The 126924-nt window shown below is 46.9% G+C and overlaps 6 protein-coding genes, 1 long non-coding RNA gene and 1 pseudogene across 11 annotated transcripts; 3 read left to right on the top strand and 5 right to left on the bottom strand.

The window, feature by feature from the left end:
• Positions 1-12106: 12106 nt before the first annotated feature.
• Pcsk1n (proprotein convertase subtilisin/kexin type 1 inhibitor) lies at positions 12107-15407 on the top strand. The gene is made up of 3 exons (XM_052170806.1): positions 12107-12280; positions 14241-14707; positions 15087-15407. The coding sequence occupies exons 1-3, from the start codon at positions 12167-12169 to the stop codon at positions 15280-15282; spliced, it is 777 nt and encodes a 258-aa protein (XP_052026766.1). The 5' UTR covers positions 12107-12166; the 3' UTR covers positions 15283-15407.
• A 1892-nt stretch (positions 15408-17299) lies between these two features.
• Positions 17300-17986, bottom strand: Eras (ES cell expressed Ras). The gene has a single exon (XM_052171613.1). The coding sequence runs from the start codon at positions 17984-17986 to the stop codon at positions 17300-17302; it is 687 nt and encodes a 228-aa protein (XP_052027573.1).
• A 5373-nt stretch (positions 17987-23359) lies between these two features.
• On the bottom strand, positions 23360-45946 carry Hdac6 (histone deacetylase 6). Of its 5 annotated transcripts, none has more exons than XM_052171134.1 (29): positions 45928-45946; positions 44734-44853; positions 44505-44633; positions 44282-44370; positions 42564-42648; positions 42423-42463; positions 41505-41601; positions 41260-41357; positions 39550-39654; positions 39360-39428; positions 33073-33199; positions 32916-32981; positions 32758-32817; positions 32595-32684; positions 31341-31447; positions 31176-31243; positions 30826-30991; positions 30611-30739; positions 30281-30449; positions 29926-30059; positions 29363-29431; positions 29063-29255; positions 27199-27348; positions 25329-25503; positions 24711-25219; positions 24526-24627; positions 24250-24396; positions 24024-24152; positions 23360-23772 (listed from the first exon to the last, which is right to left on the bottom strand). In XM_052171134.1, the coding sequence occupies exons 2-29, from the start codon at positions 44821-44823 to the stop codon at positions 23704-23706; spliced, it is 3462 nt and encodes a 1153-aa protein (XP_052027094.1). In that variant the 5' UTR covers positions 44824-44853; positions 45928-45946; the 3' UTR covers positions 23360-23703. The 5 variants fall into 5 exon arrangements, with proteins under 5 accessions (XP_052027094.1, XP_052027095.1, XP_052027096.1 ...); XM_052171135.1 differs by lacking the exon at positions 45928-45946 and adding an exon at positions 45467-45485; XM_052171136.1 differs by lacking the exon at positions 45928-45946 and adding an exon at positions 45317-45457 and having other exon boundaries at positions 24020-24152.
• Positions 45947-47927: 1981 nt separating this feature from the next.
• Positions 47928-48613, bottom strand: LOC127675247 (proteasome subunit beta type-6-like; annotated as a pseudogene).
• An 8504-nt stretch (positions 48614-57117) lies between these two features.
• Gata1 (GATA binding protein 1) lies at positions 57118-65173 on the bottom strand. The gene is made up of 6 exons (XM_052170483.1): positions 65056-65173; positions 60711-60949; positions 59878-60255; positions 59631-59776; positions 58423-58548; positions 57118-57960 (listed from the first exon to the last, which is right to left on the bottom strand). Exons 2-6 carry the CDS (start codon positions 60928-60930, stop codon positions 57589-57591), a joined length of 1242 nt encoding a protein of 413 aa, XP_052026443.1. The 5' UTR covers positions 60931-60949; positions 65056-65173; the 3' UTR covers positions 57118-57588.
• Positions 63782-101615, top strand: LOC127674783 (uncharacterized). Its single transcript, XR_007975360.1, has 2 exons — positions 63782-63849; positions 101333-101615. It is a non-coding gene; the product is annotated as an uncharacterized LOC127674783 (long non-coding RNA).
• Positions 99106-114546, bottom strand: Glod5 (glyoxalase domain containing 5). Its single transcript, XM_052170484.1, has 4 exons — positions 114081-114546; positions 111428-111565; positions 101306-101461; positions 99106-99409 (listed from the first exon to the last, which is right to left on the bottom strand). The coding sequence occupies exons 1-4, from the start codon at positions 114105-114107 to the stop codon at positions 99284-99286; spliced, it is 447 nt and encodes a 148-aa protein (XP_052026444.1). The 5' UTR covers positions 114108-114546; the 3' UTR covers positions 99106-99283.
• On the top strand, positions 102185-102707 carry LOC127674782 (60S ribosomal protein L35a-like). The gene has a single exon (XM_052170485.1). It carries the CDS (start codon positions 102348-102350, stop codon positions 102654-102656), a length of 309 nt encoding a protein of 102 aa, XP_052026445.1. The 5' UTR covers positions 102185-102347; the 3' UTR covers positions 102657-102707.
• Positions 114547-126924: the final 12378 nt, after the last annotated feature.

Here is a 126924-nt window from a genome sequence, read left to right as displayed (position 1 = left end):
CAGACACTCCAGAAGAGGGCGTCAGATCACGTTACGGATGGTTGTGAGCCACCATGTGGTTGCTGGGATTTGAACTCAGAACCTTTGGAAGAGCAGTCAGTGCTCTTAACCACTGAGCCATCTCTCCAGCCCTTGTTTTGTTTTTTAAACAAGGTCTCACTACTATTGTTTAGAGTGACTTCAAAATCCTCATCCTTTTGTCTCCCAAGTGCCAGAATTGCAGATTTGTTTTGTTTTTTGTTTGTTTTTTTGAGACAAGGTTTCTCTGTGTAGCTCTGGCCATCCTGGAACTTGCTCTGTAGATTGACCTGGAAGTCAGGAGACCCACATGGCTACCTCTCTCTGCCTCCAGAGTGCTGGGATTAAAGGCATGCACCACCCCTGCCCTCCCCAGACTTTTTAAAAAGACTCATGTATTGGGAGTGTGGGCACACATGTCATAGTGTGCATGTGCAGGCTCGCCCTCTCCCCTATGTTGGTTTCCAGGATCAAATTCAGGTAAGGTTCTATAGCAAGTGTCCTTAGCAACTGAGCCACTGGCAACCTAATCTGTTTTTTAAGGGTGACCACAGTATATCCAGAAATGTGTTTTCATTTAGGGAGAAGGGAAGTATGAAAAAGATTATCCTGGGCGGACAGCTCCCAGGTTCTGACATTCTGTGTAAACCCTTACATAGACAGATGGGATAACCATTGTCTCTGCTGAGGTTCAAATGCCATGTAGAGGCACAGAAATTTCCAGAGACTGGGTTTGTCTTTTCACTGTGACCACTGCACTACAAGTGAACTCATGGATAATATATAAATTTTGCAAGGCCTACATAATGAGACCCTGTCTGAAGAAAAGAAAATATGGGGGAAAGTTTAATATCTTACACTCTCAGGGAAAAGCAAATCAAAATTACACCAGGATTCCATCTTTCTGAAGTGTAAATTGCTATCATCAAATGATGAGGGACTCCTTATACAGTATTGGTGAGAATGTATAAGTAGAAAGGTTACTCAAAACAAATAGATCTACCATGTGACCCAGCTCTACTGGGCAGACGCCTAAAGGAACCAACATAGCACAGACATACCCACACATCTGTATTTATTGCAGGTCATTCACAGTATTGATGAATCTGTGTAGGTGGCCAGCCAAAAAGAAGAGAAAATATACATGCGAGCACACACACACACACACAAAACTAGAGTAGTAGTCATCTATAGATGAAATTACGTAGTTTGTAGGAAATTTGAGGGAACTGAAATATCGTTATGCAAAACAAGCCAGGACAAGTATTCAATCATTTCTCTCTGTGTAGCCTGCAGAACAAAAACACCATGTAATTAGGAGAGAGACTGTTAGGGATGGAAGAAGAGAGGGATGAGGGAGAGGAGAGAAGCGTTAGCCAGGGAGAGTAATTAAGAAAGGGGTACATGGTCAAAGCATGCTACATGCGCGTTCGCAAAAATCCACAGTAATTCCTATGAGGTTTTCTTTTGTACAGTTAATGTCCACTGGGAAAAAGCCATGTGGCAGGCAGAATGCGGAAGACCGCTCCCTGTGAGGAACTCCATTAGCTGTACAGCTGAAGCGGAGGTGCAAGTTGAGAGGAGCGAACAGCAGGTGGCAGAGAAGCGCTCGATTGCCCTTTGTGCTCAGGGGCTGGCAGTGCCGCAGGCCTCCTCAGGCAGCCGCCCCGTTTCTTTTGCAGCCGGGGACCTCAGCAGTCAAGTCTCGCCTGCATCTTTCAGCTTCCTCCAATTTTTCTTTCGGTTTTTAAAAGTCCCTAGCCCAGATGGCCTCAAACTAAATACACAGCGGACATTGACCGTGAACTTTCAGGCCTGTCTTCTGCTTCCTGAATGCTGGAGTGACAAGGTTCGTACAATCAGGCTCCACTTATTTATGTGGGACAGAAATCAAACCCAGCCCCTCCCGTGTGTTAGGCAAGCGCTCTACCAATTGAGCTATGTCCCCAGCTCTCAGATTTGTTTTCCCCCGGTGCAATGCTGGTGACAGCTGTGGAAAAACACCAGTACATGTATACAACTAAAGGGAAACAGCAAATAGAGGGGAGGTCACAGTGACATAGAGGCACTTGCTTGCCCTTTGGGTTCAGGGGCTGGACTCGCAGTGCATCAGGCCTCTATCACATGCTGACCAGGAATGGTGACAAACACCTTTTATTCCAGCGTGAAGTAGGCAAATCTCTGTAAGACAGAGGCCAGTTTAATCTGCATAGCCAGTTTCTGACCACTCAGGGCTATAGACTGTCTCAAGAGTGAAGTAAGCCTAGACCCTTACACTAGACAAGTACTTCTCCCCCTGAGCTGTGCCCTAGCCCCCTCACCTTTAATTCTTCCATCTCCTTTATGCCCATCTGTTTCTGTCTAGGATTTCCAAGGCTTGCTTTCAGTTTATTCCTTCCTGAATACACAGTGGCTTCCTCGGCTCCTTCCCTCTTGTCCCTTTTGGTCTCCCTGACTCTGCGTGCCCTAGGTCTGCTATCTTACAAGAAGGGCCTATAAAGATGATGGCCAGATGGAGCAGCAGGTAAAGGTTCTTGCTGCCAAGTCTGAAGACTTAAGTTCAAGTCCTCAGGACCTATGTAGTGAAAAACAGAACCAGTTCCCACAAGCTGTACTCTCAAGTCTCCGTGTGTGTTGTGCACACACAAACATACACGCATATACAAATACTTAGAAAACATTTGCTATGGTCATTAAAAAGAGAGATGTGGTGGATCAACACAGAGCAATGTGGTCCTACCACTTGTCTCTGGAGTGAGAATCACTATGCACATGCTCAGGGAAAAGGCACTGAAGGCTGGACACAGGAAGAACAGCAGAAACTAGGAGAGGACCAGGGAGAATGGCAGTAACAGAGACCAGATGGGGTTATGAGCTCACATACTGAGACTGAGGCAGGCCCCAAGCTTCTGCCAACTGAGTGACACCCAGGCTCTGAGTGATTATTCAGAGTGTTCATTGTCTTAAATAAACATAGACTGAAATTTAACATTTTAACCATCCTGAAACTATAAGAGGGAAAGCCCTATTCAGATTCTTAAACTCCCCCTTAACAATCAGAACAGAACACGTAGGCCCAGATACCTTCTGCCAGTTCCCAGGTAGGTTTCTTCTAATCAATTCTATCCTGAGGACAGTGTACTCAGACGTAGCATTATCTTGCCCCTGTAAGGTAAGTGCCAATAGACCCCATCCCCATCCCCATCACTCACTCACACACACACACACACACACACACACTTCCCCTGTTAATTACAAAATCCTGGGGGGCTTCCTTGTTTTGGATTGCCCCCACGCCATGTATCATAGCGGGAGCTTGCATGGGGAAGGATAGGCAGAATAGTGCTGGGAATGGGGTCCTGGCTCTTGAGCACAGCACATCAACACTCTACTGTGAGCTCTCCGAAGTCCTTTGCATTTGGTTGGCATGCTATAAGCAGGTTCCCAAGCCCTCCTCTGTGTGATTAGTGTGCTAGGACAATACTTTACCTATGCTTACCTATGTATTATATATAATAGAAGCTATAAAAGATACTGATTAAAATTCAAAGGAAGAGATGGATAGGATGGAGGCAGGGACAAAGAGATATCATGCCCTCTCCAGGGTTGCCAGACTCAAGGAATTACTATGTGTCCAGCTAAGCATAACCCCTTCAAATCTAGTCTCTCTCTCTCTTTTTTTTTTTTTTGGCCTTAGTTTATGAACACAAGTCATTATAACCATGGGTCATAAACATCACCTTTAGCTAGTCTCTAGAAAAGTTGGAGGTAAGCCCCAAGTTGCAGTTCTCCAGTTCCATCTGGTGTCTGGTCAGTCAGCACCTTACTTACTCGTCAGCATATAAAGATAATCATCATTTTGAATATTCCAAGGATTTTAGGAGTTGCATTCCAGGAAAGCGAGACCAGGACCAAAAATGTATTTTACAAAATCACAACCATACAGTGTGATTTTTAAATACAGAGTTGAGCTAAAAGCATGAAGCAAGTTCACACTGCTAAAAGCAACCAACACCATTGTCCATCTCTGGGACTCTGGAGCTCGTGTGTGTGTGTGTGTGTGTGTGTGTGTGTGTTTTGAAACAGACTTCCTGTAGTGCAGGCAGACCTCTATCTAGGGAGCTATGGATGGCCTTGTGGTGCTGGTTATCCTCCTGCCTCTACCTCCTGGGTATCACAGTGCACCTAGGGATCACAAGACACCACCCTGGCCAGGCAGCTGTGGCGCACGCCTGTAATCCCAGCACTCTGGGAGGCAGAGGCAGGTGGATTTCTGAGATCGAGGCCAGCCTGGTCTACAGAGTGAGTTCCAGGACAGCCAGGGCTACACAGAGAAACCCTGTCTCGGAAAAAACAAATCTTAAAAAAAAAAAAAAAAAAAAAAAAAACCAACCAAAACAAAAGACACCACCCTGGCAAACCAAGAGTTTGGGGGTGTTAGTGCACTTATTTTAAATCGTTTTTATTGCACTGTTGGGGATGGAATCCAGGGCCTCAAGAGTACTAAGCTCTAGCTCTGAGTTAAATCCCCAACCTTTTCCTTTATCTGCTTTAAGTCTGAACCTTACTTATCTATCCATGGACACTTTTGTGAACTATTTATAGTGCTAAATTGAATAGTCAAGTATAGCCAGGCAGTGGTGGTGCACGCCTGTAATCCCAGCATTTGGGAGGCAGAGGCAGGCAGATTTCTGAGTTTGAGGCCAGCCTGGTCTACAGAGTGAGTTCCAGGACAGCCAGTGCTACACAGAGAAACCCTGTCTCAAAAAAACCAAATCCAAAAAAAACCCCAAAAAAACAAAAAACCAAAAAAAAAAATAGTCAAGTATAATCTTTACAAGAATTCATACATTAATTATATATTTATTGATTTTTTTTCCTTAAAATATTCAGCTGGAGGTTTGGAGGTGTAACTCAGTGGTAGGGTGCTTATCTTACAGGCTTGAGTCCCCAGGTTTGGATCCCCACAGTATAAAACAATAACCAACTGAACTTTGAGATCGTCTTATAATTGTATAGCAGTGCTGAGGGCTTGCCTAGCGAGTGGGATGCCTAGGTCGGCTCCCCTAGCACCACAAAATAATATACATCCTTTTGGAAAGGAAGCAGCATTTTGCTCTAGCCCCAGTTGGCCCAGAACTATGGCGCCCTGGCTGGTCTTCTAAAGAAAGGCAGTCTTCTGCCTCTGCTTCTCAAGTTGTGGAATTCCAGGTGTGAGCCACTATTCCAGGCTGAGAATGTAAAAGTGGAGACAACAACTCAGTGATCAAGTGCTTGTTTAGTGTCCTCAAGGATCTGAGTCTGATCCCAGGGTGCTTGCTTGTGCTGTACACAAATGTGGAACTTACTGTTGTGGCCTGGCATGGTGTGTTGCTAGCTTGCGGTTCCAACTATTTAGGCTAGGAAGGAGCACTACTTGAGTTTGGTAATTTAGGGCCAATCTTGGCAGAATAGCAAAAACACTTTTCATTGTTTAAGGGATTTAAAAAAAAAGGTTTTATTTGGGGAAGTAGCTGGAGAGAGTGAGCGGGCAGTGTTTTGTTTGTTTTATTAACTTTACATCCCACTACTCATTGCCCTCCTGGGGTCACCCCCCTCCCACAATCCCCCCCATCCTCCCTCCCCTTCTCTTCTGAGTGGGTGGAGGCTCCCCTGGGTCCTCAAACCCTGGCTCATCAAGTCTCTGCAAGACTAGACACATCCTCTCCTACTGAGGCCAGACAAGGCAGCCCAGCTAGAGCATATCCCACAGACAGGCAACAGCTTTGGGGACAGCCTCCGTTCCAGTTGTTCAGGACCCACATGAAGGCCAGGCTGCACATATGCTACATATGAGTGGGGAGGCCTAGGGCCAGCCATTGTATGTTCTTTGGTTGGTGATTCAGACTCAGAGCCCCAAAGGTGCAGGTTAGTTGACTCTGTTGGTCTTCCTGTGGAGTTCCTATCCCCTTAGAGGCTTTGATCCTTCCTCCTATTCTTCCATAAGAGTCTCCAAACTCCATCCACTGTTTGGCTGTGGGTGTCTAATCTGTCTGAGTTACCTGCTGGGTGGAGCCTCTCAGAGGACAACATGCTAGACTCCTGTCTGCAAGCATAAGAGTATCGTTAATAGTGTTAGGGATTAGTATAGGATTAACATAGTGAAAATGACCATCTTATCAAAAGCAATCTACAGATTCAATGCGATCCCCTTCAAAATTCCAACACAATTTTTAAAGACCCTGAAAGAGCAATTCTCAACTTCATAAGGGAAAAAAAAAAACCAAGATAGCCAAAACAACCAGAACAATAGAAGAACTTCAAGAGAAATCACCATCCTGAATTCAAGCTGTGCTACAGAGAAATAGTGATTTAAAAGAAAAAACTGTATGGTATTGGTACAGAGACAGACATGATGATCAATGGAATCAAAGACCCAGAAGAATCAAAGATCCCATTAATTAAAAATGGGGTACAAAATTCTCAACAGAGGACACTCAACCTACCAACACTTAGTTTATAATAGAAAAGATAAAACCACACAATAAACAAAAGCATCTTCAAGAAACTGAAAAACTTCTGTAAGACTAAGGATACTTGTCAATAGGACAAAATGGCAGCCTACAGATTGGGAAAGGATCTTTACCAACCCTATATCTGACAGAGGGCTAATGTCCAAAATTTATAAACAACTCAAGAAGCTAGATACCAACAACCCAAATAACCCAATTTTAAAAATGGGGTACAGAGCTAAACAGAATGTTCAACAGAGGACTCTTGAATGGCTGAGAAACACTTAAAGAAATGTTCAAAGTCCTTAGTCATCAGAGAAATGCAAATCAAAACAACTCTGAGATTCACAGTTTGCACCCATCAGGAAGGGGGCAGTGTTTAAGAGTACTTGTTGCTCTGGCAGAGGACCTGGCTCCTGTTCCTAGCACCCACATGAGGGCTGACAATTTTTCTTTATCTCCAATTCCAGAGGATCTGACCCTCTTTTGACCTTTGCAAGCTCTAGGCATGAATGTGGCACATAGTACATGAATATTCATACACAGAATTTTAAAATATATTTATTTTACATGTGGAGAGAGAGAGAGAGAGAGAGAGAGAGAGCTTAGAGCTGGAGTTACAGGCAGTTGTGAGCTGCCCTACAAGGATAGTAGGAACTGAGCTTGGGTTCTCTGCAAGAGCAGTGAGTGCTGTTAATCAGCCAATACACTCTCTCTCCAGTCCCTTTGAAGAGGTTTTATAAGCATATATTTGTTGTGAAAAGGGAAAAACTTATTCTGACATTCCCTGAATGGACTGACTTTCTTCACAATCACACCTATTACTTCCTGTTTCCACCCTCAGTTCTTCCTTTTTTCAACTTTCATCTATGTCTCCACATTCATAGTAGAATTATTTTTTGTAAGAACCCTTTTAAAACAATTTTCATAATATGTAACTGTTTCATCAAAGTTTTATGAAATGGCTGTGTTCAAATCATTTTTAAATATTTCAATGAAGTTTTTTTTAAAATAGAAAACCACAAATCAATTGTCTATAGATTTCCTTTATCTTAGAGTTTTTTGTTTGTTTGTTTTTGTTTTTTCGAGACAGGTTTTCTCTGTGAAGCCCTGGCTGTCCTGGAACTCACTCTGTAGACCAGGCTGGCCTCGAACTCAGAAATCTGCCTGCCTCTGCCTCCCAAGTGCTGGGGTTAAAGGCGTGCGCCACCACCGCCTGGCTTATCTTAGACATTTTATATGAGTGTAATATGTAGATTTTTTAAAAAAAATAGTCATTTTTATTTTATGTGTATGTGTGTTTTGCCTGCATGTATGCATATATGTATACACCATGCATTCTGCACCTGTGGGGGCCAGAAGAGGGCACCAGCCCCCCTGGAATTGCAGATACAAATGGCTCTGAGCCAGGTGGGTCCTCTACAAGAGCAGCAAGTGCTCTTAACTGGCATCATCTCCCTGGCTCCAGTATGTAGATGGGGGTGGGGCATTGCTTTGTTTTGGTTTTCAAGACAGAGTTTTTCTGTGTAGTCCTGCCTGCCTCTGCCTCCTGAGTGCTTGGATTAAATGCCACCACCACCTTACACTAGTTTTCTATTACTACAAATCTCAAGTTGTAGTCAGGACATAGAAGAAACCTTAGGTTCCATTCCCAGGACTAAAAAGCAACAAATCATAGTAAATAGGCAGGTTTGTTGTTGTTGTTGGTGGTGGTGGTAAGGGCTTAGGGCTGGGATGGAAAATTGGGGTTCAATAGGGGAGCGTTTGCTTAATGTGCACAAAGCCTTGGTCCCCATTCCCATCCCTCCAGAGAAGGATGGGGGAAAGGAGGGAGGAAGGGAGAAAGAGAAGTCAGGGGTGCTTTAGTTGTGTTGCCTACTTAGATTCTCTCAAAGTGAAGTCACAGTATTGGTTGGGACTACAGTATCATCTGAGGCACAACCAGGAAAGTAATCCCTTCCAAGGTCTTTACAATTATCAAATATATAGAAAAGAGAGCTTCAGTTTCCTACTGGATACCCAATGAAGGGCACCCCTTAGTTCCTATAGTCCAGCCAAGTGAGCTTCTAACCTTTGCTATTTAAGATGGCAAAGATGCCACAAGCCACCAGGTGGTGCACACCTTTAATCTCAGCACAGGCAGGGGCAGGTGACTCTGTGGCTTTGACTCCAGCCTGGCCTGTAGAGCAAGTTCCAGGACAGCCAGGGCTACAGCAGAGAAGCCCTGTCTCAAAAGCAAAAACAACCCCTCCAAACAAAACAAAACAAAACAAAAAACAAAGACCCCCCAGTGGCTGCTTGTTTTATCAAATGCAGTAAAGTAGTTAGGAGTCTCCTTAACAGATGATCATTTCATCTTATCTTTAGTATATACATGTTTTGAGGTTTTTTGTTTGTTTTTGTTTTTTGTTTGTTTTTTTGGTTTTTCGAGACAGGGTTTCTCTGTGTAGCCCTGGCTGTCCTGGAACTCACTCTGTAGACCAGGCTGGCCTCGAACTCAGAAATCCGCCTGCCTCTGCCTCCCAAGTGCTAGGATTACACGCCCAGCTAGTATATACATATGTTATATATAACCTGCTACTTGTAGACACACATACACTCTATGGGACTAGATTCTATTCATAAAAGACGTGAACACCAAGAGGTGGGGAAATGGAAGCCATTTCCAAGTGTGTATCTGTTACCGTCTGTATGTTTAAACCTCGGGTCCATAAAGAAATACACTTTTTGTATGTGATTTGAGGCAGAGTCTCTGTATTCAGCTCTGGCTGGCCTTCCTTCATAGCCCTAACTAGCCATAGACTTGTGGCAGCGCCAGTCCTTCCTTCCTAGTGCTGTGATTTCAACTGTGTACTACCAAGCCAGACTTCCATAAAATTAGCTGGGAAAGGTTTTGTATTGTGCTGTGATCCTGGGAACATGCAGGCAAATCAATGGATTAGATACACCTTAGGCCACAGAGATGCATCTTTCTTTTGCCCATTTTTTCTTTTCTTTCTTTCTTTCTTTCTTTCTTTCTTTCTTTCTTTCTTCCTTCCTTCCTTCCTTCCTTCCTTCCTTCCTTCCTCTTTCTCTTTCTCTTTCTTTCTTTCTTTCTTTCTTTCCTTCTTTCTTTCTTTCTTTCTTTCTTTCTTTCTTTCTTTCTTTCTTTCTTTCTTTCTTTCTTTCTTTCTTTCTTTCTGTTTTGTTTTTCAAGACAGGGTTTCCCTGTATAGCCCTGGCTGTCCTGGAACTCACTCTGTAGACCAGGCTGGCCTCAAACTCAGAAATCTACCTGCCTCTGCCTCACAAATGCTGGGATTACAGGCGTGCGCCACCACTGCCCGGCCCATTTTTCGTTTAAACAGGGCCTAGGCTATGCTGAAACTCACTATCCTCTAGCCTCAGCTTCCCAAGTGCTGGAATTATAGGAGTGTACCAGGGGGACCGGCTCTTTTCTTCACTTTTATTATTTATTTGTTTTTACTTTTTAATTTTTGAGATAGGATCTCTCTGCATAGCATTGGCTGGCCTGAAACTCTCTATGTAGACCAGGCTGGCCTCGAACCACCAGAACTCTTCCTGCTTCTATCTCCCAAGTGCTGGGATAAAAGGGACGTGCCACCACGCCTGGCTCTCCTTCATATTTAATCTATGCCGTGTAATCATATGTTGTTTAAATTTCATTTTAACTTTTTTCTTTAGTTTCAATTCTAAATGAGAATCTATAGTTTCCTTCTGATTATTGCAGCAGTGTGTATTAATTGTAACTTTATTTTCCATATAACTGTAAAAGAGGACATAGCAGCCACTTGCTCTGTATCCAGAACTACCCACTGTTAGCACTGTCTTCTCCAATTTTTACCCCTTTGGCATACACATTCTGCTTTTATCTGAATCGTCTGGGTTTTCTTCTTTTGCTTGGTGTTGGCACTCAGATCAGGCTTTAGACAGACATGCCTCACTAGTGAGCTACATCCCCAGCCTCTAGGATCAGTCCAGTGTGTTGGGGGCTTTGTAATTGTTGTTTGGTTAGCTTAGGTCTTTAAGACACGGTTCCCTTGTAGCCCAGGCTGCTTTGGAATTCTCTATGTAGACCAGGGTGACCAGGAACTCAACAGAGATCGGCCTGCTTCTGCCGTCTGAGTGATGGGATTAAAGGCCCGTGATAGCATGCTCAGCTGATGATTTACTTTATTTATTTGTTTTATTTCTGTTTTTCTGGTTATGGGGTGAACTCCAAGCATGACTGTGCTCTATGGATAATCTATATCCCCTCTATCTTTCCTGATTTGTTTGAAACATTATCTAGCTGCTATATATCCTTGGCTGCCCTTGAACTCCCTGTGTGGCCCAAGCTGGCTTTAAACTTATGATCCCCTGCCTCTGCCTTCCTGGTGCCAAGGTTACAGGAATGTGCTTGGTCTTCTCTCTCTGGCCCACTTCCCTCTTGCCCCAGCGGGGATTCACGCTAGGCAAGAGCACAATGCCGGAGCTACCCACTCAAATCCCCTTTTTGACTTTTTCTTTTGGGATAAGATCTCATTATATAGCACAGACTGGGGCCTTAAACTATTTGTGTATTTATGCTGGTTTAGAACCTGCTTTGTGCAGGGCACAGTGTTTTATGCCTTTAATCCCAGCCCCCAGGAGGCAGACCTGCAAATCTCTGTCAATGCAGGGCTAACCTGGACTACATAGTAAGTTCCTGGACAGCTAGGGCTATGTAGAGAGAACCTGTCCAAAAGAAGAAAAAGAGAAAAGAAATCTGCATCCTAGAAGAGGGCTGCCCTCCCACAGCCAGTTTATGGGATGCCCGGAATCACATCTAGGGCTTTGTAAATGCTAGGCAAAAACAACCCGGTGAGCTACATCCCTAGACTGTTGAACTAGATGTCGTCCAGACGGGCTTTGCCCTTGAGAGCCTTCCCTCTCAGCCTCCTGAGTGGGTGGGGATGGCAGGCCTGAGCCACCAGGCCTGGCTCGCTCGCTCAACCTTTTGTTGCATCATTTTTTAAAAAAAATAGCAAAAAACATATTTACTTATGTGTTGTCTGTGAGCAGGGGTGCCCAATAGGGGTACACAGCATACCTGTGGGAACGAACGCTCCTACTAACACCACACCTATAGATCTCTAAGTGTCATTTTGAGGCTGCAGTTGCTAGCAACAGCTTTATTCGGGCATCATGCTAGTCCATAGCAATATGAAGTGAGCTGCCCAGGACCATGTCATCTGGATTCATTTCTCTGTGAACATCGTGGTCCACAGCATGCAGCCGGTAATTGTTTATCCATCAAACAAGAATATTGTCTATTGTCTCCCCAAGGACAGAGACCAGAGCCTTAATTCAGCCCACTGAATCAATTTCCCTTGTCTGTCTGGTAATTCGACTGCAAGGTCTATTGCCCTAGCAACTGCCCTTATACTGCCATGGCAACCGCCAGTGCAGACTTCTGTTCTCCACTTTGCCCCTTGGACATCTCCATGGCGATGAGCAGGATGAAGAGAAGGCCAGAGCCCTAATTCTGCGCCTGCGTACAGTAGGGGACCAGGTTGGGGGGTGGGGGCAGGCTCCTGGATGTGCGCAGTCGCAGAGCGCCGCGGCTGTGCCTAATACCCATCGCTGCGCACTTGACAGCCAGTCCGCCCGTCCGGAGCCCGGCTCGTTGGGGCAGCATGGCGGGGTCGCCGCTGCTCGGCGGGCCGAGGGCCGGGGGCGTCGGCATTTTGGTGCTGCTGCTCTTGGGCCTTCTGAGGCTGCCCCCAACCCTGTCAGCGAGGCCTGTGAAGGTGCGACCTCAGTCAGCAGGGGATGGGGTGGGGTGGGGAGGAAGCTGGGGGGAAGTGTTAATGAGGCATTTTCGCAGGTATGCGCATAGAGCTTGGCAAGGGTGGCCTGGGCTGCAGCTGACAGCCCCCAGGCAGGCCAGGTGTAGTTTCAGGGTGTGAGGATGATGTTGCTTGGGCTTGGCCAGCAGACGCACCCTGCCCATCCCTCAGCATCCGGGGCCTGGGCTGATCTCTGGCCATGGCACTAGGGTATATTCCGAAAAGGTAGCTAAGCCTGTGCCGTGATGACTGAGATATATAGGTATTGTGTTCAGTGTGTCCTTTGGAGGAGATGCTTCTGGTTGACTTTGTGTGGGCCTGGTTGCTTTTTCAGTGGTACTGTGTGTATATTTGTGAATTCTTATGAGTGATGACGTAGTATATGGGCGTATCTTTCTGTGTACTTGTGTGTTTCTAGGTTCGTTTGTTTTCATTTTGGAAGGAGTGGTCCTTGTACCCTGGGGTGTATATCCATGGTGGCTTGGATAGACTGAATGCTTGGGTTCTATGTGCATCCACGAGACACATTCTTTTTCGCTTCTTTGTGGAGCTGTGTCATTGCAGGGAAAGAAGCCATGATGTCTCTGCATTGTGTTTTTAAAGATGATGCGTGTCCTTGCGCCTGGTTGGCTCAGATAATGTAACTGTAATTATTTCTCCAACAGGAAAGTGCACACAGGCAGAAAAAAAAAAAGACCACTTCTATGCAGTTCCCTGCAGCAGATATGACCGTGTTGGGTTGCTTGTGTGACATTTTAAGGGTCTCTGTGTGTGTGTGTGTGTGTGTGTGTGTGTGCTGCTGGTGGGTGATTTCCCCTGCCTCTGAGGGTGGTCAATGCTGATCACGGGTACACGGGGCACCTTGCCCCTGTACCTCTTCAAAGCTGTGTAAAGCACAGAGGAGGAGGTTTAAAAACCATTTGATAGGCTCGTCCCCTCCATAGACATCACCTTTTATTTTCTGCCCCCGGAGTCCATGCTTATTTGCAGCTCCTCTTTAAATGACCCATTGTTTCGTTCCTCCTGCTTTAGGAACATCCGAGAAACGAAATCAAGCTAGGCATCTGCTTCCTGGTGGTCACTAGGGGTCACTAAGAAGTCCTTGGTTTTCCTCTGCAGTGAGGTTCTAGAATTTGCCTTTGTGTGTGGGGGATTCATTTATATTGAAGTGTACAATTATAGTTCATTTATTAGTCCACAGTACCATCTCCTAGTGTGTATCTTGAGCATCCTAGTAAGTCATTGTTTATTTCTGACCTGGTCTTCCTTTCAGCCTCCCTACTTTTATTCTAATAGAAAATGCTGCTGTGGCGGCTCAAGAATGTGCACCCTGTAACACCCTCGGAGCTGGACACACAACCCAGTCTTCTATTGAGACACAGGCAACTTCCCCTTCAAAGGGATTTTTGCAAATTTTTTTGTTTTGTTTCTCTAGATAGGATTTCTCTGTGTGGCCCAGGCTATCCTGGAACTCACTTTGTAGGCGAGGCTGGCCTGATACTCAGAGATCTGCCTGCATAGGCTGGGAATTAAAGGCGTGAATCCCCCCCCCCCCAATACTTGGCTTATTTTTGCGAGTTTAATTTCCAACAGTGAAATGTTTTACTGTTATTCCAAACCTGGCACCCCCTCCCACCCACCCCCAAAAAAATGAAGAAGAGAAAAGAAACCAACGGTAACAAACGTAGTATCCAGAGGACTCAGGACAAGTTTTGAGATTCTGTGACTCTGTTCTACCGGCCTGAAGTGCCCTTGGAGATATTTAGGGGTTTCCTGGGACCTTAGACACGACAGGGATTTTGGAGGGGCCCAGTGACTGAGGTGGTCATTGAAAATACATGGAGTCCCACCCCTAGTTGGGCATCTCCGGCCAGAGGGACAATGACGATATTTTTTTTCCCTCCACCTCATCTTCTCACAGGAGCCCCGCAGTCTGAGCGCAGCATCCGCGCCCTTGGCTGACACGAGCAGCCCCCGCCGCTTGCGTCGGGCCGTGCCCCGAGGAGAGGCGGCGGGAGCGGTGCAGGAGCTGGCGCGGGCGCTGGCGCACCTGCTGGAGGCCGAGAGGCAGGAACGCGCGCGTGCCGAGGCGCAGGAGGCCGAGGATCAGCAGGCGCGGGTCCTGGCGCAGCTGCTGCGCGCCTGGGGCTCGCCGCGCTCCTCGGACCCGCCCTTGGCCCCGGATGACGACCCGGACGCGCCCGCTGCACAGCTCGCCCGTGCCCTGCTCCGAGCTCGCCTAGACCCGGCCGCCCTGGCAGCCCAACTTGTCCCTGCCCCTGCCGCTGCGCCGCGGCCCCGGCCCCCAGTGTATGACGACGGCCCTACCGGCCCAGACGTCGAGGATGCCGGCGATGAGACTCCTGATGTGGACCCGGAGCTGCTGAGGTGCGGGGAGCCAGGGGGAGGGAGGGCAAGGGCGGAGGGCTGCAGGGTCTGCTTCACGCGCTGGGGGTAAAATCACCAAAGCGCTGCGCTGGAGCCTGGGAAGTGAGTACAGGGGACGGAAGCCCATGGCCCTGACTCCTGACTGGTGGGACCATGCCGGAGTAGGGCTCCCCGGGTGGGTGGGTCAGTTTCGGCAGGAAGTGGTCCCTGGGACAGGCAGTTTCTGGAATGGATGCCGGGACCTCTGACTTCCTTGGAAAGTAATGGTGAGTTGTGCAGTGAGGGTTACAAGCCGTCCGGAATTAGGAAGCTGCCCGGTCCGGGTTCTGAACCAAGGCGAAGACTATCCATCCTCGCCGCACTCGGCTTCTCCGCGCAGGTACCTGCTGGGGCGGATCCTCACCGGAAGTTCGGAGCCAGAGGCTGCTCCTGCCCCGCGCCGCCTCCGCCGATCTGTGGACCAGGATTTGGGTGCCGAGGTGCCTCCCGAGAACGTACTGGGGGCTCTGCTACGCGTCAAACGCCTGGAGAACCCCTCGCCCCAGGCGCCCGCACGCCGCCTCCTGCCTCCCTGAGCGCCGCTGCATCCTGCACGCCCCGGAACCCAGGAGCGCCCCAGCAACCCTGACCCCCTGCCAGCACGTCCGCGGCGGCTTACCCCGGCAACCTCCTGTCCCCTGAGCCCTCAATAAATGCCATCTGTAGCAGCTGTTTGTCCGAGCCCTGTGTACTAGGGGGTCGGTGGGCTGGGTGACCATAGTGGTTGTCCTTGGACAAGGCCCGCACCTGCAGGGGATACACGCCTACCTAATCGGCTTTGCCTGTGCAACCCTTCTAGGCTTCACTGAGGTGGGGTCACTTTCTGAGGTCACCTTCAGCGTCTGTCAGGGGTTCCTGGCACTAAAGGCTAAGGGGCTTTACTTGGCTCCACTTGTTGCCTGCCAGGGCCAGGCTTGTGAGGGCCCCGGGTGGATCACAGCCATGCAGCACTGCAAAGCATTGCTTACATGGGGCTCTGAATAGTCACCCCAACCACGGTCTTTGCCCTGGCTACATATCTGTCCTCGATATGTGCAAATTTTTGCACAAAGCTCACTTCATAGTCTTTTAACCTTCCTGTCACTGTCTTCTGTCGTACAAGGATGGAGGTTGTTTTGTTGAGGTGTCTTCTCTACATTCCTTGTATCCAAAGCACAGTTGGGCAGTTTCTCAGGGTTTTTTTTTTTTTCTATTTTTTTTTTTTTAATTGATAACCAGTCTTACTATGTAGTCCTGGCCGGCCTCAAACTCAAGAGATCCACCTGCCTGCTTCACTGAGAACAGGGATTGAAAATGACTGCCACACCTGGCTCTTTCTCTTTTAAAATATTCTTAACTGCTGCTGGGTGTGGTAGCACTCTGCAGGCTGTGGCTGGTGACTCCGAGTGCCTCAAAGGCCAGACTTATTTACAAAGTGAGCTCCTGGAGAGTTACACCGAGAAAGTCTGTTTCAAAAACAAAACAAAAAACAAACAAACAAAGGCTGGAGAGGCGGCTCAGCAGTTAAGAGCACTGACTGCCCTTCCCAAGGTCCTGAGTTCAAATCCCACAACCACATGGTGGCTCACAACCATCTGTAATGGGATCTGATGCCCTCTTCTGGGGTGTCTGAAGACAGAGACAGTGTACTCACATATAATAGATAAATCTTAAGAAAAAGGAACTTTCTAAAAAAAAAAATCATAACTTCAAGCCTTCAACTTTGATTTCCTTTAGGGAACGGAGTCTCACTAAGTAGCTCCGTTATCCTGGAACTCACTATACAGGCCAGGCTGACACCACACTGCTACCTGATTGGTCTTCCTACCTTCATCTCTCTGATGGTGCTGCTATGACAGGTTCTGCTAACATGCTCCGGTCTCCAAAACTCCTTGAATGAAAGAATTCTCAAAATATCCTCCCACCCACATCACATTTAGTCTGAAAGCTGGGCGTACTGTGTGGAGCCAGGGAAAGAAAGAAGAAATCTGGTAGAGTTCAGGGTCAGCCTGGACTAACAGAGAGCCTGTCTCAAAACAAAGCAAACCAAACTTGGTGGCGGTGGTACAGACTTTTTATTCAAGGATTCAGGAGGCGAGGGCAGGGCTACACAGTACAGAGTAAGAACCTGTCTCAAAAAGAGAAGGAACGGCCGGCCGGGCAGTGGTGGCGCACGCCTGTAATCCCAGCACTTGGGAGGCACAGGCAGGCGGATCTCTGAGTTCGAGGCCAGCCTGGTCTACAGAGTGAGTTCCAGGACAGCCAGGGCTATACAGAGAAACCCTGTCTCGAAAAAAAACCAAATCCAAAAAACCACCCCAAAAAAAGAGAAGGAAGAAAAGAAAGAAAAAGACTTAGTACAAAGGGCGCTTTGAATGCTGAGAACATTTAATTTTGCAGTTTCACAGAACACAGCCAACGAAAGACACCCCGTGTTAACCACCTAACTCCTCACCAAATGATAATAAAAAGATGTCCGTGGAAATTTACTTGGTGGGTGGGTGGGTGAAATCTTATGACAAGGGAACTGTCACCTTGACACGAGACAAGGGTCAATTTGCAGGACTGAGATCTTCAGACTATAGAGCAGCCACAGCTACACACGGCTTTGTGGCGTCTGGTCTTCTTGCTTGACTCCGCCCCAGCCTCCTGGGCCCTCTGAATCTCGCGGACAAGCAGGGCAAAGGCTTCCTCTACGCCTTGCCGCGTTTTGGCTGAGGTCTTCACTAAGGGGGCTCCTAACTTGTGAGCAAGGACTGTGGCGGCGGCATAAACATCGCCAGTAGTGCTTCCCAGGTCACACTTGTTGCCTACTAGTACCAGAGGCTGCTTGCGGTGAGGCTTCCAGGTGGACCATATCTGCTGCAGCTGGTCCAGAGACGAGGGGTCATCAAGAGCAAAGACGCCCAGCACGCCATCACCCACTGCCAAGCACTGGTCACGCAGAGCCCGGTGGATATCCTGGCCGGCTGTATCCAGCACATTTAGAATGTAGCCCCCGCCGTCGTCCAGGGCCTCTTCTTTCCAATAGGAATCCTGGATCGTGGGGTCGTGATCTTTGACGAAGCAGTGGTGAGTCATCTGGATCGTGAGAGCACTTTTTCCAACACCGCTTGCACCTACCACCACCGCCTTGTACTCCGGTAGCTGCCTGCCAGCATCTCTGCATTGTGCCCAAGCCTCGTGGCTTTCCTCTGGGGAGCTGGTGCATTGTGGGCTGGAGCTCAGGTCCAAGATGCTAGATTTGGTCGGCAACGCCATTCCCCCAGCAGCTCACGGAAGCGGTGTAAACAGCAGGTGTTTAAGAGGGAGCCCGGAATGGGAAATCAGGTGAAAGATTTCTGGCTGGAAGAAAGGAGACCCCAGGTGTCATTGAATCAACATGGTTAAATAAATACTGTTTTCTCCTTATTTTGGTGGGGCAAGGGCGGGGGCGGGGGCGGGGGGCGGGGGCGGGGACGGGAGACAAGGTCTTTTTTTGTTTGTTTTTTTGGATTTGGTTTTTTCCAGACAGGGTTTCTCTGTATAGCCTTGGCTGTCCTGGAACTCACTCTGTAGACCAGAGGCTGGTCTCAGAAGGGAGACAAGGTCTTAACCTGTAGCTCTTGGAACTTGTCCTGCAGATCAGGCTGACCTTAAAGTTTTAGCAATCCCCCTGCTTCTGCCTTCCCCATGCTAGAATTAGAGGTGTGCGCCACCATGCCCCACTATCCTTTTCTTTCCTTTATTTATGTGTTTATTTTTCTTTTCTTTCTTTCTTTCTTTCTTTCTTTCTTTCTTTCTTTCTTTCTTTCTTTCTTTCTTTCTTTCTTTCTTTCTTTCTTTTTTTTTTTTTGGTTTTCCAAGACAGGGTTTCTCTGTGTAGCCCTGACTGTCCTGGAACTCACTCTGTAGACCAGGCTGGCCTCCAACTCAGAAATCCACCTGCCTCTGCCTCCCAAGTGCTGGAATTAAAGGCCTGCACCACTCTTCTTTCTTTTAGCGATAGAACGCAGAGTTTTTCTTGTGCCAAGCCTGTCGATCAAACCTCTATCATTCAGCTACTCCTTCAACACCAAGCAGGGCTCCCCGCCCCCACGCATGTTTTAAATGACAAATAACATTTAAATTGCATTTATTTTGCACACAGAGGATTAGATTTGGGTTGATGGGAACAACTTAACCCTTCCAGGGGTGGGGTTGCACATATGGCCCATAGCATTTGTATGGAGGTCAAAGGACAACCTACAGGAGTAGGATCTCTTTTATGGTAGTAAGGGAGTCAGGTGGCAAACCCCTTTATCTCTGAACCATCTTGTCTGTTCTGGGATTTTTCAAGGGCTCCTATTCATATGAACACATACCCTATGAAGTAGTCCACCGGTTAGAATGTGTGATTGGGTGAACTCTGGAATGTCCATGAATTGTGTAACTGTCACTATAGTCACTATAGTTGAATTGGAGGAAGGTTTTACATTTTTGAACATCTTTATCTCCTGGAAAAGCATTTTTCTGTCCCTTAGCATCATCACTGCACAAGGAGAGTGGGATTTGGTTTGTGAACTCGGACTTGGCACAAGTAGTGCCTGTCTGGTGATTGGCTGCTTGGGACTTTGCCACCCAAGGGGCTTCTGTCCTACAAGGACACCGTAATTGTAGAAAGTGAGTAGATCCAGGCTGAAGAACTAGAGCTCAGTTGGCATCTTGCTTAGTGTGCCTGGAGCCCTGAGTTCAATTCTCAGCACCTCAAAAACAGCAGGGAGGCTCACACATCTACAGCTCTGGGATTCAGGCCAGGGTGGGTGGGTGGGTTGGTGGTGGGGTGGGTGGGAGATCAGAAGTCCAAGGTCACCCTTGGTTACATAACAAGTTGGAAACCAGATCCTCTCTCAAAGGGGGGAAAAAGGAAAACAAATCAGTGTAGTCACCATGGGCAGGGACTAAGTAAAATTAAAATATTAAACATAATAAGAGCACCGATTATAATAACCTAAGTTCTTTTTCTAGATTCCATGGTCATGCGCAAGTTTATTCCAGCAGAGGAAGGTGAGTCTTTGGGAGTTGCAGGTCAGCCAGGGCTGCATACTGAGACCTTTACTCAAAAAAACAAAACTGACAACAACAACAACTAAAACCTCAAAACAACCCCGCCCCCAACAAAATCAGTCAGAAGTGCTGTGAATCGAACATCACCTTCTACATTTCCTGTTCTATTCCACACTCTCTAATCTCCCAGGTGTTTAGCACCAGAAAACAAGTTCTAAATGTTAGGTATTTTATTATTTAATCTTAGCTAAGTTTCTTAAAACTTTCCCTGTAGGCCAAACTTTGTGATGTGGTCCAGAACAAAACAGCCTCAACTCCAGGGGCCTTCAAGAGAGAGTTCTGGTTGAAAAGAGACAATAAATATGATAAGTAAGCAAATTATCTTGCATAGTAGAAGAGGGTTCGGCACACAGCAGGCGCTCAATTTGTGTTAGCTATTAATAGCAAGTCATTAACTCACTGAATGCACCTCCATATCCTGTTTTCGCTAGAAACGGGATGAAGTGAGGGAGGAGGAGCCGGAGTTTAGGGGCAGGTAGTGGGTTCCAGGGGTCCCGAGGAGATTCGGCAGAGTTTAGGAGAGTGAGGCGCGGTGGGGGTTAGCGGAAGGGCTCAGGTGCAGGGGTCCTCAGAAAGTGCTAGCCCGCAAAGGGGTGAGGAGAGAAGTGGGCAGAGAATGGAACTTTGGAGTACCCCGGTGGCTAGGGACACACAAGGGGACGAGTCTGTGGAGGCTCGGGCAGAGAAAGGGCGCAGGGATGAGCTCCCTGAGGACGTCCGCCCGCCCGCCCGCCAGCCCGCATGCCCGCCTGGGTTGTGGCGGGTCGTGGGTAGCAGCAGAGCCGGTGCAAAGGGTAGAGAGGTCAGGTTCGGAAATCCTCTGAAAGTGGAACCGAACCTGAGGTACTGGCGGTGCCGGCAGCCGGGGGACAGGCTGCGTGAGCCCTCATCTTTGTCACATCCGAGGAAAGCTGACGCTCTCCTTGTCTTTTATTCACACGGAATAGAGAAAAAAGTGAGGGGACCGGCTCCAGGCGAGCACGGTACAGACACCACCAATCGGCGGCTCACCACAAAACGGCTCCTCGCAGAGCCCCTAACTCTGGAGCACCCCCCCGACGAGCTCGGGGGGCCGTGTGGTTTGCAGCGGCCTGAATCAGTCTACGGGACTTGCATCCGTGACCCAGGAAGGCAGGAGCCCAGGAAGGCCTGCAGAAGCAGGCTGGGCACAGGGGGTCAAAGAGGGACAGGGGACAGTCCCGAGCCGCTCCAAGAAAGAGACCCCACCACGCCTCACGCCTCCTCCTTAGCGTTAGCTTCAACAACTCGCCTGCTCTCTGGGCTTCTCCGTGTCAGAGGCAGGTGAGCTGTAAAGGTGAGGGGAACACTAATCTGTTCCTGGGTTCCACTTCTGACTCAACTTAGATCGGTGGCCCTGGTGCTTTTTCCTCTTCCTACCTCAAGAAAGCCTTAGCACTCAAGTAAGTGAACCGAGTACGAGGTTCACTCCCCGCACGAGGCAAGGCGCACCCGGAGTCCCGCGCTGAGAAAGACGTCTGGCTCACGAATGCCAGCGCCCTGCTTACCTGAGTTCCCAGGAGTAGCACTCTGCTGAGGGGCAGCAGGCGGATCTGACCGGACAGTTGGGGGTTAGGAAGCGCCCTACCCCCAGCGGCAGCAGAGGGCGGAGATGTGAGCTTGCCCCCTCCCACCTGCCCGGTTCCTGACCCCCCCACCCCCACCCCCGCCCGCCTTTCCCCTCACCCATCACACATTGTAAGAGCAAATGTGGGCGGGCCCTCCACCTGCCCCTCTCCACACAGCACACCCCCCTCTGCCCCGCCCCTCCTTCCCCTGAACTGCTGTAGGGTTGGTTCAGTTTGGGCCATTTGTGTAGAGCACTTTGTCAGGATTTGACCCGGAAGACCCCCACTTTGGAGTGTATAGTGCTGTGCCAGCATTTGACCTGGAAGACCACATTTTGAAAACTGTTTTGGGAGTGGTTTTTTTTTTTTTTTTTTTTTTTTGATCCAGGGAATTTACTCAACTTCAGCTGGGTTTCTGGGTATCTATGGGGTCAGTTGGGTGCATCCTGAAGGGAAACCATTGCAGAGGAAGGGCTATTTTTTGGGAACAGAAAGAACTTATCTGAGGCAGAAGGGCAAGTTATGAATCCCTCAGACTCTCTTGCAGCTATGATAATCACAGGCTAGAATCCTGAGCAATGAAATGTAAAATCTGTAATGTTTCCCAAAAGGACTGGACTGACTTTAGACATGGTAGTGCTTGCTAGGTGTGCAGGTACTTGCTAAAATGTATGAAGTAGCCGCTCCTGCAATCCCAGCATTAGGGAAGTGGGTCAAAAATGCAAGGTCAGGGCTGAAGAGATGGTTCAATGGTTAAGTGCACTTGCTTTTCCACTGGACCCAGGTTGGGTTTCTCTTTCAGAGCATGTCACCCTCTTCTGGCCTCTGTGGCATTAGACATGTATATGGTGCAAATACATACACGCAGACAAAACACTCATACAAATAAAAAAAAAAAGATGTACAAGGTCAGAGTTTGAAGTTGGCCTGATTTTTGTGGGACCCTATCTAAAAGGGGGAGGGGAGATTCCCTCCTTCTTTGTGATTAGGTTAATCTCTGTGATAAGAAAGTGGCAATCAACAAAATCCCTAATCAGCCAAAGCAATTTTCATGATGTGAAGTAAAATTCCAGAATTGCCCTCTAGTTATCAAACTCTGGCTAATCGCGCCGTACTTTCCCTCAGGATGCCACCCATAAACCACTGCACCTTGAAATTAAAATTGAACCCATCCTTACCCTCCCCAAACAAATCAATGAGGTGGATGGGGAAATAGGCCCAAGGAGGCTACTTCCTGGCAGTTTTCATGTCTTCTTACCAAGTACTTCTGACTAGTCTAGAACTCTGCTATGCAGACCAGGCTGGCCTTGAACTCAAGAGTTCCAACTTCCGGGGCTGGAAAGATGGCTCAGTGGTTAAGAGCATTGACTGCTCTTCCAAAGGTCCTGCGTTCAAATCCCAGCAACCACATGGTGGCTCACAACCATCCTTAACAAGATCTGACACCCTCTTCTGGAGTGTCTGAAGACAGCTACTTAGATATAATCTTAAGAGTTCCATCTGCCTCTGCCTTCCAAGTTTAGGGATAAAAGGCATGTACCACCATGCCTGCTGAGACTCTTTTTTTTTGTTGTTGTTGTTTTTTTTCGAGACAGGGTTTCTCTGTGTAGCCCTGGCTGTCCTGGAACTCACTCTGTAGACCAGGCTGGCCTCAGACTCAGAAATCTGCCTGCCTCTACCTCCCAGAGTGCTGGGATTAAAGGCGTGTGCCACCACCATCGGCTGAGACTCCTATTTCTATGGTGGGCACTTATCTTCTCATGAATTCTATTTAATCTCCAGCGGAGGCAATCTGGCTGCCTACTTCAATATTAGTTGTTTTTTTTGGGGGGTGGGGTGGGGGTAATGAATATAGAGTTGATGAAGACCTCTCCTTTCTTCTTTCCTCCCTTCCTTCCCTCAGTTGTGCTGGCTGGGAATGACGGCTTTTTCAAAATTAAAAAAAAAAAGCACTTTCTTCAGGTTTTGTAACAACTCCAACTTTATTAAATATGCAGGCCTGCCACCACTGCCAGCTGTCCCCTTCAATGTCATCCCTGTGATCTCAGCTCCTTCCTAGGGCTACTAAGCTGTCCCTCTTTCCTTCCGGGTAGAACGGAGGTGTTCCTCAAGCAGGCAGTGAGCAGGGGCACATCTAAAACTGAACATTAGAGTCCTCTGAAAAGAATTTGCACTTAAATAAGCACCTGGCAAAGGATATTTAAGATGGGTTAAAGTGAGGCCACCCTTATCCAAGGTACAGAGTGCAGTGAACTACGCTGCTCTGCCTGGGGACTCAGAAGGTTAACAGGCAGCGTGCTCTGGGATTTAGTGTGAATGGGGCATGTCCTCCCCAAACTTGTTCTGGTGGGCAGCATTCTTCACTTCTTGAAGATCCTGAGGAAGAAGGAAGGACAAGGTAGGTCAAAGTGAGGATGGCTCTATTTCAGCCAGAGAGAGGCTGTCACCATGGTAGCAGTAGCTTTCAACTACGGCTTCTCCTAGCCTACCCTACAGCCTCCTGCAGATATCCATGGGGCAGCCATGCAAAGGAGTCTGTGTCCTCCCCTTACCAAATGATAGAAGAGACAGGGGGTGAAAGGGGACAGGGCTCAGTGTGAATGGGTTAAACACCCTGCCAGGCTCACCTCATGGTGGACATAAGCCTGACAGATATAACACCATGTAGACAGGTCAACACAGCTGAGGACCAGCGGGTGTCCAGAGTCCTCATGGTGGCAGACCATGTGGCCATTGACATAGCGACTGCAGTACACCTGAGGTTGGAAAGTGATTGTCACAGGTTCCTTGGCACCAGCTCGAGTTTGCTGCCAGGCCCAACCTCTACCCAAAAACCCTTCCTTTGTTCCATACCTGATAGCAAGTCAGACACACCCAGTTCTCCTGGAGTGATCCACAGGTCTTACAAGGTTGGGACACATCTAGTCCTACTGCAGGAATGGGGCATACTGCCATCAAATGGGGACACCAGGAGAGTGGGGTCACAGCATAAAATACATCCTAGAGTGGGTGGAAAAAAATGGGGTAGGGAAAGGGTTCCACCTCCCCGCTAGGCATCACACACTGCCATCAGGAGGCCTGCATGATCAAGAAGCAGCCGCCATGACGGCAGGCTCTCCCTGAGCTCACCTGGGCATTAAAGTCCCCAAATCCTTGTGTCAGCATCAAGCTGTTCATGTCCTGACCCCCAGCTGCTTCTGCCAGCAGGCCTTCCTCGGGTACAGGGGCTTCCTGGAAACAGGGAGGAAAAGATGTGTCTGAGAAAGTGCAGTTCTCAGCCCTTCTGCCCTCTTCCCAGCCTTAGTGGGCTTTACCTCTGCTTCACTGCTTAGTTTCAAAGGGCTGAGAACCCCTAGCTTAAGGGACTGCTGGGCTGTGGCTCCTTGCAGGGGTGAAGCGCCAGCGCCTGCACCTGCGGTCTGCTTGTTTGCCCAGGAGGCTGGAGGAGCTGGCTCCGTTTCGCCCGCCTCTCCGGCCTCTGAGGTGCTCTGCTGAGGTAACTTTTCAGCAGTGGCTGCTGAGGCACACTGCTCCGCTGGGGCTCCTCCCACGGTCTCCTTTGAGGTAGCCAGGTCCAGTGTGGTCCCCACAGCAGCTTGCTCTGAGGACTGGCCCTGAGCAAGCACCGCCTGAACTGTCTTTGCTTTAGCCTGGCCCAGGGCAGCCTCTTTCACGGGGAAAGCTGCTGTGGCCTTCCTTGGGCTTGCATCGGGACCCCGTCCCTTTGGTGTGGTCATTCCCTTAGCTGACACAGGACTGGCCGTTCGGGACAGCGTCTTGAGGACCAGCCGAGAACTAGAGCATTCTTCCTTGTCTTCCATTTCTGGAACAATGGGAAGGACATAACAGTGTGGCTGCCGCCGCCCCCCCCCTTCTGACTTCTAATCCCTCCCTCCATTCTTTGGAGTTCCCTTGATCTCAGGTCCACTTACTCATCAACCGCAAACTGCGCCAGTATTTGCGATGGACTTGGGTGGCCTCACTGATCGAAGCCAGGGCTCCCTGCTGCGGTGGTCGCAGCAAAGTAAGCTGGGGTGGTGGGTCTCCGAGGAGAGAATGGGTGCAGGCAGCCATGGACTCAGAGATGGAGGCCAGATTGTATCCACCCTTTGTAAAGGAGAGGAGAGGGTTCCAGGATGAGTCATCAGGGAATCTGAAGGGTTAGACAGCCTGACTCTGATTAGTTCTCCTTTCTCTACGGCATTAAAAATCTATAGAGGATAGGCTGGTACCAGGAACAAGTGAGTGCAACACAGTTGTAAGAAGGGCAGTATTCACTGTGGGAGGTGGCTTTGGGGGGAATATAAAGAGCGGCTATCATGTGCAAAGTAACAATGATGATACAGATCAAAGTATTAATAAAGGATAGCTCACATTTATTGTTTGCTATGAGCTAGACCTTATTTTAAATCCTTTTACACATTAAGCCAGTCCTCACAATGACAGGGGTTTGATGTATACTGCTGTTTTCCCATGTCCAAGAGCCCCTGGCCTCACAGCATAGAAAACAGAGATCTGACCCATACCAAAGCCCAAGGCAGATTCCGAAAGGCCCTGTTGTGACCTGGGATCGGAACGACTAGTATTCGCTCTGCACGATCCCCTAACTTGAATTTATTCATACATGTTAGAAACCTGTTTCTACTCATTTTACACATAAGGAGATCAAGGCTCAGTCAGAGGAGGGAGATGACTTGTCTGAGCTCACGAAGGTTGAGGAAGCAGTGCTGGTATTTGAACCCGGGCTGACAAAATAGTCCATGTTGCTGCTAGCATTTCCATGGAACTGATCCTAGGCCCTTGGTACATGCCATACAAGTTCTACCACTGAACGACTGAGTTTTCACCCTAGTTGATGTTCTTAAACCACCCTTAGCCTTCCATAAGCAGTCCTGGGCAAACTGTAAGTAGGATTTCTTGTGATCCAGGTAGTTTCTCTGTGACTTAATGTCCCCATCTATGAAAACAGCACCCAAGCTGGGTTAAGTTCATGTCTGAAAGATGTAACAGTAGGAAAACAGGGCATCTTTATAGTGCCCACTGGGACAGGGCATCTTTACAGTGTCCGCTGTATGACAGGGCATCTTTATAGTGCCCACTGGGACAGGGCATCTTTACAGTGCACACTGTATGACAGGACATCTTTACAGGCCAGGAATGCCTCCATGATTAGCTAGTGCCATCTGTGGGATCAGGAAACCCATGCATTAGAGGAGGGGTACCCGTCACTTACACAAGGTCAGTGAATTCACTTTGTCTAACATGTTAGGAGCAATTCCGATGATGGTGAGAACCAGACTCAGATCTGCCATGATTAAATGTGTGATCTCAGGCTAGTTACTGTTCCTTAACTCCCTGATCTGTTTTGATGGGGGAAGGCTTTTTGAAACAGGGTTTCATGTAGCCCAGGCTGGCCTCAAACTTGATATGTAGCTAAGGAGGACCCTGATCCTCCTGCCTCCCCTTCCTCTTCCTCCCAAGTGCTGGGATTTATAGGTATGTGTCACTGCACCCAGCTAGTTGATCTTGAGAGGAAGATGAATTAAACAGACTTTACCTCACAGTGCTGTTTTGTCAAGAAAACTTGTAAGACAGAAAGTCCGGAGAAGCCTTCTTTGTATGTAGTGGGCACTCAGCAAAGTTTCTAATATTGATGCTATCCTCATTAAACATCTCACCTGGGACAACCAACCCAGGGAGACCTCTATTCAAAGGAGATTTTAAAAACTGTCCTAAGTAATATAGCCAACTCTTCTGAACAACCCTCCCAACATGGGAAGGAACATCAAGAGAGTTAGTTACCTCTAGAATAAGAATAATACGGCCACCGGCAAGGCCCATCAGCAGGTGGGTAAGGTGGGCATAACCCTCAGGTGTCACTTGGCAGCCCCCCAGCGGGTCCCCTTGTGCAGCATCAAAGCCAGCTGAAATCAGCACCAGTTCTGGGTTAAACTGCAGTGAGGAGAGAAGAGAAGACACCCTGAGGGCTTGGGGAGGCAGCAAGCGATGGGGCGAGCGCAAATGAAGGCCTCAGAATGCCACATCGCAATCCAGAGGATGCGAGACCAGAGGCCTGAAAAGCAGGAGAAGACAAGGACCCAGGAGAAACAGACATGGCAGGCCTGGAAAGAGACAAGAGTAAACCTGCCAGAAAGTCAAGACACTGGGGAAGAGGCTGGAGAGATGGCTCCGTCGTTAAGAGCGCCGGCTGCTCTTCTACAGGACTAGGGTTCAAGTCCTAGCACCTATATGGCAGCTCACAGCTGTCTTACTCCAGTCCCAGGGGATCAGATGCCCTTTTCTGGCTTCCACAGGCATGAAGCAAACATGTGGTATACACACACACACACACACAGGAAAAACATGTATACACATAACATAAAGCTTAAAAAAATCTCTTGGAGCTGGGCAGTGGGGGCGCACGCCTTTAATCCCAGCACTTGGGAGGCAGAGGCAGGCGGATTTCTGAGTTCGAGGCCAGCCTGGTCTACAGAGTGAGTTCCAGGACAGCCAGGGCTACAGAGAGAAACCCTGTCTTGAAAAAAACAAAACAAAACAAAATCTCTTGGGAGACACTATATATATAATTGACAGAAGAAGGCATGATATAGAGTCATTAGATATGGCTTACAGACATAAAGAGACATGGAGACTCAGAAGGCAAGAGATAGTGACAAGAGACAGAGACAATAACATAATCTCTCTCACACATACAAGGGTCAAATATGGGACACACATTCACATGATACAGGCTTTTATGCGCAAAGACTATAGACACATAAAGGTTTCATACACCTCCACTCCCAACCAGACAGTTCCGCATTGACAGGGCTGCAAGTCCTACCACTTACACACATACACTTGGTTTCTCATGGGGACAAGGGGACAATAATACACAGCCACCCCAGCATGGGGACAATGATGCACACACCATCACCACAGTCCCAGTGGTTACAGGCACTCGGTTGGTTCATGGCCACAGGAGGCAATCACCTGCATGCACTTTCACAGACACATAGAGGATAGCCTCTGCGCAGAGTCACACGCACGCAGATGGAGAAGCATGGCCCTACATTCAGGCTGGGAGAGTTGTGTCCTCCTCACTGCATCATCCAGCACACACACATGCCACCAGCCCTGTCCTCAGCTCACACACAGCCAGGCTACCCCTGAGTCAAAGCAGCCAGAGAGACTCAGACACGTGGACCCAGTTAGATGGCTATGGACAATGATGCCGCTACAGCCTTCCACATTCAGAGAGTCCTTCTCGAGCTATCGCAAGACAGAAGCATTCAGTGACATACATCATCACACCTATCACACACAGAAAGAAGACGACAGCCACTACGTAACATGACACGCATGAATCTGTAATGTATCTAATCTCAGGCTTCTCTTCCACGGGACTCCACGACAGCCTCTTTTAGGGAGGGAGGCACTCGGGCTAGCGGACAGATTCAGAAGGCACACACATGCACATGTGTACTCAGTCAAGACAGTTGGTAACATAGAGAATGTCCCAGAAATAGGCCGTCACCACCGCCCCATCCCGAGAGCCATCATATGATTAGTCGCCTGGTAAGCACAACACAAACACACACATCAAGGAGGCAGATGTACACTGCCACATACACCAATATCAATCATAGAATGACCCGAGCCTTACCTCATAGGCGATGGGCAGAACCAGCCGATGCCAGGCAGCCAGGTAATCAGCATCGCCCATGCGGGGCCCATTCCAGGGCACGTTGACAGTGAAGCCAGTCCCTGCCGCTCGGCCTACTCGGCTACTGGCGCCCTCATCCCCCATGGGGAAGAAAGTGCCGCGGTCATACCGGTGCAGGGACATGTATAATACACTGCCGGGGAGAGGGTGGGATGAGAGGGGCCGCAGCAGGTTAGGGGCTGGGGACATCCCCGCAGGACCCTCCCGCGCCATTCTCTTGCCCACAGTCCCATCACTCACCTGGGGTCATCCTCGAATATGTGCTGAGTTCCATTACCGTGATGCACATCCCAATCCACAATTAGGATCCTGGGGAGGGAGATAGCTCTTTTTAGCAGCTTGGGACATTTAGGCCTATGAGTGGGCCACTGCTAGCTAGATTTCTAGGGTCTTCAGAAGCATTGTTTCTAGCTAACAGGACCATGGATATAATGAGAAAGCACCATGATTATTTTAAGAATGAAGGTCCAACCTTGGCTTCCTGAACAAGAAATTAAGGCTAGGGACTCTTCTAGTACTAGAAGCCCGGGCATGGGTTCTGCTGGGAAAACCCATTAGGGATCAGGAATGCTGGTGTGATACCCTGGATCCTAGTTTATTAAACATCTAGATGCCATGATTGGGTGGCACTTAACACACCCGTCCTGGGTCTTTTGTAGTCAAGTGCTGCCCAGGGGACCCTTGCCTGTTTCTGTGTAAGCTCCCAGGGGTGATCATAGGTCTGCCAAATAAGAGTGAATGAGGAGGAGTAGCCAGGTCCCTGTAAAGATCAGGTTTTGGGGTCTCTGGGGGGCGGGCCTTACCGCAGGGCATGCCCAGCAATGGCCTGGGCATGGCGAGCAGCCACAGCGACTGAATTGAAAAAGCAGAACCCGCAAGCAGCATCTGGCTCGGCATGGTGTCCTGGAGGGCGCACTATGGCCACGCCATTCAAAACCTGGAGAGAGGAGCAGGGAGACTCTAGCTCTGGCCCGCACTCTCATCCTTCCCAGTGTCCCCTGGCTCCCATCTCCCTGCCACTAGGCCATCCACTCCGAGGTTCCCCTCCCAGTAGGAACTCTCCTACTGCCTCCGGCCTCCTAAGTGGTCCCTCTCTTTCTATGATCTCAAGACCTCACTTCTTCAGCTGAGCTGCACTAGCTCGCACAGAAGACGCACCTCTCCCGAAAGCACTGCTTCCACCAGACGGCAGGCAGAGCCCGTGGCGAGCTGCGCGCAGGAGAAAGTGCTGGGGCAGATGTAGATTGAGTCGAAGTTGGCGCCTTCCCGGTGCAGATCCCGGGTTTTCATCTTTTCTGTGGCCCGGAGACGCTCCACGTACTCAACACTGGTGACAGAGGAACAAGAGTCACCAGCTGGTTCTCACAGACGAACTTGAGCCTGTCTAGGTGGGTAATAGCTCCAGCCATCTTGGAGAGTCCTGAGCCCCACTCCTACAACTTCCCCTTTAGTCCTAGAGCTGGCCTACCCCCGGCTCGGGGGTCTAACCTGTGGCAGGTAAGGAGCTCAGCATCCAAGGCAGGCCTAGCAGGTATGATGAGACAGCGGGCCGCTAGGCCCACCTCCTCCAGGTGACACATGATGCGTAAGATGCGCTGCGGTGTCTCAGGGTGATGACTAGCAGTGGGGAGAGCAGACCCAAAGGTTTAGTGACTGAGGAGAGTGACCCACACACCATTCAACCCAGCCCTCAGAGCACATACTTGTCCCATAGGTTGCAGTGACTCATCATCCTTTCGTCATAGACCAGGCCAGTGCGGTTCTGGAACAGTGGCCACGTCTCCATTGGCAGAGCAGCTGCCTCCCAGCGGCTTTCCTCCTCTTCTTCTAGCATGTCTTCTTCTCCTTCATCTTCGTCCTGGGGCTCAACTACAAAGAGGGGACTCAGATCACCCTACTTCCCAAGTCTGGATCAGGTTACAGTCTTAAGAGACAAGATCCCCACAGCCCATCCCAGCAAGGCATCCTGGGAAAGCAAGGGGAGATCTGGAAGAGAATACCAGCCAATGGCTCGGTGCAAGGCTAATGTTGACCACGCCCACCCACCACCTACCTGACTTCTCGAGGACTTCCCAGAAGGGTTCAAGGGCCTCTAGAGTGCAGGAGATAGAAGTCTGGGCGCTGCAGAGGGAGGAAGGGAGGAAGCACAAATGTGAGGAAACTGCAACTCCCAGGAGGCTGAAAGCGCTCTCCTTTCCCGTGTTCCCCCCAGGCTCACCTTGCACAAGGTGCCACAGGGGACTCCAACATGGGGCAAGGGTCTCCAAGAAGGGTGTGGAGTGAAGCGCTGACACCCTTAGCCAGGGCATGGAGGTTATAGCCGCCCTGAGGAAGGTTGTTGGGGGAGGCAAGTGGAAGGTCGCGTATTACCAGGGAGAGATATGAGAAGAGCAACAACACTGGGTGCACACGATGTTGAGCAACAAGAAATGTGGGGACTGACTGACTTCATTGAATTCACTGTAAACTAACGGCAAGTGATTACTATTAGCATGTTGCCTACTTGCTATAAAGGAAGCAGAGGCGTAAAGAGTTTATGAAGTGGTAAGGCTGAACCACGAACAACAGTTGTAAAAATAAATCCCCGTGGCTGGTGAGATGGTTCAGTGGTTAAGAGCACTGACAGCTCTACCGAAGGTCCTGAGTTCAATTCCTAGCAACCACATGGTGGCTCATGGCCATTTGTATTGGGATCAGATGCTCTTTTCTGGTGTTTGTGAAGACAGCTACATTGTATTCATCGAAATAAAAATAAATAGATACCATTAAAAAATTTACTTTATGAAGTTGATTTTTTGAGGCAGGCTTTCTCTGTGCAGCCCTGGCTGTCCTGGAACTCACTCTGTAGACCAGGCTGTCCTGGAACTCAGAAATCCGCCTGCTTCTGTCTCCCAAGTGCTGGGATTACAGGCATGCGCCACCACCGCCCAGGATTTTATGAAGTTTTTACCTCCATATAATATATATGTGTATGTATGTACGTATGTGTGGGCATTATGTGTGAGCCTTGGGATCTCCTAGAACTGGAGTCTGTAAGCCACCATGCTGGGAATCAAACCCAGGTTGTCTGTAAGAGCAGCAAGGGCTCTCAACAACTGAGCCATCTCTTTAGCCCCAAGGAACTCCTTGTGTACGTGAAAGCTCTTGTTTATAGTGGTCCTGAGAATGGAACCCCTTATAATACATTAGCCAAGCATTCTACCTTTTAACTCCATTCCCAAGGCCCAAAAGATAAGCCTTCATGTGGGCCCCTGAGATGGGCCAGAGGGTAGGAGGGCTTGCCACCAAGCCTGAGCTCAATCCCTCAAAAGAATCTACATGGTCAAAGAGGAGAACCAACCCCCACATGTTGTCTTCTGACCACATGCATAGTATGCACACACATACACACATACAAACACACCAGATAAACAAATACAAAAACCCTAAACCCTTTAGCATCTACAGCATTAGATAAAGGTGAGTGACTCACCTCCAGAGATAGAATCAACTTGCCTCCTGCCAAACCCATGAGCAAATGCGTTAAGTGGGCAAATCCTGCTGGAGTGGTGGACATCTCTCCCTGAAGGGGACGTAAGAGTGACATGAGGCTCACTCCCCTTGGTCTGCCTAACACCCCAGAGAACCTGCCCTACCTTGGGGTCTCCATGGAGGGCATCAAATCCAGCGGCCACCAGGACTAGTTGAGGCTGAAACTGAGGAGGGAGATATACTATGTGTGAATACCTACCTGCCTTCCTGGATCATCCATCCCAGTGTTACCGTCACCCCAAATATCCCAGATCTGCATGACCTCAAAGGCAACTGGCAGCAGGATGTGCAGGAAAGCAGCAATGTAGTCAGCATCCCGCATCCCCACCTGCAGACACAGAAGTGCCACGCAAATCAGTCACCTTTCTTGAGCCTGTGGGAAGGTGGGCTAGGCTCACTTTACCTGGGCAGACACTGACCTGGTTCCAAGGTACATTGATGGTATATCCTTGGCCTTGGCCAAAACCTGTAGTGGACCAGTTAGAAGCCTTAAGATGTGGCCAGAACCGACCATGCTCATAGCGGTGGATGGAGAAATAGAGGACACTAGAGGTGGAGAAAAGAAATGTTGAGGGATTAACTAGTGTGTGTTAACCCAATCCCCGTCATAGAAAGGAACACGGGAAATCAAGAGCCAAATGTAGGACTCTCAAACCACAGCTGCAGGGGTTGATTCAACAAGTTGTTTTTTGTTTGTTTGTTTTTTTTGGTTTTTCGAGGCAGGGTTTCTCTGTGTAGCTCTGGCTGTCCTGGAACTCACTCTGTAGATCAGGCTGGCCTCAAACTCAGAAATCTGCCTGCCTCTGCCTCCCAAGTGCTGGGATTAAAGGCGTGCACCACCACTGCCCGGGAACAAGTTGCTTTTACTAGCTACTCAATTCATTCTTTTTTTTTAAAGAAGGAATTAGTTATTTTATTTTATTTATGTTAGTACACTGTAGCTGTCTTCAAGAAGCCACCAGATCCCAACAGATGGTTGTGGTTGGTGGGATTTGAACTCAGGGCCTCTGGAAGAACAGTCAGTGCTCTGAACGGCTGAGCCATCTCTCCAGCCCCATCTCATACATTTTTCTAATTCTCAATCTGTACTTATAATTTTTCCATTAGTGTATCCTTCCATTCACTCACCAATTTTGTTTTCCCATTCATTAATTCTCCCATTTTTCCCCCTACATCTTCATTGATCTCCCACCAGAACCCTTCTGTCAGTGTCCACCCAATTTCAGACTCACGTCTAAGGTCTCCAGAGCTACTGAGTCTACTACCCAAGGACCTGGGCAATGCTGGCCTTGTGCGAAACTCTAGGTCCTCTCTTCTCATTGTCCCCTCCCCCAAGTGTTATTACGGGCAGGGGTCATGGGGGACCTCAGGTGCAAAAGCCAGGGAGGGCTGTAAAGGGCTCTAAGCCCACGATGGCGAACTTAGTGATTCCACCGAAAGAAGTGCAAAGACACAGAGGCTAGGGATGAGGAAAGATGGACTTGGTTTTGTACGTGGTGCTAAAGCAAAGGATGCTGTTTAAGGCTGCTACATAACAACAGTCCTTTTTCCATAATACTTCACAAAGCCACCTCTACAACTTTATTTCAGAGGTGATGTTTTGTATGTTGGTCCCTCTCACTGCTGTGGGTATTGTCTCACCTATGAAATAAAAGGTAAAGGGTGAACCTGTTCTATCAGTTCATTGTTATACTTGAAGTTGATTGAACTTATTGTAAAATGTCCTATTGGGGGGGTCTGGGGAGATGGCTTGGGCAGTAAATTGTTTTTGAAAACCTGAGTTTGATCCCCAGAACCTACATTTTTAAAAAGCCCAGAATGGTGGTACACACCTATAATCCCAAGTACTGTAGTGGCAGAGTCCAACATGATACTTACATTATTTTTTTTTAAATGCAGGGGATGGGGCCCCAAAGCCTTACGGTAACAAACACTTCTACCACCGAGTTATACCTCAATGATTAATAGCTTTTCTTAAAAAAAAAAAAAAAAAAGTATCCTTGCTGGGCAGTGGTGGCGCACGGCTAGAGCTACACAGAGAAACCCTGTCTTGAAAAACAAACAAACAAACAAAAAAGAATCCCAATTTTTTTCAAGATGCATTCTATAATTTATGCAAAAATAAACCAGGAGTAGAGTAGTGGGTGTAGATATGGATGAAAAAAGTTAATGTTGAGATAATCCAGGAAGCCACAAATAAACAAAATAATAAATGCAGTGGGAGAAATTTTAAAAGATTAAAACTAGAAAAATTAGTGAAGTTGTAAAATAGCAGAGATGGCAAAATAAACAAGGCCAGAAACTACATTGGGAAAGTAAGTGAAACAGATATATACCTTTGGCAAGGCTGAGGGATGAAAAAAAGAAACGTTGGGGGCCTTGAGAAATGGTGCAGTGGTGGCGCACGCCTGTAATCCCAGCACTTGGGAGGCAGAGGCAGGTGGATTTCTGAGTTTCAAGCTAGCCTGGTCTACAGAGTGAGTTCCAGGACAGCCAGGGCTACACAGAGAAACCCTGTCTCAAAAAAACAAAAATCAAAAAAAAAAAAAAAAAAAAAAAAAAGAGCACTAGCTGCTTTTGCAGAGATCCTAAATTCAGTTTCCAGCACCCACATGGTGGCTCACAACCGCCTGCAATTCCATTTCAAGAAGATCCGACTTTCTCCTCCTCCTCTTCTTCTTCTTCTTTTTTTTGTTTGTTTTGTTTTGTTTTTGCTTTGGAGACAGGGTTTCTCTGTATAGCCCTGGCTGTCCTGGAACTCACTCTGTAGACCAAGCTGGCCTTGAACTCAGAAATCTGCCTGCCTCTGCCTCCTAAGTGCTGGGATTACAGATGTGCGCCACCACTGCCTGGCCCGACTCTCTTTTCTTATGGTATTCATACATTGTACACATAAAAATTAATTTTAAAACGATGTTTTTGTGCCCCTGTGCCCAAAGGCATTCTTTGTTTTTATTTTCCCCTGGCACTTGTAAACACCAACCTAATACCTGGATCTTTTCCCACAGTCCCTAAATTTGAGATCTATATCAGCAGATATCTTGCCTCTATTCTGGGCAAATGCATTTTTGGAATACAGATCTACAAACAGCACAGTACAGTGATCCTGATGGCCTTAAGAGCTCTTCAGTTTGAGGTATAAACAGCCAAAAGAGGACATTTGAAGGAAAGCGCCAGTATAAAGACCCAAGAAGACAATCAGCCTCAGAAGAGGCTTAACAATGTGGAACTGAAGAAAACGTCTATTTTTTTTTTCTTTTTTCCTAGACAGGGTTTCTTTGTAGAGACTTGGCTGTCCTAGAACTTACTCAGTAGATTAGGCTAGCCTCAAACTGAGAGATATCCACCTGCCTCTGCCTGCAGTGCTGTGATTAAAGTCAGGGGCCACCACTGATAAGGCACTTCTAATTCTTACTCTATAAAAGCAAGATCAGAGGGCTGGAGAGATGGCTCAGTGGTTAAGAGCACTGACTGCTCTTCCGAAGGTCCTGAGTTCAAATCTCAGCAACCACATGGTGTCTCTTATCCATCTGTAATGGGATCTGATGCCTTCTTCTGGAGTGTCTGAAGACAGCTACAGTGTACTCACATATAATAGATAAATAAATCTTCCAAAAATAAGCAAGATCAGGAATGAGGGACAGTATAAAAACAAGAAAAAAGAGAAAATGCTTGTGCTCATCAAAAAAAAAAAAAAGTCAGCTAGGGATGGTGCCTGAGGTAGGAGGATCTCAAGTTAGAGGGTAGCCTGGACTACAGAGAGGAATGTCAAAGCCAGCTTGGGCTACACCAGTAAGACTGTATCCCAAACAAACAAACGTCCGAGTGCGTAATTCAAACAGGACACTGAGCAAAAGTAAAAAGTGATAGAAAATATAAAATAAGCCATGGGGGTGGTGGTGGCTGGAGAAGTATCAACGGTTAAGAGCATAGTTTACTCTTCCAGGGAACCTGAGTTTGAGTCTCAGGACACACATGGCAGCTCTCAACTGTCTGTTAAGTCAAGTTCCCAGGAACCTGATGTCCTTTTTTGGCTTTTAAGGAGCACTAGCCATGCACATGGTGCAGACATATAGAGAGACAAAATAGCATAGACATAATTTTTTTTAAAAATTTAAAGACTTATTTGTAAAAAGCCATGCAGGGCTAGGAATATAGCCCAGTTAAAAGAATGTATGTAGCCCTAGGTTTTATCTCTAGTGTCGTATAAACCAGGCCTGGTGGCACATGCCCAGGACACAGGAGGTAGAGTCAGTAGAAGCAGGAAGGACTTCAAAATAAAAAAAAAAAAAAGACCTAGATCAGCCCTTAGGACTGAGGGTTTAGAGTGGAAAGTCAGAATTGAAAAGAGAGAAGGAAAATAAAAATGAAGTTAAAATTGCAAGAGTAAGGTGGACTAGATAAACCTTTACCTTAAAAATGTGTAGCAAAGAAACAAGAGAGATCTATTTAGAGGAGGCAGATGTGGAAAAGGGCTTAGGGTCCCTGGCATCCAAGTGGGAGAGGCAGAGTTAAGACCCTAATGACTGAACCTCCAGCATATAGACTCCATGGGCAGACAGGAAGGAACTGTCATCCCAGACAACTACATACTTGCCTGGCCCTAGAGTGTCAAAGAGAAATACATCCTGTCCCCCACTTAAAAACAATAGGTCAGGCTGGAGAGATGGCTTAGTGGTTAAGAGCACTGACTGCTCTTCCAGAGGTCCTGAGTTTAAATCCCAGCAACCACATGGTGGCTCATAACCATCTGTAATGAGATTGGATGACCTCTTCTGGTGTGTCTGAAGACAACTACAGTGTACTTACATATAATAAATAAATAAATAAATAAATAAATAAATCTTTTTTTTTTAAAAAAAAAAAAACAAAAACGAAAACGTTTGCAAAGATCAAAGAGAGATGTAAGGCAGCAGATGTAAAATGTCAAGCCCCTGTGAGAGAGAGAAGTTAACAGAGCCTAGAGTTCATGTGGGATAACCTGCAGGAGGAAGAGAAATGAAAGCCATTCAGAGAGCAAGACAGAAAATTCTGACACAAGGGGAAAAGACAAGTGTCACAGAACAGTGCTGGAAAATAGGAAAGCAATGTTTAAAGAAGAAAGCACTTGGCCGGGCAGTGGTGGCGCACGCCCTTAATCTCAGCACTTGGGAGACAGAGGCAGCTGGATTTCTGAGTTGGAGGTCAGCCTGGTCTACAGAGTGAGTTCCAGGACAGCCAGGGCTACACAGAGAAACCCTGTCTAGGGGTGGGGGGAAAGAAGGAAGCAACTAGATAGGATCAAAGGCCATAGGAAGGGAAGCTCTAGTGGGGAGATGTAGATTCTATGTAATCAATTGGATGAAAGGCCAGGTAAAACAACTACTGCTTATGATATAAAACCACCTAGTAGCAAGGACTTTTTTTCTATAGGAAGGGTTACACTGGTCCCCTTCTGGAATAAAAGGGTACTCCTTTTATTCTGGAGTAAAATTTGGCAGCATGTACCTAACCTTAAAGTATGTCGATCTGTCTGAGTGAGCAATCTACTATTAGTCACTGTACATGCTGGCGGTGGTGGAGCACGCCCTTAATCCCAGCATTCAGGAGGCAGAGTTGAGGCCAGCCTGGTCTATAGAGTGAGTTCCAGGATAGCCAGGGCTACACAGAGAAACTCTTATCTTAGAAAAAACAAAACACAGCAACAAAGCAATTCATTGCACAGACAGAGCCACAGATGAAAATTATATACTTCTAACAATATTTACAGTAGAACAGTCTATAATAGCAAAAACTAGGAAGTATCTTAAATATTTCAGGAGTAGTAATGCAATGAAATACCCTACAGCCTTTTTTTTTTGTTCGCTTGTTTTTTCCAGACATGGTTTCTCTGTGTAGCCTTGGCTATCCTGGAACTCACTCTGTAGACAAAGCAGGCTTCAAACTCAGAAATCCACCTGCCTTGGCCTCTCAAGATCTGGGATTAAAGGGATTCATTCCAGCATGCCCAACTCTTTCCAGAGTTTACAAAAGATAAAATGCTTTTATAGCGCCAACATGATAACTGTGTCCCCAGTATACTGTTAAATGAAAAAAGTTGCTAGTCAACACGTGAAGGAATATTCCATTGGTAGTATATTAATAGTAATTATATATGCATACCAGCAGGCTATAACCTAAACTGTCATTTGTGTGTGTGTGGGGGGGGGGCGACGACGACATGTGCATGCTATGGTATGTATATGGAGGTCAGAAGACAACTTGCCAGAGTCTGTTCTCTCTCATTCTACCATGTGGGTCCCGGGAATCAAACTCTGGTCACCAGGCAAGCCCCTTTACCTGCTGAGCCACCTTGCCATCCGACTATTTACTTTTTAAAAATAGTTCTAAGTGTTGTCATAATTGAAAAAAACAAAGCACTAATCTGAGGTCCCTTCTAGCTCGGGGGGTAAATTGCTGAACAAGATGACCAAGTACTAAGTCAAACCCCACGCTTTTCATTGCTCTGCCTGACACTGTAACCTGCAAGGTTGTTTGACCATCTGTGAAATGGGAACGCCACAGCTCCCGCTTTAGAGTGAAATTAGGAGACAGTAGACCACAAGGAAGCAGTACACTTCCTGGTTCCAGGACAACTGAATGTGAATGGCTTCCTAGCCCCTGTGGCCGGGCCTGCTGGTTAGAAGTGGTTACGAATCCAGTACTTAGGCTGAGATGTGGGCTATACCTCGGGTCCTGGTCGAAGATGAACTGTATTCCTTGACCATGGTGCACATCCCAGTCCACAATGAGAATCCTGTAGGCAGGAGAGAGGGGAGCTCTGTGCAGGGGGCCAAGTGAAATCCAGAGCAACAACCTAGACCTCGGCACCCCTCTATTCCATGCTGTCCACAATCCATCTGTCATTTGCTACCGACCTCTGAATACGGTGCTTCTTCTGCGCATAACGGGCAGCCACAGCCAGGTGGTTGAACATGCAATACCCGTCCATAAGACTGCGCTGAGCATGGTGTCCAGGAGGCCTAGGCAGGAAAGGAAAGACGATAGATGTGGGAGTCTTCCTCTACAGAGATGGACTCTCCCATGGTCCCAATTCTCCCAGGAGAGATTCCGTAAGACTGCCAGCAACTTGAGTAACTGTGGCTTTTGAAGCTTGATTGCCCCCAAGCCAATACCCTCTCATTCAAGGAGATTTAAACATAACCATCAAAAGGTCCCCACACAGCCGGGCGGTGGTGGCGCAAGCCTGTAATCCCAGCACTTGGGAGGCAGAGGCAGAGGCAGGTGGATTTCTGAGTTGGAGGCCAGCCTGGTCTACAGAGGGAGTTCCAGGACAGCCAGGGCTACACAGAGAAACCCTGTCTCCAAAAAACAAAACAAAACAAAACAAAAAAGGTCCCCACACACCCATATTTGGCACTGTGGCACATGCCTATAATACTAACACTCACAGAAAGAATTTGAAAGCAGGAGGATCTATGGTTCAAGGCCTGTCTAGAATGTATAGCAAACTCTGGTCTCAAAAAAAAAAATTAAGCTATCCGTAAGAGTATGAAAGCATACTCTTTCACACCCAGTCATTTTACTACATGGGCTTAGCTGAGACCCATATAATAAAACGTGCTATCTTTAGAAATGTGCCACTGGTGTTTGCTATGGTATTTGAAGCAGCAAAGACAGAAGAAGAATCAAAATTCCCAGCAGCATGGGGGCTGGGGGACTAACTTAGAAGTATGTTTGCACAATGGCATCTCACTCCAGTGTAACCCAAATACTGTTAAGAGACAGCTTTCAAAGATTTTTTTTTTAAATAAAAAAATGCACGGTATGGAAGGGAGTGTGTCATGTGCTTACTGCCCGCGGTGGGGCACCAGGGGCTGAAGAGGACAAAGGCTATCTTCTGCATTTTTATCAGTTCTAGGAAGTCAGCTGCAGCAAGATGTTCTGACCTTCCATGGGCAACAATGAAACAGCAAGTGCCACCGGCTAAAGCTCTGAGATGTCACGCATTGCTGGGTGCATCTGGATTTCAAGATGTTCCAGATAGAAAAGAAATATATGCCCACGAGCCAATCAACTGTGACACTTATGACTTAGTAATTGAGCAAAGCCCTCTATGGGAGGACACACAAGTTACTGATTGACAAGGAGCACCTTTCAGAAGTCCATCAACAAAGCGAGAGAAATTTATTGAAGCCCCTTTCTGTGCCACTTGACATGAAAACACTGTACCTGAATTAACACAGTTTACATTTGGAGGACTTTTTTTTTTTGAGAAAGTGTCTCAGGCCGGGTGGTGGTGGAACAAGCCTTTAATTCCAGCACTTGGGAGGCAGAGGCAGGTGGATTTCTGAGTTCGAGGCCAGCTTGGTCTACAGAGTGAGTTCCAGGGCTACACAGAGAAACCCTGTCTCGAAAAACCAAAAAAAAAAAGGGGGTGGGGAGGAGTGTCTTATAAAGCCCAGGCTGGCCTCAAATTTATATAGCTGAGGCTAGCCCTGAACTCCTGAACCTTCCTTTACCATCCACCTCTTAAGCACTGGTATTACCAACATGCACCTCCGTGCACCACTATGTGGAAATACTTTTTTAAAAAATGTAACAAGCCGAATGCTTCAGAGTCCTACCTGATGACAGCCATGCCATTCCGAATCTCAGCCCCCATGACTGCATCTACCAGCCTGAGGACAGAGCCTGTAGCCAGGCAGGCACATGAATAGGAGTTCTGGAGACCGTGGAAAAGCAGAGAGAAAGTGTTAGAGAGAAAGCGCTGCGCTATCTAGTTAGCTCATTCCCACAGTGAGGCTGGCGGCTGGCGTGGATATATGGTGGACAGCCAAGCCACACCCAGACCCACAGGTCTCATCCATACCGGATGCAGATAAACGGAATCATAGGTGCCTGCTAGCACTCGAAGCTCTCCTTCATTCATGTACTGGGTTGTCTCCATCAGATCAATGTATTCCAGGCTAGGGACACAAGATGGAGGAAAGGTTTTACAGCCCTGGTCCCTCCGCAGCCACATCTTCTATAAACCAGAACCTCCTCAAGTCAAGCCTCCATAGTAGACCGAGGGGTCCAGCTGGGACTCAGGCCGCAGTCCCGCTTTCTTCTCTAGCCTCCCCCATCTCTAGTTATACATTTAGTTCCCCATGACAGCCATTAACTCATACTTCTAAGCCTCTGGCTGTAAGGTTACAGTTCTGTTGAATCTTCCTTTCCTCAGTCCTTCTCTTGACTGGACTCACCCACCTTTGTCCCTCTTGGAACTCAGCTCAGATATTCTGTCTGCCAAGGCAGTTTTCCTGTGAGCCACACTGTACTAGGCTCTTCGTTTGAGTTTCTATAGCCCCCCAGGACCCACTCCGGTTATTCTGGGCAAGTATGTACTATCAGTTAACGAACCAGATTACGCTAACGCTAGCCCTTCACAGGCTTAAGATGCTGTCAGGTACCTGATACACACATTGACCCTCCTGAAGGACTTTGATTTCTTTTCGTTAGGGGTTGGGATGCTTTTCCAGACAGGGTCTCATAAACCCAAGTTAAACCTGCTATGTAGCTGAGGCTATCTTGATTTCCTGATTCACATCCCAAGTGATGGATTATAGGCATGTACCATCACACTTGACTGGAACCTTTTTTTTAAGCAATGACAGATTCAGAGAGGCTCAGGGACTTGCCCAAGGCTGGCCACAGAGTCTATGGGATTCCGTCAGTCTGTCCTGGCTGGGCCTGGGCATCTCCTTCCCCCCCCCCCCAACCCCCCACCAAGCTCCTAAGTTTTCACCTGTGAACCAACATCAGCTCCTCCTTCTCAGCGAACCGGGCCTGGGGAGACACAAGGGAAAAGGGGGGGGGGCTAGAACGCAGGCCACACCTAGGTCTTGCCAGCTCCCTGCCCACCATCCAAAGGCTGTGGAGGCCTCACCTGGAAGGACACACAGCGGGCCAGGAGCCCCTCCAGCATCAGCTGCTCTTTGATGGCGTGGAGCCGCTCAGGATTCTCAGGGAAGCTGGGAAGTGGAGACGGAAGCACACATATACACAGACAGGCAAAACCCCTAGGGAGCATGCCCATGCTCCTCCCATCTCCCACCCACCCTCCCATAGCTGCTCATCACGCCTTACCCGCAACATCAACAGCTTTTCTTTTGTCATTTCTGAAGTCTTTTACTTTCCTCCCCACCACCATTCATGCCGTTGGAACCTCCAGTCGGAGCCGTCTGCTCCATCATCTTTACCAGAAGAACCTCTCTACTTCTCCACTTATCCCCCAACAGCCCCTCCTGTACACTGCAGCCAGCCAGTGGTTACAAAACCCTTTTGTAGCTCCAATTCTGTTCCTAGTAGAAGCCAAACTTTTCATCACACCCAGAAGGGCGAACCTGAATCTGTCTCCATCGCTCGTTTGGCTCTTTCTTACCACACCCCTCCTCTTTCACCTTGTTTCCTTGGCAACGCTCCTTGGTTTTCAATAAGCACATTAGGCCGGAGGACTTCAACTGTCTTTCATGCCTGGAACTCTTTCAGGATGACTCACGGCTCCGTCCTTTAGCCTCCCCACACCCCTTGTATCTTTGCTCAAAGGTTAGCAATGCCTCCCCTAGCTACTGTATCCCAAATGCAAGCACCCCTTCCAGTCCAACCTTACTGTCCCTCCCACCTGAGTGCCTCTGCTCTCACACTGTAGAGGTCACCTCTCTTGGTTTCTTTTGAATGCAACGTTGTTTACTGCTGTATCCTCATCAAATGTACCATAAAGAAAGCCTCTTGACATGGTGAGTTAGGGATGGGGGAGACAGCTACTATATTTGTAAATATCAGTGTAATGATTAACAGACAATGGCAGAGGCTAGTAAAATAGCTAAGAACAGATGTGAGAGGTAGTGGCCGGTCAAAGGCTTCTGTGGGCCTCCATAGCTGTGAAAGTTGAAAGAGGAATCAGTCAAGGGTAAAGACCCAAGGCTAGAGGGGGCCTGGCACACTGAAAGAAGCGAAGGCGGCCAGCGTGGGTGAAGTGAACTGAAGCACATGAGGAGAGGCCTGGCTGAACAGGTCACAAAGGGTGACAGGAAGCCAAATCACGTGGAACCTTAGAGGCCAGGATAAAGAACTCCTACTTTTCCTCAAGAGCAAAGCTCTGGCCTTCAAGAAAGGAAACATCATCTCAAAATGGAGGCTGGAAGCAGGGAACCAGTGAGAAGTCAGATGGAGAATATATTTTGAAGATAGAACCAAAAAGAATAAACGGATTCCTTTGTGAAGTAGAGCAAAGGGGAGGTGTATTGCAGCATACATGTCTCATTCTCAAGGAAGGCTCAAGCTAGCTAGGCCAAGCGTAGGAGCTCGTGCCTGTAAATCTCAGCGCTCAAGTGGCTAAGACGGGTGGCGTACATCAAAGCTTTGAGGCTGACGTAGACTATGTAGTGAGTTCCAGAATAGCCTAGACTACAGAGACAGATTCTGTCTCAGAGCAAAACCTCATGGATTTCCCAGTCTTCATTGAAGTGTTTACTGGCTTAAAAGAGAACTCTTTCAAGAATAATCCCCTCCTCCCTCAATCACCTGCTTCCAGTCTGTGGGAAGAGAGGGGCAACTGTGTAAAATTTCTAGTCTTGGGGACAATGTGGAGGTCCCCAGTCTCACCTGTCATCCCAAAGGCAGTGGAAGTCATTTAGCTGCTCATCAAACACCAATCCGGTACCAACTGGCACTCTTGTCTCAGGGTGCAGATCCTGCAAGGGAAAAAAAAAAAACACAGATTCGCTCAGGACCACAATCAGAGAAAACACCTACCACAGTACGGGATGGGGGAAACGATTGTTTTGTTTGGTAAAGAAGGCCAACGTGCAGCCAAGGCCTCTCTCACCAGTCGCTGAAGCCCCACGATTAGGTCTTCTTCAGCTGGCTGGCTGAGCTTCTTCATTTTGCCTTTCTTCTTTACCTCCACAAGAGTGGGGCTGGAGTGAGGTACAGCACACTTCTTGCCACCACGCTTCTGCCAATCAAAGAGAGAAAGAAAAAAAAAAAATCAGAGTCTGGACATGGCTGGCTGGCTTCGCCCTCCACCCCACATCAGGGCAGGTCTGGTGCCTCACCAAGGTGGCGCTGGAGTCCTGAAGGGGTGACTGGGGATTGTGCCTAGTCTTCCGCTGCCTGGTAGAAGTATCTTGGCCGGTGGAGGTCATGGCTGAAATGCCTTCTCTCCTGGAACGGCTCTAGCAAAGGTGTAATTGGTGGTGAGGCGGTTGGAGTGTCCAGAGGACCCCACATCCCAAGCCCTTCCCAGGCCCCGCCCCCTATTCGAGACCGCAGCCTTCACCCGTTCCATTCCCGAGCCTTCTAAACCCCGCCCCCCAAGGCCATCTTTTGCTAGAGAAAACCTGGTCCTGTCCATTCCCCCTGGACCTCGCTGCTTTTATCCGATTGTCTTTCCTCATTTTGCCCATTCACTAAGCGAGGTAACCCCAGGCTCAATCAGGCTTTTCTAGGGCCTGCCCTATCCAATCACCGCCCCCCACCCGTCCACTTCCCCACATCCTTTCATACCTCTAATCTGCGCCCGGTACGCTTGGCTTCTGCAACCTGCCCGCTTCAGCCTATCTCCCCAGATAAACCACCCACCTTTCTAGTCCGCCAGACCCGGCTGCCGCGGCCTCGGCAAGACCCTGAAAGACTCACTCAACACCACCTCCTGTAGGGCCGAACCAGCACGAGCACCGTCCACTCTCGCAGATCTCGCCCCGAGCTTTTTCCCCTAGCCCGGCTGCTCGGAGGACTGCCCCTTTCGATCAGAATCCTTCAGACCCCACCCCCTTCCCAGACGCCTACCGTTTAACCGAGCTCCCTCAGCCCCTTCCAAGCCTCCGCCCAAGTCCCGCCCAGCCATCGACGCTGGCCAATCCCTCCGTCCCTACTTACTGAGCACCGCCCCCTTTAAACTCCGCCCTTGGCTCGCGCCGCCAAATTCCCGGCGACCTGTGTGGCCCCGGGCACCTGATCTCCTCTTTTCCATTGGGCTGAACGTTTGCATTTTGCCCGCCCACAACACGAGTCTTGTCCGCCCACGCGCTTCAGGCGCAAACCACACCTCTCGCGAGCAAGCCCGTGGAACCGATGATACTGCGCCTGCGTGGTGTGCTACTCCCTAGTTCGAGACCCGGATCTGCCCCTAGCGCTAACAACCCCCCCGCCCCATACACATCCCACCCACGCATCCACCGCGGCTGTTGTTGTTCCGATTGCTATGGCCGCCATTCTCAATTCCAGACTAGTCATCCTAGGAGACCTACGGATCCGCATCCGTTGTGTTGTGCAGTGATTCGAGAGCAAATCAAAGAAGCTAGGATGTTCGGAAGAGACGTCTTCTCCGAGATACCGGAGCTGCGTTTGGCGATGACGTAGCTCGCGCCTGCGGGTGACTAGTTCGAGATAAACGCTAATAATAGACTTTGGCTGGTGGCAGCCAAAATGAGTGTGATGGTAAATGTTGATAATTTCCTGAGCTAGTAGTCACTCCGATGGTATGCAAGAAGCATCCCCATTAGGTTAGCTGTTAACATTCTGCAGCGGAAATGAGTAGGGGACTGAAAGGGGCAGGGGTGGGGCCTAAGTGGTTCACTGTGTCAGAAGTGAAGTAGTTCGAATTGTACGGATGCTCGGTAGACAACACATGGGAGGATTTAGATTTACATCTTGGACACATCACGGTTCTGTCCTGTTTCCACACCTGAACAATCGAGATGCTAGGACCAAGGCCAGAATGGACTTGGGAAGGACTGCTTTTGTACAGGTTCCTGCTCAACCTACCTGTCACCCTCCACCGAGTCATCAAACTAACAGCATGTGGTGGATCAAGGAGGAAAATTGTCCCTGTGACTCTTTAAGACACCCATCCTATCTCTAAGTATCAGTACCACAGGTGTCCGAGTTGTCCTGATCTCTGCCTCGCAAGGACACCATTTCCTAAGGCTCTGTAGGCTGAGACCAGAAAGCAACCATCTGGAGTTCTGCATCACTGACTAGCAAATAGATTGACAGTCCCATAATCCAGTAGCCAGACCCTCTGAACCTCTTGCAAATGCCAGTCTCATCCCTCCACGTTCTCAGCACAACTTTTGCCTTAAGGGCTGGCTAAATCTGCATACACTAAGGAAAGTAATAATACATAAAAACAGTCTGGGAGGGTGATACCCGCCTAACAATAGATTGAAGATTGGTGTAAACAGTGAAGTCTCACTTTCCCAGTGCAGGCAGAAAAGGTCCTATACAACAGGGCTCTGTAAACTTTATAAAAGCTAAGATGGCAAATAGTTTAGGCTTTGCAGCCACATCTAATCTTTTTTACCCCCGAGACAGGATTTCTCTGTATAGCCCTGGCTGTCCTGGAACTCACTCTGTAGACCAGGCTGGCCTCGAACTCAGAAATCCGCCTGCCTCTGCCTCCCAGAGTACTGGGATTACAGGCATGCACCACCACCGCCCGGCTAATCTTTTTTTTTTTCAAATAAACTTTTAAGATTTATTTTATTATTATATGTAAGTACACTGTAGCTATCTTCAGACACACCAGGAGAGGGCATCAGATGGTTGTGAGCCACCATGTGGTTGCTGGAATTTGAACTCAGAGACCTTCGGAAGAATAGTCAGTGCTCTTAATCACTGAGCCATCTCTCCAGCCTCCCTCGCACATTTAATCTTTATGATATACTTTCTTTCTTTTTCTTTTCTTTTGCATAGAATAGTGTTTATTTAGAGCGGTGGAGAGGGATTTAGGGGGTAGTAGAAGCAGAGAAAGGCAGAGAGAGGGAGAGAGCAGAGAAACAGAGGGTGACCATGACCATGCAGAGAGAGTGGGCAGGGGAGGAGAGCCCAAGAGGGCAAGAAGGAAGCCTCTAAGAGAGTGAGAGAATGAGAAATGCAAGAGCCACTTTCTTTCTCAGGTGTCAGCTTTCTGAGTAGCTGGGCACCACCATGCCCAGTTAATCTTGCTTACAAAACCAGCAACAACCATTTGTTTTTAAAATTATATTTGTTGCCAGACAGTGGTGGTGCATGCCTGTAATCCCAGCACTCTGGGAGGCAGAGGCAGGCAGATTTCTGAGTTCGAGGCCAGCCTGGTCTACAGAGTGAGTTCCAGGACAGCCAGGGCTACACAGAGAAACCCTGTCTTGAAAAAACAAAACAACAACAACAAAAAAAAAAAATTCTTATTTTTTTTCTCTTTAACAAACTGCTTATTGGCTTTTGTGTCAGTGTGGATATCCCTTAGTACACCCTAGAATACTGGGCTTCAGGGAGGTGACAAAGTGGCAGTGGTGAACTTGGGGATCTGGTCTCCCAAAAGCACCTGCCGCTCTACCCCTGACTCTTGAATGGCTGCCAAGCGGATCACTCCTCCACTGGAGCCATCGAGTTCCATAGCCAAAGCGAGAGCATTGGCAGGGAACTGCAGACATTCTAGGTAGCATCAACATAGCCGTAGATGTGTGAGCTCCCGGAGCCTGCGATGGCAAAGGACTGTCTTACCATCATACCCCCCCCCCCACGGGAACAGAGTACACCTGCCCTCCTTCTTGAGGGTCCCAGCCTGCAATGATGATTCCTGCCATCAGATCTTCTCCGGACCTGTAACAGATCTCCTTAAAGAGACCGGCGGCCGTGTGTACTAGTGGAGGCGGGTTCAGTTCAATACTGTGGAAACCAAGCTGGTAAGTGACAGCCAGGGCTACTGCTTAGGTATCAGCTGCTGAGCCTGATCATGGATAGGGGTCAGCTTGTCAAGTCATTCAGTTGGCGACTTACGGCCGGCCCAGTGGTTGTTCTGGAGTCTGCTCCTAGAACCACACCCCCATTAAATTGCACAGTCACGATCGTGGTCCCTGTGGAGACTTCTTGGTTTTCCCAATGTGGGGTGAGAGCCTCCGGCCCAAAGGCCAGTGCAGATCCGGCTCCACGAACAGCTAAGACAGCCTTCATCTTCCTCTGTTACTTGTTTACTTATTTTATTGAGACAGGGTCTCTACATGCAGTCCCATCTACCCTGGGAACTAAGTACGTAGACCAGGCTGGCCTCAAACTTACAGAGATCCACCTGCCCCCGCCCCGCCCCCCCCCGCTCCTCCCCCCTGCCCCCACCGAGAGCCCCCCTCCAACCCCCCACCCCCCCTCCCCGTCTCCTGAGTGCTGGATTAAAGGCATGTGCCACTGCGGCCAGCATATTTCTTGTGTTTTGCCTGTGTGTATGTCAGTGCCTAAGGAGACAAGAAAGGACCTTGGCTCCTCCCAGAGGTGGAGTTAGAAGTGTTTATGAGCCCTTCGGTTTGGGTGCTGGGAATCAAGCACTGAGGCATCTCCCTGGTTCACCAATTTAAAATAGTACTTCTCAGGCTAGAGGGATGAGTCAGCGGTTAGGAGCACTGACTGCTCTTCCAGAGGTCCTGAGTTCAATTCTCAGCAACCACATGGTGGCTCACAACCATCTGTAATGGGATCTGACGCCCTCTTCTGGAGTGTCTGAAGACAGCTACAGAGTACTTACATATAATACATAAATAAATCTTTTTTTTTTCCGAGACAGGGTTTCTCTGTGTAGCCCTGGCTGTCCTGGAACTCACTCTGTAGACCAGGCTGGCCTCAAACTCAGAAATCTGCCTGCCTCTGCCTCCCAAGTGCTGGAATTAGAGGCATGTGCCACCACCACCCGGCTTAAATAAATAAATCTTTAAAAAAAAAGCAAGACATAAACCCTCCTAACAAGGCTTGACAAAGCAACCCTGAAATAGGCAAAACAGTCAGAGCCAGCCCCTGCTCCCACTGTTAGGATTCACACAAGAATACCAAGGTACACAACCATAACATTTGCAGAGAGCCTAGCAGACTCCCATGCGGGGTCCTGGTTGTTGTTGGTTCAGTGTCTTTGAGTCCCCCCCTCCCGTGAGCCCTGCTTAGTTGATTTTGTGGGCAGTGTCCTCCTGGAATCCTTGACCCCTCTGACCTCTACACCCTGTCCCCCCCCCTCTTCCTTGGGGTTTCCAGAGCTGCCAGATGTCTGGGTGCAGGTCTCTGTATCTGCTCCCATCAGGTGCTAAATGAAGCCTCTCTCCAATTGGATGGGCAATGGTCTATTGTTCAGGCTGGTACTTCAGGCCTCTCCTGAGGCATTTTTGTAATTAGGGATTGATTGTAGAAGGGTCCAGCCTACAGTGGATGGCGCCACTCTGGGGTCGGGTGGTCCTGGGTTCTTTAAGAAAGCAGGCTGAGCCAGGTGGTGGTGGCACACGCCTGTAATCCCAGCACTTGGGAGGCAGAGGCAGGCGGATTTCTGAGTTCGAGGCCAGCCTGGTCTACAGAGTGAGTTCTAGGACAGCCAGGGCTACACAGAGGAACCCTGTCTCAAAAAACCAAATCCAAACCCCGCCCCACCCCCCTCAAAAAAAAGCAGGCAGAAGCTGGGCAGTGGTGGCGCACGCCTGTAATCCCAGCACTCTGGGAGGCAGAGGCAGGCAGATTTCTGAGTTTGAGGCCAGCCTGGTCTACAGAGTGAGTTCCAGGACAGCCGGGACTACACAGAGAAACCCTGTCTCGAAAAAACAAATCCAAAAAACAAAAAAGAAAACAAAGAAGAAGAAGAAGAAGAAGAAGAAGAAGAAGAAGAAGAAGAAGAAGAAGAAGAAGAAGAAGAGACCAGCAAACACAGCTCCACAAAAATAAAAACCTTAACGCCAGGTGGACGTGGCGCACACCTTGAATCCCAGCACTACGGAGACAGAGGCAGGTGGATCTCTTGAGTTCGAGGTCAGCCTGGTCCACAGAGTGAGTTCCAGGACAGACAGGGAAAAGAAGAAAGAAAGAAAAAGAAAGGAAGGAAAGAAGCAAAGAAGGAAAAGGAGGAGGAGGAGACCAGCATTGCTGAGGTGAAATCATTTGAGAAGTGTTTCCTGAGAGCACAGAAAAGCTGTGTTCCTGGGGCAGCCAAGTTTGTCCCCTGCGCTATCAACTGAACATGGCAGTGTAAGAGTCACCCAGCCGGGCGGTGGTGGCGCACACCTTTAATCCCAGCACTTGGGAGGCAGAGGCAGGTGGATTTCTGAGTTCGAGGCCAGCCTGGTCTACAAAGTAAGTTCCAGGTCACCCTGTCTTGAAAAAAAACCAAGAAGGAGGAGGAGGAGGAGGAGGAGGAAGAAGAAGAAATATTTACTTGTACTGGCTGGGTTTGCCTCATAACTTCTTTGTAATCACATTATATCCCTATCTGCAGCACACACTGCTGCCCATGATACTGGCATCTCCAAAACTGCTAGGGTCTTGCACTACTATGGGACTGCATTTTCACCAATAGACTCTCTTCACAGCGCCAAGCCTCAACTTCTCTCCATGGCCCCATCAATCCTGGGGCTTCATTTGCTACTGAGCCTGGAAGGGCCACCTTTCAGCAATGGCCTCTACTGCCTCTCACAGTGCTGAGCCTCAGCTGCTCTCCATGAGCTCTTCATGCCTTCAAACCAGTCCCACCTGGGTGACTCTTCCTCCCCCCCCAACCCCCAGACAGGGTTTCTCTGTGTAGCCCTGGCTGTCTTGAACTCCCTCTGTAGACCTGGCTGGCCTCGAACTCAGAAATCCGCCTACCTCTGCCTCCCAGAGTGCTGGGATTAAAGGCGTGCGCCACCACCGCCCGGCTTTAAATATTTCTTCTTTCTCATCTAAGACCCCATGAGAATACTGACTGCTACTAATTCATGGACCCAGAAAGCTTTCATTTTATGACTACTTCCCTCTATGTACTTGGAGTTCTCATTATAAAGTTGGTGGGGAGCAAGAGAGGAAGTTCCCATGGGAAGCTTTTGTGGCACAGACCTAGAAGTGGTAGACGGCACTTCTGCATATAATTCGAAATGAATCTCGAAAAATAGTTCTTTTGATTTAAAATCACAGTGACTGACATGTTTTCTTTTATGCAGGGATGGGGATGGGACCCAGGGACTCAAACATGCTAGACAAGTGCTTTGTCACTGAGCTACACCACCAACCCTGGGACAGGAATTCTTTTACTGCAAAGGTAAGAATTTCTCTATAGGTTCAAGTATGTGTTTCCTGTGTGGTCTCAGGAGAATGACTATATTAGCTGGTAAATTAGAGCTATTCTGGGTGGCGGTGCTGCACTCCTTTAATCCAAGCACTCAGGAGGCAAAGACCAGTTCAAGATCAGCCTGGTCTACAGAGTGACGTCCAGAAGAGCCAGGGCTGTTACATAGAAAAACCTTGTCTAGAGAAAAACAAAACAAACAAACAAAAAACCCTTTGAGGCATCGTTGAGGCAGAGGGAAGGATGTGAAGGCACTCTTTTTCTATACAGATTAAGATATAAGATTATATTAAAGCCAGAAGAGTGGCTTTCAGTAGTTGGTCAAGCCGGAGGCTTACACTATAATAAGCCAGGTGTCACATATGACAGCTTTAGCCCAGAGGGTTATGGACCAATGTCCTTTGCCAGATAGATGTTGCTCGTGTCTCTTCTTTTGGGAGAATGAAATTCATGCATGCTTCTGTTTGTCTCTGCTCCACTCACATAGGAGATGCTTCTAAAGACATCCTGTCTGGCTCAGATATTTGCATCTACGGACCTTCCCTGCTTCTGCTGCAAGAGAAACCACGTTCTTGCTTTACCTCTGCTGCACTTAAAAACCTTTGTGCCCAACATAAAATAGTTCACCACACGGGCATTCCTAACAACCCACAGGGACAGGCTAGTGTCAAAATATCCCAAAGATTCATCAAATGATAATTTTCAAAAAAAAAAAAAAAGTCAGGTGTTTCTGTACAGCATTGGAACCAAATGCCCGGGGAGAGACAGATCTGTGAAATCCTGTATATGTCAAGCTGAAGGTTCTTCTAGGTTCCAGGCAGATGTTTATGGCAATTCACATTGTGACTTAGGTGTCCTTTTTTTTTCCTGGCATGCATGTGAATGTGTTTGTGTATGTGTGTAGAGGTAATGTATGTAAAGCCCAGAGCACAACTTTCAGGTGTTGTTTCTCAGACACAGCACATTCATTTTCTTTTCTTTTCTTTTCGTTTCTTTTCGTTTCTTTTCTTTTTCTTTCTTTCTTTCTTTTTTTTTTTTTTTGGATTTGGTTTTTTCGAGACAGGGTTTCTCTGTGTAGCCCTGGCTGTCCTGGAACTCACTCTGTAGACCAGGCTGGCCTTGAACTCAGAAATCCACCTGCCTCTGCCTCCCAGAGTGCTGGGATTACAGGCGTGCTCCACCACTGCCCAGCAACACAGCACATTCTTATGATGGTTTCTCTCACTGGCTGTGGACACCTCAAATAGGATAAATGGGTTTGCCAGGGAGTCCCAAGGGTTGGCCTGTTTCTATCAGGCACATTGGAAGTATGCTCCCCCAAGATGACCTGTTTTACCGAAGTTCTGGGGATCAAATTGAAGTCCTGGTCTTTGTAAGGCAAGCACTTTACTAACTGATGTACCTCACGTGGTTTTTTTGTTTTGTTTTGTTTTGTTTTTTGAGACAGGGTTTCTCTGTGTAGGCCTGGCTGTCCTGGAACTCACTCTGTAGACCAGGCTGGCCTCGAACTCAGCAATCCGCCTGCCTCTTCCTCTCAAGTGCTGGGATTAAAGGTGTGTGCCACCACTGCCCGGCACATGGTTTTGTTTTAAAAGAAGTGAAATCTCACCACGTTTTCCAGGCTAGCCTCAAATTCTTGGCCTCTGGAATTCTTCTGCCTCAGTCTCCTGAGTAACTAGGACATGTATTAGAGATGTAGCTTAGTATGTAATTTACCCAGTATATACTAGAAAGAAGAATGGGAGGGAGGGAGGGAGGGAGAGAGGGAGGGAGGGAGAGAGAGGGGGAGAGGAAAGAGAAGACATTTTATATCTGGAGATGTACTTCCTGCTAGGTTTTACCTAGGTCATGTGAGACCCTGGCTTGCATCTCTGGAGCTATAAGCAATAACAACAAAACCCAGAAGCTGGGTGCTGTAGACTTCAGGTGTGTGCCATCATGCCCAGATTGGAATATGGATTATTTAACAAGAACAAGACCATTTTGGTATTTTCATATTGATGCACTCCTTAGGTCCCTCTAAAAAGGTTGGCAGAAGGTTCCCATGGAGTTTAAGGGCAAAGAGTTTGTCTACAGCTCAGGGTGAAGGTGTCACTGGGAATCATCCAGTCTCATGGAGAGTTTGGACGGTGGTTATTTCCAAGACCTGGGTTCCTGTTTCTTTTGTTGATTCAAAACAGTGGCCCCAAAGGGCTGCAGCAGTGGCAGCACATGCCTTTAATCCCAGCACTCAGGAGGCAGAGGCAGATGGATCCCGGAGTTCGAGGCCAGCCTGGTCTACTGATGGAGCTGTAGGACACAGAGAAACTCAGAATGAAACAAGCCATTGGAGCCCCATACAGATTAAAGCAAGTCTTTCAGGATAAAGGCCATGGCCCGGCTCGCTTCAGAGAAGTCAAAGTTATGTTTCTGATCCTCTTGTTTCTTCTGCCTCAAATGCTGGAATTACAGGTATTTACCACCATGCCTTTCTATGCTTCGTGTGGTGCTGCAGATTGAACTCAGGGCTTAGGCAAATACACTGTCAACTGAGATAGGTCCTCAGGCCTTTCAAAGGCTTCTTGCTTAAATGTTTGTACTATTGATTCTAGAAATGAACACTGCTAACCAGTCTTCTGATGTTTATACTATTGATTCTAGTAATTAACACTGTTAACCACTCCTGTGACTTTTCTTTGCAACCCATGATCTTGCACATTCTTGACAAGTGCTGCATTCTTGATAGGAGACCCTTCCTAGAGAGAGAGAGAGAGAGAGAGAGAGAGTGAGTGAAGTTTCTAGAAAAAGAAGATTTCTGTAAAGGAGAGAAGAGTTTCTGTTAAGGTTCAGAAAAAGTATTTTCTGCATTGGTCAGATGTCCTCATACAGTTGGAAGGTCTGGCTTCTTGTAAGGTCAGGTCAAGGAGCCTTGTGAGGTATCATCACATAGCAGCCATGCAGTAAGCAGGAGGTCTTGTGTCAGGTGAAGCTGTGGTTCTTAAATGAGATTGGCAGGGTTCAAAGTAGAATCAACACAGGTATCCCTGCTATTATTTCTGATAACATCTTCTAATATAGACCAGTCTGGCTTTTTTTTTTTTTTTTGAGACAGGGTTTCTCTGTGTAGCTCTGGCTGTCCTGGACTCACTCTGTAAGATCAGGCTGGCCTCGAACTCAGAAATCCGCCTGCCTCTGCCTCCCAAGTGCTGGGATTACAGGCGTGAGCCACCACCACCTGGCTAGGCTGGCTTTTTTTGCAATCAACACATTAATTCATTTTATGTGTATGGTGTTTTGCCTGCCTGTATGTCTATATTCTATGTGCATGTCTGGTAATGAAGACCAGAAGAGGGCCTCAAATTCCCTGGAAATGGTGTTAAAGGTACTTTTGGGAATCAAACCTGGCTCATCTGGAAGAGTCGCCAGTGTTCTGGACCGCTGAGCCATCTCTCTAACACCCTCTGCCTTTTGTTTTGAGACAGGGTCTCACTATGTAGCCCTAACTGGCCCAGACCAGGCTGGCCTTGTATCCATAGAGATCTGCCTGCCTCTGCTACCTGAGTGCTGGGATTACAGTCAAACATCAATATTCCCAGCTAAGAACGGACTTTTTGAACAAGTTCTAAACAAAAATCTGCGTTACAAGTCGGATCCTGGGTTGGTGGGAAATTCAGGATTGTTGTGCCGGGTAGTGGTCAGGGCTTATTGCTGACAATGAAAGTAAGAGCTTTTTGTTTTGTTTTGTTTTTTGTTTTTTGGATTTGGTTTTTTCGAGACAGGGTTTCTCTGTATAGTCCTGGCTGTCCTGGAACTCACTCTGTAGACCAGGCTGGCCTTGAACTCAGAAATCCACCTGCCTCTGCCTCCCAGAGTGCTGGGATTACAGGCGTGCGCCACCACCACCTGGCAAAGCAAGAACTTCTACATATGATCAGAGTTCCTGGAGCAGTTGAGAATGGAACTTTCTGTAGAGAAAAGTCAGATCTGTAAAAGTCATAGATCAGTTTATCACAAGTGGGCTGTATTTAAAATGCTTCGTGGAGGGCAGAGAGGCAGCCCAGTGGTATGACAGGGATGGACCTGCCCGAGGTCCGTACATAGCCAGGGAGATTGATGCTTGCATAGAGGGTCACGGATGGGTGGTACAGGGGACCCTTACTGCCTGTACTCAGAGGTTCCTGAATGGGTGAAGGTAGGGACTGCTGCACCTCTCCAGATTAGGATGGGCTCCCTTCCAGGTGCAGTGACTCATGCCTGAAGTCCCAGCACCTGGGAGGCTGAGGCAGGAGGATTGCCATGAGTCCAAGGCCAGGATATGGGATACTTACTGAGCAGAAAGCCAGCCTGGGTCGCATACAGAGTGAGATCGTGACTCGAAAAAATCAAGAAAAACAAATCAACAAGACAGAAGCTTGAACTGAACGGCAAGTCTGAGGCCAACCTGGGCTACATGAGTGCAGAGGAGAGAAGGAGAGTGGGAGAGAAGGAGAGACTGAGAGAAAGAGGGACAGAGGGAGAGGAAGAAAGAGAGGGAGGGAGGGGATGAGTGAGATTGAAGAAAGAGAGGGAGAGAGGAAGGGGAGAGAGAAAAGGGGAGAGGGAGAGAGGAAGAGAGGAGGAGGGAAGGAGAGGGAGTTTACACGAGTGAACAAGAGGTCTAGTTCCATAGGCTCTCATGGCTAGCCTGTGCTTCCTGCATCAGTCAGGGCAGCTGTTCATATGAGGGTGTGAACCTGGGGTCTCTTCTGAAGATAAGGCCAGGGACCTATGTAACAGCAGTTCTGAGTAGACTTGCTATTCAGATAAGGGGTGCTGCAAGGTGTGAGAGCTGAGGGCTGAGCTTCTTTTGGGGCCAGGCATATATGTATATGTATGTGTGTATATACACATAAATATGTGTGTGTGTTTGTGTGTATATATATATATATATATATATATATATATATATATATATATATATATATATATCACTGTGTAGCCCTTGGTGACCTTGATTTCATGACAATCCTATCACTTCAGTTCTTGCCCAGTGTTTCAAAGGTCCTTAGTCATCAGAGTTTGTGTCCAGTTCATGTGTAGTCATGCTGTGTCAACGACAGCCCAGAGTCGTGCAGAAGCACACCCCTGCGGCCTTACGTGTCCCCTCACCTGTTACTGCACACACAGTTCTATGTGCTGTTACCCTGCAGCCTGGTGACACCCTGCCATCTCTTACCACCCCGTCCACAGTTAGCCAGTCATACAGCATCTTACAGTGCCATCTGGAGCCCCCTGGATGCCATCCACGAGACCTCAAATGCACTGTTCCGTTTGTGCATCATGATTTTTGGTTGTGACGTATTCTTCCTGCAACCTCATCCAGTAGTCATATATGTCATTTGGATACTGTCATCAGAGCGCCGTAGATACCACTCCATACTCCACTTGACACTGCCATTTATTTAGCCAAATACCAGCACATATCTCCAGGTTCAGGTCTTTCGTGGTTTCATTTTACAAAATCTTTGAGGGTTCAGGGCAAGGAGATGGTTGGGCTATAAAGGCTGATTGATGGCTCTAAGAGGGAGAAAAGGCACGGTAGCACATGCCCCTAATCCCAGCACTCAGGAGTTGAGGCAGGAGGATGTCAAGCTTGGTCTGGACTACATGGGGAATTCAAAGCCAGCCTCCTGTCTCAAACCAAAACCAAAACCACAAAACAAAACTGAAATGAAGGGAAATGTCAGGCATGGCAATACATGCCTTTAATCTCAGTACTTGGAGGTAGAGGCAAGAGAATGGGAAATTTAGGGTCACCCTTAGCTACATAGTTCCTAGCTACATAGCTACAGAAGATCCTGTCTCCAAAAAGGGGGGGGGGGGCATCTCCTCTGCCACAGGGTCAAGGCCATTAAGAACTGAGTGGGGCTACTACGCTGGTGCTGCTGGTTGTAGGCACAGGACCGGTGGGGAAGGAGGTGGTAGGCGATCCCAGCAGAGGTCCAGGGAAAGGCATAAGATGGCTGACAGGCCCTGACAGCACCACAGGTCCCAGGCCCTGGTAGAGATGGGCAGTACCTGCGGTGCCCAGTGTCAAGCCTGAGGCCACCTCCCCACAATTCCCACTACTGCTGCTACCAGCTACCACCATGAAGCCACCAGCTGGACCTTCAGCCGCTCCTGCCCCTGCCAGATTCGCCCCTCGCTTCTTTTTCCCTTTTCCAGATGCCTTGCGGTTCCTTGTCTGGATTCCATCTTTCCTCATGGTCAGCGGGCGGTTCACCTGTAGAAAGGGAGACCAGAGGGTTAGCAGCTCCAGCCCATTGTGCCGATATATCTGGGCTAGGGACAGCCTCTTAACACCACTTTTTTAAGAATGGGGAATTAGTTCAATGGCTAGAGGAATATACCCAAGGTGGGCTAGGGAAGTGAAACCCGGGCTTCTGTGTGGCCCTGATGTCAGCTCAGAATGTCCTCCCACACTGGGAAGAGGTAGCCAAGGCTCAGAGCATGGGGGTGAAAGGTAGCGGAGGGGGCAAGAAGGAGAGAGAGGGTGGATGGAAGGAAGCTTGAGGTCGAAGCGGCGGAAAGGGTGAGGAGAAGCGAATATGCAAGCTCTGAGAAGAGAAAGCAGAGTGAAGAGGGAGGAAGCAAAGGCAGAGGAAGACAGCTCAAGGGAGATGGGGCTGGGCAAGGGAGGGGCTGGGAGCGCTGAGGACAGGAAGCAGCGGGAAGGATGGCACACCTGGTGGAGCTTGAAGTAGAGGCCGCAGGCGTTGCACACAGGGTCTCCGCTGGCGTTCCTCCGCCACAGGGTTGTGGTGGTCGTTTGACAGTTAGTGCATTGGGTGCCTGCCCGCTTGCTGACAATCTAAGGGACAAAAGGACAGGAGATTAGTGCTCAGGGGAGGGAGGAGTCGGGGACAGGGCCTTATAGGGCCTGAGAAATGAGCTGACAGGGTGAGAGTCATATTGAAGGAAAGGGTTCCTATCTGGGATAGCTTTATTCATCCATCCATCTATGTATGTATGACTATATCTATGTATCTATCTGTGGAGACAGGGTTTCACTGTGTAGCCCTGGCTATCCTGGAACTTGCTCTGTAGACCAGGCTGGAAATGGAGCTCACAAGAGATCTGCCTGCCTCTGTCTCCCAAGCGCTGGGATTAAAGGTGTGCACCACAACTGCCCAGCAAGGAGATTATTTTATAATCTATGCGAGATTTCTTCTATCTCTAGTCTTAGACTTTGACCATGTATCAGAATGTCTTGGAGGAAGCCAGGGGTGTAACCCTGGCACTCAAGAGACAGAGACAGGAGGACCATAGCAGATGAAAATGCGGTATAGTATATATACATAATGCCGGGCCACCCAGGGCTATAGCAAGGTCCCATTTCAAACCAAAAACCATACCAAGCCAGGCGGTGGTGGCGCACGCCTGTAATCCCAGCACTTGGGAGGCAGAGGCAGGCGGATTTCTGAGTTCAAGGCCAGCCTGGTCTACAGAGTGAGTTCCAGGACAGCCAGGACTACACAGAGAAACCCTGTCTTGAAAAAAACCAAATCCAAAAAAAAAAAAAAAAAGGAACCACACCAAACCAATCACTCAGATAAAACAAAACAAAACAAAACAATAAAACAAAACAGAAAGAATCCTCTGGGAATCTATAAAAATTCCTGGATGTGGGGGTGTAGTGCTCTGGTAGACTACCTGCCCAGCATTCATGAGGCCTCACATGGGAGTTGTAGTTCTAGGCAGGTAGCAGGGTTTCTGCCTAGGAAAGGGATGGATGGTCCCCTATGGGGGAAGGGGAAGGGGAAGGATGGGGGCAAGTATGCTATGTGCCGGGACGAGTGTGAGCCGGATGGGGCTCTTGGAGGATGGGAGAACATGGCTTCTTGTCTTGGGCAGGCCCAAGTCTCCTCCTATCAGGCCAGCCTGTGGTCTTACCATTCGCTTCTTGGGCCGGATGAGAGGCCGGTTCTGACCATTCATCTTGTGATACAAGCCACAGGCATTGCACAGGTAGTGACCTGTCCTGTCCCTCCGCCACAGTGGAGTAGCTGTTGCTCCACAGTTCACACACTCTCTGGCCTCTGGTAAATGGAGAGAAAAGGAAGCGAGGCTCATTTAGCTTTTGTCTTGAGCCCACCTAGCCTCAGCTCAACCTCCTGGTCCCTTTTTTTGAGAGCCTCACCGCAAGGGGCCAGTGGAAGGCTGCCATGGAACTTGGGGGAAGAATAGGTCGCCGAGCTGAGAGGGCTCCCAGTGGGAGAAAAGAAAGGACTGGGAAAGTCAGCTCCCCCATAAGCACTGCTGCTGACAGGGAGTGATGCGGGCAGTGCTGTCCCCAGGGTCAGGAGGTCTGGACTCAGCCGCTCTGTCTTCAAGGTTTCCAAGAAGGTGTTGTTGCTCTTCCCATCCGGGTCTTCCAGGGCCTGGGAAGGGGTATCCTCGTGGCTGGGGCACACAGTCGAGGCAGGGTAGAGCGCCGTCTTGCCGTAGGCCCAGCTAGCATAAGGCGAGCCCCCTGGGATTCCCTCCATACTATTGAGCAGTGGATACACCTGAAAGACTGTCGGGAGGGTACAGAGGGGCAAGAGAAAGACCAGCAATAAACCTTAGGGAGTCCTGCTTTTACAGTGAAATGGTGATCATAGCCAACATGGTGGCTAGTTTTCTGGTCTTCCTACAATAGTCTCTTGCTACTGGGTGACTCCTGAGTTCTGTGCCCCTCTGGTCACTATAGCAAGGACAATCCCCTCCATCTCTTTTTGATGGATTGCGACTGGGAGGCTGCTGGTCAACTGACACATGAGGTAGCTTTGTACAATACTTCCAGCCTGACTTTTTGGTGTGCTCAATCTAGTATGGTGGACGGAGAAGACGACTGGTGTTTCCAAGGTACACGGGGCAGTATACCCATCCACAGAGCTTCTAACTCTTTCCAAGATGACCTTCTCCTAGGACTGTGGACTAGCTAACCGTCTCTACGGCAACCCTGACAGCTTCCGGTCACCCAGCAGTTACCTGGGGAGTGTCTGTAGACCTCAGCTTCTCTGTAGTAGGCCAGTGCAGTGGCTGCAGCCGAGGCTGCACTTGGGGAAGTGGAGGAAGATGCGGCATCCAAAGCCTCAGGCCCAGAGGAAAAGAAACCTGCTGAATCTGATGTTGAGGACACCAGGGCAGAATCCACAAACTGGGGCAAGGGTTCTGAGGTCCCCAGAGCCCCAAGACCAGGAAAATCCATGGGGACACTGGGGTTTAACCTGCGAGGAAGGGAAGGGTTGTGAGACACAGAAATCCCCTTCCCTCCTTCCTTTCTCTTCCTCAGAGTCTGTCACCTGAGACTCCTTTGATGTTCTGAGTCTTTTCCTCCTCTTCCCTTTCCCCGTCCCTAGGCTGTCATCTCCCGTGTCTGTCTTCCCATCATCCTTTCTCTCCATCTTCATCTGACCTCTTCCCCATCCTTCTCCTGTTGCCCCACTTGTCTGTTTTCCCTGCTGCTCCCTCAGCTTGCTGTGACCTCTCCGTCCTCTCCTACCCCTCCTCCCATCTCCCTCGTCTCCACGGCTTCCTTCTTCCCTCCTCTTTTTCCTTCCCCCTTTCCTCTTTGCCCTGTCTTGAATCCCCTTCCTTTCTCTGTTTGTCTCTTCCCTTGCACCTCTTTCCTCCCGTCCTTCCTCTTCATATACCACATTTCTCTTCCTCTTTCTGTGTCTCCTCTTTCCTTCCTCCTCTACTTTCCTTCTAACCTTCCTCTTTCTCCTCCTCCGGCGAGCCTTCGCTTCTCTTTCTCCCATTCTTCAAGGCCTCCTCCTCTATTTCCTCTTTCTATTCTCTCTTCCCCTTCCTTTCTCTCCTTCTGCAGAGGCAGAATGCAGGACCAAGACCCCTTGGATCCCTTGACAGCTCCAGTAGGAGCTTGGGGTTCACCCTTTTGTGCTCCCCAACTTCATCCCTATCTGTTGTATCTTGCCATCTGACTTTCTCAGAAACCCCGTGGTTTCCGGCTTTATCCCCCTCCCCCACTTGACTTGTGTCTGCAGACGGAGGGCCCCATTAGTTCCTCCCTGTCCTATGGGGGGGTCAGTTCTCCTGCCCCCACAGTGCTTATCTCTGCCATCCCCGCCCAACTTTTGAAATCACCCCAAAGCTACTGGCTTCCTCTGAGAAGAGTGACAGGTGGGTGGGGAGAAGGGTCTGTTTTCAGGAACCTTTGAGTCTCGCCACTCCCAGACCTCAGTTTCCCCATCTGCTATATTGGAGGCGAGACCTAAGAGCTGAGCACGGGTCCTTTCCCTCTGTCTGTAGTGCACGGCTATTCCTTTAGCTCGCCATGTCCCTGGGTCTCTCCCTCCCTGTTTCCTTTCAGGGCTGACTGTGTTTCTGTGTTTCTCCTACATTTCTGTGCTTCTAGAAGTTACCTTTGAAAACAAAGATTTTATCTTTGTGTGCATATACAGTCTGTTAGTCAGTCTGTCTGTCTGTCTGCCTGCCTGTCCGTCCGTCTATCTGTCTGTCTGTCTGTCTGTCTGTCTGTCTGTCTGTCTATCTATCTATCTATCTATCTATCTATCTATCTATCTATCTATCTATCTATCTGGAGGTCAGAGGATAAACATGGGTGTTGGTCTTCACCATCCACTTCCTTTTAAAAGAGGGTCTCAATTTTCCCACTTAGTGGACCTGGACAGGCCTGTGAGCGTCCAGTGAGTCTCCTACACCTCCCATTTCCCCAGAACTATGCTAAAACCACAGATGTGCATGCGACCAAGTCAGTACGGGTTCTGGACATCAGGTCCTTTATTCAGCAAGTAATTTATCCTCGGAACTCTCTCCCAACACATCTATGGTGTATCTTGCTCTCTCTTTCTGTGCCTTTATGAATTTGTGTGTAGGTGTGTGTGGGTGTGCGCCCTTCCCCTCACCTTCTTTGGCCATCCATGTCTATCTTTCTCTAATATCTTCCCATCCTTATAAATTCTGTCTTTGAGTGAGCAGTGGTGGCACACGCCTGTAATCCTAGCACTCTGGGAGGCAGAGGCAGGCAGATTTCTGAGTTCGAGGCCAGCCTAGTTTACAGAGTGAGTTCCAGGACAGCCAGGGCTACACAGAGAAACCCTGTCTTGAAAAAACAAAAAGGAAAAAAAAATCTGTCTTTGTGTCTTTCTCAGCTTTCTGTTGCTCTTGCTTTCTTCTATACTATATATTTCTCCTAGAATATGTATTCCTGAATGTCTCTCGATCTTTCCAAGTCTGTATCTCTCGCTGCCTCCCAGGGCCTCTTCCTCCTGTTTCTTTCTCTGAGCCATGAATTCTTTCTATTCCTATATCCCTCAATGTGCCCTGCTACACACAGCTCGGCAGGTCAAAGTAGTCAAAAACCGTGCCCCTGCCCTGACGGGCTGATGGGCCTATTAGTAGGGAGGGCTGGGAGTAGAATGCCATCTTCTCTACCCATGGGTGGGTCAGAAAGGGCTGGGCCCAGGCTTGGGGACCGTGCTGTGGAGAAGACAGCCCCTGATTGTGTCTACCATCACCTCTGGAGCTCAGAGTCCCCACCTACTTGGGCAGTGTCCGCTCCCCACCCCCACTGTTCACCTTTCCCCTCTCTAATTCTTTGTCTGTTTTTCCATGATTCATCATTCTCCCTCTGTCTATTTTTCCTTCTTGCCTTTCTATTTCTGCCTGACTCTCCTCCTCCTCCTCATGTGATCACTGTTCTCTCTCTTTCTCTCTCCCCCCCCCCCATGACTCTGCTTCATCTTCCGCATGTTTTCTGCCTCTTGCTCTTTCTCAGTGTCTCTGTCTCTTGCTCCCAGTTCTCTTTTTTTTTTTTTTGTACCTATTGTCTCTGGGTCACACTGTCCCAGGTTGGCTTCCTAACACCAATTCCTCAGCCCCTCACCCACCCTCGGATTCTCCCTCGGGCCTCGTGGTCGGTCTCTGGACTTCTCACCTTTGGTGGGTGCAGAGCTGCCTCCCCCACTAAAGCAAGGGCCCACCCCCCACCTCAGTTATCACTCTCCTGACAGAGATAAAGTTTATCTCAATGCTGGGGGATATGAGAACTCCTTATCAGCTGCCTCAGTAGAGAAAGTGCTGCTGTCACCAGAGGCACGGCAGCTGCACCTGCACCTCTCCCGGGCCCAGCCCCTCACCCCAGGTAACAGCCCTACCAGCCCCCAGTGAGGCTCCCTTGGGGCCAGAGGAGCAGAGGCAGGACCCGGGGAGCAGATGGGAAACTTAGGGGGTTAGAGGAAGAGTTTGAGAGTCAGAAGTCTGGATATATGGCTATGGAGTTTAAGGGAAAGAAAAAATGGGGTTTTAAGAAGTACAGCCGAGCTTCGAAGTTCACAGATCTGTTTTGGGTTCAGAGATGGGTTAGGGAAACAGACCAATTTAGGAAACCAGAGGTGGACTTTGGTAGTCAGCTGCCAAGTTAGAGACGTAGTTTAAAGGTTATAAATGGGTTCTGGGGTGGGGGGGGGTCATGGTAAAATGCGCAAGAGAAGTTTGGGTTTTTTTTTTCCTGGGCAGCAATTGGGTTTAGGAACAAGATGGACCTGGACAGGCAGGGCTGTGGCCGTTATCTAGACACAAATTCTGGGAACACAGGAAGAGTGGAGAAGTCAAACCAAGAGATGGGGTGGAGAAAGTGTGGAAAGGATGGGGCCTTAGGGCTGGCGGGCATGGGGGACATTGTGACAGAATAGTTGTCGGGAGCAAACTTAGTGTCTAAAGTAATGAACACGTTTTGGCCAACAGGTAGGGGGAGGAAGATAGTTTGGGGGAGGCAAAGAGAAGCCGGCGGAGAACAAGCATGAGATCTGACGGCCACGATGGGGATGGGGGTTAAAGTTAGGCTTTGACACATCGGAGACAGGTGTGGCCGGCCAGAAAGAATGGGGTAGAAACAGAGGTATTCACTTGGGTGCGGAAATACAAGTCTTGGGAAAGCCCAAGTGAAGTTTTTTTTTTTTTTTCTTCTCTGTTTTTGGGAGAACAGAGAGGCAGAGAGACAAGTTTCAATTAGTAAAAATTCCGATTTGAGATGAGAGAGAAGTGGGGGGAATGAAGGCATAGGCCCTCTGGGGCGCCGTATATAGAAGGTAGGCCTGGGAGGATAGAGGGAGGTAAGGGGTCAGAGGACATAGATGTCTTAGAAGGAATGGGAGAATGGCAAGAAGTTGGGGCCGATAGAAGTTTTGACGAGGAGAGATGGAGGTTGAAACAGAAGTCTGGGGATCTGTGGGAGAATTAGGGGATGACCCATGTTTTAGGGGCAAGCTATGGGTCAGAAAGCCTGGAGCAGGCTGGGGAGCAGGCTGGGGGTTGCCTTGCTGGGGGTTCTTTGGGAATTGAGACTGACCTGGGCTTGGTGATGCAGAAGGTTCAGCCACCGTAGTGGTGTGGTGAGCTCAGTGTGATCCTAAGGGGAGTCCTCGCTGGCCTTGGCCTTTGAGTCTCCCTTCTTCCCTCCCTCCTGCCAGCCCGCCCTCCCTCCCTCCCACTCACCTTCTCCCTCCTCTTTCCTCCCCAGGGAGTGGCTGGTGCCCCAGTGGGTGGGGCAGTGCAGGGGAGGGGGGTGTGCCGCCTCCTTAGGGAGGACCTGTTAGGCTCCAGCCCCTCCACCCTTCCTGGCTCTCCTGGAGACTTTTGGATCCCCCTCGAGTTTGGCTTCTATGGAGTCCAGTGTCCAGTCAAGTCATATGAGCTCTTAGTCAAGATATGTTTCATTCTCTACTAGATTTCTCAGTGAGGAAAGCCCCTACTGTATGCCAGGCTATGTGTAGGCTGGACCTGTATGTGTGTGAGCCCTCCTGAATGCTGGGAGAAAGGGGGATATAGCTGTACCCATTTTGCAGGTGAGAAGAATGAGGCTCAGAGTTTTGGGAGCATTTCAACCAGAACCTGCGGGCCACCTCTATGCACCAGTCTGGGGTACTAGGCCAGGACCAGTGGAGTAAGGGTACACATACTTCTTTAGTGCTTGGGCTCGTGCTGGGGCTTACGCCAGCTCTGGCCTGCTCTGGGGCAGCAGATAAGTCCTTATCAGATGGAGGCGACTGTGGCTGTTGGTGCCGCAGTAACAGGCTGTCGTGGGGCTGGGGGGCAGGGTGGGGGATACATACAGGGGCAGTGCCTCAACCTCTTGCCCGCCATAGGTTAGAGGCGGGAAACTGAGGTGACACCCAGAGTGGACTCCCCTGTGAGTCCCAAAGGATTGGGATAAGATGGCAAAGAAGGATGGTTAAATAAAAGACAGAAAGAGACAGGGACAGAGATATACAGAAAGAGAGAGAAGTGAGGAGGCAGGGGGATGACACCTTGGAGGGAGGGGGGAAGGAGGGAGAGGAAGGGAGAAAGGGGGAGACAGGGAGAGGGAGAGGGAGAGGGAGAGGGAGAGGGAGAGACAGATTCGGAGAGCCTGCGATGTTAAGATGCACATGGCAAGGTAAAAGAGACAATATGAAGCAGATGGATAGAAGGTGAAGGAAAAACCCCGAATGATGAAGGCCTAGGGTACACAGATGGAGACAAAAGGAAGACAGAATCAGTGTAGAAAGGGAGAGAGAGTCCGAGCCAGAGTCTGAAAGTGTGAGCTCTGTGTATGTATGTGTGTTTGTCTGCATGCGTGCATGCGTGTGTGTGTGTGTGTGTGTGTGTGTGTGTGTGTGTGTGTGTGTGCTGGTGCCATTGGTGAGAGCATGTGGCTGCTGTGATCTGGGTGGCTCTGCTGTCATCGGCATTGAAGTAATGCCCCTCTGACCCTAGTCACCGGATGCTTTTAATCCATTCGTAGCTTTTGCTCTTGGCCCCCTGGTGCCTCGTTCTCATAAAAACCTTCATCAGTACATTCTGAGTACTGCTCCAGCATAAAAATAAAACAATCACACACACACACACATTCACACACTCACACACAGCACTGCACTTGGCTCCTCATTCATTACACTTTCTGACACAGCCCTGGAAATCCATAGGCTAGGCCTCTCCTACTAACTGTCCATTCTCCAGTTGGGGAGACTGAGAGCCACTGGAGGAAAGGCAAGGAGGAAGTTCCCTGTCAGCCCGCCCACCGGCCCACTCCAGAGGAGGGGGCTCTCAGAGCCATTGTCCCCATGGACTTTAAAAATGATAGGCTTGCCTGGGCGGTGGTGGCGCAAGCCTTTAATCCCAGCACTCTGGGAGGCAGAGGCAGGCAGATTTCTGAGTTCAAGGCCAGCCTGGTCTACCGAGTGGAGTTCCAGGACAGCCAGGGCTACACAGAGAAACCCTGTCTCAGAAGAAAATGAGAGGTCCACTTACTGAAAATAGAAGCAAGAATTAGCAACCTCACCAGACTGAACTTTTAGTTTCTTGATTGTGAAACTTTTAGCCTCTCAGGCTGTGAACAGCTATTTCTCATTCATTACTATCTAATTAGTTTCATCTTTTCTTACAACTGCATTAAAATCCATAGCATCCTACGAATTTCTGTAGTATAGAGAGTTCACAGGCTTCGTGAAACGAATGAAAACCTTTGCACACGTGATTGGAGTCACCTTCACATTGGCCTCCTTCCCAAACGTAACGTGCATGGGACCCGCACGGGAGCCGTGGGATGTCTCTACCCTCAGCTCTATCAGAAACCCAGTAACAAACTTCAGATACACACTGTCCGTGCAGTTGCAATTTGATGAAACAAATGCACATGTAGCCACAGTGAATAACTTAAAGGATAATAAAAAAAAAAAAAATGGGCCTGGCAGTGGTGGCACATGCCTGTAATCCCAGCACTCTGGGAGGCAGAGGCAGGCAGATTTCTGAGTTCGAGGCCAGCCTGGTCTACAGAGTGAGTTCCAGGAGAGCCAGGGCTATACAGAGAAACCCTGTCTCGAAAAAAACAAATCCAAAAAAAAATAAAAAATAAAAAATAAATTTAAAAAATGGGAGGCTTGTTTAAATTGTGTGAAAGTGGCTGTGTGCCGCCTTCCTCTGTAAGGACAGGGATGCTGGCCCTGCAGGTAGCCTACTCTTCTCCACCAGCCCACCCAGCCACTAGTGGGGACACCTAGATGGAGTCATGGATGAGTTACCATTCTCCCTTCTGTAATGGGGACAGTGCACAAATTTGAACGCCATGTTAAATGGTCCAACTAACTGAATCTGAGTTATCAATATATCAAATGTTCTTTTTTTTTATTGAGTACTCAAGGGAATCTGAGGTGTCCAAGTAGAGTATTCTGATTCGTCTACCGAGTGCTTAGTGCCTATGTTCGGCTTGCTCCCTTCCCAACTAGCGCGGCTGAGAATTCTAGCTGGAATGTCAACAATGTGCACACACCAATAGCAATGCTGATATTAACTCTAAGCTGATAATGAGCTTTAATGCTGACCCTAATACTAATAGCAGTGGTTAGCTAACACTATCTGAGTTCTGGTCTAAGACTACTATTTTTTCCTTTGTTTGTTTGGTTTTTTTGGATTTGGTTTTTTCGAGACAGGGTTCCTCTGTGTAGCCCTGGCTATCCTGGAACTCACTCTGTAGACCAGGCTGGCCTCAAAATCTGCCTGCCTCTGCCTCCCAGAGTGCTGGGATTACAGGCATGCGCCACCACCACCACCGCCCGCCTTTAGGACTACTATTATTTTTACTGTGGATAGAACTTAGTGCATCTTGGATAGTGGGCAAGAGCTTCACTAGTAAGCTATATCCAGAGCCTTAATGCTAAATCTTCTTCCTTCTAACTCAGAATAACAACCTCCAATTCTCATCCTTGCCCAAAGCTAGGAATGCAAGTCAGGGCCTTGCATGTATATCCACTGGGCATGTGCTTTGCCAGCTACACTACATGCCCAGCTCCTGATACAGCCAGAGCTTTTACCTGCAGAACCGTACTGATAGACCACCAAGAGCAGCGCTATTCGTTGGTAGGACACAGGCGCTACAGCGAAGTCCTTTTTTCCTATATGATTTTATTACATTCTTGTCAAGTCTTTGTGGTCTATTGCCACTCTCCCCTGCCAGACTGGAGTAGGGCCACAGAAATGAGACTGTCCAAGGCCTCAGCGACACCCTTCCACTCACAGTGATTTGACTGCCTAATTTCTGCACAAGCCAGTCAGTCATCCACGGTGCTTCGGTTGCTCGCTCGGAAAATGGTTATAATCATACACTTCCCTTACCCTACACCAAATGTAACTCATCTGCACAGTGCCTGCTGGGCACATCATAACTGGTATGGTGCTCAAACAATACTTCCCATCATTATTTAGTACTCTTAGTAGCAGAAGTTGTGAGCCTGGGGACAGGGGAGCTTCAGAGAGCCTCACTGGGAGGGGAAGGCTAGAGCATGTCCAATAGAATGGTGTGGTGCTCGACTCACATCCCATTTCTTCATTCCTGGAGGTGACAAAGGACTCAGTAAAGGAAATGAAGGGTGGGGAGTAGGGTGCCTCTGAGGCCAGGCCTCACCCCATTCCCTCCCCCATCCCTGTGGAGGGGGTGCAAGGCCCAGAAGTCTGTGGCCACAGTTCAGCCAGCAGGGAGGCAGCTGGAAAGGCGTAGATAAGGGAATCAGCGGGGACCAGGCCAGGCTTCGGGGAGCCCAGTGCCCGCGGGGGTTGGGTGTCTGGGTTGAAGCGTCTTCTCTGTCAGGGTTCCATTTGAGACCCACACTAATGTCCTCTCTTCCTGGGATCCTCCCTTGACTGTTCTCTTTTGAGGTTCAGGAGCCTCTATTTAATTTGAGCCACAGCACTAGGTTATCTGGGCCTCTTTAAGACTGGTGTTCACCAGAGAGGGATAGAATAAGACTCACTTCAGTAGCACTACCACAGAAAGAAGCAGCAACCAAAACCTGACCAAGGAGTCATGGGTTTGACTTCGGAGTGAAACCATTGCTTATTATCTCAAGAATTATTTTTAATCAAGACATAACAAGCGTATATATTTATGCTACAGCATGATCATTTGATTCGTGCACGCAATACATAATGGTCGAATTGAACTGATTAGCATATCCACTTCCGTAAACACCAAACACCAATGGTTGCTTAGAAATGAAAAAAGTTGGTCCCATAGAAGGAAGACTTGAATAATGGTCATTAGACACAAGGAAGGGAAGTTGAATGTGTTCTAGTGCCTCAGAGCCCGGGAGGGTAACTAGTTTGCAACACCCAGCCAAACGTAATAGTTCTTATTATTTAATGATGAAAGAAAAGAACACAGAAATGACCGACACTGGAGATGGAGGCAGGAGGATCAGAGTTCAGGGTCATCCTTAGCTACATAGGAAGTTTGAGACCAACCTTGTTTGAGACCTTGTTTGAAAAAAAAAAAGTGGGGACCTGGGTTTAATTCCCAGTACTCACATAGGCACTCATAAACATCTCTAACTCCAGTTCCAGGAGGCCGAATGCCCTCGCCACACCTTCATAGGCACCCACAAGGTGCATTCATGCAGGCAAAACATTCATTTACATGAAAATAAAGGTTAATTAGAGCAGCCTTAACAATGAATAAAGCCGCTAATATAGAGAGAGCCGTCTATCCCCAGGGGTCTGTATTATTTGCTATGCTTCTTTTGGATAAAGGTCAAAGTCGGGTCAGGTCAACTGTCGTAAAGTCACCAAATGGTTCTCATAACTGTTGAAATTCTTCCTTTTGCTAATTTTCTGGGTTTTTTTTTTTGTTTTTGAAACAAGGTTTCACGCTGTGAGGCTCGGGCAATCCTTGAACTTGATATGTGCCCAAGGCTGGCCTTGACCTCACAGCAATCTGCCTTCCCTGCCTCGCCTACTGCGGGGATTAAAGACACAAGAGCCACCTGGCTTGGCTCTTCTTTTTAAAGGGTTATTTTAGATTTATTTTATTTTATGTATTCTGGTATCTCAAAAGGCCATAAAAAGGCATTGAGTCCCCCTCAAACTGGAGTTACAGATGGCTGTGAGCCACCATGTAGGTGCTGGAAATTGAACTCAGTACCTCTGGGAGAGCTGACAGTGCTCTTAGCCACTGAGCCATCTAAGCCCAAACTCTTCCATTTTTGAGCTCAGTTTAAATTTAGAATCTAAATTACGTAAATAAATATGTAGGTTTCTTTTAAGGAAAAAACAAAACAAAATGAAGCTAGGTGGTTACAAATAGTAGGTAAAAGAGGCAGAGGTGGGCAGATTTCTGAGTTCGAGGCCAGCCTGGTCTACAGAGTGAGTTCCAGGACAGACAGGGCTACACAGAGAAACCCTGTCTTGAAAAAACAAGCAAGAAGGAGGAGGAAGAGGAGGAGGAGGAAGAGGAGGAGGGAGGAGGAGGAGGAGATGGAGAAGGAGAAGGAGAAGAAGAAATATTTACTTGTTGTACTGGCTGGTTTTGCCTCATAACTTCTTTGTAATCACATTATATCCCTATCTACATGCCCACAGAACTTAAAGGACTAGCAGTACACCTCAGGGATAGAGCTGTTGCTTAGAATTTGTAAGGTTCAAGCCTCAACACACACACATGATAGGTTCACAGACCAACATTAATTTTGCTCAATAATCAATTTTTGTTCCCTTCAGTTTTGTGTGGCTTTTATTTCAGTAAGAAATACTAGAGAGAGTACTAGAGAGAAGCCATGGGCTGGAGAGATGGCTCAGTGGTTAAGAACACCCACTGCCCTTCCAAAGGTCCTGAGTTCAATTCCCAGCAACCACATGGTGGCTCACAACCATCAGTAATGGGATCTGATGCCCTCTTCTGCTGCATCTGAAGACAGTAACAGTGTACTCACATATAATAAATAAATAAATCTTTTTATAAAAAAGAGAGAAGCCATTATGATTATTGCTATTATTCTTTTGAGACAAGATGTCAGTGGAGTCCAAAGTGGCCTCGAATATGTTTTCCTGCCAGAGCCTCGAAAGTGCTGGGACCACAGGTATGCCACCACCATGCCCAGCTCTGACTGTAACTATCCTGACAGGAGCTGAGATATTCTAAGGAGGGCCATTTGCGTCCTTTCTTCTACTATCAGGCTACTGAGAGAAATTGAGTCAAAGAAACTAGAATTTTCCCAGGATTCTCACCCCAGGAGAAGGAAAAAGGTGCGACTCTAATGCCAAGGGGAAGCCTGTCTCCTGGCAAGAGTTTCACATAGTTCTGAAAGATTATCAGAGCCAGAGCCAATATAGTCTTGTGTCAAAAATGGGCCAGCAGCCCCGCACCTTTGACCAGAACTGCTTAGTTAAGGGTAATCTTGCATTCTCTATAAACCCACACCTCTTGGCAGGACCCTGGAAGACAGACTTGAGCCATTTCTTCAGCCCCAGATATTTACAGTATGTATTTTCAGTATGTATTTTTGTACCATGGGTCTGTTCTATTCTCTACCACTTTATTATTTATTTATTTTTGATTTTCCAAGACAGTGTTTCTCTGTGTAGCCTTGGCTGTCCTGGAACTGACTCTGTAGACCAGGCTGGCCTCGAACTCACAGAGATCCTCCTGCCTCTACTACCTCCCCTGTATTAAAGGTATGCACCACCACCGCCTGGCTTACCTCTGATCTTCAGGGTTTTTGTTTTGTTTTCCTAAATTGCCAAATGAAGTACAGAATATAGTATAATAGTGCTTGACACTCAGCAATCTCAGTCCTGTCCCAATCTCAGAATGTTAAGACCGCCAGGGTCAGTATTCAAGGGCTCTTAATCAGCTGAGCAGACAATTGAGAAAGATAAATTTTTCCAATCAGGAATATTCAAACTTATGCCTTTCTGTCAAAACTTCTTAGCTAGAAAGAGCTTCAGCAGCCAAATTCCTTCGTCTTTACATTGAAGCACGTTCACGAGAGGCTACAAACTGCTACTAAGGTCCAAGAAATATGTAAGAGAGAAAAGAAACAGAGCCTTGCTGGGCGTGGTGGCACATGCCTGTAATCCCAGCACTTGGGAGGCAGAGGCAGGCAGATTTCTGAGTTCGAGGCCAGCCTGGTCTACAGAGTGAGTTCCAGGACAGCTAGGGCTACACAGAAAAACCCTGTCTCAAAAAAACCAAATCAAAAAAAAAAAAAAAAAAAAAAAAGAAAGAAAGAAAGAAAGAAAAGGAAGAAAGAAAGAAAATAAAAGAAAAAAAGTAACGGAGCCTTTTTTTTTCCTATTACCATTCCATTGTCTGCCCTGTTAGTAATTTAGATGTTCTTATTTTTTTTAAGATTTGTTTATTTATATGTAAGTACACTGTCACTGTCTTCAGACACCCAGAAGAGGGCATCAGATCTCATTACAGATGGTTGTGAGCCACCATGTGGTTGTAGGGATTTGAACTCAGCCCCCCCCCCCAAGAGCAGTCAGTGCTCTTAAACGCTGAGTCATCTTTCCAGCCCAAATTAGACCTTTTGTTTTGTTTCGGTTTTTGGACTTGTTTTTTCCCCGAGACAGGGTTTCTCTGTTTAGCCCTGGCTGTCCTAGAACTCACTCTGTAGACCAGCCTGGCCTTGAACTCAGAAATCTGCCTGCCTCTACCTCCCAGAGTGCTGGGATTACAGGCGTGAGCCACCACTGCTTGGTTTAGCTGTTCTTTTTGAAACAGTGTTTCATATAACATAGATAGGCCAAGTGGCGCTTCTGCCTGCCCCTCTCAAATGCTAGAGGTAGAGGGCTACAACCACCATACCTGACACAAGTCACCTTTTATAGCAAGATAGTACAGCAATTCATTTTCCAAAACATTTTCTATACTGGGCGAGCACAAAAAGAATTCTATTTAAATAGCTGTTACTAGGCATTGGGGTAAAGGATAGGGGCTCTTCCAACTTAATGACAATGGGAATGAAGTCAAGCCACAAATGGGAGGACACTTCAAGCACATCGAAATTGAACAAGGAGGAGGAACAGGTCAGGGAAGCAGGACTGTGGACAGTTCTGACCCGGACACCAGGCTAGGTCTGTAAACAGAGATCTCCTCGCAGCCCAAGTGAGGTTGAGCCTCGCTAGGTGGGCCACGGTAGCCATGAACTCAGTCCTGCCTCATCCTCCAAAGTCCTGAGATAGACACAGGATCAGCACATCTGCCCCTTCCACCCGGGGGTGGGAGGTGGGGGGAGCAGTCTGCATACGCAATACAGGCTGGTCCTGAACTTAAAATCACCAAACACCATTTTTTTTCTCATTCAGAAGGTCTATAGTTTTTCATTAGCTATGGGTGCTAGTTTGTCCTTCCTTCCTTATCTACATCTACCTCTCTGTCTCTCTGTCTCTCCCTCTCTGTCTCTCTCTGTCTGTGTCTCTCTCCCTCTCCCCTCCCTCCTTCCCCCCCACTCTTTCTCAGAAAGGGTCTTGCTATGTAGCCCTGGCGAGCAGGTAACTTACCTTGGATACGGGCTGGCATATCTCAAGGAGAACTTGCAATGACCCTCCTGCCTCTGCCTTCTGAGTACAGGAATTATGGTCTCGCTTCACTACACCCAGTGTTCACTATACCCAGTGTTCTCTGCCAGAAGCATTTTGGTCCGGGAGGAGTGGGCTGTTTTCCCAGGAGTTGTTGCATTCCTGATTGGACATGCTGGCCTTGAGATTAGGGCGGCCCCAGATAATGTTTTTTTTTTTTTAAAAAATGCATGAAAAAGTATGGTTCAGAACATGCTTACAAAATAATCACAAATTCAAAGAGCCCAGTTTGTGGTGGGAAAAGTATACGTGACATTTTCATACATATTAGGAGTCTAGGCTGGCTTCATATTTGCTTTGTAGCTGATTTTGACTTTGGATCTGTGATCCTTTCTTGTCTGCTTTCAGAGAGCTGGGATTGCAGTCTTGTACCACCGTGTCTAGTGCGATTTTTGAGTGTTGACCCTAGCTAGCCCTCACAGTGTACAGAAAGTATGAACTTTTTATGTCTTCTTTTGGAGGAGGGGTGTTTTGAGACAGGTTTTCTCTACAGTCCTGGCTGTCCTGGAATTCACTCTGTAAACCAGGCTGGCCTTGAACTCAGAGATCTGTCTCTCTCTGCTTCCCTGTGATTAAAGGTGTGTGGAACCACCACCCAGCCCAGTATAACTTTAAAATTTTTTATTTTATGTGTGTCTTATGGAGGCGCGTGCTATCATGGTGTTAGTCTGGAGATTAAAGGACAGCTTTCAGAAGTTGGATCTCCTTAGTCGATCCTATGAATTGAACTCAAATACTCAGACTCAGTGAGAAGTCCTCTTAGTAGCCGAGCCGACTCCCTAGTCTTCTTTATTGAAATTCATATTGGGGTTTGGAGAGCTGGCTCAGCAGTTAAGGGCATCTACTGTTCTTGAGGAGGAGTTCGGTTTGGTTCCCAGAATCCACATGGTGGCTCACAACCATCAGTAATCCCAGATCTGGGGTATCCTACACCTTCTCATCTCCATAGATACCGGACAAGCACAGACTACATAGACGTATATGCAAGTGAAATACCCCAGACAGAAAATACATCTAAAAAAAGGTTTTTTGGGGAAGGGTAGGGGAGGAGTCCAGATAGGGTAATAATGGCTCTGGCTGTCCTCACTTTGTAGACCAGGCTGGCCACAAATTCAGAGATCTGCCTGTTTTTGTCTCCTGAGCATCAAGAAAGGCAGGTTTCTCTCCCCTGCCCCCCACCCCTTTTCTTTGATTAAATGCAAAAGGCAAAGCTGAAAGCCAAGGCCAGGAAAAGGAAGACAGCCAAAGTGATGTCTGGGGTCTCCTACCCATAGAGCCCCTTCTCGCACCCATCCTTGCATTTGCGAAGGGCTTCCCTCCAGGCGTGTATATGCCACCTACTTGTTGTCTAGCTGTTCTCTGTAGTGTACCTAATAGAAGCCATCCAAGTCAGGCATGGTGCGAAGGTCTCAGGAGAGGCCCAAGAGCCATCGTGAGGGGCATCCTAGGTGAGCTACTAGTCTGCGCATGCCCTGGTCGCTGAGCAGACCTTAGTGAAAAGGAAAAATATATACCATAGACCATACACAGCAGGGAAATTCTCAGAATTATACACCAAGAGGAAACAGGGTCCTTTAATAACAGGTACATTTCACAGCCTTGTGCCTGGGTCACTTGTTTTGGGATCATATATGATAGGTAATGGCAACCTCTGCCTTCTTAGTTAGATTTAGAACACCATTCGCCCTTCTTAATGGCCAGTTGGGGTGAGGCACCAAGGGTCTGTTAGAGTTAGGCTTTATGGAAGACATGGCGAGTCAGAGGCAGGAGAGATGGCTCAACAGTTAAGAGTCGTCATACTCATCTTGCAGAGGATCTGAATTTGGTTCCCAGCATTTTAATATTTATTTTACTTGTACGAGAGTGCTTTGCCTACATGTAAGTATGCACACTGTGTTGAAGGTCTGGTGCCCTCAAAAGTCAGAAGTCACTGAATCCCTTAGAACTGGAGTTACAGATGGATGTGAGGCCCTGTATGGGTAGTGGGTCCTTTGCAAGAGAAACACGTACTCTTAACTCCTGGATCATCTCTTATTCCCCCTAAATAAACCAATCTTTAAAAAAAAAAAAAAAGAAGAAGACATCACACATAAGTCACTGAGCCAGGCTTCAAGCAATCAAGGGTTATTTAGTGACTGGCAAATTCTGCTTTTTTTATTTTTATTTTTAGTCTGTTGTCTCTAAAATAGTGACTCCCCTGAGTTGGCTGGTCCTTTTAGAAGAGCCACTGATATCTTCTGGACCCTAGCTGAGCACAAAGACTGAGCGCCAAAATGCTGGCTGTCTTTTCAGTCCTTTTATCTTTTTTGGCTTCAGTTCTTAAGCCTTGGTTGCCGAGTGCCGAGGTCAGTCCCACTCTTCTTGAAGTGGGAGAATTGGGCTTTATTTCTAACTTTGTTATTTCTTTGTGTCAGGGATACTTTGACCTAGAAAGACCCGAGTGATAGCTCGGTGAGTAAGAGCACTGACTGCTCTCCCACAGGCCCTGAGTTCAATTCCCAGCAATCACATGATGGCTCACAACCATCTGTAATGAGATCTGACGCCCTCTTCTGGTGTGTCTGAAGACAGCAACAGTGTACTCATATACATGAAATAAATACGTAAAATCTTTAAAAAAGAGAGGGCTATGGTAGAACTATCAAAGCTGCAGGGAAATAGGTTCAACACAGGGGCAACCATCCTCGGGTCTTTTTTTTTAAGATTTGGCGTCAGATCCCATTACAGATGGCTGTGAGCCACCATGTGGTTGCCAGGAATTGAACTCAGGACTTCTGGAAGAACAGTCAGTGCTCTTAACCCCTGAGCCATCTCTCCAGCCCCCATAGCTCTCATTTTGAAAACACTCATTTTTAGTACAAAAAATGTATTCTTTTGAGCAAAATTTGTAGGTGGGCATAATTTTACATTAGTTAGTGGCTCATCCTAATGGAGCAAGAAAGGAGATGGATGGGTGGAGCCTTCTTGCAGGTAAGTTTGGATGTTTGACAAAATTTAGCTATGTTTTACTTTTTTGTGGTCCTACGCACTGAACCTGTAGTGACTCTGCCAGAAATGAGGGTACTCTACAGAGATTGTGTCTTTTAGTCTGATGATCAGACTGATGAAACAATGCCCCCCAAAATGATAATTTCCTCAGAAATCTCATTCAAAAGTACACCAGGCATAAGGGGAACTTGTCTCCTGTCTCCCAGAAAGAGACTTGCAGAAGTTCTAACAAATGGTCAGACAACCATTTCTGTTGACTTCAGGTCAACAATGAACTGAAGATAGATAATGCTGGATGAGTGGAGCACAGACTTGACCAGGACTGCTTAGATGTACACAGCCTTGGCTATCATTTAAACTTTCAGGACACCAAAGACATTTCTGAGGAATTTGTTAGACAGCTATGTCCCTCTTTGCGGTGTGGCCACATTGAATCCCCGGGGGCTGGAGAGATGGCTCAGGGGCTAAGAGCACTGACTGCTCTTCCAAAGGTCATGAGTTCAAGTCCCAGCAACCACATGGTGGCTCACAACCATCCGTAATGAGATCTGACACTCTCTTCTGGAGTGTCTGAAGACAGCTATAGTGTTCTCACATATAATAAATAAATAAATAAATAAATAAATAAATAAATAAAAATTAAAAAAAAAAAGAATAAATCTCCCTTTTCTGCTTTCCACTTTTGAAGGGGGTCCTTCCACTGTTGAAATAAGGTCTCCATGTAAGTTTGGGCTGGCCTAGAATTTGGAATGTAGACCAGGCTGGCTTTGGAACTTACAGAGATCCTTCTACTCCTGCCTCCTAAGTGTTGGCACCATTCCTGACCTACATTCAACATTTTTTTTTTGGAGATAATATTTCTCAGTGTAACCAGCCTTGACTATCCTGGACATGCTTTGTAGACGAGGCTGGCATCAAACTCACAGAGATCCACCTGCCTCTGCCTCCCTGCCTCTGCCACCCAAGTGGTGGGATCAAAGGCATCTTTCTTTCTTTCTTTCTTTCTTTCTTTCTTTCTTTCTTTCTTTCTTTCTTTCTTTCTTTCTTTCTTTTTTTTTTTTTTTTTTTTTTTTTGTGGTTTTCCGAGACAGGGTTTTTCTGTGTAGCCCTGGCTGTCCTGGAACTCACTCTGTAGACCAGGCTGGCTTTGAACTCAGAAATCTGCCTGCCTCTGCCTCCCAAGTGCTGGGATTAGAGGTGTGTGCCACCACTGCCCAGCTAAGATTTATTTATTATATATAAGTACACTTGTAGCTGTCTTCAAACACAGCAGAAGACGGGGTCAGATCTCATTATAGATGGTTGTGAGCCTCCATATGGTTGCTAGGAATTGAACTCAGGATGTTTTGACTCCTTTAATTGGCTTATTGAAGATGGGTAGCTGGACCTGACTTGGGGCACAGGTGGTGAACCCCAAGTTTGGTAACAAAATGGCATTCATGGAAGGGTAAAGACACGTTTCGGGGGTGTCAACTAATATTGTGATGACCCCAGGGAGAGAAGAAAGGAAAAACAGAAGTTTCCAGATTTCCTGGAGTCATTTTCTCGGGGGACATTTTGCTCTTTCTAACTCTACTCAACGAAGCAAGCAAATGAGTTTGGACTTTGTCTTAGATTCTCCAAAAATGTGACCCTTGGTAAGTCTCTCGCTGATCAGCTTTTACCTTCCTTTTTGCCTTTGGGATCTTTGGAGCAATTTAGAGTTCTTTTGATTTATTACATGCTGCCTTTTGGTGAATGATTTTGTTTTGGATGCTCTTTTGTTGAAAAGACTGTCGGCTTACTGTTGTAACACAGAATGGTGGCAGAGCAGAGTGCTCTCAAAGGTACTGGGGACCTGAGCAGAATTCGCAGTCAAGGACCACAAAGATAGGAGGCTTCAGGGAGGCACGTTACATTTTCTCTCATGGGTTTGTCTTTTTTCCTGCGTTGACCTGTGTAGAAGGGACCTGTCAACTGGAGGAGAGAAGGGAGCTTGACTTTCTAGAGTTGTAAGTGTCTTAAAGAGAGAGGCCTGTAAGCCGGGTGGTGGTGGTGGTGGTGGTGGTGGTGGTGGCGGTGGCGGCGGCGGCGGCAGCAGCAGCAGCAGCAGTGGGGCACACCTGTAATCCCAGCACCCTGGGAGGTAGAGGCAGGCAGATTTCTGAGTTCGAGGCCAGCCTGGTCTACAGAGTGAGTTCCAGGACAGCCAGGGCTATACAGAAAAACCCTGTCTCGAAAAAAACCAAATCCAAAAATCCAAAGAGAGAGAGAGAGAGAGAGAGAGAGAGAGAGAGAGAGAGAGAGGCCCATAAAGTTGATTTAGGACATTTGTCATGTAACAGGAAAGATTTGGGGTGCTCTTGTGCCACTGTGGTTCGGCAGAACCATTTGGAATAGGTAGATCTCAATACCATGGTTTATATAACCAGGAAAATAGTCTCTGTACTAGTTTGGTAGCCTAGAGAGAATCAAAGCTGATTGGTCTTTTATAAATAATTCCTAAGACAACAATGGGGTCGGGGGACAATAATCTCTGTCCCTTGAGCTTCTGAAGAAAACCCTGGCCACATCAGTTTTGCTTTATGCTTTAAACTCACTGTGCCCTGATAATCATGATTGGCATGCCTTTCAAATGTTAGAATATCTGTTTATGTGAATGTGTTTAGAGTCATTTTGTACTATGTAAAAGCAATTGATTCTATATCTATTTCTTAAAACTAAAATCCAATGATTCAGAAAACACAAAGGAGGGGCTGGAGAGATGGCTCAGCGGTTAAGAGCATCAACTGCTCTTCCGAAGGTCCTGAGTTCAAATCCCAGCAACCACATGGTGGCTCACCCACATCCGTAATGACATCTGATGCCCTCTTCTGGAGTGTCTGAAGACAGCTACAGTGTACTCGCATATAATAAATAAAAATCTTTAAGGAAGGAAGGAAGGAAGGAAGGAAGGAAGGAAGGAAGGAAGGAAGGAAGGAGCGAGCTGGGCTGTGGTGGCGTATGCCTTTAATCCCAGCACTTGGGAGTCAGAGGCAGGCGGATTTCTGAGTTCGAGGCCAGCCTGGACTACAGAGTGAGTTCTAGTATAGCCAGGGCTACACAGAGAAACCCTGTCTTGAAACACCCTCCCCCTCAAAAAAAAAAAAAAGATTAATTTCAGGGTTGACCTGTATCCACAGATGCTTTGCCTTAGTTTGTTTTACTAAGAGATAATAAACCATGTTGTAAATAATGTGCTTTAGTATCTAAATGTGTTGCTAGCATTCTTAATCTCTCTGATGTGGGGACATGACAGCAAGGCTCAGGAGGAAACTCCGATGATCAATTAGTTTGGAAAAAAAAAAGAGGTGGAGGCCTCCAAAGTCGAATTGTTATTGGTTCCTGCAGGAGATGGGCTTATTGAATCCTGGCCTGGGAAAGTGAAGTACATATGCAGCCCCAGTTTTCGAAGTAGGAGGTGAGAGTACCCTGGGTTTTCACGGGGAGAATAGATGGGGAGCATCCCATGTTCTCCAGTGAGCGCTTCTCCGAGGACTGAGACCGGCTCTGGCTCTCCTGGACCGTCTTCAAACCTAGCAGAATTGTGTGTCTCTGAAGACATACTAAAGAAAGATTCCCCAAAACTTAGGGCACCAGGAGTGGAGAGTTTAGTTTGCACAGCAGTAATGGTGACAGGCAAGTCAAATGGGGGAAGCCTGTGACCCAATGACACACCTTGCTTTTAAAAGTTGGTTTTTTGTGTAATGTTAGATTATGTTCACTGGATTCTTAAGCTCAACGTTGAGATTTCCAGAGACGCTGTTCTTGTGATGTAGCTGATGATTTCATTGCCAAGTCCATGTGATCCGATTTTTTTTTTTTTTTGATAGAAACTGAGCTGCCTTCTCCATCTTCTCCTGTGCACCTTTCTGTTTTGTTCAAATGGTTATATCTCTGTGGAGTCCTGGGACTTGGTTTATTTGGAAGACTTGGTGTTACAATAGACTCCACTTACTGCCAAGCATCTCATCATGTATTGAAAATTGGGATGCTGCCAGGTGGTGGCGGCGGCAGAGGCGACTGCGGAGGTGGCAGTGCACACATTTAATCCCAGCACTTAGGAAGCAGAAGCAAGCAGATCTCACTTCAAGGCCAGCCTGGTCTACAGAGAGAGTTCCAGGACAGCCAGGGCTACACGTGAAACCCCACACTGGAAAAAGAAAAGAAAAGAAAACTGTGATGCTGTATCGTTTTCCTGTCATTCCATTCTGCTTCTTAAGATACCACAGGAGCTATGTATATTATAGCAGGTCTTACCAAAAACCACGAAGGGCTCTGCTCTGCTTAGTTAATCCAGCTCCCAGCTGGAGTGCTCCCCTGATTGAGGTTATAGGAAGCTGCTTTTGGAAAGCCAACAAGTGGGAGACCCTCCATGGGTTCTTACCATCATCTTTTGCAGCATTTATGGGGGGGAGAGGGCGGGAGAGCCCTACAGGTGAGCCAAGGTGAACACGGCCTGATAGCCTGAACGGAAGCTTTCTTGTAAAATCCAGTTTCTGCAAAAGCTTTGTCTGTGCTTCATACTATCCACTTCTCTCCCCTTAGAGCTAGCATCTCAACAGTTTAATTAAGTACTGATTTCAAAACCGATTTAAAACCAGCTAATTGGTTTTAAAATGTGGGCCGTGTCTGCCGTCTTGAGTTCACATCTCACTATGTATGTGATTTTGGAGACCACAGTCAAGCTATTTTCATTTTTCCAAACTCTGTACATTTCATCTGATTCTTGGTATTAGGAGGACGGTTCCTTTACCTTTAGTTATTTGGCTCTTAGATGATAATGGATACATGAGGGTGGGGTTTTTTTGTTTGTTTGTTTGTTTGTTTTTGTTTTCTGAGACAGGGTTTCTCTGTGTAGCCCTGGCTGTCCTGGAACTCACCTTATAGACCAGGCTGGCCTTGAACTCAGAAATCCGCCTGCCTCTGCCTCCCAAGTGCTGGGATTACAGGCATGTGCCACCACCACCCGACAAGGGTGGTTGTTTTAAAGAGTCTGTGCTTTGTGCCTTACGAGAGGAATTGTTTTGTTCTATATGGTAAACCTAAAACAAGATTTTATTTTGTTTTGTTAAAAAACACTTTTTTTTTTTTTTTTTTTTGGTTTTTTGGTTTTTTGAGACAGGGTTTCTCTGTGTAGCCCTGGCTGTCCTGGAACTCACTCTGTAGACCCTGCTGGCCTTGAACTCAGAAATCTGCCTGCCTCTGCCTCCCAGAGGGCTGGGATTAAAGGAGTGTGTCACCACTGCCCGGCTAAAAAAACACTTAAAAAACTATTTTCTGCTGTTTGTGTTTCCAACCTATGGCTGCTTAGGAAATTGTCTTCAAGTACAGCTTCAGTTAAGGGTCCGTTTGTGTTATGGTCTTTGAATGACTGCTTTGAAATCAACTGTTTGGAGTTGACTGTGACACATACACTACCCTATGGATCTGACTGGACACGTGGAGACTTTATCTGTGATGCATAATAGCCAGCAACCATTACTCAGCACAAAGAGGGGCTTCAGCCAGCCAGAGCCAGCCTGAGCACTGGGCACAGCAGCCCAGAGCATGCCATGTTCCCTTTGACCCTGTGCCAGGCTGAATAGCCTAAGCTAACTGCATAGGAGATCAAAAGACACACTTAAGGGAACCAACTCCTGGAGATCGTGGGTTATGGGGTCCTAGCAAGGAGAGTCCTCCCATTGGCATAGCTGGACGGAACTCTGCCCCCTTAAATGAGAAACTAATACAAACAATGGCATTTCATGCTGTATTGGACCTTGGATAATTTTTTACTTTAGTTCCTCTAGTAACTGGCTTCTGAAACCAGTTGTGCTTTGCTTAAAATGGATGACAATGCCCTATGGGTAATATCCTAGCATCTGTAAAATGGTGGGGGTTTTTTTGTTTGTTTTGTTTTGTTTTGTTTTGTTTTGTTTTGGTTTGGTTTGGTTTGGTTTGGTTTGGTTTGGTTGTTGTTGTTGTTTTTGGTTTTTTGAGACAGGGTTTCTCTGTGTAGCCCTGGCTGTCCTGGAACTCACTCTGTAGACCAGGCCGGCCTCAAACTCAGAAATCCACCTGCCTCTGCCTCCCAAGTGCTGGGATTAAAGGCGTCCCACTGCCCAGCTGTAAAATGCTGTTTAAGGTGCTTGTTCAATGCTCTCTCCCAACCCTCTGTAAAATAGTTTGTATTGCAGACTTTAAAAATAAGATGACACTCTGACTGGAGAGATGGCTCAGCGGTTAAGAGCACTGACTGCTCTTCCAGAGGTCCTGAGTTCAAATCCCAGAAACCACACGGTGGCTTACAACCATCTGTAACAGGATCCAATGCCTGCTTCTAGTGTGTCTGAAGAGTACAACAGCATACTCACATAAAATAAATAAATGTTTAAAAAATCATTTAAAAAAAGACATTCAAAAATCTACATTCTTGTTTATTCTACTAAACCAAAGATATTTAAATATAGCTTTAGAAGTGGGTGATTGTGGTGCATGCCTTCAATCCTCGTACTAGGGAGGCAGAGACAGGTGGATGTCTAAATTCAAAGCCAGCCTGGTCTACAGAGCAAATTCCAGGATAGTCAGAGCTACACAGAGAAATCTTGTCTCAAGAAAAAAAAAAAAAAAAGCCGGGCGGTGGTGGCGCATGCCTGTAATTTCAGCACTCTGGGAGGCAGAGGCAGGCAGATTTCTGAGTTCGAGGACAGCCTGGTCTGCAGAGTGAGTTCCAGGACAGCCAGGGCTACACAGAGAAACCCTGTCTCGAAAAAAAAACAAATCAAAAAAAAAAAAAAAGAAAGAAAGAAAAGAAAAAAGAAAACACACCACCACCAGAGAAGTAACTTCTTTTTGTTGTTGTTGTTGTTTTTGTTGTCCCCCCCCCCCCCCAAGAGAGGGTTTCTCTGTGTAGCCCTGGCTATCCTGGAACTCACTCTGTAGGCCAGGCTGGCCTCAAACTCAGAAATCCACCTGTCTCTGCCTCCCAAGGGCTGGGATTACAGGCGTGCACCACCACCGCCCTGCTGAGAAGTAACTTCTATACAGTTCTTTTGTGCCACAATACTAACTGTTGTTGGTTCTACATACAAATGTATCTCTATGCCAGCCCCCTAAAACTTGACAGGTATTAGGTATTTATAAATTTGGTCATGATTTGATTGCTTAATTTTCAAAGTACCTTTTCTATTGTTGTGGGTTTGTTTGCTTGCTTTTGATACCCGCCTGGTGCCCTTGGAAATCAGAAGAGGACATTTAACTCCCCAGCACTGACTGGAACTGCCTATGGGTGTGACCTGCATGTAGGCAATAGAAACTGAGCCTGGGTCCTCTAGTAACTGGCTTCTGAACCAACCGCACTTGGCTTAAAATGGGTAAGAATGCCCAGCCAGTGTTAACCACTGAGCCATCTCTCTAGCCCTGCTAGCGTTTCTGTACCGAGTTATAGTTACCTGTTGTGTAATACCTGCTAACTGTGTTTTATAGAGCCTTGTAAGTGAACTGTCTGTTAACGTTCCACAGAAGCCAGGGCTTTTGACAAATGAACCTGAACAGCATTTTTGAGACACTTGGGCATTACCCACAGAACAAGTGAATGGATGTCAGGTGTACCTGAGCACGGAGCCAGTCCTTCTATACCTCAGTTGTTTAAATGAGGCCTGAGAGGCCTTGACATCTGCCATTTACCCTCCCAAGGTGGATCAAAGCAGAGCAGCCAGAAGGAATCATCCTGCCATCCTGGGACTATGGAGAGCAAATGTCCAGATGGTCAATCAGCAATGTCTTAAGAAAATATTTGTTCAGAGGTGGGGGTGGGGAGATGGTCAGACTGAGAATAAAGTCACAGTAGGCCTGGTGGCACTGGCCTGGGAAGCTGACACAGGAGAGTCCCAAGTTTGAGGCCAGCATGGGCCTCATGATGAGAGCCTGTCTCAAGCCAGTGAGATGGAGTTGCTTGTGCTACGCCTTCCAAATGTAAGAGCCATGGGAAATGATCCTTAGGTGTGGTACCCCACACTATATTGTAGCCTCCATCCCTATGATCACTGTATTTATCCTTTCATCTCAGACATAGACACCTGTGTGCCAGCTCAAAAGTGTGCTGTTAAAATAGAATGTGGGAACTGGACCAGTCTGGTAGGAATGACAATACTCTAAGGAAACACATGTATTGAGGTCTTTGTCCCTTTACCCTGCATGGCCTGATTGACTAAATCACCTTTTTCTGCTTTCCACTTTTAATTTGTCACTTTTAATTAGCTTATTGAGGACAGATGGCCAGACCTGAGTTGGAGCACATGATGTGACTACCCCAAGTTCAGTGATCTACCAACTGAGCTATACCCCCAACCCTATCTTTTTTTTGGTGTTTTTTTTTATTCGATATATTCTTTATTTACAATTTAAGTGATTTTCCCTTTCCTGGATCCCACCTCCCCAAAAGTCCCATAAGCCCTCTTCCCTCCCCCTGATCCCCAATCCACCCCTTCCCACTTCCCTGTCCTGATATTCCCCTACGCTGCTGCACTGAGTTTTTCCAGGACCAGGGCCATTCCCTTCTTCTTCTTGGGCACCATTTGACATGTGCATTGTGTCTTGGATATTCCAAGCTTCTAGGGTTCTGGGTTTCTCTGTGTAGCCCTGGCTGTCCTAGAACTCAGTCTGTAGACCAGGCTGGCCTCGAACTCAGAAATCCACCTGCCTCTGCCTCACAAGTGCTGGGATTACAGGCGTGCGCCACCACCGCCTGGCTCAGCCCTATCTTTTTAACAGATAAAAGCTTTTTACGCTATTTATTCCATTTCTCCTTTTTTTGTTTCTCTGTTGAGACAGAGTCATATACTACAGCCCAGCCCAAACTGGCCTGAAATTCAGTGTGTACCGTAAGCTGGCCTCTGACTCATGGTGGTCCTCTTGTGTTAGCCTTCAGGGTGCGTGTGCAGGAGTCATAGATGGAAGCTACCACATCTTGCTGTGGGCCAGATGTGAAGTGTGAGAAGCATACAAATGGCACAAAGAAAATTATCTGAGGGCTGGAGAGATGGCTCAGTGGTTAAGGCCGCTGAGGTTCTGAGTTCAAATCCCACCAACCACATGGTGGCTCACAACCATCCATAAATGAGATCTGACGCCCTCTTTTGGGGTGTCTGAAGACAGCTACAGTATACTCACATATAATAAGAAATAAATCTTAAAAAAGGAAAGAAAAAGAAAAACATCTGACTGGGGCATGATGATATACTGGGGGTAGAGGCAGAAGAGGCAGGAGTTCAAGACCAGCTTTGGCTATGTGGTCAATTTTCGTCAAGCATGACCTACATAGCCAGTACTGTGTGACACAACCCTGTCTCTTGAAGCAGAAACAGAACAAGGAGCTGGAGAGGGATGACTTAGCCGAGGGAGCTGGCTTCTAGGACACCTGTACTCATGTGCACAGTGCTCCTACACAGATATTTAATTATTTCAGTGTGTGTGTGTGTGTGTGTGTGTGTGTGTGTGTGTGTGTACATAATTAAAAATAAGCAGATAGCCAGGCAGTGGTGGCACACGCCTTTAATCCCAGCACTTGGGAGGCAGAGGCAGGTGGATTTCTGAGTCTGAGGCCAGCCTGGTCTACAGAGTGAGTTCCAGGACAGCCAGGGCTACACAGAGAAACCCTGTCTCGGAAAAGACAAAACAAACAAACAAAAACAACAACAAAAAAAGCAAATAATCTTGAATTTTACTAAATATACAGCAGAAATGCCAGATGATGTAGTGATTATGTGTTTAAGATTTTGACGCAATGCATCATGAGAATATTATTGGCTGCCTTACATGTATTAAACCTACATACTTTTAACACACAAACTTTTGCCTAACACTTGGAAAAAACTTAGACACATATCCTAATTTAGCCTCAAGATGTGTATGTGTGTGTATGTATGTGTAGCAACAGATATGTAGAATTACAAATATACCAGGGTACCATAAGTTAATAGTTACTTATTTAACCATAGTTGTAAAGGAATTACTCTCAAAATTTTAAAATAATTATGTATGTAAATAAATGTTTTATTTTGGTTTTTATTTTTTTAATGAACTTTTTGGAGACAGGAGCTCTCTGTGTAACCCTGGCTGTCCTGGAGCCTAAAAAGTAGACCAGCGCCAGGCAGTGGCACGCCTGGTAATCCCAGCACTTGGGAGGCAGAGGCAGGCGGATTTCTGAGTTCAAGGCCAGCTTGGTCTACAGAGTGAGTTCCAGGACTGCCAGGGCTACACAGAGACACCCTGTCTGGGGGGAGGTGGGGAAGTAGAGCAGGCTAACCTTGAAGTCACAGAGATTCTCCTACCTCTGCCTCCCAAGCACTGGGATTAAAGTCACATGCTACTGTGCGCAAACTGGCTTTGGCTTTAAAAAGATTTTGTTTGTGGGTCTGGGTGTATAGGTCAGAAGAGAGAACTAGATTTCCTTGAACTAGGGTTGCCGAGGCTTTGTGAGTTACCTGATGCCACCACACCCTATAACCTTGACTTTCCTAAGATTCCATTCCCTAGTCAGAATGGTGGTGCAGACATATTGACCACCTCTCATGCTAGCTTTAGAAGGATGGGAACGGAATCCCTGGAACAGGGTGGCTAGGGAGACAGGCTCCAGGTTCCCTGAGAAACTGCCTCAGTAAAGTGGAGAATGATTGGAGAAGACATTTCACGTCAGTTTTGGCCTTCCATGCAAACACACTCATATGTTCTTCTTGTGCATCTGAATACACATGTATGTGCACACAGAAAGCAGCAGAAATCTGGGCACACTGGCTCAAGCCTGTTATCCTAGTATTTGGGAGGCTGAGACAAGAAGATTACCTGGAGTTCCAGGCCAGGCTGGAGAGGGAAGCTCTCCAAACAACGTCAGGAGGTGAGGGTTCATGCTTTTAATTCCAGCCTTTTAATTCCAGGCGGAGGCGGAGTCAGAGGTAGACCGAGCTCTGTGAGTTCGAGGGCAGCCTTGTCTACAGAGTTCAAAGAATGCCAGGGCTGCACAGAGAAACCTTGTCTCAAAAACAAACAACCCCCCAAAAAAAACCCGAAATCCCACAAACACAAGAAAACCTACCAGGCAAAGCAACACAAAACATAAGCAATGATCTTGATAAAACACAAAATCATTTTAAGTTTTTGAGACAGGGGCTTCGGCTGAACCCCAGGCTGACCTCAACTGTGGGGCTTTCCTACCTTCTCTGAGTACTGACGATGAGATTGTAGATGTTCAGCACTGCACCCAGCTAAAAAAAAATCTTTGTATATGTACTTTTTAAATTTTTTAATTTATCTTGAGGCAGAGTATCTTTTTGTAGCCCTGGCTGTCCTGAAATTTGCTCTGTAGAGCAGGCTGACCTTGAACTCAGAGATGTACCTGCCTCTGCCTCCTGGGTACTGGGATCAAGGGTGGCCATCACACCCAGCTTGAATCTTTCTTTGTTTCAGGACAGCCTTCTGGAAATATCTCTAAAAGTAGATCATATTTTTAAAAACCTTGAACATAAGGAATTTGACATTTGTAAAGTTGCATAATAGTTGAGTTAGAGGGAAACACTGAATCAAAATCTTAACAAAAATTTATTATATGTGAAATGTAGAAATCGTTGAATATTGTGGGGCTGGAGATAGATGGTTCAGTGGTTAAGGGCACTGGCTGTTTTTCCATAGAACCCGGTTTCAAGTCCCAGCACCCACATGGCAGCTCATAAGCATCTCAAAGTGGGTTCTAGGACACTCCAGTTACAGTGGATCTAACACATGTGCAGGCAAAACACCAATGAAAGCATTAAATATTGTCACTTAAATATCTAAGAAATTGGCCAGTGAGAACGCTCAGTACGTAAAGGTTCTTGCCCCAAGGTCTAACCTGACTTCTCTCCTCAAAACCCATGTACAAGTACACACATGCACCGTGCATACACCATAATGATAATGTTATAAAGAATGCATCTAATAGAAAAGCAGGAATCTATGTTAACAATTTAGAGGAGTTTTAATTTTTACCTTACTAAAAAAAAAATGAAATGAAATAAGTTGTCAAATTTTTATTTAAACTGGGTTTGATGGCTCATGCCTGTAATGTAGTAGGTCACAGGCCAAGGCAGGATTGTCATGAGTTGTAGGCCAGCAAGAGCTGTAGAATGAGACCCTGTCTCTAGAAGGTTTTGTAAAAACAACAATTTTAGTCTCACAACAATGAAAGGCAGCAGGATGTGGTAGAATCCCAGCACTTGGAAAGAAGAGGCAGAAGAGTCAGGAGTTCAAGGCTGGGAGATGAATTAGTGGGTGAGAATACTTGCTGTGCAAGCAAGAGGACCTGAGTTCAAATCCCCCACCACACACACACACACACAAGGCTGCGCATGTCTGTGTATGTCTGTGCACAGCTGTATCCTCAATGCTGAGAGATGGAGACAGGAGGATCCTAGGAGTTTGTTCAAACAATCTCAAGGCAAGAAGGCAATTCAGTGTCTTCCTGCAGCACGCACATCCATGCATACAGAATCCTACATCTGCATGCTTGGGTGCACATACATACAGTACCCATACACACCTAAAATCAACTTCAAAAAATATACTACTATATAGCATGAACTACCCAAAGGTAAATTTACAGATTTATACTGTGAATTGTATGTAACTCGTGGTGAAGCAACTGTCCCTGCCAGCAGCTTGGCTTTCAAATGACCTCCCCCCCCCCCCATAATGATCATACATTAACATGCAGCAGCAGAGAGACCACTCGGAGCACATGGGATTCTTGTTTGTTTGCTTTCTTTGTTTCTTTGTTTTGATTTTTTCAAAGGCTTCTCTCTGTTGCCCTGGCTATCCTGGAACTCACTTGGTAGACCAGGCTGGCCTTGAACACGAGACCCAACTGCCTTTGATTCTTCCAAGTGCTAGGAATAAACCCATGCATCACCATGCTGGTTTGTGTATTGTTGTTGTTGTTGTTGTTGCTGTTGTTGTTGTTGTTTTGGTGGTAGTGGTGGTGGTTTGGTTTGGTTTGGTTTTTAACAAAAGAGAAAAATGACAATTCTAGCCAGAGAAAGCCTCTATATTCATCCCCCATTTAAAAGAATTGCCTTTCTCCATGTGGTGTTTAGGATGAGCAAGGGTCTTTATATGTGATGTCAACTTCAGTCCCTGGGACGGTGCGATGCTCCAGCCCCATTATTGCACTGCAGACCGTCTCCCCATGAGGCCACCGGGGGCCTTTGGTTCAGGCTGCCCTGCGGTTGCACCTGACTGGAAAGGTCAGGGCATTCCCAGTGCTAATAACCCTCCGTGGAACAAAAGCTGCACTGATTGGGCTTCAGAGACTGTAGGCAATTTCTAAGCTTTAGTGAAGGCTTTTTGGTGGGATAACTTAGAGGCGCACATAGATTAAGGAAGATAAAGCCAGGAATGTTTTAGCCAACCTTTTATCTTGGTTAGCTTCCTCTGTCTTGCCTTTATTAGTAAATACTCTAAAGAGTTCATTAACCAGCCTTGCTGTAGGAGTTTAATGCTCTGGCCTAATTTGTAATTTTCCTCTGATGTTGGCGGCCTGTTGTTAGGCAGTGGACTCTATAGTAACGAGGGCTTTCTGGTCCACCGGGTTGGGGTCTATATTGGTGTATTTTTAAAACTCCACCAGTGTGCCTAAAATAGGAGTAGATTACACCTTTCCTCTTTCTGAGTGATTTCTTGGGCTTTGCCATAATTCTTTGGAATGTTTCCAGCGCCTTCCATGTCCATGGCCTTGTACAATGGTGTGCAATGCATGGCCATCCAGAAGAGTACTATAAAGTCCAGGAAGGAGCCTTTCCATGAATATGAACTCTCTTGTCTCATGTAATTGTAGAGAGAATCCGGCACAACAGGCTGTGCGTGCCTTATTACACGAAGGGATGGGCCTCAGGGAACCAACGTGAGGTCTAACTTGCAAGAACTCCGGCTCCTAATACAGCACAGTGCATCCTGGAAAGACAAGGGAGAGCCCTCAAGTGGGGAGGAAGACAATGCAGGCCTGTTCGCTCCTTCTCCAGGCTGTGTAGACAGCAGCAGCAAGGGGGCCACCGCAGTTCGCCCTCAGCTGGGTTACCTGAGAAGGGGGTCAGAGGGAAACACCCAGAGGGTGTGTGATGAGGTACAGTCAGCCAGGAGTCTTCTAAGACCCCTTCCACACGGCCTGACGCCTGACTCACTTGTTTGCCATGATTTTCACCCAGCGTGGCCTGGCCTCCCGAGGACCTTCTGGGCCTCTCAACTTGACCGTGGTGTAGCTATGGAGACTTTATGGTCTATTTGTTGCCCAGATTGCGAGGAGGGTCAAAGTCCTGTTTCCTGATGTGAACTGTCACTAAAGGATAGTTAGAGATGGGAGAGATGAGAGAGGGAGAGAGCAGGTGACAGACAGCTCAGTCCTCAGCAGCTGGCCGGGGATGCTGTCTCAACTCTCCTCAGTTTCTCTCTCTTTTTTTTCTTTTTGGTTTTTTGAGACAGGGTTTCTCTGTGTAGCCCTGGCTGTCCTGGAACTCACTCTGTAGACCAGGCTGGCCTCGAACTCAGAAATCCACCTGCCTCTGCCTCCCAAGTGCTGGGATTAAAGGTGTGCACCACTACTGCCCGCTTCTGTTTTGTTTTGTTTTGTTTTGTTTTGTTTTGTTTTGTTGTTTTGTTTTGTTTTGTTTTTGTGCTGTGGCTCTGTTAATATGTCTTGATCTGAAGCCAGCACAGGATTATTTTTTGAAGCGTTTTGTGGTTCCATATGAACTTTAGGTTTCTCTTTCCTACTTCTGTGAAGAATGAGATGAAGATTCAAGTTGAGATTGTAATAAAGCTATAAATGCTTTTGATAGGATGGTTAGTTTCAAAATATTGATTCTACCAGTCCGTGAGCATGGACTGTCTTTCCATTTTCTAGTGCCTTTATCTCTATTTTCTGAGGTATGTAGGGGTCCTTCACTTCCTTGGTTAGATTTAATTCTAGATACTTTCTTTTCTTTGAGACTGTTTTGAATGGGAATGTATACACAATCTTTCTCTCTGTATGCTTGTTGTTTACATGTAGAAAGCTATTGACTTGTGTGAGCTGATTTTGTACTCTGCTAGTTGCTGAAATTGTTGATGCTTTCTAGAAGTTTTCTGGTCAGATTTTTTAGGTTCTCTTTTCTATAATACTGTGTAATCTGTAACTAGGGACAGTCTGACTTCTCTCCTTATTGTTATCCCTTTGATTTTTTTCCCCTTCCCTTATTTATCCAGCTCATATTTCAAACACAATACTAAAAAGGAGTATAGCCGGGCAGTGGTGGTGCACACCTTTAATCCCAGCACTTGGGAGGCAGAGGCAGGTGGATTTCTGAGGTTGAGGCCAGCCTGGACTACAGAGTGAGTTCCAGGACAGCCAGGGCTACACAGAGAAACCCTGTCTTGGAAAAACAACAACAAACAACAACAACAACAAAAAAGGAGTGTAGATAGTTTGAAAGTGCTTTCTTTCCCTCCCCCTCCCTCCCCTTCCCCTTCCCCTCCTTTTTCTTTTTGAATAGTTTAAGGATTGGCTGTAGATCATTTGAAACTCTCATAAAATACTACTGTGTATCCATCTGGATATAGACTTATTTTTGTTGAAAGGCTTTTATTACTATTTAAATGCACACATCTGTTGTACATCTGTTTAGGTTCTTGATCTTATCTTGCTGTGATTTTGGCAGTTTTGCTGAGTCTAGAAATTTGTCCATTTCTTTTAGACTAGCTTAATGGAAGTACAGGTCTTTAATGTATTCTTTTATAATATTCTGAATGTCTTTGCTGCCTGTTGTAATAGTTCTGTGTTCATATGTGATTCTGTTAACTTGTTTCCTTTGTGTTTTAGTGAGATGGGCCAAGGATATGTCAATCTTTTTTATCTTCTCAAAGAGCCAGTTTGTAGATTGATTGTGTTTTTTCCTTTGCTTCTATTTCACTTATCTGGGCTCTGATTTTATTATTTTTGAGTTGCATCATGAAGTCATTTATTTTCGCTCTTTTTTTATATGTTTGCTCATTTGTTTGTTTTGCTTGAGACAGGGTTTCTCTGTATAGCCCTGGCTGTCCTGGAACTCACTCTGTAGACCAGGCTGGCCTCGAACTCAGAAATCCGCCTGCCTCTGTTTTAGTCCCAAGTGCTGGGACTAAAGGCGTGCGCCACCACCGCCCAGCTTTGTATTCCTTTTTCAATCTCTCTGTTTTGCCCGTTCCTCTTCTTGGCTCACTGATACTGACCATGTTTTTCCTAGGTTTGATTTGTGGAATATAAATATTTTTAGGATGTTTATGTTGTGGAAAATTTTCTCTAGTTTTGCTTGGGTATATTATTCTAGGTTGGCCATCACAGCCTTTGAGGACTTGAAGTGCATTGGTTCTAGCTGTCCTGGCTTTTAAAGTTTCCACTGAGAAATCAGCTATTATTCTAATGGATTTTCCCTTATACATGACTTGTGGTTTTCTTATTAGCTTTCACTACACTTTGTTTTGTATACTTAGTGTTTTAAGTATGATATGCCCTAGAGACTTCTTTTTTCTGGTCTTGTCTATTTGGTGTTCTGTGTGTTTTTAAAATTTGTACAGGTATATTTGTTCCTAAGTCTGGGAAAGTTTTCTTCTATGATCGTGTTACTCTGGTCTATAAGAAGACTTGCCCTTCTCCCTACTGTATGCCTGTGATTTGAAGGTTTGGTTTTTGTTGTTGTTGTTTTGGTGGGTTTTGTTTTTTTGTTTTGTTTTGTTTTGTTGGTTTTTTTGGATTTGATATTTTCGAGACAGGGTTTCTCTGTGTAGCCCTGGATGTCCTGGAACTCACTCTGTAGATTTTTTTTTAAGATTTTATTTATTTATTTTATGTATATGAGTACACTGTACTGTGGAAGAGCGGTCAGTACTATTAACTGCTGAGCCATCTCTCCAGCCCCGAAGGTTTGGTTTTATTATGGTGTTCCCATGTTTCCTGTATGTTCCTTACCTGAGGTTTTCTTTTTTTTCATATTCTTTGCTACTTTGTCCTAAAGTCCTGCTAATCTAGCTTCTGTTTGGGTTGCTCTACTTTTGTAAGGCTTTTCCTGGAGTTTGGGTTTGTTTGTTTGTTTGTTTGTTTGTTTGTTTTTTGGTTTTGTTTGTTTGTTTGTTTGTTTGTTTGTTTGAGACAGGGTTTCTCTGTGCAGCCCTGGCTGTCCTGGAACTCACTCTGTAGACCAAGCTGGCCTCGAACTCAGAAATCTGCCTGCCTCTGCCTCCCAGAGTGCTGGGATCACAGACATGTGCCACCACCGCCCGGCTTTCCTGGAGTTTTTGAGTTGGGTTAATAGCTTCATTTCAGCTTGAATCTTCTGCGGCGTTTCTCTTTATCGAATTCCATTTCAGACTCCGGGTTCTCCTCACCGTTTTCATCAGCCTATGCTTGGGCTCTGGTGAGCATCACACAGATGGTTCTCCTCTTTAAATTCATTCTCTTTAAGTTCATTGAGCTGGGTTTGTGTGTGTGTGTGTGTGTGTGTGTGTGTGTGTGTCTGTGTGTGTGTGTTTTCTTTAAACTTTCTTTGAAAGTTCTGTAATGACAAATTTAAAAAGTCTTTGATGAAGCTTATCATTGTTCTTTTAAATCCTGTGTCCTGGTGTTCATGTAGGTAAAGCTTATTGAAGAGTTGTACAAGACCGATGCATGGGTGTTAGGGGTGGATACTGCCTTGATCTTCCATATTGTTGGTATTTTTACTGTGAGGACTTCTTTTGTTAGTTCTGTCTGATATGGACAAAATAGGTTAGGGCAGGACAAAGAATGTGCGGTCCATGTAGGGCCTAAAGGATGACTGTGACTTAAGTAGAATAAATTAGGTGAACACAGAGGCTAGTGTGCGGGATGTGCATCCTGGTTTAAGCTCGGAGTTTGAAGGGAGATCGACTGGTCTGGGAATATGTGTGGAAGAGAGGATTAGGCTAGACCAGGATAAAGGATGGCCAAGATCTGACTGAGCCATGAGGTTGGAAATGGCATGGGCTGGGTCTGTAGACTGGGAGCAGTTAGGGACAGCCCTGGAAGAAGCCTAGGTGTTGGGGATAGAATAGGTAGGTATGGGCAGACTAGGCTAGATGGACGGGTGTGTGGACAGTGTGCGGAGGGGGGCAGTCTGTAAGACTCACTCTGGAGAATGATGTCAGGCCAATCTTATAGAGGCATTTGAGTTTCCCTATTCCAGGTGACTCTCCTTGAGTTAAACGGATAAAATAAAATTAGCCAACATAAGTCCCACCCTTCTCCAAGGACTCTGTGTGTGTGTGTGTGTGTGTGTGTGTGTGTGTGTGTGTGTGTGTGTACCATGTGGAGACCGGAAGAGGGTGTCAGATAACCTGGAGCTTCAGTTACAGGCAGTTCCTAATTGTCCAGCATAGTTGCTGGGAATTGAACTTGGGTACATTAGAAATGCAGCAAGCATTGCTGACCACTGATCTCACTATTTTGGCTGCCTGGCCAGGATCCACCTGTCTCTGCTCCCCCAGTTTACAGGCATCTAGCACCTTACCTGGCTTTTCTATGGGTGCTGAGGACCTGAACTCAGATCCTCATCCTTACACTGCAAAGCTCTTTCCACACTGAGCCATCTCTCCAGCCCCTCTCCAAGGGTTTATAGACAGTTGACATTTTTTTGGACAAAAATTAGGAGTATAGCTGCCCATAAATCATCTGTGTCCCTGGAAGTAGCCCTGATTTTGCTCATTGATTCAATCAAGCTCAACTTGGATCGAGTGACTTCTCTGTTTCTTCCAGGGCCCTGTGTTGGGGTAAGTTTATTCCTGTCATACAATGCCATCTAACACTGTGTCCAAGCAACAGCAAGGGCTAAGAGGGCTAAAATGCTTGGCACACAAGCTTGCCAGTCTGTTCCAGCTTCACATGTGAGGCATGCTACATATGTGAGGCACACACACACACACACATTGATGATAATAATAATGATAATGATAAATAAAGTTGAAATTAAAGAAATTAAAGCAGAAATGCAGCCCAAGTATAGGTACAGACTGTCACAGACCAAACCTCATGAGTCACTAGTATCCACAATACTTTACATTTTTGACATTTTTTCTGGTTTGGGGGGAGGAGGTGCAGGCCATATCGCAGGTGTCATCAGAGGACAGATTTCAGGAGTCAATTGTCTTTCTCACCTGGTGGGTAGCAAACTCCTTTACCTGATGAGTCACCTTTCGGGCCCTTGTTTGTTCTTTGAAGACAATACAGCCCATGCTGGCCTGGAACTCACTGTGTAACCCAGGTTAACATTGAAATCACAGCAATTCTGCTGCCTCATTTTCCTCCCAAGTGCTGGTATCACAGGCATGAACTACTACGTCTAGCCAGACTGCTTTCTTTAGTTTTATTTTTTATTTTTTAAGTGTGTGTGTGTGTGTGTGTGTGTGTATACATAAATGCAGGTGCCAGTAGAGGCTGGAAGTTTCTGATCCACGTGGAGCTGGAGGTCTAGGCAGTTGTAAGCCCCCAGATGTATGTGCTGGGAACTGAACTCAGGTCCTCTGCAAGAGCAGTGTGCAGTCAATCACTGAGCCACTCTCTAGCATCCTGCCTGCCAGGCAAATACAGTTTCACTGAAAGGTCTGGATTCTCTCAGCTTCTGTATGAAAAAGTCTGGCCGGGCAGTGGTGGCACACGTCTTTAATCCCAGCACTTCGGAGGCAGAGGCAGGCAGATTTCTGAGTTTGAAGCCAGCCTGGTCTACAGAGTGAGTTCCAGGACAGCCAGGGCTACACAGAGAAACCCTGTCTCAAAAACAACAACAACAAAAAGATTCTTAAAAGTCTGATTATATTGGTGAGTGTTTTTTGTTCTAGTTTTGCAATTACTTCTATATTTCAATGGAAATTAATTCCTATACTCCCTCCTCTTCCTGATTTTAGGAATTTAAAATTAAGAACAAAGCAAAAACTCAGTACTCCTTTTAAGAGTTATCATTCTTTTATCGTGGGAGTCAGGTTCCATTAAACTTGGATGAGTTGTGACATTTTCAGTGTTTTGGTTCAGACACCTGTTCACAGAAATGCATGATGGGAAAATAGTTCCTGACTTAGAGTATTCCATTTTAAATGTGAATTTTTATTTCTTTTTAATTCTTGAAAAACACTTAAGCTTTCTTCTTGATCTTAAAGATCAATAAATTTAGAAGAAAATGGCATTTAGTCCAAAAGGAAAAAAGAAGAAAAAAATCAGATTTTAGGGCTTTTGTTTCTGTAATTAAATAGAAGCATAAATAGTAAAAATTTAATGTGAAGGCCTTTCTTGCTCTAATCATTCATTTTAGAGACATTGTTAGTGTGTGCAGACAGTTCATTGCTGTTCTGTCCTCAAGTATCTTCTGTTTTAATCCTAAATTCTGTTTTAATCAACTGTAGGTTATTTAAACCCCTACAACTTAAGAGAAAACAAGTCTCTTCGAGCCTTTCTGTCCCAATCCCACACTCCTAACTTTTTAATCAAATTATATTAAGAACACACGATGTGGGTGAGGTAGGGTCTAAAGATTAGTCACTGTCCTAAGAGACCCCCAAACACCTTAAATTAAGAGCTTAAGTTGTTTTGGAATTTTCTCGATAACTTTGTCAGATATCATATGCCCCTCACCAGACCATGAGCCTCTTTAAAAAGTTTGAGACTCTCTAACTTATGAGCTGTTCTTTCTCCACAGGAAAGAGTACAATGGGGTAGAGGTCACCTCGGATTTGTAGATCAAACTCAGGCCTGCAGAGTGGACTGGCTGATTTCAGTGTCACCTTGACACAAGCTAGGGTCATCAGAAAGAAAGGAGCCTTAATTGAGAAATGCCTCTAAGAGATCTGGCTGTGAGGCATTTACTTTCTTAATTACTGATTGGGGTGGGAGGGGCCCAGGCCATTGTGTGCTGGTGGCCCTGGGTCCTATAAGGAAGTTGGCTGAGAAGCCAGTAATTAGCACCCTCCACAGTAGAGGCCTCTGCAGAGCTCCTGCCTCCAGGTTCTTGTTTTGTTAGAGCACCTGGTCTGACTTTCTGGTGACACAGCAAAGTGGGGATGTCAGCAGACTTGTGAGTGCTTTTACCTCTTGAGCCCTCTTTCCAGCCTACGAGGGGTTTCTCTGGTTCTGCCCTTTCATCCTTAGTATACCGCTGTTCAGAGCACTGGCTGCTCTTCCAGAGGCCCTGAGTTTAGTCCCCGGCAACCACATAGAAGGTCACAACTATAACTCCAGTTCCAGGGGCTCCAACACCCTCACACGGACATGCATGTAGGTAAAACACCAATGCACATGAAAATTTTAAAAATTGTTTAAATTTTAAAAAAAATCTAAAGAGAGGCCAGTATATAGTGAGTTCCAGGACAGCCAGGGATACACAGAGAAACCCAGTTTAAAAAAAAAAAAAATCTGGGAGGCTGGAGAGGTGTTTCAGTGGTTAAGAGCACGGATTGTTCTGGAAGTTCTGAGTTCAAATCCAGCACTCACATGGTGGCTGGCTCACATCCATCTGTAATGAGATCTGACACCCTCTTCTGGTGTCTGAAGACAGCTACAGTGTACTTACATACATGAAATAAATAAATAAATCTTAAAAAAAAAAATAAAAAGAGAAAGTGCTGGATACTGTGGAGTGGTAGCAGAGAAAGGGCTCCAGAAGGGGGTGGCAATATTTGGTATGAAGCTGGATAATCTGATGGGAACTGTAGGGATCCTGAGGCTCACCGACGTCCACAGGTGAAGGAAACATCAGGAAGCAGCTAGACAGATGGACGGGCGGGCTGAAAGTGGGTAAAGGAAGGAACGAGGGATCATTAGCAAGGAGAAACCTGTCAAAGGCCTTGAATCTCAAAAGGATGGCCCCGCTTTAATTTCTAGAGACGCCAAACTCTAGCCCAGACCTCCAAAAGTCTCAGAGAATTCTTGCTCTAGGCAAGCCCCCAGACGTAGCACTATGCCAAGAATGAGGAACTCATACGGAGACATTCAACGTTTATTGGAGTAGTTTGAATGGCGGTGCTCTAGACACAAATGTTTGCACGTAAACGTGTCTTAGGACCCCTTTGCCCAAGTTCTTAGTTTTTCGAGGTCCCTGGGATGTGTAGGAAATTAGGGGTAAGGTGACATTTTGTGGGTCACAATGGAGAAAGGCCACTGTCGATCATGAGGTGACATAGTTGGACACCTCAATGAGATTTCTGTCAGGATCTCGGAAGTAGATGGACAGAATAGGTCCCTTCGCTCCTGTTCTGGAGACCGGGCCCTCCTCAATGGGCACATCAAAAGCCTGAATGAAGTGAACAGAAAAGACAAAAGTCCTGGTCACAGACATGAGAGACCAAAACTTAGTTCATTAAAAACTCCATCTTGTTTCTTCCCTTCCCACATGTTCTAAAGTTAGAACTCAGGGCCTCACACATGCTACAGTCACAGCCAAAGGCTCATTCCTAGTAGTGACCCAGACGACCTCACTCTACTCCAGATGGCTGGCCTTGGGAAGAAGGTGTCATTGCCATGAACCTCAGTTTCCTCATTTGTAAAATGGGGGCAACAGTAGTGCTAGTGAGCAAGAAGTTAAACACAGGACCTGGGTCAAAGTTTACATTCCCCCCCATAATAGTGTGGGGATTGGGCTGGAGAGATGGCTCAGTGGTTAAGAGCACTGACCGCTCTTCCACAGATCCTGAGTTCAAATCCCAGCAACCACATGGTGGCTCACAACCATCTGTAATTGGATCTGATGCCCTCTTCTGGGGTGTCTGAAGACAGCTACATGGTACTTACATATAATAAATAAATATCTTTGTGCCAGCATGGTCAGGGCCGGAGCGAGTGGGCCCCTGGAGTGAGGGGGGCCACAGAGAGGGCAAAGGTCCTGAATTCGAATTCCCAGCAACCACATGATGGCTCACAACCTATGTATATGAGGACAGCTATAGCGTACCCATATATATAAAATAAATAAATCTAAAAAAAAAAAAAAATAGTGCGGGGATTGAATGTCGGCCCAGCCAACATTCTACCGCTGAGCTGCATTTCTAGCCCTGAAACTATTGGTTTTAGTTGTATTTATGCCAAGATCAAATGGGTTTTTCAAATACTTGGTGGAAATCTCATTTCCTCTTCATACAAAAAGATGTCAAAGAAGTCACATATAAGCCGGGTGGTGGTGGCACACTCCTGTAATCCCAGCACTCTGGGAGGCAGAGGCAGGTGGATTTCTGAGTTCAAGGCCAGCCTGGTCTACAGAGTGAGTTTCAGGACAGCCAGGGCTACACAGAGAAACCTTGTCTCAGAAAAAACCAAATCCAAAAAACCAAAAAAAAAGAAGTCACATATAATGTTCTTTATTATTATTGTATGTATATGGTGTGTATAGTGTATTTGTACAGTATGCATGCGTGTATGTGTGTGTGTGTGTGTGTATGGTTTGTATATGTATGGTCTGTGTGTGTGGTATGGGTGTGTAGTGTATGTAGAAGTCAAAGGACAACATGCTAGAGTCGACTTTATCTTTCATAAAAGTTTTGTTTTTCTTTTTCTACCACTGAGCTATTTTTTTAAGGTTTCATTTAATTTTTTATCTGAGCTGGCAAGATGGCTCAGTAGGCAGAAACTCATAACACAAGTTGACAGCGTGAGTTATCCCTGGAATCCATGCCCTCTTCTGGAATATCTGAAGACAGCTACAGTATACTTACATATAATAAATAAATAAATAAATAAATAAATAAATAAATAAATAAATAAATAAATCTTTAATAAAAAAAAAAAGACTTGGAAATAAATAAAACTTCAAGCACCCAAATTATCCAGACCCTACTGTATTTCTACTTCTAAGTCTGTATTGAATTTTTGTTGTTTTAGTTTTGGTGATGGATAAGCGTATAAAATATGTTCAATACCGATTTATGTGTAAAATTTCATGTAAAACTCTATGGGTCTGAATGGCCATTCTAAGTGCATGGGAGTTCACTGAGTTGTGTTTCCTTTTAAAATCTATTTGGTTACATGAAAGTGACATCGATAGAAAGAACAAGTAGGTAACTGTGTGGAGGCAGGCTGTGGGGGCGATGGGATCCGTCAGGTCTGAGGTTTGAGGAAGACCTGGCTCTTTGGGTCATCCTTCTGTCTCCAGGGTATTTGCAGTAGCTGCTCTCTTAACAAGCATGGCTGTGCTCACCTTGAGGCGCTTGATCACGTCCTCCAGGGGTGCTTCGGTGATCAAACAGATATCCAGGGAGCCTGGAACGGGATGAGCCGCTTTGGGATCAAATTCCTTGCCCACCTCGTGTAAGTTAAATTTTTGGTCTCCGAAACACAATGCTTTGCGGTCTCCCTGTTTAGGAGAGAGAAAACAATGGGAGAACGAAGCTGCCAAGGTACGGGAACAAAAGCCACTCTATTCACTCTACGCCCTGCAGAAGACGAGACAGGGCTGCTACGCTACAGGCCTTGCTCGTCCAACAGACTGAGGTTAAAAAAAAAAACAACGAATGAGTTTGTGTTGGTCTCTGCATGCCTGTGTGCAGGTGCGTGCAGAGGCCAAAAGAAGGTGTCAGATTCCCCAGGGCTGGAGTTTACCGCATTTGTGAAATGCCTGACTTCTTACCTGGCTACTAGGGTCTGAACTCCACCCAATCTTCATAATTGAGCAGCTAGTGTTTTCAACATCTAAGCCATCTCTTTAGCAGATCTCTATGAATCCAAGGCCAACCCGGTCTACAGAGAGAGTTCCAGCTCACCTACGACTACATAGTGCGACTGTGTCTCAAAAAATTTTTTTCCCACTTATTAAAGTGGAATGTTGCATGCCATAACATATATGCAGAAAACAGAGGACATCCTTCAGGATCCATTTTCTCCTGCCATGTGGGTCCCCTGGATCTAATTCATCTAATTCAGGGAGGTAGGTACTCAGGCTAGCTGCTGAATGCTTTTACCACCACCAACACCGCGGTAGCTGCGGTAGCCGCCGCAGCCGCTGTTGCCGCCACTGCCTCCGCTGCCGCCACTGCCTCCGCTGCCACCACCACCACCACCACCACCACCACCACCACCACCACCACCATTTTCTCAGAGACAAAGTCTGATGTGATCCGGGCTAGCCTGTAACTCACTGTGTAGCAGAGACTGGCCTTAAAAGCCTGACCTTGAGTTTCTGCTGCTGAACTTTGGGGCCAGATTTCTGGGGCCTGCTGGGAACAGGACTTCTGAAAGCAAGTATGTCTGGAAGGCTGTGGTGCAAGGCCACTTTTGCTGGCTACAAGCGAGGTCTCCGGAACGAAAGAGAGCACACCGCTCTTCTTAAAATCGAAGGTGTCTATGCCCGAGATGAAACTGAGTTCTACTTAGGCAAGAGATGTGCTTATGTGTATAAAGCAAAAAACAATACAGTGACTCCTGGAGGCAAACTAAACAAAACCAGAGTGATCTGGAGAAAAGTAACTCGGGCCCACGGAAACAGTGGCATGGTCCGTGCCAAATTCCGAAGCAACCTTCCTGCAAAGGCCATTGACACAGAATCCGGGTGATGCTGTACCCATCCCGGATTTAAATTAATGGAGAGTAAATAAATAAAAGTAGATTTGTAAAAAAAAAAAAAAAAAAAAAAAGCCTGACCTTCTTGCTTCCAATCCCCACATACTGAGATCACAGAGAAACAGGTCACGTCTGTTACTATAGAGGCAATTCCACTGGCCTGCTGCTCTCCGGGGACCTAGCAACTGCTTCCGGCATCACCTGCTGTGGATTAAAAGAACTCCAGGCACCTCGGCTCGCTCTCCACACCCCCTTTCTGCCCTCATATCTACGCGTGCGTCCCGTTGTCTGCCTCTATCCCTTCTCCAGCTCCCCATTTCCTTTCCTTTCCCAATAATATTCTCATTTTACCAGATCTGCTGCATGGCATAATTTCCCAGAGGTACACCTTGGCACAGGCCCACCAAACGTACCCTCCCCCTCGCTGTATTAGGTTTCATAACAACATCCAACTTCATTTTAAAATGTTTTAAAGATTTTTTAAAGATTTATTTATTTCCTTTGCGTATATGGGGACACCATTGCTCTCTTCAAATACACTGGAAGAAGGCATCAGATCCCATTACAGATGGCTGTGAGCCACCATGTGGTTCTGGGATTTGAACTCAGTCGGTGCTCTTAACTGCTGAGCCATCTCTCCAGCCCCGACTTATTTTTATTTAATGTGGTCATATATCTGATTGTATGTGCGTGCATACATGTGTGCAGAGCTCCCACAGGCCAGAGACAGACATCACATGCCTCTGGGAACTGGGAGATGTGTGTTCCCAGTGTGGCAGCTGATGGCCGTGCTGGTGCATGTCTTTAATTCAAGCACCCGGGAGCCAGGTAGACCGCTGTGAGTTCGAGGCTAGCCTGGTCTAAAAAATTAGCTTCAAGACAATCGGGGCTATACAGAGAAGCACTGTCTTGGAAACAAACAAAACAAAACAAAAACGGTGTGGGAGCTGAGATTGGAATCTGGGTGTCTGGAAAAATAGTGAGTTTTTAACTGCTGTACCAACTCTTTATCACCCCAGCTTCTGTTTCTTTTCTTTTTCCTTCTCTTTTTTCTTTTCCTGAGACAACATCTCACTAGGCGGCCCCAAGCTGGTCTCAAACCCTCAAACTCATTTTTTTCTGCCTTAGGCTCCCGAGTGCTGGTGGTACCAGCCTGCATCAATCACCGTGCTTATTTGAGACAAATGCTTTGAGGGGGTGGGGGCAGCGTGTGTTTGTTTCTTATTTATGCTAATAAGATTGTGTGTGTAGCATCAAATGATTAAAACCCACCTCGGGGCAGAGAAAGCAATTTGTCTATCCAATATACCTTGCTTCCTCCCTCCTGTCTCTCTGTCTCTCTGTCTCTGTGTTCCTTTCCTTTCTTTGGGATCTCATTATGCTGCCTAGATTATCCTGAAACTCTTGGGCTCAAGTGATGTGCCTCAACCCACTAAGCGTCTTCCCTTGCCATTTTATTTTATTTCATTTTTCTCGTAAGAACAACAACCAGTGGTTATGTTCCCAAGCTGCCATGCTTTCTAAAAAGCTCATCTCAAACCAGGGTGGTGACACACTTATAATCCCAGCATTAGGCCAGTGAGTCAGGAGGAATAGAAAGAGAAAGGTTGACTTCACCTTGGGCTCCACAAAATGACCCTATCCCAAAAACAAAACAAGACAATCAAACCAAAGCAAGCCAACAAAGCTCGTTCCGTTTCCCCACCCCACCCCCATTCCTCCCCAGGACGCCATTGTGCTAGAGAGACCTTATTAGTTGCTCTCAGCAGTGAGGTGGTAGCTGGTGGGGCTTCTAGCAATCTCCCTGCCCCCACTGAGCTGGGACTTTGTGTCCTATTCATTTCCTCCTAATGACACATTCATCTGGCTGCTTCTTCAATTGAGAGAAAAAGACAGCTGTCTCATTTAACCCTCATGGTAGCTATCCCCCGCCCCACCCCCCCGCCGCCCCTCCAAGCGCAGGCTCTAACTGACTCGCCACTATTTCTTCCCATTTAAAAGGTGGATTTCTTTTTATGTTATGTGTGGGGGTGTTTCATCTACACGGATGTGTGTGGATCACATGTGTGCCTGGTACTCACGGAGGTCAGAAGAGGATGTTGAGTTCCCTGGAACTGCAGTTAAAAAGGATTGTGAGCTAGAAACTGCGCCAGGTCCTCCGGCAGAGCGATACTGAGCCGCTGCTCCAATCCCTATCTCTCCACCTACCTCCGTCATGCGTTTGTCCTCTTTCAGCCAAGACAGAGGAATGTTTTGCTTAGTAGTATTACCCCCGCCCCCCCCCGCAGTACTAGTTTGTCTTGATTTTAGTTCCTCTGTTTGCTTCTTTATAGTTTTAAATTTGTTTTTATTTAAAGTGTGAGTGCTCTGCTGCATATACACCTGCCTGCCTGAAGAGGGCACCAGTTCGCCCTATAGATGGCTGTGAGCCACCATGGGGTTGCTAGGACTTGAACTCAGGACCTCTGGAAGAGCAGCCAGTGCTTTTAACCAGTGAGCCATCTTTCCAGCCCCTTCTTTATAGTTTTCATTTCATTTTATTTTATTTTGGTTTTGGAGACAGGGTTTCTCTGTATAGCCCTGACTGTCCTGGAACTCACTCTGTAGACCAGGCTGGCCTCAAACTCAGAAATCCACCTGCCTCTGCCTCCCAGAGGGCTGGGATTACAGGTGTGCACCACTATTGCCCTGCTCTTTATAGTTTTTAAATAGCTTGATTCCATGTTTATTTTTTAGGGTGCTAGGGAATAAAATAAGGCTTATTTTTCTAGATAACTCCAGTCACTTTCTCTTCTTTACGGCCCTTCCTTCCTTCTCCCTCTTGGCACTTAGCATTTCTTTTATAATTTCACATCTTTCTCCATTTCTACAGTGGCTACTACATCCAGACAGTCAGTAAAATGCTGCATTGTCCTATTACACCTGAAGGACAGTTTGACCCAGTAGACAGTTCTGTCAAGGCTCTTGCTTTTAAATATCTGCTTCAGGACAGGAGGTGTTTCCCAGCAGTGTAGCATTGCCTAGCGTGCATGATGCCCTGGATGCTAGTGCCAAGACTGTCAGAAGGAAAGAAGGAAATATCTTGTTTGTTATCTTCCCTGAGTCTGGTGTTGCTTGATGAGAAATGTGGGGGGCTGGAGAGATGACTTGGTGGTTGGGAGCACTGACTGCTCTTCCAGAGGTCCTGAGTTCAAATCCCAGCAACCACATGGTGGCTCACAACCATCTGTAATGAGATCTGATGCTCTCTTCTGGTGTGTCTTGACAACAGCTACAGTGTAGTTACATATAATAATAAATAAATCTTTTTTTTAAAAAAAGAATTCTGATGGGGGAGGGGATTGGAGAGTTGGCTCAGGAGGTGAGAGCACTTGGCCAAGTTCAGGGCCCAGCACCCACAGGGTAGCTCACAAGCATCTTAACTCCAGTTCTAAAGGATCCGATGACTTCTTCTGCCCTCTGTGTGTGGGCAGTGTACACACATGTATATATGCATGCATGCAGGGACACACTCATGCACATAAAATAAAAATAAACCTTTATTTGTATAAAAAAATATATAAAAGGTATGGTGGCACACGCCTTTAATCCCAGCCCTCAGGAGGCAGAGGCAGAGGCAGGTGGATCTCTGAGAGTTTGATGCCAGCCTGCTCTACAGAGTCAGTTCCAGGCCAGCCAGGGCTACATAGTAAGGCTGGGTCTCAATCCCCTCACCAAATAAAGTAAATAAATCATTTAAAACAAAAGAAATATGTTAGTTTGTTTTCATACTTTTTGTTTTATATATTATAGTGCGTACATGTGTCTGCGTGTGCCTGTCTGTGTGTGCATGTGTGTGTGTGTGTGTGTGTGTGTGTGTGTACAGGGACCAAGGAGCTCGCTGTCACTCCCCAGCTTATCCCCTTACGACAGTCTCCCCTACAGAACTTAGAGCTAGGCTGGTGGCCAGCCAACCCCATCAGTCCTCCTGTCCCCACACACAATGTGCCACAGCTCTGGGGTTATACACACGTGCTCTGCCTCTCCTGTGGGTGCTGGGGATTTGAACTCTGGTCGTCATGCTTATTCGGCAAGTATCTTACCTGCTGAGCTGTCTTTCAGAGCCATTTGTTCTGACGACCTAGCGTTGGCAACACAGCTACCTTCCATCCTGTAAACTAGACGTTTCCTTGGCCTTCTGTGTTCTAAAGGTGCACTCCAGCAGTTTAAGTACAGGAACCGGATCTTACTTATCCTGGACTCATGCAAAGCCAATCTTGTTTTATTGATTGGTGCACTTATTTTCTATTCTCCCTATTTCCATCCCCACCCTAGATACCATTATCATTTTTCATCTTCATTGAAGCATTGATTAGGTCTTTATTCTAACAGGCTGCCTCTATTTGCTCTTTTTGGGGTACACCAGATTCTAATAGTGTATGCTGCAAGCCATAATGGAGTTTGTGTGCATGTTCTTGGTTGTAAAATGTCTGTTGTTATTTTTCTGGGGTAATATAAGTGTATCATGCTGTAGTTTTTAGGTTTTTCTTTTCTTTAACTTGCTGCGATCTTAGGACCTGAAGAAGGTCCAGCCTGCCCTTGCGAGCTGCTCCTTTGTCCTTTCTGCATAGTGTCCTCTTTAGATTTTAAATGTTCACAGTCTGCCACTCCTTTTCAATTTATATGCTAATTTTTAGAGATGTTTTACAATCCCAGCCAAACAGCGAAGGTGCAAAGCTTTCCCACTTGCCTGGATTTACACAGAGGTGCCTGGTAGCACCCTCCCAGCAGTGAGACCCACAAGTTGCGATTCCTGTAAGCAGGGCTGATAAATCATCCTCCATTCCTTTGTGTCTATCACAGTTCGCGCCTGAGGAGGCGGTGCGCACTCTGTGCGCATGCGCGGCTCTCTAAGGCCACCGCTACCATCATAGATGTCAAGGTCTGAAAATTGCTCAGCCTTCCTCTGCTCACTCTCCTCTCCCTTCAAGGGCTGACCACCACCTTGCATTTTTGTTGTTTTTATAATTTTGTCTTTTCTTGCTTGTATTATGAGAATCTGGCAATATGCAGCCTTTTTACGTTGCTTTCGTTCCCTTAGTGATATATGTAAGATTTTTTCCTCATCTTTCTTATAGCTTGGTTTCCTCTCTCTCTCTTCTGTCTTTGTCTCTCTCTCCTCTCTGTCTCTGTGTGTCTCTCTGTTTCTCCATCTTCTGTCTCTGTCTTTCTCACCCCCTCCCTCTTTCCCCTCTCTTCTGTCCCTGCATAGATATTTTATTTAAAGCAGAATGGGTCATATGCAGTGTTTTTTATTTTATTTTTTTAAATTCATTTATTTTATGTATATGAGTACATATTTTATTTTATGTATATGTAGCTGTCTTCAGACACACCAGAAGAAAGCACCAGATCTCATTACAGATGGTTGTGAGCCACCGTGTGGTTGCTGGGATTTGAACTCAGCACCTCTGGAAGAGCAGTCAGTGCTCTTAACCGCTGAGCCATCTCTCCTGCCCTCATATGCAGTGTTAAGCGTGCCCGCAGGTTACCCAGTGAAAGAGCACTCAAGGCCTTGTTTCTCTTTAACACTGTAATCCATGATACGGACATACCAAACATCTGCCCTCTATGTCAGGGCATCTTTATAAGGAATTTTTTCTCTCTACATATACTACTTTTGAAGCTGTTCCATATTCTCAAGACAGTGTTAAATCTGAGGACACTTCCTCTTTTCCTTCCATCTTTGTTCCCCTGGAACCTTTCCTTAGCCCATGCTTGATTGACTTTATTCTAGATATCTGGGATTTTCTTCTTAGGAACCACTCTATCTCAAGGTATGTATTTCTTGTTCCCAGCTAGCTTAGTTATTATTTTATTGGGAGGGGCAGGGCAGAGGAAAACACCAGATATCTTACTCTGTTGCTCTCCACTTTCTATTTATTTATTTAATGTTGTGTGTGCTCGAAACACACACACACACACACACACACACACACACACACACGCCCATGCATGTGTATGTGCCGTGCACTTGCCGTGCACACAATTAAAGACAAGGTCCCTTCCCCCCAGAGTCTATCAGAAGACAAGTCTTGGGAGTTGCTTTTCTCCTTTGGCCATGTGGTCCTGTGCAGCCCTGGGATTGAACCCAGATCTTCAGACTTTTCTCTGTTTACCTTGAAGCCAGCAATGTGACCAAGGTTCTCTTGCTTGCTGGAGAAGTACTCTACTACTGAGCTACGCCTCCAGCTCCTCAGAGCACAGCCTTTCCCTGCTCTTTGCACCTAACAATGCTCTATCCCATACTTACCTTGGATTTGCAGCTCAATTGGACATAGAATTTTAGGTTGATTTTTTTTTTACTCCCCAGGATAATTTTTTTAATTAATTACATTTGTTTTTAGACAATTTCCACTTCACAATGCAAGCCAGCCACTCCCCACTCCCACCCCCTGCGACCCCTTCTACACCTCCTCCTCTTCACAAATCTCTCTCGCACTTTCATGAGTACTTTTTAGTTTAGTGCCCCACTGAGATTAACCAAGGCTGTCTCTATAATCACGGGTTTAGAGCTATCCATTCGGGGCCTGGTGGGCTCAGTTGGGGGTACACAATTAAAGACAAGGTCCCTTCCCCCCAGAGTCTATCAGTAGCCAATAGCTCAGAGATAGCAGGTAGGGCCCCACGAGCCCTTCCCCTCCGTTGACTTCCTGTTGATAGTGCCAGTCTTTAAGTCCAGGTCCGGGTAATTACAACTGTGAGTCAATACTTGCAATAACTGAATAGCATCTAGAGAATGGCATCTCATGGCCCTTCAGACTCTTGCTAATTTCCCACCCCCTTTCCTACAATGTTCCCAAGCCTTGTGGGGATGGAGGTGGGGGAGGCTGGAATATCTTGTGCAGGGCTGGGCCCTGTACCCGTTCTTCTTTTCTGCATCTTGGGAAGCCTGAGAGTATTCATCCCCTTTCTTTGTAGGGAGAGGCTTCTCTGATTAAGGCTGGGAACCGCTTTTGTTCTGGGAGTAGGGACCACATGGAGAGAGGCTGAGGCAGAACTGGAGGCGGGGCAGGAGTGCTTTCCCAGAATCTTAAAAGTCCAGTCCTATTGTTCCCTGGCCTCTGGTGGGACTCAGGGACCCTAACGTTTGCATCTTTCTTTTTCTCTTGTAGATGAGCCACTTTCTAATCTCTTGGCAAACTCTTAAGATTCACTTTTTCAGTGTGGTGTTCTACAGTTCCCACAGGACATATCTGAGTGTTGATATGCTGAATACATAGTTAACTCTGTGTATAAAGCCTGCAAAGATCTCTTGTACATTTTTTTTTTTTGAGAGAGCAGGGACCTTGAACTAACGAAGCTTCTTGCTTTAGTTCCCTGGTACTTTCCTCCTTCCATTTTCTTGACCCTGTCTTCAAATGTCTCCTTGTTTGTATTTTGGAATCTCTTCCATTGGTCCTTTTACCTTTTCTCTCATATTTCCTGTATGGGGGGAGAGGCTTGAAGTTATAAATAAAATAAAATAAAGCATTTTGGGCCGGGCTCAGGATCTAATGCATGCTAGGCAAATACCAATCACAAATACTCAATACAGCACCTGTGTCAAAAATAAGTCCCCCCCCCTCAAAGTGGTGGGGCAGCACCTTATCCCCACACTTGGGAGGCATAGACTAACAAACCTCTGGGAGTTCGAGGCCAGACTGGTCTACTACAAAGCGAGTTCTAGGACAGCCAGGGCTATTTGCAAAGAAACTCTCTCTCTCTCTCTCTCTCTCTCTCTCTCTCTCTCTCTCTCTCTCTCTCACACACACACACACACACACACACACACACCAAAACCATCCACAGCCCTTAAATCACATTTATAGTATTTATTATCAATTATTTTTTTAAACCAGCATGTCTCTCACATGCCAGACTTCCTTTTTAAAAAGATTTATTATTATTATTACTAGTAGTAGTAGTAGTACACTGTAGCTGTCTTTAGACACCCCAGAAGAGGGTGTCAGGTCTCATTAAGGATGGTTGTGAGCTACCATGTGTTTGCTGGGAATTGAACTCAGGAAAAGCAGTCAGTGCTCTTAACCACTGAGTCATCTCTCTGCCCCCACCTCCAATCATTTATTTTTAAGACCGTATCTCACCAGGTAATGGTGGCACGTGCATATAATCCTAGCATTAGGAGGTTGAGGCAGGTGGTCTCAGAACTCGAGGACAGCGAGGGCTGCCCAGAAAAAAAACCCTGTCTCAAAAAAACAATCAAGTAAACAAATAGCCAATGTCACCTGGATCCCAGGCTGGTCTCCATCTTGCTAAGTAGCGGAGGGTGATCTTGGACTTTTCATTCTCCTGTGTCCATCTCTCCAGTTACCTGCATCCTTGGTTTATGGGACACTGGGGACTGAATCAAGGGCTTTGTGTATATAAGGCAATCTACAGACTGACTGATAACCCTCTGCCATAAAACGTTATCAAAGTTTAATGTCGGCAGCTGGGGAGGTGGCTCAGTTGGTAAAATATTTGCTACGCAGGCAAGAGGACCCGAGTTTCAATTCCCAGTACCTGTGGAAAAAGTCAGGCGCGGCAGCATACACTCGGAATTCCAGTGCTGGGAGGCTGAAACTGGAGTCTCCCCGGGCTTGTCAGCCATTTGTCTAGCTAGATCAGAGCTCTGATCTACACTTGCAAATGCAGTGGATACACATACACATGTATGTACACACAACACACACACACACACACTTTAATGCACTTGAAGTTTTGAGTATGGGGACATGATTACCTTGAAAGTAGTGACCTCCATGCCCAGGATCTTGGAATAGAACATGGTGGTATCTTCAATGTTCTTTACCGTCATCACGATGTGGTCAAGTCTACAGATAAGACACGGGGAAGGGCCCTGACTGCGGCTCCTCCATAACTAAAATGTAAAAAACAAACAAACAAATCCCAAGACTCAGAAAAAGCCAAATTGCCAGCAGACACTTCCAAGTGTTCTCCTTTCCCATCCCCTCCCCAGGTGCTGTGATCTTCCTCATTCTTATTGCTAGGGGAAAATTCCTTCAAGGAAATCTCTGTAAAACCATTGCTCTAGGGCTGGAGAGATGGCTCAGTGGTTAGGAGCACTGACTGCTCTTCAGAGGTCCTGAGTTCAAATCCCAACAACCACATGGTGGCTCACAACCATCTGTAATGGGATCTGATGCTCTCTTCTGGAGTGTCTGAAGACAGTGGCCTCAGGTACATTAAATAAATAAGATATTTTTTGTAAAAAGTGGGGGAAACAGTCAAATAGGGGCAGAGCACTGACTGCTCTTGCAGAGAACCAGGTTGGATTTCCAGCAGCCACAGAGTGGCTCACAATTAGCTGTTCTAACTCCAGTTCCAGGAGATCTTCCACCCTCTTCTGGCCGCTTCGGGTACTGCAAGCTGAGGTATCCGGACATACCCCCGTTCTCATAAACTTAGAAAATCAAACTCAGTATTTAAGGGCAGGCAGGGTGGCTCACGCCTTTAACTTCCCACAATGCTCGCACCGGGAGCCGTGGGATTAACCTACAGACTACGAAACAGAGGGGCGCAGAGAAAAAATGGCCTGCCTCCTGGGTGTCAATCGCTCTCAGGCTGATGGGTTTGGGGAGCAGCTGACAAAATGCTTTAGTCAGGGGCTGGGGTTGCCTTCCTTTTCCTCCTACTAGAGACACAAAGGAGAAGACTAGGAAAGTGGTATTTATCTCTTTTTGAAGACATCACAAGATTCAGAGCAGGCCCAGCATTCCCCCCCTCGCCCAGCTCCTCCCTTTTCTGATCTTCAGCTATAAATGTGGGGGCAGGGAAAAGAGGACCTTAGGCCGGAGAGCTGATGCAGTGGCTGCTCAGATCAGCACTGGCTACTCTTGCAAAGGACTAGGGTTCCCCGCACCCACATGGTGGCTCCCAGCTCCCTCTGTATCTGCAGTTCCAGGGAATGCAAAACACCCATATGCATGTCTCAAGAAAAGAGCATCTGAGATGGAAAAAAATGGAGCCGTGTGTGCTGCTCTGTAACCTCAGCACTTGGGAAACTGAGGCAAGAGAAGGACGAGTTCAAGATCAACAAAGCACTGCGGTGAGACCTTTCCTCAAAACCTAAGTAAAACAACAGAAAGAGAGTATATTGCTGGACCTGGGTTCGGTTTCCTGCACCCACGTGGTGGTGCACAACTGTCTGACTGTACTGGTCCCTACGATCACTGCACACATGTGGTATACACATATACATGCAGGCAAGATACTCATACACATAACATAAAAAATTGGGTTTTTGTCTGGTTTGTTTTTGTTTTTGTTTGGTTTTTGGTTTTTTCGAGACAGGGTTTCTCTGTGTAGCCCTGACTGTCCTGGAACTCACTCTGTAGACCAGGCTGGCTTCGCACTCAGAAATCGGCCTGCCTCTGCCTCACAGAGTGCTGGGATCACAGGCCTGTGCCATTACTGCCTGGCACAAAATTAAATTTATTTAAAAGGAAAAATGTGTGAGCATGTGAGCCACCCAGATACCTACTTGGGAAACGGTCTCAAAACCCAAAAGCAACCAGCTAACCAACGAAATAAATAACGGGCATTCAGGCCCCATCGAAGAGAAAGCTGGATATTTTGTTTTAGGTTTTCCAGTCCTATTCGGGAGCTCAATGCTTACCAAAGGACCAGAATTTGATTCCTAGTACTCACACAGGGCAGCTTATGGAGGCTTGTAAACGCCTGACTGCAGGGGATTTGGTGCCCTCTTCTGGCCTCTGTGGGCACCTGCACTAACATCCGCGTGAATACAAAGTCCTGATGAACCTTCGAATGCTTGTGGAATCTGTATGACTGTATGAGCGCCTGTTTTGTTCCCGATATAACTACTTCGTATTTTTCTCCACATGTCTATGGTGTAGAGAAATTACTAGTTCTTTCTGAATTTGACCAAATTCAGAAAATGATCGCGCGTTTGCTTTCTCTTTCTGTCTCTTAGAAGTCAGGGCCCCTGGACACCATGGCTTCGTTCCTTTGGTCTGCTCCAGAGTCCTCTTAAAGGTTCCCTTCCGGCTCTTAGGGCGTCTGAATCTTCTGACAAGCTTCAAGGTCATTGTTTCTCGGGGGCTCTCCTGGCACAGCCTTCATGAGAGCCTCGTGGGCATTCTCTAGGAGCCGCCTTTGGGTAGCTCTATACGTCTGACGCTGGAACTGACGCCCACGCCCCGGTGACCCACCCAGAGAAAGCGGGCAACCCTTAAACCTGCACCTTCCACAGGCCTGAGCAGGGCTTCTGCTGACCCTCTGGTTAACTTTAAGAAAAGGCTCAGTGAAAAGGAGGTTGAGGGACACTAAAGCCGCAAGGGTGTCCCTGAGAGCAAGACCCAGCCTGGGTCAACACTTGTGCCCCCCAAAGCCTCCAGGGCCCCCACACTTACCTGACTCTCAGATGTTGAATCCCACATCCTGCCTGGTAGACTGGAAGGCAGGTAGGTTGGGGCTGAGGCTGGCTCTGTGCCCAGAGATCAAGGGGCAGGAATGGGAGGTGCTGGCTGAGGACACTGGGTGGGGACAAAGGCAGAAGGTGAAAAGCAGGGAGACTGAATGTCTTTGGGGCTCAGTGGGACATCGGTGCTCAAGAAACCCTGGGTTCTAACCCTGGCAGTGAAAAACCAAGCCAAACCTTGATGACCTTGAAAATAAAAGCACAAATACGAGGGCTTCCTCTCTTCAGGAGATGGGGGTCTTAATAGGTTGTCCAGACTGGTCCATAATGGTCCTTCTCTGTCAACCACCTGCTATGCACTCGCTCATAATAGCTCCGAAAAACAGAAAAGCGCCCATCCCGAGTGTTGAGACGAGCAGCCCCATGTGAGAGCGCCTGGGCCTTCCTTGTAGTCTGTGACCAGGATGTGAAGCGTTTCAGAGTCTGAGTTAGAGAACTGCTTGCGCGTCTGCCGCTGAAAGAAGATTTTTTTTTTTAGTGGGTGTGGGTGCTTTGCCTCCTTTCATGTGTGCATACCACATTCACGCTTTCCGTTCACAGAGGACAGAGGAGGACGGCATTGGATGCCCTGGAACTGAGTTACAGACAGCTGGATTGTGAGCTATCTACCACACGCATACTGGGAATTGAGCCTAGGCAGCAAACGCTTTGAACTGCTGACACATCTCTCTAGTCCTGAGCTAAGATTTGTTTTGAAAGGGTCTCTCTGTATTAGGAGCCTCAGAGTTCCTACCCACTCTTGGTCCCTTCCCCGCCACGCTGTTATTTGCCTTGCTTTCAACAAGGTCTCTTCTGTCTTGTGGGTTACCTATAAGGACCAGGGTTAGGTGAGTCTGAGAGTTTCACTTCTGGGCATATATATACCTGGCTATCCCAAACATAAATCCTGGATGCTATTAAACATATTGTTTTCCTTTAAAAAAAAAATTGTTGCCAGACAGGCCTGGTTGCCAAGGCCTATAAGCCTAGCTACTCCAAAGGCTGGAACAAAAGGACCAAACGTTTCAGACCAGGGCACTCACTGACTCAGTGGGTAAGAGCCCTGGCTACTCTTCCAGAGGACCACAGTTCAATCCTCAGCACCGACATGGTGACCCCCAACTCTCTACGACTCTAGTCCCCAGGAATCTAACGCCCTTTTCTGGCTTCCTCAGGCACCATGCATACAAGTGGTACTAAGACATACATAGTAGCAAAACGTGCATACCCATAAAATAATGTTTTAAAAATTTTCAAGACAACCTGGACAAATTCCCAAGATCATCTCTGAAAATAAAAAATGCTACGGACATAGATTAGAAATCGTCGTGTGTTTGCCTGGCTCCAGGTTCAAATCACCAGCACAGCAAAGGAGAGTTTTGTAGAGCCAGGCTGGGGGTACAGAGAAACCCTGTCTGGGAAACAACAAAAGCAAAAAAAGGAAAAGAAAGAAAGAAACATAAAGCTCCCAGTGAATGCCACCTACTTCTATGGATTACATAGGCCAGCCCTGCCCCATCCACGAAATGACTATTGTTTAGGGGGCTGGAAAGATGTCTCAGTGGTTAAGAGCACCAAACATCCTGGGTTCAATCCCCAGCAACCATAGTGGCTCCCAACCATCTCTAGTGAGGTTTTTTTGTTTGTTTGTTCGTTCCCCCCGCCCCCAAGCTCTAGTGAGTTCTGATGCCCTCTTCTGGCCTGCAGGTGTAATGCAGACAGCATTTTTTTTTTTTTTTTTGCTTTTTGCTTTTTGCTTTTTTTCGAGACAGGGTTTCTCTGTGTAGCCCTGGCTGTCCTGAAACTCACTCTGTAGACCAGGCTGGCCTGCCTCTGGCAGGCAGCATTCATATACATAAAATAAATAAATAAGTCTTTTTTTTTAATGACCATCTTCAGAGTCAGTTCCAGCCGTTTCATTTTAGACCTTTTCCCGTGGGTTCCTGAGCGTGTCCAGGCATGCACTCTGCGTTATCACAACTGGCTCTCCTTCGCTTGGCTTGTAAAGGGCACCTCACTCTGCAAGCAGACACTCGGAGCCCATGTATTCTGCATTGTACTTAGTGGGTGTTCTGTGTCTGATAGGAACCAGACATCCTCCATAGCACTGTAAACAGTCATTGGCTATGAATGGCCTGCCTTCGCAGTTCTTCCTGAGATGGAGTCTCTTTATGTAGCTGCCCAGGATGGTCTTAGACTCACAGAGATCCTTTCTGAGTGCTAGGATCACAGGGTCTGTATCCCCATACCTGAATTATAGGTGAATATTTATTTATAAGATTTTTCCCACTCATGCTTCTCTTCATTTTTAGGCTTTTTTAAATTAAAATTTAAATGTATGTATGCATATGTGTGTATATGCCACATGTGTGCAGGTGCCCATGGAGACTAGAAGAAGGTATCAAATCCCCTGGAGCTGGAGTTACAGTTAGCTTCTTTTCTTTTTAAAAATTTATTTATTATTATATGTAAATACAGTGTTGTTTTCTTCAGACACACCAGAAGACAGTGTTGGATCCCATTACAGATGGTTGTGAACCACCATGTGGTTGCTGAGAATTGAACTCAGGACCTCTGGAAGTGCAGCCAGTACTCTTAACCTCTGAGCCATCCCTCCAGCCCCTATAGTTAGTTTCCAGCTGCCTGGCATGGGTGTTGCGATCGGAACTTGAGTCCTCTGGAAGAGCAATAAGCACTTAATCTCTGTGCCACAGATTGTTTGCCTTTTACAAGGCTTCCTTGTCAGTCCTATAAGCCCTGTGTCCACTGCACTTACCTTAGTGTTAGGGACAGAGGTAACATTGTTGGATGTGTTAGTAAGGATACTTCCGAGGAACAGACCCAGTAGATGAATTATTTAAAGGCACTAAGTAGCTCATATTATTATGGAAGTTGAGAGGTCCAGGAAGCCACCTGAAAGCTGGGGACCTGTGAGAGGCAGAAGGACAGTGATAGAAGCTCTGTTGGGGGTTAAGAGAACGCACCCCAGCTCCAGCCCCCTGGCAGAAGGACCAAATCCCCCTTCTTCTACCTTTTGTTCAATTCAGACCCTCCATGAGGTGGGCAAAGATGGAGGGTCATCTGCCTTTTTCTATCCAGGTCACAGCGTAGACTTCAACACACCCCAAAATAATTGTTAGCTGGGGAATCTTACATCCCACCTAATACAACACATAAAATCATCCAGCGAAGCTCGCCTGTGGTGGTTTGACTAAGGATGGCCCTCATAGGTTGTTTGAAGGCTTAATCATCAGGGAGTGGCACTATTTGAGAAGGATCGGGTGTGGCCTTCTTAGAGTAGGTGTGGCCTTGTTAGAGAAAGTATGCCATGGGGGTGGGCTTTGAGGTTTCAAAAACTCAAGCCAGGGCCAGTCCCTATCGTTTCTCCCTGCTTGTGGGGCCGGGTGTATAGACCTTTTTTTTTTTTTTTTTTTGTAATGATAATGAACTGAACCGGTAAGCAAGCACAGAAGAAATGTTTTCTCTGATAGTAGAGATATCTCTGTGGACATCGTGTCTCTTCCGAGAAATAAGAACTGTGACTAAAGGTGCACCCTTTGTCAACCTGGCACTCAGATGCATCTCATTAAGCCATGCTAATCACAAAATGAGGGCAATAAATAGGCAAGTATTCACCTAACCTGGCCCAGCTCTGCTGCATAAGCTGAAAGGGTGCCAGGTCTTTGCCCGGAAGAGCTGAAGTCCGCGAGCCACACTGACCTCCCTGCTTGATAGCCTATAATGTAAACAGTAACATCACCAATATTTAAATACTGATAGAGGGCCAGGAACTCAAGGTCATCCTTGGCTATTTAGTGATTTTTGAGTCAGCCCTGGGTGGCATGAGATCCTGTCTCAAAAAATAAAGCAAACATGCAAATAAAGAAATAAACAATGCCGGGTGGTAGTGGTGCCCACCTTTAATCCCAGCACTCTGGGAGGTAGAGGCAGGCGGATTTCTGAGTTTGAGGCCAGCCTGGTCTACAGAGTGAGTTCCAGGACAGCCAGGGCTATAGAAAGAAACCCTATCTTGAAAAAGAAAAATCCAAAAAACCAAAAAAAAAATCAAAACAAAAAAAGTGTGAGTGAGTGACTAGGTGACTGAGTGACTGAGTGTGTCTGTGTGTGTGTGTCTGTGTGTGTGTAGAGGCTAGAGAGGTATCTCAGTGGTTAAGAACACTGACTGCTCTTCCAGAGGTCCCGAGTTCAAATCAGAGATGCAATAACCGTCTTTTAAACTGTATGGGTATCAGGCGTGCACATGGTACACAAGCACACATGTATCACACACTATTATGGTCGGCATAATGAGCCAGCAGGGCTACATAGTGGATTCGTGTCTCAATTTTTTTTTTTACATTTATGTATTTGTTTATTTCTTGTTTTTTTTAACTGTCTTCAGACACACCAGAAGAGGGTGCCAGATCCCATTACAGAAGGTTGCGAGCCATCATGTGGTTGCTGGGATTTGAACTCAGGAAGTCTGGGAGAACAGTCAGTACTCTTTTTATTTATTTGTTTATTTATTTTATTTATTTTTTTGGTTTTTTGGATTTGGTTTTTTTCTAGACAGGGTTTCTCTGTGTAGCTCTGGCTGTCCTGGAACTCACTCTGTAGACCAGGCTGGCCTCAAACTCAGAAATCCACCTGCCTCTGCCTCCCAAGTGCTGGGATTACAGGCGTGTGCCACCACTGCCTGGCACAGTCAGTGCTCTTAACCTCTAAGCCATCTCTCCAGCACCCCCTACTCCACTCTTAAGAAAAATGTCTTCATGTATTCTTTGTCTATTTCTTTTTTTGAAGTTTCTGTGTCTGTGTGTGTGTGTGTGTGTGTGTGTGTGTGTGTGTGTGTATGCATGCGCATGCATGTATATATGCACATGTGTGCACATACATGTAGAGGCCAAGGACAACCTCAGGTGTCACCTCCAGCAATGCATCTCATGCCCGGAGCTCAGCAGCTGCTGGCCTAGCTGATGAGTGGTCCTCTTTCTGCTCTTTCCCAGCACAGGGAATCACACGTACACTCTGGGCCGTGATACCAGCATTGGAACATGTGTTCTGGGGATCAAACTCTGGTTCTCATGTTCGCAGGACAAGCATTGCACTGACAGAGCATCTCCCCTGTCTCCTTTGCCCATCTCTAAATTGGTTGTTGGTTTTTTTAATTTTTAATTTTGCTATCAAGCTTCTGGAATTCTGTCTCTATTCTGGATATAAATCCCTGGCCAGTTATAATTTAATTTACATAATATGTTCTTCTACTCTATGGGTTGCTTTTCTTTTTCTTTCTTTCTTTCTTTCCCTTTTTCTTTCTTGTTTTGTTGTTTTTTTTTTTTCAAGACAGGGTTTCTCTGTGCAGCTCCAGCTGTCCTGGGACTCACTCTGTAGTCCAGGCTGGCCTTGAACCCAGAAATCTGCCTGCCTCTGCCTCCCAAGTGCTGGGATTACAGGCATGCGCCACCACTGCCCGGCCTTTCTTTCTTGATTTATTTATTTATTTATTTCATGTATGTGAGTACACTGTAGCTGTCTTCAGACACACCAGAAGAGGGCATTGGATCCCATTAAGGATGGTTGTGAGCCACCATATGGTTGCTGGGATTTGAACTCAGGACCTTTGGAAGAACAGTCAGTGAGTGCTCTTGAACTTTTTTTTTTTGGATTTGGTTTTTTCGAGGACAGGGTTTCTCTGTATAGCCCTGGCTGTCCTGGAACTCACTCTGTAGACCAGGCTGGCCTCGAACTCAGAAATCTGCCTGCCTCTGCCTCCCAGAGTGCTGGGATTACAGGCGTGCGCCACCACCGCCTGGCTTGCAGTCAGTGCTCTTAACCACTAAGTTTTCTCTCCAGCCCCCTGTGGGTTGCTTTTCTATTAGAAAGCATATTTCTACCTTAAAGAAAGTGCTTGCCACCAGGCAAGGTGACACACACCTTTAATCCCAATGCTTGGGGAGGCAGAGGAAAACAGATCTTTGAGTTCGAGGCTAGCTCGATCTACAGAGTGAGTTCTAGGACAGCCAGGGCCACACAGAGAAACCCTGTCTTGACAAACCAAAGAATATTTGTTATTATAGTATGTGTGGTGAGGGGTGCACCCCTGCCACAGCACTGCGTGGAGGTCAGAAGACAAGTCTTGGAGAACCAGTTCGTTCACGACCGTTACATGGGTCCTGGGGATGTGGACTCAGATCATCGGGCTTGCACCTCGAACACAGGACTGGCTGAGTCATTTCTCGAGCCAGAGAGCCTGCCTTTCAGTCAGCAGGAGCTGGGAGGGTGGGAAGGGAGACAGTAAAGCTGCGTATTGTGCTACAGGATCGCACATTCAGCTAGATAGAGATTGGGAGGCCAGCCTGGGCTACAAAAGACACTGTCTCAGGGAGAAAGGAAGGAATTGAGGGATAGAGGAGGAGGGGAGGGGAAAGAAGAGGAGAGAGACTGGAGGACATACAATCTTTCAGCTCAGTCAGGTTCCTGTCTTTAAAAATGGCCCATCCCAAAGTGCCAGGAAAGAGATCTGTGAAAAGGACCTCTGTTGTTGAGGTGTTCTTTCCTATACAAGTGACAGAGTCATAATAGGGTGTCCCTCAGCTGAGAAGCATTTCGTCTTTCTGTTTGCCAGAACAGCTGGGGCGGCGGGAAACTAAATCTCAGACAAGAGAGCTGACATGGCCTTCCTCCTTTCCTCTTGATCATTTTTAAGAATGAACCTGTGAGCCAGGCGGTGGTGGCGCACGTCTGTAATCCCAGCACTTGGGAGGCAGAGGCAGGCGGATTTCTGAGTTCGAGGCCAGCCTGGTCTACAGAGTGAGTTCCAGGACAGCCAGGGCTACACAGAGAAACCCTGTCTCGAAAAAAACCAAATCCAAAAAACAAACAAACAAACAAACAAAACAAAAACAAACAAAAGAATGAACCTGTGGGGCTAGAGAGATGGCTCAGCAATTAAGAGCATTGGCTGCTCTTCCTGTCCTGAGTTCAGTTCCCAGCTCAGGAGCATCTCAAAAGGGGTTTGACGCCCTCTTCTGGCAGGTAGGTGTACATGCAGCAGAAAAGAATGTGAGGCTGGAGAAGATGGCCTAGAGGTTAAAAGCACTAGCCGTTTTGTTTGTCTATGGTTGGAGTCCCAGCACCAACATTGTGGCTCACGACTGTCTATAATTTCAGTCCCAGGAGGATAAGATGATCCCTTCTGGACCCCATGGGCACTAGGCACATACATGGTGCATGCACAAAGACACATGCGGTGAAAACACTCATACATGGAAAATTAAAATTAATTTTGTTTATTTATTTTAAAAGAGCTTTAGAAGCTCTGAGGTAGAGGGGGGTATCACATATTCAGGGCTAGGGCACTTGCCTAGCACAAAACCCAGGATTCTATTCCCCAAAGTACAAGAAAGAATTTTGTTAGCCAGGCAGTGGTGGCATACATCTTTAATCCCAGCACTTGAAGGCAGAGGCAGATAGATTTCTGAGTTCGAGGCCAACCTGGTCTACAAAGTGATTTCCAGGAGAGCCAGGGCTACACAGAGAAACCCTGTCTTGAAACCCCCCACCCTCCCAAAAAAGACTTTTGTTTTCATAATTGGTGCTTTATAGTCTAAGACAGAACCTGTGCTTCCAGACCTTACATATTACATCCTGACTGCAGTTTTCCTTTCCTTCCCTCTCCCATCCCCCCCCCACCGACTTCCACATTCCCCTCAGAAAAGAGCAGGCCTTCCAAAGGCGTTGATCAAACATGGCATAAGAAACTACAATAAGACCAGGCATATGTTCTCACGTCAAGGCTAGACTACGCAACGTATTAGGAAGAAAAGTTCCCACGAGTAGAAGAGTCAGAGATAGCCTCTGCTCCCACTCTTAGGATTCCCACAAAGACACCAAGCCACACACCATAACATACACACACACAGGCCCTAGGTCAGACCCCTAGGGACTCCCTGATCTCGGTGAGCTCCCATGAGTCCTGGTCAGTTGAGTCTGTGGGCCGTGTTCTCCTGGTGTCCGTGACCCCTCTGCTTCCTCAGATCTTTCCTCCTGATCCCACGCAAGACTCCCAGAGCTCCATTTAGTGTCTGGCTATGGGACTCTGCATCTGTTCCCATCACTTGCTTCATGAAGTCTCTCTGGTCTTTCTGATGGTGATTATGCTCCGCTCCAATCCCCAAACACTCTGCAGGCAGGACACACTCACTGTAGGTTGAAGGTTTGGTGTCTGGGTTGGTGTCCCAATCTCTCCACTCAGACCTCACATCTTTATACAATAGTAAGAGAAGGAAAGATCTCAGGACAAAGGCTTTCTCCCAACAAGACCTATAGGCCTACTATCAGGTTGAAAAAAAAAAAAAAACGTATGAAATGTTCCCCTCCAAAGACACATAGCTTTCCACAGGAAGCAAAGTTCTTATGCCTGCTTTAGAATGATCATAATATCTGGGCAGTGGTAGTGCACATCTTTAATCCCAGCACTTGGGAAGCAAAGGCAGGCAGATCTCTGAGTTTGAGATTTGAGGTTGACACACTGACTTCCAGAACAGCGAGGACTGTTATACAGAGACACCATGGCTCAAAACAGCAAAAAACAAACAACCCTCTTTGGAGACTTGGGTAATGACTTTGGGGACAGTAGTGGACGGGACCCCCTATGCATAACTGAGTATTTCTTCAATCTATTCTGCAAAAAAAAAAACACCCAATGCACACACAACTCCCAATCAGCTGCACAAGAGGGTCTTGGACTCTTCCTGGACACAAGTAATCCTTCTGACTCAGTCTCCCAAATAGCTAGGATTACAAACATGCACCACCATGGCTGGCTTCTTCCTGTTTAAACAGTATTTACTGGCAATCTATCGTGCATGCAGATTGGTGCCAGATGGTTCCGGGCAAACAACATAAAGCTGTTCTCTCACAGTGATGGGTTTGGGGGGTGGGAAGGGAAGAAGCAAAAAGCCGGGCGATGGCTGCACTACTTGGTGAGCCTCCTTCTAGCCCAGGTCCTGTACTGCAATTGTTGTATGGCTTAGATTCTATCCTTTGCTCCCTCCAGGTTGTGTTTTCTTCTTTTGTACTAAAAAGAGTTAAAATCAGCAGTCTCAAAAGACACAGCATGCTTTGTCTGAGGCTATAGCCCGAGCCCAAGTATAGAATTTATGGCAGAAACTACCATGCAAAAGGAAGGCCCAGAGACCTCTTGGCGTCTGCTTCCTCTTACTCATCAAAAGCAAGAAGAGCCACTGAAGGGATCAGGCAGGGTCTTTACTGGAATTCAGCCCATAAACTTCTGGAGCCAAGGAGCTCAAAGGACAGATAAGAAAGACAAAGTTGGTGCTCCTGGGAACTTGAGAGGCCTGGTGTGAGGGGTGAGAGGAGGTAGTGGAGAAAGGAAGCAGAGCCTCCCATTCCCAGGGAGCAGGAACTCCCTTCCAGGCTGACGTTTTGAGTGCAGCTCCTTAGAAATCCCACCCTGTCTATCCTGGGGTTCCAAGGAAAAAGGTGTCGCCCTGTCTATGCTTCTGCCACCACCTTCAGGCCAAGCCTTCTTCAGAAACCCCAATGCACAGAATGGTACCCAATGCAAGAGAACCCAATGCACAGACAACTCCCAGTCAGCTGCCCAAGAGCATCTTCAATTCTTTCTGGACGCAAGTAATCCTTCTGACTCAGCCTCCCAAATAGCGAGGGTTACAAGTGTGCACCACCATGGCTGGGGTCTTCCTGTTTAAACAGTATTTACTGGCAATCTGTTGTGTGTGCAGATTGGTGCCAGATGGTACTGAAAAGACAGTAATCTGTTCTCTCACAGTGGGGGGGGGGGGGGGGGAAGGGCAGAAGCAAGAAGCCAGGCGATAGCCCGACTGCTGTCCCAGGCTTTTCAGGAGACTTCAGTTCCTGGTTCTTCTAGTTTCTGGTGGCTGCCACTCTTCCTCGGTGTGTAAATTCTATTGTAAATTCTAGTCTGTATCAAGTCCCACACTATGTTCCTCTTATAAGAACACCATAGGGGCTGGGAAGAGGTGGCATACACCTTTAATCCTAGCACATGGGAGACAGAGGCAGGTGGATCTCTGCCAGTTTGAGGCCAGCCTGGTCTACAGAGTGAGTTCCAGGATGACCAGGGCTATATAGAGAAACTTCAAAAAAACAAAACCCAACCAACCAACCAACCACTACCAGCAAAACACTATACTGGGCCGGGCGGTGGTGGCGCATGCCTGTAATCTCAGCACTCTGGGAGGCAGAGGCAGGCAGATTTCTGAGTTTGACGCCAGCCTGGTCTACAGAGTGAGTTCCAGGACAGCCAGGGCTATACAGAGAAACCCTGTCTCCAAAAACCCAAATCCAAAAAAACAGAACAAAAACAAAAAACAAAAAGCAAAAAACAAAAAAAAAAACAACAAAAAAAAAAAAAACAAAAAACAAAAAACAAAAAAAACCAAACCAAAAAAAAACCCAAAAAAACAAAAAACAAAAAACACTATACTGTAGTGGGGCTAGAGAAATGGTTCGGTGGTTAAGAGAATTTGCTGTTCTCGAAGAGGAGCTAAGGCCAGTCCCAGCACCAACATGGCCGCTCACAGCTGGCTATAACTCCCATTCTAGGGGATCCAATGCCATCTTTTGACTTCTGTGGGCACTAAGCATGGGTGTCGCAAACTATGTGGCACACATACATACATGCAGGCAAACACAGATAAAAATTTACATTTTAAAAATGAAAAAGAGAGAGCACTCCAGGGGCTGACTCCAAAGCCTTGGAGCCACGGTGCTTGCCTAACATACTCCTGTCCTGGGTGTTATTCCCAGGTGCACAGTAAAACAAAAGGAAGACTTAAGATCGCCTTCAGGACTGTACAGATGTTATTTCCACATAATTAACCTTGAAAAAAAGCAAATTTTCCTGGAACTCATTATGTAGACCAGGCTGGCCTTGAACTCAGAAATCTGCCTGCCTCTGCCTCCCAGTTCTGAGATTAAAGGCGTGCGCCACCACTGCCTGGCATAAAATGAAGTAAATTTTAATGTATAAGAGTGTTGTGCCTACAAGTATGTCTGTGTACTGCACGTATGTCTTGTACCAGTAGAGGCCAGAAAGAGGCTGAGGCAGAAGGGTTGTGAACTTGAGGACAGCCTATGATATATAAAGTAAGTACTGGGTCCCAGAGACTGTGCTCAAAATGAAACAAAATGCTGATTTATGGGATACATGGCAAGCTAGGTAGTGATCGTGGTGAGGCTGGGGGCATGCCTAGCATCGGTTCAATTCCTTGTACTGCCCAAAGTTCTTATTTTCATTAACATATGTTTTACATGTTTGTTATGACATTATTAATGTGATAGGTACTATTCGGCTATAAAGAAGAGTGAAATGGAATACTGTTCAGCTATGAAGAAGAATGAAATTGGACTGGAGAGATGGCTCAGTGGTTAGGAGCACTGGCTGCTCTTCCAGAGGTCCTGAGTTCAAATCCCAGCAACCACATGGTGGCTCACAACCATCCATAATGGGATCTGATGCCCTCTTCTGGGGTGCTGACGACAGCCGCAGTGTACTCATATGCATAAAATAAACAAATAATTATTTAAAAAGAGAAATAAAAAGAAAAACAATAACAAAAAAAAATTAGCCAGGCAGTGGTGGTGCACACCTTTAATCTCAGCACTTGGGAGGCAGAGGCAGGTGGATTTCTGAGTTCGAGGCCAGCCTGGTCTACAGAGTGAGTTCCAGGACAGCCAGGGCTACACAGAGAAACCCTGTCTTGAAAAAACCAAAAAAGAAAGAAAGGAATGGAGGGAGGGAGGGGGGAGGGGGGAGAGGGAGGGGGGGAGGAAGGAAGGAAGGAAGGAAGGAAGGAAGAGGAGGGAGGGGAGGGGAGAAGGAAGAAGAATAAGAGTAGGAATAAGAATGAAATCATGTTATTTGTAGCAAAATGCCTGGAACTGGAGGCTGACATGCCAAGCAAAACCAGGTAAGTACCACATCCCCTTTTCATCCAAGAAAGCCAGAGTTAAGACAGGCTTGACTTGCTTTTGTGTGTTTGTTTGTTGAGACAGGGTTTCTTTGTGTCATGCTGCCTCTCCTGGAACTAGGTCTATAGAGCAGAGATCCATCTTCATCTGCCTCTTGAGAACCAGGATTAAAGGCATGCACTACCACCACACCACCCAGCAAACATTCTTAATATGAGAGTCTGGCTCCATCGCTTTGGAGAGGTTGTTTGCTTGTTTGTTTGTTTTTTTTATAAAAGATTTATTTATTATAGCTGTCTTTATATTGTAGCTGTCTTCGGACACTCCAGAAAGGGGCATCCAATCTCATTACAGATGGTTGTGAGCCACCATGTGGTTGTTGGGATTTGAACTCAGGACCTTCATAAGAGCTGTCAGTGCTCTTAACTGCTGAGCTATCTCTCCAGCCCCAGGTTGTTTATTTTTGAGACAGGGGGAGGTCTCACTATGTAGTCCTAGCTGTCCTGGAACTCACTCTGTAAACCAGGCTGGCCTCAAACTCACAGATGTTGGCCTGCCTCTGCCTCCCAAGGTACTGAAGGAACAATGTCTGGTCTAAATATGGTCCAACTGTTACATGAAAGTATAAGCTGTTAATACTATTATTCATAACTTTAAATATTCTTTATTATTATGGCTGTATGCATGATATGCGGGTGTGGCCATGACTCTGGTATGGTTTCTCTTCGTCCACCTTTGACTGGCTTTTAGAGGTAGAACTCAGGTCAACAGTAAGTGTATTGACCTATGGTGCCATTTTACCTGTCTTACCCTTCAGA

The sequence above is a fragment of the Apodemus sylvaticus genome, chromosome X, assembly GCF_947179515.1.
Source record: "Apodemus sylvaticus chromosome X, mApoSyl1.1, whole genome shotgun sequence".
NCBI classification, from domain to species: domain Eukaryota; kingdom Metazoa; phylum Chordata; class Mammalia; order Rodentia; family Muridae; genus Apodemus; species Apodemus sylvaticus.
This window is presented reverse-complemented; position numbering and strand designations above follow the sequence as displayed.

Excerpts from the sequence above, each read along its gene's own strand:
- LOC127674782 (XM_052170485.1), top strand. The coding sequence starts at position 102,348 with ATGTCTGGAAGGCTGTGGTGCAAGGCCACTTTTGCTGGCTACAAGCGA.
- Glod5 (XM_052170484.1), bottom strand. The coding sequence starts at position 114,107 with ATGTGGGATTCAACATCTGAGAGTCAG. Across the intron at positions 111,566-114,080 it reads ATTCAACATCTGAGAGTCAG|TTATGGAGGAGCCGCAGTCA; the intron begins GTAAGTGTGGGG and ends TTTACATTTTAG. Across the intron at positions 99,410-101,305 it reads ACGTGATCAAGCGCCTCAAG|GCTTTTGATGTGCCCATTGA; the intron begins GTGAGCACAGCC and ends CACTTCATTCAG.
- Eras (XM_052171613.1), bottom strand. The coding sequence starts at position 17,986 with ATGGCGTTGCCGACCAAATCTAGCATCTTGGACCTGAGCTCCAGCCCA.
- Hdac6 (XM_052171136.1), bottom strand. The coding sequence starts at position 44,823 with ATGACCTCCACCGGCCAAGATACTTCTACCAGGCAGCGGAAGACTAGG. Across the intron at positions 44,371-44,504 it reads TCGTGGGGCTTCAGCGACTG|GATCTGCACCCTGAGACAAG; the intron begins GTGAGAGAGGCC and ends TTTCCCTTGCAG. Across the intron at positions 41,358-41,504 it reads ATTCCGTTTATCTGCATCCG|AACTCCTATTCATGTGCCTG; the intron begins GTATGGATGAGA and ends CACGGTCTCCAG.
- Pcsk1n (XM_052170806.1), top strand. The coding sequence starts at position 12,167 with ATGGCGGGGTCGCCGCTGCTCGGCGGGCCGAGGGCCGGGGGCGTCGGC. Across the intron at positions 12,281-14,240 it reads TGTCAGCGAGGCCTGTGAAG|GAGCCCCGCAGTCTGAGCGC; the intron begins GTGCGACCTCAG and ends ATCTTCTCACAG. Across the intron at positions 14,708-15,086 it reads GTGGACCCGGAGCTGCTGAG|GTACCTGCTGGGGCGGATCC; the intron begins GTGCGGGGAGCC and ends TTCTCCGCGCAG.
- Gata1 (XM_052170483.1), bottom strand. The coding sequence starts at position 60,930 with ATGGATTTTCCTGGTCTTGGGGCTCTGGGGACCTCAGAACCCTTGCCC. Across the intron at positions 59,777-59,877 it reads CCTTCCACTGGCCCCTTGCG|AGGCCAGAGAGTGTGTGAAC; the intron begins GTGAGGCTCTCA and ends TCCATTTACCAG. Across the intron at positions 57,961-58,422 it reads TCTACTTCAAGCTCCACCAG|GTGAACCGCCCGCTGACCAT; the intron begins GTGTGCCATCCT and ends CCCTTTCTACAG.